The sequence below is a fragment of the Chlorocebus sabaeus genome, chromosome 1 (assembly GCF_047675955.1).
Source record: "Chlorocebus sabaeus isolate Y175 chromosome 1, mChlSab1.0.hap1, whole genome shotgun sequence".
Classification (NCBI taxonomy): domain Eukaryota; kingdom Metazoa; phylum Chordata; class Mammalia; order Primates; family Cercopithecidae; genus Chlorocebus; species Chlorocebus sabaeus.
The window spans coordinates 10,317,490-10,454,657 of NC_132904.1; the positions used below are offsets into that span (position 1 = coordinate 10,317,490).

Sequence of the window (137,168 nt, forward strand, 5' to 3'; positions counted from 1 at the left end):
GGGATCCTGACACACTTATTCATTCAGCAAACACTGAGTACCTACTGTATGCCAGGCCCCCAGAGCACAGCAGCAAACAGAGCCCCTGCCCTCAATGGGTCACAGCCCAGCCAGAGACAGGCAAGGAAACCACCACAGGCGTCATATAGACTGGTGTCTCTGAGCTGTGTGTGGCAAGGGCGCAGAGTGGGACTCGGCCTGGCTAGGGCCGGCTTCCCTGGGGACCGGAGAGCTGAGGAGCCTTCTCTGGCCCAGGCAAGGGATGCAGCTTCTGGCGGAGGCCTTTGTAGGGGCTGTGCAAGGCCTCAGTTTCCTCATCTGGAACAATGTAGGAAATAAATGTGCCCTGATCACGCTTGCTTCCAGGCGGCCTGCGTCCTGGCCTGCAGCCCTCGAAAAGAAGGCGCTGTCGCTTCCACTGGAAGGGTGAGCCCGAGCTCATCAGCGAAAATGGTGGGGAGGGCATTCCCGGGAGCCCCCCGGCTCACACCAAGCTCAGAGGTAGCTCGCGGAGGTGAGGGCCCCGGGTTCTCGGCCGCGCTGCCCAGCTTCCTTGGCCCCTTCCGCTGCCTCAGGCTGCAGGAGAGGAGGGGCTGGTCCCCGGGCTGCCTCTCCTTCCCTCCCCTCCCACACCCCCGTGCTCCTGGCCACGTGGCACCTCTGTGCCCCAGGCCTGGGGTAGGACGATCTCTGACCTGGGGACAAGTGGAGCCAGGGAAAGGTGGGTGGGATCTGGGATACCGCGGAGCCCGGATCCGGTGGCGCAGCCCCGCCCCGCAGCCCCGGGGGTGCTGTCTCTTTAAGAGCCTTCAGGCTGCTGGGAGCAGATGGCCAGGCCGGCCGGGGCCCCTTGTCCTTTGTGTGGCTTCGCACAAAAGAGGGGGCCAGCTGGGGAGGGGGCGGCTGTAGCAGGTGGGAGGGGTGGGGCCTTGCCCCTCCCCCTCCTAACCTTGCACCCTTGCCCCTCGATGAGGGGGTTGTTCGCTAGGAATGCGCCTTCCCTCTAGACCCTGTGGCCCCCATAGTCGCCCCAAAACTCCTAGGACACACTTCCTGTGTCGTGGCCCACCTCCTAGGCAGAAGCCTCATTGCATCCGGGCCCAGGGACTCTCCCAACCCCCGCCCCAAGGAATAAACCTCCCCTCCCTGTCCCCACCTCCAGAGCAGAGTCTTCCTTTGGCCCAGAGTGCCTGGCTCTAGATAGAAATAAAGAGAATGAGGTTCTTAGGGGGCGGGGGAGAGGGATGCTGGGGCCGGAGGGAATCCAGTGGCTGGGGATCCCTGCTAGAGAGACTGGGGGTACCTGGGGCAGCCCTGGAGTAGGGAGGCAAGAAATAAGCAGGATGCTGGGCCTGCGGGTGGGGGTGAGGAGGCCGGGCCTGGGTCCCCAGGTTTGAGTCTGGAAAGGAGGCAAGGGGGGATGGGGGGTTCAACTGAGGCCCTGCCTAATAGGGGGCGGGGGCAAGATAGAAGACAGCACGGTAGGAGAGGCTGGTGTGCAGCATTGGTTGCCTGCCAGGCAGGAGGGGAGAGAGATGAGAGCCTCTCCAAAGGGTGGAGGTGCTGGGGACAGGGATGGCGCCCTGCCACTCAGGAGGGGTCGGCCTGAGAAGACTCTCTTAGTCTTGGAGCAGACCTCCTTAGCTCAGACCGGCCCCTGGTCCATTCATTCTCCTTTGTCCAGACCTCCCCACCCTGGGGCTTGGTGCCCAATCCATGATTTAAGAGGAGGATAGAGGCCCCGTAGCCCTGGCCCGAGGTGTGGCGGGCAACGTGGCCGCTGGCTGGGTGGCCCCATGTGGCTGGACAGCGCAGCAGCCGGGTGGGGTTGAGCCTAGCTTTCCCTGGTTGTCCGCAGGAGCCCCCAGGAACAAGCGGCCCCAGCCGGGTCGTGGCCCGACCGCAAGACCCCGGCCGCTCGGCCGCAGGCAGCGGGTGGGGGCAGGGATCCCTGGCTGGGCCCTGGGCTGCTTCTAAATTTAGGAATCTGATTACAGAGTGGCCGAGGAAGGGAAGGGAGAGAAGGGCGCGAGTGCGGGCTCGGCTCAGTCTGGGCACAGCGGGGTGTGCCCGGGTGGAGGTGTGTCCAGGAGACTGGGGCTCCGGGTGGGAGGGGCGGCGGGCGGGGGCTTCAGCTTGTGTGCGCGGCAGCACGTGCCCCGGGCGGCGGGGACCGGCACGGGCGCAGCTCGCAGGCTCGGAGCCGCCGCCGGTGTGTGCGCTGGCTCTTTGTGTGCCTGGCAGGGTGGCTGGGTCTGGCTTTGAAAGTCTCTGCCCACCCCCTCCCCCATCTCCGTCTGTGCCGCTCTACCCGCTTCCCTGTCTGTCACTCTGCCCATGCTTGTCCGGGGGGAGGGGGATGCTGCTTCCAGCTGGGGTGACAGTAAACCCAGTGGGGAGGAGACCCAGTTCCTCTATCCCCTGCAGCCCAGACCTTCCCCTACACCTCCCACTCTCCATCCCTCAGCCCTTGCTACCACTGTTTAGGGGTGCACACTGCAGCAGTTAAAGGGAACTGGGGCGACCCTTGGGGACCCACAGATCCACCAGAAGCCAGGCTCTGGCTGGGTAGCACTTGGAGGAACTCATTCCTTGCCTGTCCAGCCTCCCATCCGTTCTGGCCCCCAAGGGCGCATGAAGGGGGGTCCCCCCTGCGGAAGGGGGGGCGGGGAGTTCCTTGGCAGGAAGGGAAATGGAAGGAAAAGCTGGGCTCCACCCGGGCGGGCGGGCAGGCGGCCTCAGGGCCCCCGGGGCAGGCGGCAGTAACCCGAGCCCACTGGTGTGTGGTGCTGGTGTACGCGTGGGTGGGGCTGACCCCTGGCTACTCCTGGGGGGCAGTGGGGTCTCCCCCAGGGGCAAGTCTGGGAGCCCAGGGACGCGAGGGGGGCCCCCGCAGCGGGACGCGTGCCCCACCAGGGTCCTGATCCCACCCCCTGGAGGTCTGGCCCTGGCCCCCAGGCCCCGCCCCCCGGGCCCTCCCTCCCACCCCAGGGCCAGATGTTCAGCTGGCGGAGGCATCGGCTGGGGGAGGGGTGCTGAGGCCGCAGCCGGCACTACTTCCCTGCCAGCAGCTTCATTGTGTGCGCGAGGAGCGAGCGGCGGCGGAGAGCGGGCGAGCGAGCGGCAGCCCGAGCGCGGCGGGGAGAGCGAGCGCGCCGGGGAGGGTGCGAGGCGGCGCCCGCGGCTGCGCTCCGCCCGCCTCGCGGCAACTCTGCCCAGCGCCGCGCGCCGTGCGCGCCGTCCCGCCGCCGCCGCCGCCACCGGGGCCCCGGCGGGCTGCCGTCGCGGGCAGGGGTCTGCTTGGGACACGGGTCCCCGCCCGGGGACTGAGGCATCCCCGGCGCAGCCGAGAGCCGCAGAACCCTGGGGGCGCAGATTGCGCTGCAGCGCCCGGCCGCTGAACGGCGTGGGCTGGTGGGCGGTGGGGTTCCAGGGCGCCCGGAGGACCGGGGACCCCGACTTAAGGGGAACCCCAACCCTGAAGGGCGTACATAGCAATCGCACCCCAGCCGCACCGGACCTTGCGCTCATCCCTTGCGTCCCCGACTTCTGCACAAACTTTTCTGACGCCCTGGCTCGTGGGGGTCGCGGAGAGCGCTGGGGCTGCCCGGTGGGCTCCCACCCCGCCGGACCCTAGCCACGCTGACCTCCTGCCTCTCCTAACCTCAGTGGCGACCTCTCCAGGCCGGACCGGGCTAGGCACTCGGAGCGAGTGCAGCAACCACTGTCGCTCTCCGAAGGCTCCCGCGCCCCCCGCCCGGGGCAGCTGGGCGGGGTAATGCCCTCAGTGATGGAGAAGCCGAGCGCGGGCTCCGGGATCCTGTCCCGCAGCCGGGCCAAGACGGTGCCCAACGGCGGACAGCCCCACTCGGAGGATGACAGCAGCGAGGAGGAGCACTCGCACGGTGAGCCCGGTGGCCTAGGGTTAAAGGCGCGCCGGCCTTGGGGGAGCGGAGTGGGGCGGGAGGGGGAAGAGTTGCAGACCACGAGTCTATTACACTGATGGCTCCTGCCTCTCCTGGATTGGAGCCTCTGCTTTGCTTCTCCCCCAAGCCCAGGCTGCCGGCACAGCCAATCTGGAACCTGGGCCCCTAGCTGCTGTGGAGGCGTCCTGTCGGCCCCTCCCCTGCCCTCAGCTCCTCAGGGACCGAGGCATCCCTCCCTTGCATAGAGTGGATCTCTCATACCTTGCCATCTTGCAGGGGACTGAGGTCTGGCTGGAGCAGGGGCTGGAGAGACACCTCCACACAGAGCTGTGAGGCTCCTGTGGTGGGGAGGAGCCTTGGGTTCCTTGCAGGGCTGTGGTCCAGGTCTAGGGGCTGCCCTCCAACCCGGCTCCCCTCCCCCCAGCCGGAACAAAGCACTGTGCTTGGCCTGGGCTCTAAAACCGTCCCCTTGTCCACCCTCCAGCCCCAATGGCCATGGCTGGACAGGGTCTTTTCCTCTTCCAGTCCCTTCTGTGGCTGCAGGTAACTGAGGGGGACAATCAGGGAAAAGTGAGCCTCCTGGAAGGTGGGGGCCCTGGGTGGTCAGGAAGAACTCCAGGCCAACCACCTCCCCCGCCACATCCTCTCTCCCGTCCGCCCTCCCTGGAGGCCTGACTACCTCCCCCTGGCTCCACAGACAGCATGATCCGCGTTGGAACCAATTACCAGGCCGTAATTCCGGAGTGCAAGCCTGGTGAGTGGCAGGACAGGCTGTGAAGTAGGGTGGGGGGTGGAGGCTCCGGGCTTAGCCTGGAGCCCCACCTGGGGTGCCCTTGGCTGGCTCCCCCTGGGAGGACAGGCTGGCAGAGGTGGGTGGCCCTGTGGCATGGTTAGCTTTCCTGCCCTGCCTTCTTGTCTGGGTCTCTGCCCCTCCTTCCCTTCTGGGCCTCAACCTCCCTGGCTCCACTCCTCTGCTGCCCTCTGGCCATGGGTCCAGCCAGGCTTGTGCCACCAGGCTGATCTGAGTGTCTTCCCTCCTGCTCCTCGGCCTTTCAGAGAGCCCTGCACGCTACAGCAACAAGGAGCTGAAGGGGATGCTGGTGTGGTCACCCAACCACTGTGTGTCAGATGCCAAGCGTGAGTGGGGCACAGCCCTGGGAGGTGGGGGCTTGGGTTCATCCCAGCTCCAAGCCAGCTCTTCTTAGAAGGGGGCTGGAGGCTGAGGTGTGTGTGGGTCCAACCCTTGCCCTGGGGCTCGTGTTCAGGGGCCTGGCCCCGGGGGGGTGGTCCCTTTCTGGACAGGCCTGGGTTAGGAGCTATAACCTCCTTCACCAAGACCCTGCCCCTCCTGCCCCTGCAGTTGACAAGTACATTGCAATGGCCAAGGAGAAGCATGGCTACAACATTGAGCAGGTGAGCCTTGGCCCCTAGGGACTTGGGAATGGGGTGGAACGGTGCTGGGGGCAGCTGAGCCTGAGCTGCCCCTTGCCCCGGGCCAGGCGCTGGGCATGCTCCTGTGGCATAAGCACGATGTAGAGAAGTCGCTGGCTGACCTGGCCAACTTCACCCCATTCCCTGACGAGTGGACAGTAGAGGACAAGGTGCTGTTTGAACAGGCCTTTGGCTTCCACGGCAAGTGCTTCCAGCGTATCCAGCAGATGGTAAAGCCCTTCCACCCCCACTCCCTGGCGCTCCTCTGCCCCTCCTTTCTGAAGAGCTTACCTGGGGCCCAGAGTCTTGAGTGGGCCCCAGCTTCTGGCGTTGCCTCCTCCAGCTGCCCGACAAGTTGATTCCCAGCCTGGTGAAATATTACTACTCTTGGAAGAAGACCCGCAGCCGAACTAGCGTGATGGACAGACAGGCCCGGCGGCTGGGGGGCCGCAAGGACAAAGAAGACAGGTGGGGGCAGGAGCAGGCACTGGGCATGGGGGTAGGTAGAGCTCCTGGCACCTGCCTCATTCCCTCCCTGGCCCCTGTGTCAGCAGTGATGAGCTCGAAGAGGGTCGAGGAGGCGTGAGTGAGGGAGAGCCTGATCCTGGAGACCCTAAGAGAGAGGTGAGCTCCCAGAGCCTCTGGGCCCTGCCTGCCTGTCCTCTTGCCTCTCTCAGGCTCTGCACCACCTACCCGCCTCTCCTTTCACTGGCAGCCTCTGCCCTCTCGGCCCCTGAATGCACGCCCAGGCCCTGGAAAAAAGGAGGTCCAGGTATCTCAGTACCGCCACCACCCCTTGCGAACTCGGCGTCGCCCACCCAAGGGCATGTACCTGAGCCCTGAGGGCCTCACGGCAGTGTCAGGAAGCCCGGACCTTGCCAACCTCACGCTCCGAGGTCTTGACTCTCAGCTCATCTCCCTCAAGCGCCAGGTGGGGCCCTGGGAAATGGCGGGACTATGCAAAGGGGGCACTCGGCACCTGGGAACTGAAGTCTGGGGGGAGCTGAGGTGTAAGCGAGATGGTTCAGGGGCCGAGCCCCATCCTCTAGGACTCTGGGCAATGCAGTGTTCTTTTTGGGCCTTCTTTTAAAAACTGGTCTGTAGGCTGGATGCGGTGGCTCACGCCTGTAATCCAGGCACTCTGGGGGACTGAGGTGAGCGGATCACCTGAGGTCCAGGGTTCAAGACCATCCTGGTCAACATGGTGAAACCCCATCTCTACTAAAAATACAAAAATTAGCTGGGCATGGTGGCACACGCCTGTAATCCCAGCTACTTAGGAGGCTGAGGCAGGAGAATCGCTTGAACCTGGGAGGCGGAGGTTGCAGTGAGTGGAGACTGCACTATTGCACTCCAGCATGGGCAACAGAGTGAGATTCTGTCAAAAAAAAAAAAAAAAAAAAAAAGGCTGGGCACGGTGGCTCATGCCTATAATCCCAGCACTTTGGGAGGCCGAGGTGGGTGGATCACCTGAGGATGGGAGTTCGAGACCAGCCTGACCAACATGGAGAAACCCTGTCTCTACTAAAAACAATACAAAATTAGCCAGGCGGAGTGGCAGGCGCTTGTAATCACAGCTACTCGGGAGGCTGAGGCAGGAGAATCGCTTGAACCTGGGAGGTGGATGTTTTGGTGAGCTGAGATTGTGCCACTGCACTCCAGCCTGGGTAACAAGAGTGAAACTCAGTCTCAAAAAATACATATATATATATATGTGTGTGTGTGTGTGTGTGTATATATATAGATAATAAACATAAAAACTGGTCTGCAGAAAGGGGAGAACCCCAGTGGCTCCCCTACTGAGTAGTGCAGGGGGAACAAGCCAGTTGGTGGACGGCAGAGAGCTTTGCCGGGGCAGTGGTGCTGGTGTCTCTGCAGAAGTAGGGTCCTGTGAGGGGCATGGTGGCCTGCCTGAGATGGGAGTCTGATGTTCCTCCACTTCCTGGCCTTCCCAGGTACAGAGCATGAAGCAGACAAACAGCAGCCTGCGCCAAGCCCTGGAGGGCGGCATTGATCCACTCCGCCCCCCGGAGGTATGGCTGCTCTTTAAGTTAGGGTCCAAAAGGGGATCTCTCTCTGGAGGTAGAGCAGAAAGAGTACTACTTGGGGAGCAGGGCTGCCATTTGCATGGTTTTGAGTCTAAAGGATATGTGTGTTCCTTGCTTTCCAGGCCAACACCAAGTTCAACTCCCGCTGGACCACAGATGAGCAGCTTTTGGCTGTCCAAGGTGGGTTAAACTGTGGTGAGAAGAGAGAACCCCAGGAATCTATCTCCCCACCCTCCAAGGAGTGGGGGGGGCAGAGGGGAAGGGTCAGGGAAGTAACTAGTTCTAAGGGGTATTGACGCTGCTGCCCTTTTGACCCTTGCAGCCATCCGTAGGTATGGCAAAGACTTTGGGGCTATTGCAGAGGTGATTGGGAACAAGACTCTGACCCAGGTGAAGACTTTCTTTGTGAGCTACCGGCGCCGCTTCAATCTGGAGGAGGTGCTGCAGGAATGGGAGGCTGAGCAGGATGGGGCCCCTGGAGCCCCAGTCCCCATGGAGGAGGCTAGGAGAGGGGCTCCATTGCCAGCCCCAGCCCTAGAGGAAGATGATGAGGTGAGAAGGGGGTGAGAGAAACCCCTCAGAGAGAAGAGGTGAGGCGAGGCGAGGCAAGGCGCCGCCTCGGTCCTTAGACTGGGCTGAGGGCAGGAAGAGCCTGGCTTCTCACTCTTTTCTCTCCCCTCAGGTCCAGATTACAGCGGTCTCCACGTCTGTGCCCCGATCAGTGCCCCCTGCGCCACCACCCCCTCCACCTCCCACCTCGCTGTCCCAGCCGCCCCCACTGCTGAGGCCACCTTTGCCCACGGCTCCCACTCTGCTCCGACAGCCACCCCCACTGCAGCAGGGCCGCTTCCTCCAGCCCCGGCTGGCCCCCAACCAGCCCCCACCACCTCTCATCCGCCCCGCTCTGGCTGCCTCCCGCCACAGTGCCCGTCCTGGCCCTCAGCCCCCACCCACCCTGATTGGAGCCCCTCTGGAGCCCCCAGCACCCTCACTCTGAGCCCTGTGGTCCTCCACCAACCACAGGCTCCAGGATCCCTTTGCTGGCCATCCCCAGGCATCTCTGGTGTCACCGAGGACAGAAGGGACTAGGGATCTGGCGGGGTCTTTGGAAGACCAGAGCTGCGCACAGCCCAGCCCCGCCCTGTGGGTTCTGCATGTGTTCCTGGCAGCTGGGCCTGTCTCCTGTGGCCATGGCCAGGCTCAGGGGCCTTTGAGCTGGCCTGAGGGCACTTTCGCTTCCTGGCTGGGACTGGAATGGCTGCCTCCTAGTCTGCTGGGGCTTGGCCTCTGGGCTCTGCCCTTTGTGTGTCGGGGGTAGTGACCTTAGCGTAGGGTGGGGAGAGGGCAGTTGGGTGTGCTGGCTGTTCTCATTCCTCTTTCCCTTATTTTAGCAATAAGTCTGGGGTGAGGTGGGGAGGGAGGCTGCAGAGGGGGAGGTGGGCAGAGGGGCCTTACAGCAGCAGAGGCTGGAAGAGAAGCTCTGTCTTCAGGGGCCAGCTGGGAAATGCTGTGGAGCTGAGGGTGCCCACCAAACCCACCTTCCAGAAACTTGGAGAAATGGGGGTTGGGAATTTATGCAGACATGGATTTATTTTTCAACATTTTTTAAAAATTAAAATTAAAACCTAAGCTTACTGAGTTTTCTTTCCCTTTTGGTGCAAGGGCCCTGGGCGTTGCTTCCTGTCTGTGCCCTGTGGGTGGGTGGGGAGCTGGGCCCACCCAGCAATGGCCCCAGACAGGAATCAAGTCTCTCCTGCAAGGCAGGCGTGCTGGGCCACATCTTGCCCACAGGGGACTGGGTCCCTGCCTGGCTGGGAGAAGAAACAGGAGGAGGCAGCTCAGATTCCAAACATTCTCTTTATTATGTGTTTGATCCAGAGGAGAAACTAAGTGCAGGGTTGGGGAGGAGGGGGCTAGCCGGGGAGGGGCCACCTTGCCTGGGTGCCCCGGGCCCCTACCCCCTTTGGGAGCCAAGCCATGCCCTCCCGGTCCCCTCAGAGCACCCGGGCTGTTCCATAGGGCAGGAGGGGGGAAGGGAGGGAGGGGGAGCCCTTGGTCTGAGCCGCAGTAGGAGTGTGGGGCAGGAGGGCTGAGGTTGGCGAGGCCCCTTCCTAGGACACAAGGGCTCGACTTAATCGCTGAGCCTGGCCTGGGAGCGGGGGTGATGAAGAGGGGTGGAGTCATCATAAATCAAAAAAAAAAAAAAAATAAAATAATAAAATAAAAAATAAAACCCATCACAAAAAAATGTACAACTCAGGTGAGGGTAGGGGCAGCCTCTGTGTAGGACTCCCTCCCTCAATTTCTCAAGAACAGAAACAGCAGAGAAATAAATTAAGGGATGCAGTGGCCACCACCAGCCAAGCGCCCAAAACCGCCCATGCCCACACTGGCCACTGAGGGCAGCAAGCTGGGAGTCGCTTTGCCTATCTGTCCCCCACCCTGTGGAGGGCAGATGCTCCCGGCCCTGCTGCCTAACCCAGCCTTCTGCCAGGTGGCCCTGGAGGCCCTGGGCAGTGTCTCCTGAGAGGAGGGGGCGACAGTGTCAGGAAGAAAAGGCAAGGCTGAGAGATGAGAGTGGTGAGGGAAGTCACTGCTATGGAGAGAGCTGGTGCCCAGATTAATGCCAATGAAGGGGAAGCCATGGGGAGAGGAAGGGCGAGGGGGCTGTGCTTTCAGACAAAGATTCCCCCATCACAGAGTGCCCAGTGGCCCTGCTCTGGAGACCAACAGCCCAAGCGGCCCCCCTGGGGACCGAGGAGCCAATTTGCCCTGCAGTCCCCTCCCCTCTCCCAGCCCTGGGGTCAGCCCCTCCTTCTATCCGGGAGGGGTGGGAGAAGATGGCACAGACTTTGAGGAGGGAACACACGTCCCCACAGCAGCTTGTGGAAGGAAATGCCCAGCTCTGGGAAGGAGGGGCAGAGGGTACAGTGTGGAGGGAGGCGGAGCCTTGTGCCGGCCCTCCAGCCTCAGCAGCCCCGGGGCAGCCCCCAGTCCCACCCACTGCAGGGCTGTGCAGCACCCCCGCCCCCTGCCCCGCCACCCAGGCCTCCAGCCCAGGGGCCTGAGGTCAGGGGAAGGCCACCTCTGGTGGTTTGCTTGGAGGGGAAGGAGGGAGGAGAGGGAAGAAGCCCACAGTGGGCCTGGCGGAGGGCCTGACGGGAGCTCCACCACTCTTGCCTGAGAGTGTTCCAGCCCTGAGCCACCCTCCCGGGAAACCCCACAGATCCAGTCTCGACTGTCCCAATGGGGCAGGGAGGAAAGGTGGCCGCTGGGATTTTTTTTTTTCTTTTTTTCTTTTTGGTAATAAAAAATTTCTTGGTTTAGGCGAAATACTCTGTGCAACCGCAGTACCGAGGGGGAGCCCTGCCCCCCCCATCCACCCTCCCCTTCCTTTGCCTCCAGTTGGGGAGAGGGGAAGGGGAAATCTCTGGGCAGGGGTGAATGTGGAGGGCTGGAGAACAATCTCCCACCCCCCACAAACATGTAAGAGAAAACTCAGAAGGGCCAGGGAGGGGAGAAGTGCCAGCAGGGGAGACACACCAATCCATCGCCACAGTCTCGCCCAGGTGGGGCGGCGCGGCGGCCCGGCAGCCCGTCCAGCTGGCCCGCCCCCGCCGCCCCCGCTCCTGGCAGCCTGTTAAAGCTTCAGCTCGTTGGCTATTTTGGAGGCAATGTTTTTGAAGGCCATGGAGGTGCCCGATATCCGCTTAAACCGAACCCCATTGAGAGAGAGCCGCGGCAGTTTGCACACCTCCATCTCCCACTGCACGAAGTCCTCGTGGCCCGGCGTGCCGTGCATGCACAGCAGCATGTATTTCTCATGCAGCTCGCTCTGGCAGCTGTTCGCGTCCAGCACCTTGCGGATCTCCCGCATCATCTCGTTGGGCTCCATGGAGCTCGTGGTCTTCATACTCCACGTGAAGCGGAGGGAGCGGGGTTTGGCCTCCCGAAATTCTTCCTTTTCTTTGTCGTTGACGCCACTGCCCACCATGTGAGGTCTGTGGAGAGGGCAGAGGCGGGCGTCACGGGGGGCTGAGGCACCCCACCCCAGGAGGGCCACCCTGGCAGACAGCCCTCGAGCCCAGAGAGGAGAGCGGGAGGGAGCAGGAGCAGCCAGGCACAGCCCCTGGCCGCGGGGGCGGAGGGAGGCAGTCCTCCAACCCCTATGTGTTAGGACAGTGAAGGGGAGAAGCCAGCCTTGGGGTAGGCGGGGTGGGGTCAGGGAAGACACCGGTGCCCTCAATAGCACCAGCACAGACTCTCTCTCCAGAAAGAAGCCTCGGAGCACAGGGAGGTGGGATAGGCCAGGGGTAGGAATCTGTAGCCCCGACCACCCGACCCAGAACTCCGACTTCCAGAATATACCAGACCTGAAGAGAAGGGCCCATTAACTCCTGCAATTGGGTTTGGGAAGGGGAAACTCTCTGAGGAAAGGGAGGCCCCAGAGGGTAGGGACAGGGCAGAACCACGGGAGGAAGAGCCAAGTGGCAGAGGGAAGAGAGGAGCAGGAGGCTTGTGGCAAGCCCGGTGGCCCGGGCAGGGCCAGTGCTGGCTCCAGCCCTCTCACCTGAGCGTCTCCACTCGGTCTTTGCTTTCAGGTTCATTCAGGTTCCTCAAAAAACAGAGCGAGGGAGAGTTTAGTGCTGGGATCTCTCGCTCCTTCCGCCGCCACAGACCCAGATGAGAGTGGGTCTGGGGAGGTGCCACCAGTGGGTGGGCAGGACCCAAGCCCAGGGCCCTCTGCCCATCACCTGGCAAGCCAACAGGGCTCTGCAGCACCTCACACTGGCAGCTCAACCATTCCTTTCCAGCAGGGAGCCCAGCACATGGGGCCTGTCCCTCCCCACACTCCCAGATCTGTGCCGGGGAGAAGGAGCCTCCGCTCTGGGGGAGGAGGGGGAGTGGCTGTGCACGCACTTCACTGAGCACACCGAGCACACAGCCGGGCACGAGGCTGCTCCCCCACAGCCAGGGCTCACGCGCCGTTCTGGGGGTTGCGGGTGTGAGTAAGTTTTTGGAGCCACACGCTAGGGTCTCAGGACTGCAGTCCTTTTGGAAGAAAGGGGCTGCAATGCTTTGGGTCTCTGTAGGAGGAGGGGCTGTGGCTACGCAAGGGTCTCTGTCAGAAGGCTCAAAGTGCCAAGGCCTGGGTCTGCATGGTAGGCACCTGGGGATGGGTGCCTGCTGCTGAGTGGAAAAGGCCGCCTCCTCCAACCTTTCCCAACTCCCCTACCTGCTGGCCTGCCAGGCCATCTGCTCATACACAGGGAGGACGAGGGTGGGGCGGGGCAGACACCTTGGGTGGGTGGGTGGGGAAGAGGTCTGGCCCCGCTGAGCGGCTTCTCCAGCTCCTGGCTGGAAGATGGGTGTCTGGAGCTAGGAAATTGGGGAGTGCAGAGGGAGGATGTGAGAGGAAGGAGAAAGAGCAGCAGCACACAGAAATAAACAGGAAGACACAACCAACACAGGGGTGCACACAAGTGCACTGCGAGCAGGGAGCCCGGCTGTGCGAGGAAGGCACCCGCCCCGCTCTCTCCAGATGCCCTGTGGGGCAGCCCCCTGCTGGGACCCCTTGAGGCAGCAGCCAGCCAGGCAGTCAAGCGCTGGGTGAGAGGAGGAGGGGGTGGGGAAAGCCTGAAGACCCTGTCTGGACGTTCCTCCATCAGCTGTGGCACCAATGTGCCTGCCAGGCATCCCAGTTCCAGTGCAGGGCCTGAGCAGACAGCCCTGGGGAACAAGCACTCTTAACCTGGCCCTTGGTCTTCAGCTTGGTATTTGGCCCCCGAGGCCTGCAGAGAGGATGAGCCTAAGGCCAGGGGTGAAACAGCCAGGAAGGGGCCCATGAAGGGAGACCCCTGAGTAAGGGTGCAGAGATCTGTTGTTTTGCTAGGGCTTGGGGTAGAACGGCCCTTGCCCTGGAATGTCCCAGCTCCCGGCACTTTGGAAGGGACAGGCCATATCTGGAGAAAACAGCCCAGAGGAGAAGAGGCCTGATTTATCCAGATGCTGCTGGTGGCAGGGGTGTTGGGGCAGGGGTGCGGGTGAGTGGGGCTAGTTCTGCAGGAGCTGCCAGGAGGGGGTGCTGTGCTCCATTTGTGAGACAAAAGCTCCTAAGGTCTGGAGGATCTAGACTGAAACCTTGGGGCCCCAGGGTCCCTGTAGTGTCTCCAAAGTCCTGCCATCCCATAGGCCAAGGGGAAGAGGTCACACAGCTCTGAAGTTCAGGAAGCCCAGGAGACAGACAAGATACCATCCCAGATGCACTTGTAACCCTGGAGCTTCCTCACAGCGCATGCACATGACAGGGGAAAGGGCCAGGAAAGGATCCCAACACTGTGACCAAAACCTGGAGTGAGGGGGAGTGGGGATGGGGTGGGGTGGGTGAGAGGAGACAATCTTAAAGGGAGGCTTCCCTGAGACAGTCTCCCCTTACTTGAGGACAGGCGTAACTGTGGGCCCAAGGAAGGCCCCTCATTTTTAAAGCCATTTGCCCTGAGTGGGCCAATGTGGCCTCTTAGCCCTGCCTGTTCGTACTGGGGGCACTGAAGGCAGGCCCTGTGCCGTTGCCCAATCAGAGGCAGTCTTCATCCCTTTAAGATGGCAGAGAGAGGAGGGCCACACAGACTTGGTTAAGCAGATGGAGGAGAGTAAGAGCCAGAAAAGGGGAGTTAGTGATGGAGGCAGGACACAGGACACGGACACACACACACACACACACACAGCGGGCTCAACGCCTACCTTCTGGCAAACCTGAAAGACAGATTTCTAAAAAAACAAACAAAAAAAAAGACAAAATAAAAAAAGAAATAAAAAAAACCAACAAGACGGTATGTGGATAAGCAGGTGGGGAGTGGCTTTACAGGTTCAAGGGTCATCCCATTTTCGGAAGAGCCGCTCAGCGAGACTAGAGTCCCAGGCTTTCAGACCTGCCCACCCTCTCTGCAGGCCTCACACCTGCATTCTGGGGTTCAGATGGGGCAGTGGCTTTGGCTCCTCCAGCAGAGTGGAGTGAAACGTAGAGGAAGGGCAGGCGAGCCTGCTCTCTCAAAGCCCCCGCTGCTTCCTGAGCTGCTGCTCCAAGGCAGGGAGAGGAATGGGCAGGACACGGACATGGAGCATCCCAGGAGGCCAGCCAGTTGGCTGGATGCACTTCAAGCTGCCCCTCTGTGGTGGCTGGGGGCTCAGGTGTGAGAAACCCCATGAAGAGATCCCCACCCTGGGTCCAACACAGGAAAGCTGTGGCACAACCTCTGGTTAGGTTAGGGAGGAGGCCACTGTGGGCCCTCGCCAGTGATTTCATTTATAGGTTTCACCCTAAGAACCCCCGGGCGGAAGGGCATGGCTGTGGCTGCAGCCACAAACAGAACCAGCTAAGGGGAGAGGCAGTCAAAGGGACAAGAGATCAGGACAAAATTTTCCTTGCTGGCCCCAGCCTGGCTCATGCCTCATGACTTTGCAGCTGCGTCACCAAATATAAGTTTCCATGGGAACCCAGGAGAGAAGGGGGGGCTTTTATTTTAGCATCTGAGTTCACACTCTCCTAGAGAGGAGGCGGCATCGGCCATCTGCTTGGGGCCAGAGAATGAGGGGTGCCTGTAAGGAGTTGGGGAGAGGCCTAAGAGGGGTGGGCCTGGGCACATAAGGTGTTGACAAAGACCCAATTTCTTGTGCTTCCCCAAGCCTCTTCTAACCCCAAGACCCAGTACCGGTACAGAGTGTCCCAAATCCCAACCCCCAACCCCTAACCCACTCCCAGTCAAGTAGGAAGGCCTGGCCTAAGCCTCTCTGCCGCCCAAAGCTCCTTGCTTACCTGCGTACAAACTTGGAGGTGAACTTGCTGAAGATGCTCCCAGAGGCCCCCCGCCGGCCCTGGCTGTGGCCAGAGGGAGAGGCTGGGGTCACACCATAGGGCAAATTCTGCTGGTCCCGCACCTGTCGGAGCTGCCCAGCATGGAAGGTGCTCCGGCTGGACACACCCCGGGGGAAATTAGTTCGGTCTGGGGCTCCACCACTGCTGCTGATGTTGTGGGCGGATGGGGAGGCGACAGGGACACGCTGGGGGGCTGTGCTGTGAGAAGAGAAGTGGGGTTGAGGGGGATGAATTAGGGTACAGGACAGCCATCATCACTGGGCACCTGGACACCCTGTGGTGGGGACAGGGAGGGGGGGATGCTAGGGCAGAGGCAGCCATCACGAGGACACAGAAGGAAGGGTGTGACTATTGAGGACAGTGGTGAGAAGGAAGTCTTGTGGAAGTGGAAGGAGATGGTTTGGGAAGGGAGGGAGGGAGGCAAGGAAGGACCCGTGTGTGGAGTGTGGTTTAGGCTGGACAGAGCGGCCTCCCTGGGAGCCGGGCAGACTGGACCCTCAAGCGGGCAATGGGGACCAACCCTCGAGGATTGAGTCCCTGTGATGCCAACTATCCCTGGGGTACCTAAGGAAACCCAGGAAGGTTCAGAACAAAAAGGTTTCCCTGTGGAGCCTTAGGACAGCTTCCTGCATACCTGTTCTGAGAGGGAGAACTGGAAAAGAGGGGCATTAATGCTCTTTTTTGTTCCTTCCACTTCCTGGCCGCAGGGGACAGACCCATTTCTTGTGGCTAAGATGACAAGAACAGAGCAGGACCCCCAAGAGGGAAGAAGAAATTGCTGGGGCAAGGGGGTAGGGTGGGCTGAGGGCAGCAGGTGCAGCAGCTGCCCCAGCACACTTGCCTGGGCCGCGGCACCTCACAGTTACTCTCCGTGGGGGGCAGCCCAGAGGCCTTGTTGGGGTGCACGGAGGCCGACATGGATTTCTGGTGCTGGCGGGGCCGGGCCGCAGAGACTGCGGCAGAAGCAGAAGCCGTGGAGGCCCGGGACCCTGGCATGGTTAGGCTAGGAGACAAAAGCAGCGGAGAGGCCCGTGTTAGGGGTGAGTGAGGGCAGGAGGCCTGGATTAGGAAGCAAGGGCAAGGGAAGGGCCAGAGCTGGGGAGCTCCAGCAGGGCAGAGGTCAGGCCTGGGCAGCAGCGGGATGCAAGTTAGAACTGAGGAATGCGGGGCTGGGAGTGGAGGTGAGGTCGGGAAGCAACGAGGTGGGCCAGAGCCTGGGAAGAGGAAACCAGAAATGAAGGAGAGCAGACAAGGGGCTGCTGCCTCCAGGCTGCACTGGCCTCCTAAGAATTCTAAGAACAAGAGAGTTTCTTCTACAGAAAGAGTGGGGTGTTGCTGAGGGGAAGTTTTCATAAACTCCGAAGAGATAGAGCCAGGAATGCAACAGTAAGAAATGCGGCCGGTGAAGGCTGGGGAGCTCTGGTCTCATGGGGATGGCTGGAGTCGCCCTCTATGTGTACAACCCTCCAGATGGGCATCTCTTGGTTCTGCCCTGAGCTGGGACCCCCAACACAAGGCCTTAGGTGCTCATGTCTAGAGAAGGGCAGCTGCCATGCCCTGGCCGTGGTCGAGAAGCGAGCATGCAGCTGAGATGGCCACGGTCAGCCCCACACTTGGCAAACTGCAAGCAGCAGTCAGAGGAAGATAGGGAGGAGGCAATGGCGTGGAATAGGGGAGGGGAAAGCTGGACTGGACACAGCCAGGATGGAACTCCAGTGAGCAGGGAGCAATGCGCTGGCAGGGACAGGAGATGGTGCTGCTGACAGACATCACCCTGTGAGACGTGGCTCCTAGGGAGCAAGGCAGGCAGGGCCCGGGTCTCTCACCTGTCTTTGCCATTCTGGATGGAGGCCTGGCCGAGGCTGGCCCGCTCCAAAAGTGGGGAATTCCTGCTTCGATTTGTGCTGGTGGAGAGGACGCTGTTCTGTGGGGAATAAAGGGCAAGCGTTCTATCAGAAAGCCAAAGTGGTCTACAGCCAGGTTCTCCCGCACGTTCATTGAACAAGCTTCCCCTCCCTTCCACCTGAAGCAGACAGTGGTAGGTTAAGGAAAGGATTCTGCTTTTACTCCTGGGAGCGAGGCTTCCTGCTGCAAGCAGAATTGGCAGCCAAAGGGAACAGAGTCTGAATTAAGAGAAGAGCTGCCTGGAGAGGGCAGGCCCCACCGCAGGAAGGAAGGAGAGGGCGGGGGCTGCGGCTCACCGTGGAAGGGGTTGGGGTGGTCTTCTTCCTCTCCAGGCCGGGCAGGGGGCTGGCAGGCACCTTGGCTGTGCTGCTGGCTTTCCGCCCCGACTCCCGGTCCTCCTCGGGCCGCTTATTTTCTGCATTGTTACTCTGAGTCTTCTTAGAGTAAGAATTAGAGGTGGGAATGGCAGGACCAGCTGCTGGGCCAGAGGGAGGGTGGGAATGGGTAAGGCCAAGGGGTCCACTGAGTACCAGCCCCATGCATGCTCATCTCCTACAGGGCTGGCCAACAACCCAGCAAGCCCCCATTCCACAGAGGTGAGGGAAGGGAAGTGGCTTGCTCATAGCCGTGCTACTAATAAGTGGCTGAACAAGGACTGAAACTTAGCTCTATTACCCAAGTCCCCACAGAACCTGTGACCTCTCTGGAGAGGGGTGACTCCCTACCTACAACTCCCAAAAGCATTTACCCTGGTCGCTGAAGCGCCGCTGCTTGGGATTGGCCGACACGCTGCGCTGTACCTTGTGGGATGGGGATGGGGCGCTGCTATTGGTCAGATCAGCTGAAGGCCGGGGCTTCAGGGTGATGGTGTCACCTTCCAGCTAAAAGAAACAGAAAACAGCTTCAAGGGAGGGCAGAAGTCACGTGGAAATCCCTACAGATGGACACATTTACACATACCACCCTCTCCCAACACTCAAACACCCCAGGATCATACCAGACGTCCACTTGTAAGACCAATAAATCCCCCCTTCACCCTGGAGATACACATGCTCTGACACAGACACTGACAGACACAGCCTCAGAGAGGAATACATAAGCCACACACCCAGAGACACAAATATCCACAAGAACACATGTCCAGACTCAAGACCACTCCCCTCAACACAGAGCAATATGGGCCTACACCAAGTGGCAGCAGGTGCCTCTTTTTTTTTTTTTTTTTTTTGAGACAGAGTCTCGCTGTGTCACCCAGGCTGGAGTGCAGTGGCGCGATCTCGGCTCACTGCAAGCTCCACCTCCTGGGTTCACGCCATTCTCCTGCCTCAGCCCCCGAGTAGCTGGGACTACAGGCGCGCACCACCACGCCCGGCTAATTTTTTGTATTTTTAGTAGAGACAGGGTTTCACCGTGTTAGCCAGGATGGTCTCCATCTCCTGACCTCGTGATCTGCCCACCTCAGCCTCCCAAAGTGCTGGGATTACAGGCGTGAGCCACCGCGCCCAGCAAGCAGGTGCCTCTTAAGGATCCCACCACCAGAGGGACAGCAGGGCAGGGAGGCTGGGAGTTCATGTGGGGACACACAGATGATGAACAAAACCCAAACGGGCAGAAGAACAATCACAAAGTCTCCAGATCCACAGACGGGAAGACGGACACATACACACACACACAGATACACAACTCAAACATAAAGCACTAGACAGAAGCAACAGACTCAATAGCCGGGTGTGATGGTGCATGCCTGTAATCCCAGTTACTTGGGAGGCAGAGGCAGGAAATCGCTTAAACCCGGGAGGCAGAGGTTGCAGTGAGCCAAGATCCTGCCATTGCACTCCAGCCCGGGCAACAAGAGCGAAACTCCGTCTCAAAAAAAGAAAAAAAAAAAAAAGCAACAGACTCAAGCTTCTGATCAGATACACACACAGATCCCCCTGCCCCACACACACCCACCCACCCACGCAGAAATGTACACTTCCAGATACAGAAAGACACAAAGATATCTAGATCAACACAGAAGTGCTAGCCGATGACCTAGACCCATCTAATCAACGCAGACTAACCTAGATCAACTACTCACCCGTATTGAAACTCTGACCCAGTCTCACACCGACCCTAACAGCTTTCTATTAATTCAGTCATGGAGATCAGTGAATGGGCCAGAGGACCTTAGACACCAAAGCTGAGGCTTAAAATTGGTGAGCAGAGAGCACACCTACTCAGAGATGAGCTTCTGCCCTCAACAGGTGTTAGAAGCATGGGTGCTACTGACAGTGAGGCTGGCCAGGTCAGAGAATGGAGTGGGGAGCACACACCTCGGAGCTCTTGTAGCCCAGGAGCAGATAGGTGGCCATCACCTCGTTGTATCTCTGGCCCACCAGCGAGTCCTGGATCTCTTCCCGTGTGTAACCCATGGACACCATCAGCTCTGCACAGGGGGACATATCGTTAAGACTGGCCTCAACTCCTAGGCAAGCTTAACCTTACAGTCCGGCACAGCCTCACCTGTCCGCCGGGGGTCCTTGTAGTCAGGGAGTGGCTCCACATAAGGCTTTAGTTCATCATCTTCGTGACCCACATTCATCCATCGATCTTTCATGATTTGCTGGGGAGCACAGAGAAGGAAAAGGGCAGAGGGAAGAAAGTCAGCTGGAAAGTTTCCATGGGGACCCCAGGCCCTTCCGCCAGTTGGGCTCCACCGCTCACCTCTAAAGTGCCTCTCTTGCTGGGATTAAGAATGAGAAATTTCTTAAGCAAGTTTTCACAGTCCGTGGACATGTAGAACGGAATACGGTATTTTCCCCTCAGTACCCGTTCCCGCAGCTCCTGTAGGAGGATCCAGGGTTAGAAAATTGAAATTATCCCAAGGCCAAAGGAAGAAACATAATATCCAAGATCCTGAGAGCCTAGGCCTGGCCAGACATAAATGAAATATGGAAGAAGGCAGAGAGCCTGGGACAAGACACCTCACCAGAGAGGCAAGTGAAGTCAAATACCCTCGTACCCTCTAACTTGACCAGTCCGAGGCCTGCAATCCGGAGTGCCTTGGGAGATGAACACACACACAGTTTATCCCATCTTTCGAGAAAGGAACTGAGGTTATTCATTCCCAGGTGCAGAAGGCCTTTGACTGCTGCTACCTCAGCAAGCCCTTCTCTGAAGCTTTGGCTTGGGACAAATGTAGACAGGTGGCAAAGGCGGGAGGTCAGGGCTAAGACCAGAGGCCGAGAGGAAATGAGAAGCAATAAAAAGCTTGCACTTCACTCAACCTTGAGATTCTGTCCATCAAAAGGCAGGGATCCGCTGACCAGTGTATAGAGGATAACTCCTAGGCTCCACACATCCACCTCGGGTCCATCATATTTTTTGCCCTGGAAGAGTTCTGGGGCAGCATAAGGGGGACTGCCACAGAAAGTGTCCAGCTTGTTCCCAAAGGTGAATTCATTGCTGAAGCCAAAGTCTGCAATCTTGATGTTCATATCAGCATCCAAGAGCAGGTTTTCTGCCTGGGAGGTGAGATGGAAAACATCAGGGAACCAAGTGAACCAGAATAAGGCCCTGGGCGGGAAGGAGCTGAGGGGAATGGGAGAACAAATGGAAAGTCATCTTCAGTCTCAGAACTTTCTCCACCAATGTCAGGGCAGGGCTTCAATCAGCGTGAATCGGCTGGGCAGGAGGAAGGCAGTGCAGGCCACTCCTCACACGGGCAGCCATGGGAGAGATGGGATCCGAAGGCCTAGAGACCCTGTGAGCTGTGCAAAGCTACAGCATCAGGCCCAGGTTAATCAAATCATGTCTGTGAGGACTCAGCAACCAAGAGACTCACAGGTGTCCTCAAACTTGAGTATCTTGGTAATGGAGATGGTATATGCATGCCTGCCTGAAAAGCAGCTGGGATACAGCTGTGGAACTTTCAGTACTCTTCCCTGGGTCGGCTACCAGGTTGCCTGAAAGACCAAGAAAGCCTGGAGTGTGCCTGCCTCTCTTGGCAGCACTGAAAGGTGATGTGCCAAGAGGTGAAATGGCAGAGGCCCCCTGCTCAAGGGCTGGAACGGAACCCGAGGTCCAGCCACAAGGTCTCTATCAGAGGCAGCCCTAGGGGCTTTCTGGTCATCTCAAAAAAAAAAAAGAAAGGCTGGAGTTTCCTGAACACTCAGGGCCTGATGGTTGTTGATGGTTTTATCATGGAGAACCAAGGGGAACAACCTGGCCCCCACTCAAAGGCACAAGGAGAAGTATATGCCTTACCTTTAAGTCTCTATGGACAATAAACTTCTGGTGACAGTACTGTACAGCAGACACTATCTGAAAGGAAGGAAGAAGGGTTAACCCAGGGGTGCCTGAGGGTGGGCCACAGGGGCTGGCAGAGCAGTGATCCTGTGACCTAGTGCTAAGCTACCACACAGATAAGCAGAGCCCAAAGTACCCTCCAAGGGCCACTTATAGACAGGCAGCTTATCCTTATATGTCAAACCCCAAAAGGCAGAGGTCAGGTCCAGATCCTATGGAGGGAGTCACACCTACCTGGCGGAATTTGGCTCGAGCCTCTTTCTCTTTCATCCTGCCATGAGCCACTAGGTAATCAAATACCTCTCCTGTAAGAGACCAGGCAGGGATCTCAGTCAGAGCTGGCTGGAGGTGGAAGAAGTGGGGGCACAACAGGAAGAGGCAGTTCCACACCTACCGCCACTAGCGTACTCCATGACAAGGTAGAGCGTTTTCTCAGTCTCAATCACTTCAAATAATTTAACTACAAGAGAAAAGGCCAAGCCTTAAGTCAAGAAGCAGCAGGGGCCACATACTGCTCTAAAACATGTCCAGGAGTCTCCTAGGGATGAAAGTCTCCCCTCCTTTCATGATCCCCCACTCCCAAGAACAAGTTCCTCTCATGCCAGCCAAACTGCTAAGGACAGCCCAGTATGCCAGAAGGGGAAACGGATTTTGAGCTGAGCTTCCCCAGGGGCATCCTTGAAGACCGCAGACTCCAGAAGGCAGTGTGCCTCGGGGAGAAGATGACACGCTGGAAAGCAGAGCCCTGCTGTTGGGGAAGAAGAGAGAAATGACAACTTGTGCTCACCTATGTTGGGATGATTCAAAACCTTCATTATTCTTACTTCGCGGAATAGCTGGAAGATAAAATGCCAGGGGTCATGCTTGCTCAACTTGCTCCCCTCAGGTACCTCCAAACAGAACCCCTGCTAGGATTATTTTTTCCCAAAAAAACCAAAACCAGGCAGGGAAAAGAAAATAGGGTGGTTGTCTAGCTCATGCGCAGCCTTCCCCGTGGCTGGGAAGTCGGGGAAGCTGGAGGAGGGCTGGCTGTGGGGACGTGCTACCCGGGATGGCACTGGGATGAGCCAGCCGTGCCCTCTGCTGCGTCTACCAAATCCAGCCCCAAAACAGCAGGCGGGTTTTGGCTGGGTGCCTCTGCTGGAGGGAGTGTGAGCCCATGTGCGTGAATATTCAGAACCCGAGCTGCTGCCTTGGTTCAGTGACAGTACACACCCCAGCTTGGTCTGTGTAAAGGGGTGGTGGAGCAACAGAGGGGGACCCCATCATTTTCTGATTTACAGTAGTCAGAGGGCTCTGTTCCAGGGGATAGGCCTTTCCTTCCTGGGCCTCCAGGGTGGTGACAGAAGAAGCCACTCCTATATATAGCTGATGCCAATTTTAATCAAATCCACCTCCACACACTCACGCTCTCTTTGTGAAACAAAACCAGGGGCTCCAAACCATGTATTTTCATAAAGAAAGATGACAGAAATGAACTCCTTCCCCTCTGCGGGGGCCAGAGAACTGGAGGTGGGGCTTTTTGTAATTCCAGGCCTCATCACTTGCACAAAGAGCAGAACTAGTTTTTGTTGTTGTTTTTGTTGGGGGGGGTAGGGGAAGCCCTAATTCAAGATACGGTTTATGGAATAAAGTGAATACATTTGTTTCCCCTTTAATGATGCCCCAGAGCTTTCCTGAGCTAGAACGGAAAAGAAGAAAAAGGCTTTCCAATCTTCAGGAACCCAATGCTGACCTTACCCTTTATTAGAGCCTAGGTTTTTCTTACTTTTTTCCCTGGCCCAACAGATATTTTGGAAGAAGTGGCAAAAAGCCTCGATACCACCCTCTGGGGTGGTAATGGGGAGCAGCACTGAAATGGGGCCAGGGGCAACTGCCACGGCTTCTTCCCCTAAGGCTGCTCACCTGGCATGGAAGTGGCATTCTTCTGGGAGAACTTGGGGTTTTCTGGGCTCATCTAGACCCCTGAGGGGGCTAGCTTCTTCAATGTTCGTTTTTTAGGGATTATTGCTGAGATCACATTTTTGGCCAGAATCAGACTGGCTTTAGTAACAGAGTCTCAAAAGGTTTTGAAAATGGCTCTATTTGTCCGGTGTTGGTGCCTTCCACAGAGTCAGGAAGAATTAGGGAGAAAAACAAGGTAGGGAGTAAGATGGCTTGGTGGACTGGCGATTATTACGATGGCAGGCTAGACTGCTCCCAAGGCCAAATGGCCCATCCCATGCTGACTTCTTCTTCTGTGGGGCTGGAGCCAGTATGTCAGGAGCAGCCCTTTTTCCCTTCCTCCTGGAAAGCTCCAAGCAAGGACACCCTGGTGATGACAGCAATGATTCCACTGAACTGAAGAACCCTTGAAGGGATCCCAGGGGTAACAATAAATAGGAAACACCTTGGTTCTGGCTATTTGCATGTCAGGGGAACAACTCATCCACTCTAATTCCATGAGCATTGTCCTCAACAACAATCCTCAGCCCCTACGCCTAAGGTTCCCAGTATCACTGTATCTGACTCTAATGTTAGCACGAATCATGCCTTCTCCTAACTCAACTACCACAATATGCTTACGGAGAAAATACCTGATTTGCCACAAGATGAACAGAACTAGGTTTTGTTCAGAAAATTTGAGCTGGAGCTCATTCTCTAAAATGTAGCTGGCACAGAACCCAGCTGCAGGTTCCCTGTTTCCTCTTATTCTTGTATTTCTAAAGCCACTCCCCTGGATCATTCCAGATCTTGAAGTAGCTGCATGTGTTTCTAGTAGTGGCTACAAACATGTGTTTTTGCATAGGGCTGGCCGCAAGCCAGAAGATAACAAGATGCAGGAAGTAGGTCAGACAGGTAGGCCAAGTGGCTGGGAATGAACAGAAAGACTTCACAAGAGCCAGTGCCTGTGGCCAGGAAACCCACTCAGGAGGAGTCACCACAGAGGATTCAACTAAAACCCCTAAGGTAGCAGAGCCATGTGGGGTGGTGAGTGAAATGGCCAGAAAATTTAAACTAGGAATTCAAGAGGAGGTCTAAATGGGGTAAGTAGATCATTGACCCCAGAAGAGAGATTTAGAAAGGGACAGGAGGGCTGGGCGCGGTGGTTCACGCCTGTAATCTTAGCACTTTGGGAGGCCGAGACAAGCGGATGACTTGAGGTCAGGAATTTGAGACCAGCCTGGCTAACATGGTGAAACCCCATCTCTACTAAAAATACAAAACTTAGCCAGGCGTGGTGGCGGGCGCCTGTAATCCCAGCTACTTGGGAGGCTGCGGTGGGAGAATCACTTGAAAACAAGAGGCGGAGGTTGCAGTGAGCTGAGATCATGCCATTGCACTCCAGCCTGGGTGACAAGAATGAGACTCTGACTCAAAACAAAACAAAACAAAAAAAACACAAACGGACAGCAGGTGCCATGTGCTTACTTTCTGGAGGCTGGAGGAGTTCAGTTGAGTCTTGTCAATGATCTTCACAGCTACCTGAGGATGAGACAAAAAAGCCCCAAATCACTTCTCTGACTAGGCAAAATCCAGGATTCCAATCTACTTCCTCCTTTATATTTCGCACTCCTCTTCATCCCACAGCTTTTTGCACCCCTATATGTCAGATCTCATTTCTGCCGGATAAACAAGAGGTTGGCTGCAGTAGTAGTCCCATCACCACCTGCTGGAGTGTCAACAGGGCTGGGAGGTGCTGCCATGTCCCCAGTCCCAGTGCTCACCTCTTTCCCAGTCAGGATGTGTCGGGCCAACTTCACCTTGGCAAAGTTACCCTTGCCAATGGTCTTGAGGAGCCGGTAGTTTCCAATGTGGGGCTGCTCATCAGCAGAGGTGGCTGAGTTGCGGCCCCGAATCATGTTGGACTTACTGCTGGGCTTGGAGTCAAGGTGTCCCAAGGTGGGCTGCAGGGTAGAAACAGAGATACCATTACAAGCTACACTTCCAGTCCTCTAAACACTCTCTGCAAAATATGTAAGGGAGGAGGGTGCAGGGGCAGACTCCAGGGGGCTGGTAGGCATGTGAAGAAACGTAGGACAGGAGAAGAAAGGAGAGGGGGCTGAGATGACAGCCAGTCTTCACTCCAAAGGAGCACATCATAAGGTCCAGTGCCCAGGTCCTGTGGGTGGCAAAGCTCAGGAGCAGAGCTGTCCCATCACTGGCTCCCTGAACCTCCACTGGCAACACAACAGCTCGTCTGGCTCAGGAGGGAGAGCCGGTACCCCACTTCCCACTATGCTGCTTGTGCAGACTGCGAGAAGACTGCATCTCAAAGTCATGGTAGCAACATGGTCATAACTGCTTCAATGCCCTCACTGCCACCCAAAACTTACATGAACCTTTATTATTTATTTATTTATTATTTTGAGACAGCGCTTTGCTCTTGTTGCCCAGGCTGCAGTGCAATGGTGCAATCTCAGCTCACCGCAACCTCCGCCTCCTGGGTTTAAGCAATTCTCCCACCTCAGCATCCCGAGTAGCTGGGATTATAGTCATATGCCACCACGCCCGGCTAATTTTGTATTTTTAGTAGAGACGGGGTTTCTCCATGTTGCTCAGGCTGGTCTCAGACTCTTGACCTCTGGTGATCCACCCGCCTTGGCCTCCTAAAGTGCTGGGATTACAGGCGTGAGCCACCGCACCCGGCCATAATAACCTTGTTGGGTAGAAATGTAGTAGCCCTCCCTGCATGGAAGGACTGCATGGCCGGAAGTTAAACCGGAGTCTCCTGCATGGGAGACGAAATTTCTGCTGCTGAACTACCAATGCCCCACCGAACCTTTATTATTTATCACTTTACATTTATTTGCCGTCTCTCCCAGTAAGAATGGAAGTACATGAAAGCAGGCATATATTCTTTATTCACTAATAGATCCCAGCACTTAAAGAGAGACTGGCTTATGTTTGCTGCTCAATGAGTACTTGTACAATGAAATGACTGAACGACTAGGTCTGAGCAAGGCAGCAGTCTGCCCTGCTCTGCCCTCCTGGCTCAAATGAGGGGATGACGATGCAGAAGCTATAATGACCAGCACTGAACAGGCATACAAACATAATACAGGTTGAATATCCTTTATCCAAAATGCTTAGGACCAGAGACGTGTCAGATTTTGGAATATTTGCATATACATAATCAGATATCTCAGGGATGGGACCCAAGTCTAAACATTTATTTTTCACGTATACATTATATGCATGGCCTGAAGGTAATTTCACATTTTAAAATAATTTTGTTCATGAAACAAAGTGATTGAATTTTGATTATAACCTGTCATATAGGGTTACATATAGAATTTTCCCTTGTGGCATCATGCTGGCACTCAAAAAGTGTAGATTTTGGAGCATTTTTGCTTCTGGATTACGGATGTTCAACCTGTACAAAAAGGGTATGGTCTAGACAAAAAACATTATCTACGTGAAGACATGTACATTCCTCAAACTGCTAAACGCAGACTATGTGAGCCAGCAATTCCGCTCCTCAGTATATACAAAAGAGAAATGAAAACATAAATCCACAAAAAACCTGTAACCAAGGTTCACAGCACCATAATCCATAATAGTCAAAAAGTGGAAACAATTCAAATGCCCATCAGCTGGATGAACAGATAAACAAACGTAGCATCTCCATACTGGGGAGTATTGGTTGGCAGTAAAAAAGAATATATGCTACAACACAGAAGAAACTTGAAAATGATGTTGAGTCAACAAAGCTGGTCATAAAGAACCACATATTGTATGATTCCATTTATATGAAATGCCCAGAACAGGCAAATCTACAGAGATAGAAAGTAGGTTAGTGGTTGCTGAGAAGGATGGGGGAAATTTAAGGGTGACAACTAAGGAGTGTGGGGTTTCTTTTTGGGGTAATGAAAATGTTCTAAAATTGATTGCGGTGATGGATACACAACTGTGAATTTAATAAAAGTCACTCATTTAAATTTCAAATGGATAAACTTATGGTATGTGAATTATCTCTCACTAAAACTGTTCAGAGTTTGAGCCAGGCAAGGTGGCTCATGCCTATAATCCCAGCAAAGAAGGCTGAGGCAGGAGGATCACTTGAGGTCAGGAACTCAAGACCAGCCTGGGCAACATAGGGAGACTCTGTCTCTACAAAAAATTAAGAAATCTTGGGAGATTGAGGCGGGTTGATTGCTTGAGGTCAGGAGTTCGAGACCAGCCTGGCCAACATAGTAAAACCCTGTCTCTACTAAAAATACAAAAAATTAGCTGGGCGTGGTGGCAGGCGCCTGTAATCCCAGCTACTAGGGAGGCTGAGGCAGGAGAATCGCTTGAACCCGGGAGGAGGAGGTTACAGTGAGCTGAGATTGCACCACTGCACTCCAGCCTGGGCAACAAGAGTGAAACTCTGTTTCAAAAAAATAAAATAAAATAAAAACAAATAAAGAAATCAACTGGGTGTGGTGGCACGCACCTATAGTCCCAGATGCTCTGGAGGATGAGGTGGGAGGATAGCTTGAACCCAGGAGGAGTTCAAGGCTACAGTGAGCCATGATCATGCCACTGTACTCCAGCCTGGGTGACAGAGTGAGACCTTGTCTCAAAAAAAAAAAAAAAAGAAAACACACACACACACACACACACACACACACACACACACACACACACAAAACAAAAATGCAGAGTCTGGTCTAACTCCTGATTAGAGCCCTGGTTTACAACTCACAAAGAACATCTGGTACGATCGCTCCAGCATACTGCAACAAAGCATATGAGGCCATAGCCTCATCCCAGAACCATCCAGAGCTGCCTTGGAAACTTCAAGAAACAGTTTGGAGGGCAGCAGGGTGACCAGAGGAGTGTGAGTCAAAGTTCTTCCTTTCATGGCCCCTGTTGGCTGTAAGTGAAGCACTCAAAAACCGCAGAGAAAAAGAATGACTTGCTACTACTATCCAAGGAACTGTCCAGCATTCCTAGGCAAGAACCTTGCTAGCCCAGCCAGATGCTTTTCAGGCAGAAATGACAGCAGCAAGTAAATTCAGTATCCTGATTCTGATATTTCTCCTTCTTCACTGTGCCCACGCAGGGCCTTTGCATAGTAGCTGCAGGGTGTCTTTTGGTGAGCTGTTTGACCAGATCCCAGAAACACATGGGGTTGAACTTTGGAGGAGAAAGATCCCATATATTTGGTAGATGTTTGAAGGGGGAGGAGGCTCCTCACATCCCAGAAGAGGCCCTTTTAACTTCCTTCTTTCTGTCTTCCTCACCAACCTTTGCATCTCCATGGAGCCCCCCAGCCCTTACTGTCTGCTCATTCCAGCCCACAGAGCTCTCTGGTGCTCTGTTCTCCATGCACCCTGTAGCTTACCTAAGACTGGTTGGTTCTCAAACAGTGTTTGCTAGACAAGTGGATTTTTAAATACCTGCTTTTTTCCCTTCCAAAGGATCTCTAGGGTTCACACCCCTTGGAGAGAAGGGCATTGCTGGTACCTGACTGGGCCAGTCTCCTGAAGGGTACCCCAGCCCTGTCCAGCAGGGTACTGAAAGCCTGGCCTCCTCAGGCTACCTTTTTCTCAGCCCCAGCTTCCCTTTCAATGCTGCTAGACTGCCTCCCACTTTACCCAGTCTGCCTAAGGGGCAATGAACAGGAAAAACCTTCCTTCTGCCCCAACTCCTACGAGAGGAAGATGGGTGGGAAAGTTTCCTTGGCAACCTCTAGTTCACCTTCTAAGTTTGTTGTCACTCCCCTTTTCTCTGACGATATAAGTCCAAGGCAGCAGGAAGCGTGACGGTCTCTAAATTCTCAAAATCCAGACCAGGGATTTAGCATCTACCTGGGGACTTGGGCCTTTTGCCAGTTGAGACCAAATCTGGGCATCCCACGCTCATCCTGAGCTCTGCTCTGCCCATCCCTCTTGGTGAACCGAGGGGCCGATCTGTGTGGCACAGGTCAGCATTCCCTGCCTGGCCCTGCTGCATGCACACTGGGCCTCAAGGAGCTTAACAACCACAAGCAAGATTCTGCCATTCATTCTCCTCCTTTCTGGTTAAGACTGTAGATGTCGGAGATAACCTGCCAGGTTTCAAATCCTAAATCTGCCACCTACTCAGCACATACTAACTTTATTATTATCATCAACATCATCAAGTCAGGCACAGTGGCTCATGCCTTTACAGGCAGCACTTAGGGAAGCAGAGGCAGGAGGATAGCTTGAGCCCAAGAGTTCAAGACCTGCCATTCACAAAAAGGAAAAAAAAAAAGAATATATTTAAAAAGGCAATATAGCGAGACCCTCATTCACAAAAAGGAAACACACACACACACACAAAACCCCAAAACAGAACAACTGTAACATCAACATTGTCAAGAAGGAGGTGAGATTATTACAAATAGGAAAGAGAAGTACCCAAAAAAACGACTGGTGGCCAATATTGCCAGACATCTGTGCCAGGCAGCGATCTTGAGGAACGCTGCAGTCCAACAGAACCAGGTTCAAGTCCTGTCTCCCCCACCTACAAGCTTTAATTTCCTTATCTGTAAAGTAGCAATAAACGTTCCCTACTTTACAAAAGTAGATGAGAGAACACATGTAAAACACCCTATCCAGTGTTCAGTAAGAGCAACCATTATGTCCCCAAATACTACTATCTGCCAATCCAGAAGTCTCACTGTCAAAACAACCTTCCAAATCAAAGCTGAGCCCGCTAAGCCAGCTACAGCCCAGCTGGAGGCTGACAAGAGATGCTAGGGGCCTTTCCGCAAAAAGGGCCAGATTGAGTGCCCGCTCTCCTCCAGACCTGGTGAACTGCCACACTCCCTCAACCTGTTGCTAGCCGACACCAGCACCTCTAGCCTTCAAAAGAGGGAAGAAGGGGAGTTAGGAACTCAAGACAGGGTCGCTGTGAAGGGCTGGTCCCACACTGGGTATCCAGGACAGGGAAAGAGAGGAGGTTCTGCTTGTTCAGGAGCCAGAGAAGCAATAAGCACTGATGCTTGCTCTTTGATCCCCTGCTCCAAAGTCACCAACCCACTTTTCAGGACTGAACCATCCAACTCACAGGACTCCAAGTGCTCAATCCTTTCCTTACTTACCCCTGCACCCCCCTCTTCTATGCTGTAGTATGTTTCCCACAGCAGGGATGTGAGCCAGGGTAAGGAAGCAAGCCACGGGGAGGAAGCAGAGAAAAGAGAACGGGAAAAGAGAGGAGAAAGTCTCCAACAGAAATGCTTCTTGGGGTAAGGCCCCAAGTGAGGCAACTTCCTCACCTAGCTGCTTTCCTGAAGGATAAAGTGGTAAGAGTATGCAGTGGCTAATATAGAGAGTTTCCCTTTTTGGGTTCTGGCTGCACCATTCAGCTTGGCCCTGGGTCTCACCAACAGGATGGCAGGCTGAGGATTAGCTACCCTACTAGGCCAACTCAATAGGACCTGGCGAAAACCATGCTCTCCCCTCCACCACCATCCTCCCTGCTTATAGTAAGATGTGGCACACCAGGCACTCCCAAAGCTCTGGCCTATATCATACTCCAGGCAGGCCCTAAAGGATGGAGGAGGTCTGTCGAGAGGAGCCCCTATGGCTCTCAAGTAGCCTTTAGGAAGAATAAGGGGTCACCCTGCAAAGCAGTTATTTGGAACCAAAAGGCAAACCAAGCAGTTACTAAGCAGGCCGGATTCAGAAGTAGGGCTGAAACAGCTTTGGGGTCGGCTACTGAGAGGAAGAGAAGGCAGGACATGGAGGAGAAAATAAAAAGACAGTTTTGCATCCACTGGGCCTGTCGGGCCCTTTCCGCCTGGGATCTCAGACTTGGCCTAGGTGTGTTGTCAGGCTTGCCCGGAAGACAGCCTCCACCCCGAGAGGCCTGGCGCTGACTCAGGTAGGCAGGGCCCCGGCCCTAATGCTGGAGGCTCCTACCAACAGTTGTCCCGTGGAGAAGCTCATGCTTTGGGGCTCTGCATTCAGGGCTGGCCTTAAGTGTCCTTTGGCTTCCCGAGGACTGAGAAGGGGTCAAACCAGGAGGGGTGATACTCCCTGGCCAGAAGCACAGTAAGCCGGGTACTACAGAGTCGGGAGAGAAAAGTATCCCTTGGGCACTGGCCCTGGGTGACAGCCCTAGATCCTAGGCTCCCCTTCACTGTAGCACCGGAGCATCCTCTCTGAGGCCTCGGGACTCTGCCTCCCACCAGTCCCTCCTCACCCACTTGTCAAGCCGCTTGTTCCCAGGGGAGACTCTTCTGGTATGTGCTCCCTCTTCCTTTCCTAGTCAATGCCACTTCCACATCTGGACAGCCCTCCCATGAATATTACTATGCTGGACTCAGGCAGGGCGCCACTTAGCAACTCCCTAAAGATCCTATGTTTGAGGTGAGAGGGAAGAAAGAGGAGGAGGCAATCCTAGAGTAAAACGGGGGACAACATACCAGACTGGAGAAAGGGAAAAGGACTACCAGCGACTTCCATTCAGCAGAGCCCACAGCAGAACCTGTCAGGCAGCGAGGGCAAAGTACAGAGGCCGGGAAGAGCCAGGCCCAGGGCGGGGGCTGCCGGCTCAGCCAGCCACCCTTACTCAGCCGGAGCAGGCGACACCTTCCACCACCTCCTCAGTGAAAAGTAGCTAAGCAGCCAGGCCGAGCGGTTCCTGCCTGGGAACCTGGACGGTGTCGCAACCGAAACCACCACTAGCAGAGAGAGACTGGGTTTGGCAAGGAGAGCAACAGGGACAAAGCCCCGCTGACTTCTCAAGGGCCAGAAGCCTGGTGGTAAGGAAGTGCGTGCAATTCCAGGACAGTACACCAGAAGCAAGGTGGGAGGGAAGGGGCAGGAGGGGAATAGGGCAGGAAGGGAGACAGAGAGAGAAAGAGGCGGGTTCAGATCAACTTCCTTCTCCCCTCCCCCTCCCTCCCTCCCCGGAAGTGGGCAGCCCCACCCTCCCCAAGGTGCTTTGCTGGGTAACAGCTGGCGAGAGGGTGAGGAGACTCACTGCAGCCACGGCTGTCATAAAACCCTAGCTCACCTGTAGCAGGTGGGACCTGGGTAGGGGCAGATGACTTTAACAAAGCCTCCAATAGGGCTGGGGAGGAATACGTGTGACTCAGATGTGCTGACCCAGAGTGGCGGCCCTGCCAAAGACCAGCAAACCACCCCCTCAAGAACGGAGTAGGGAGGAGGGTAAGCAGAAACCAGCAAGCTGACAGTGGCGGATGGACCTCCTACTTCCTAAAAAAGCAGTGCTTAACCTTAGAACCATGCACATTCCACTTAGACACAAAATATTTTGGGCATAATTTCAGGGAGTTCGGGGACTCTATGTAAAGCCCCCTAGAGGTCTGTTTTCTAGATTAAGAGCCTTTATCACTGATAGAGCATTCTACCAATGAAAAAATCATGTTTAATCCTAGATTTTGCCCAAAAGCTAGAAACAATCCAAATGTCTCTTCTAAGTGCCTTCCAGGCCTGCTTCTGAAAATTCATCCATCCCTAGGTTCTCACTCACCTCCAAGTCTCCAGTCTCCAGTTTTGCCTTACCTTCAAAACAACACTGCTTTCTCAAGGAATTCCAAAGGCCTGGGATTCCTCACACTTTCCTCCTGCTAAGCCCCCACTATCTGGGCACATGGTGAGCACGGGGCAAGCTGGCTGTCTCTCATCTGGAGAAGACTCCCCTTCCAGACCAACGACCCCTGTCTACGTGCTGGTTGCAGCCTTGCCTCTGGTTCTCAGAACGATTTCTCATTTATCCCTGATTCTAGGCTAGGCTCCTGCTCATTAAGGAACTCTGTGACCTTCTCATGTTGGTAGCCATTAACCCTCTAGGGAAGGGCAAAGCTTCCTCTGTGCTCTTACAGCACTTAGCATATATCCCTGCAAGACCACGCTACTCAGGAATGGCCACGAAATGTTTGCCTTACACATGAGCCCTGGCCAACAGATTCACGTTTCTGATACTACTGTATGTCCACTTCATTTTCTCCAAACACAGACCTACAGGGTAGGTAGTCTCCCCGTTTTCCATTGAGAAATTGGCATTCAGAGGTTATGAGACTTGCCCAAAATCTCACAGCTTCTCAGTACAGAGCTGGGGCCAGAGCCCAGAGCTTTTGTCACCATTTCAGCACTCTGCTGTTCCGACAGTCAGTCCCCCTTACCAGTTTCTCATCAGCCCTTCTTGATGCCTAGTTGTGCTCTCATTTCCCCCAAAAGATAAGCCCCTGGCTCCTCCTCCATAAGCTAGGAGGCAGAAGGTATGAAGGCTCAGGAAAGGCACTCGGGACAATGGGAATGACAATGTTTGATTCAGGCCAATGGTGGAGGGCTGTTTAAAGGCCTCTCCCAGTGGTCCCACAGCAACCCTTTCCTTTTCTCAGCCCCTGAAAAGTGGGCTCTGACTTCAGTGGGCCCATTGGATCCTGGGCTCGAGCTTGCCTGGGCCCTCTGTCCCCTTCACTCACTGGTAGACTGAGAACCAGAGCAGGATCAAACAGCTTCATTTTTCCAGTCCCTTCATTTTTCTAGGGCTTTGCAATGTGACAGAAGGACTGTTTCCTCAATCCTATTTGTGGGAGACAGTAAGGGGTTTTGCAAACGGAGGAAATACAAAGCACTGACCTCAAACAGAAAGGCTGGGAAGAGATAGGGTAGGATTTAGATAAAAAGTCACATGGGGGCCAGGCACGGTGGCTCACGCCTGTAATCCCAGCACTTTGAGAGGCCGAGGAGGGTGGATCACTTGAGGTCAGGAGTTCGAGACCAGCCTGGGCAACATGGCGAAACCCCATCACCACTAAAAATATAAAAATTTGCCGAGTATGGTGGCATGCTCCTGTAATCCCAGCTACTCAGAGGCTGAAGCATGAGAATTGCTTGAGCCTGGGAGGCAGAGGCTGCAGTGAGCACAGATTGCGCCATTGCACTCCAGCCTGGGTGACAGAGTAAGACTCTGTCTCAAAAAAAAAAAAGCCACATGGGGCTGAGTACTGTTGCTTGTGCCTTAATCCCAGCACTTTGGGAGGCCATGGTGGGAGGATGACTTGCGCCTGGGAATTCGAGACAAGCCTGGGCAACATAGTGAGACCCTCTCTCTCCAAATTCAAAAATTAGCCAGGCATGGTGCCATGGGCCTGTAGTCTCAGCTACTCAGGAGGCTAAAGCAGGGTGATTGTTTCAGTCCAGGAGGTGGAGGTAACAGTGAGCTATGATCGTGCCACTGCACTCCAGCTTGGGTGACAGAATAAAAATGACTCTTGTGACTCTTATTTTTTTTTTGAGATGGAGTCTCACTCTGTTGCCCAGGCTGGAGTGCGGTGGCGTGATCTCGGCTCACTGCAACCTCCGCTTCCCGGGTTCGAGTGACTCTCCTGCCTCAGCCTTCCGAGTAGCTGGGATTACAGGAGCCTGCCACCACACTCAGCTAATTTTTTAATATTTTTAGTAGAGATGTAGGTTTCACCATGTTGGCCAGGATGGTCTCAATCTCCTGGCCCTGTGAACTGCCCGCCTTGGCCTCCCAAAGTGCTGGGATTACAGGTCTGAGTCACTGCACCCGGCCTCTTTTTTTTTTTTTTTTTGAGATGGAGTCTCGCTTTGTCACCCAGGCTGGAGTGCAGTGGTGTGATCTCGGCTCACTGCAACATCCGCCTCCTGGGTTCAAGTGATTCTTCTGCCTCAGCCTCCCAAGTAGCTGGGATTACAAGTGCATGCCACCAAGTCCAGATAATTTTTGTATTTTTAGTAAGACGGGGTTTCACCACCTTGGCCAGGCTAGTCTTGAACTCCTAGCCTCAAGTAATCCGCCTGCCTCAGCCTCCCAAAGTGCTTGGATTACAGACATGAGCCACTAAGCCCAATCTCTTTTTTTTTTTTTTTTTTTTGAGACAGGGTATGACTCTATCACCCAGGCTAGAGTGCAGCAGCACGATCTTGGCTCACTATAACCTCTGCCTCCTGGGCTCAATCCATCCTCCCATCTCAGCCTCCCGAGTAGCTGCAACTATAGGGCCACAGCAATATGCCCGGCTAATTTTTGTATTTTTTGTAGAGATAGGGTTTTGCCAGCTTGTCCAGGCTGGTACTGAACTCAACAATTCAAGCGATCTGCCCACCTTGGCCTCCCAAAGTGTGGGGATTATAGACATGAGCTACCACTCCCAGCATAAGACTCTGTCTCTTAAAAAAAGTCATGTGCCTGTGGCCAGTCCCTATTTATTAATTTATTTTTAGACAGGGTCTTGTTCTGTTGCCCAGGCTGGAGTGCAGTGGTATGATCTTGGCTCACTGCAGTCTTTGTCTCCTGGGCTCAAGTGACCTTCCTCTTGAGCACCTGGGACTACAGGCATGTGCCACCAAGCCCGCTAATTTTTGTATTTTTTGTGCAGACAGGATTTCTCCATGTTGCCCAGGCTGGTCTCGAACTCCCTGGGCTCAAGCAATCCTCTCACCTTGGCCTCCTAAAGTGCTGGGATCACAGGAGTGAGCCATTGTGCACGGCCATACGGAACATCTTGTAACTGGGAGTTGGAGTCCCTTGTTTTTTTAACCCTTCCTCCTTCACTGTACCCAGAAACCGTCTTTGCATCCTTTGATTCTGAGCAACTATGGTTATCAACTGCCAAGAGCCAATAAACCAGAGGAGCATTCAGTGTTGGAGAGCTTGTAAAACTGGCAGGCACTCACCAGTGGAGAGCCTGGATGTTCCCACCCCCAAAATTAACTGTGACTTCTCCACTTGAAAAACAGCCACATTCCTTTACTATCCCACTGTAGATGGGAGGCGGGGGCTGCTCCCTCTTCCCAGCCAGGGTAGGAGCCTCCCTCACAAAGGATAACCAGAAAGCCTGCAACTTAAGCACAGAGCCAAAACCAAGGTGGTTTACTGCCCTTTAGCTCTCTGAGCTACAATCCTCAACACAAGGCAGGGAGATCAGCACTGCAGCCTGGCCCATGAGGCGGGCCGGGCCTCAAACCTGCCTGGGAAAAACCTGACATGGCATAGGAGGTGAGAACAGAGAGCCACCTCCAGCTCACTCTCCTTCAGGCCTGGAAGCCACAATGCAAAGAGCACTCTCCAAATCTCTTGTCTTCAGAGCCACTTGAAATGCTGGGCTCCTCTTGAAAGTAGGCTTCCAGGACCACTTTCATCCCTGAGAATCTGCTTGCTGGGGTCTGGTCTCTAAATCCCCAACTACTGTTAGACTAGCAAACCTTTGTTCAACAGTATTCTGGACCCCTGGCTCCAGTTGCAAAGCTCAGTGAGATCTGGCTCCTGCCTTCCAGAATCTTAGAAGGGGTAAACTATACAGAAAACTTACTAGAGTCGCTCTCCCCACCTCTGCTGCTTACCAGTTGACTGAACGTGAGCAAAGTGACGTAACTTCTCCAAATCTGTTTCTTCATTTGGGACATAAAGATACTAGCTGGACCCATTTCACAGAATTAGCGGGAAGATTAAATGAGAAAATCTGGCCGGGCATGGTAGCTCACGCCTGTGATTCCAGGACTTTGGGAGGCCAAGGCAAGCAGATCCCTTGAGCCTAGGAGTTCGAGGCCAACATGGCGAAACACCGGCTCTACAAAAAAACACAAAAATTAGCCAGGGTGTGGTGGCATGTGCCTGTAATTCCAGCTACTTGGGAGGCTGATGTGGAAGGATCACTTGAGCCCAGGGAGGTAGGCTGAGGCTGCAGTGAGCCGTGATCACACTGCGGCACTCCAGCCTGGGTGACAGAGTAAGACCCTGTCTCAAAAGAAAAAAAAAAAAGAAAAAAGAAAATCCATGTCAGTGTTTACCACAGAACCTGGTATTCGGGAATATCTTGATGATGGATTCTATTATTATCTAGCTTCACTTTGGGGTAGGAACCATTGTTTCCCATCTCCAAGGGTTCTCTGGGCTCTGGGAAGAGCTGCAATACCTAGAAACTTGACTGTAAGTACCAGTATAGCTAAGTTGATTCCTGTCATCCTGCTATTCCTTCTATAACAAGGAAAAGTCAAATTCTTGCCATGGCTGGGCCATCAGGCAAAGAAGACCCTCTTTCCTAACATAAAACCATCCTGCAGGAGGAGTAGGTGAATGACAAAGTGCCCATGCCTCTGCCCTCTGTGTGGCCCAGAGGATGATGACAGTGGTCCTGCCAGGGTTCTTCCCTTCTTCATCAGTTCCTTAACTCCCTCCTCCCAGAAAAGGTCCACAAAACAACTGATGTACCAGTACCACATGGTGCCAAGGGCTGGGGGAAGCTCACACTGCCAGCCTCGCACTTTATGCAGTTCCTCCCATACCAGTGGGTTACCGTAACCATGGAGACCAACAAGTTCCTCCATATCACAGGAGAGCCAGCCTGCCAGTAGCCCAGGGCTCTGGGGGATGGGGGTGGTGGGGGTAGGCAGAAGGCAGCCTGCAGCACAGAGGTTTGGCTCACTTTACACAGGACTGTGGGGAGGTAGCAGATCCTAACCAGTGTGGCTGAGGTGGCTGGGCTTCCTCCTAAGCTCGTTTTCTTTGCCTAGTATGTGTGTTCTTGGCATATTTTCTGGGCTCTCTAGACACTCGGTCTCTCTTCCTAGCTCCACTGCTGTACACTGGGGATAATAGTGAAGGGTGCCGTTCCGGAGTTAGACCTGTGATAACCCAGCTCCACCGCTCTGCACATGCGCATACACAAAACATTGGAACAATACAGAAAAGATTAGCATGGCCCCTGTGCAAGGATGACATACAAATCTGTGAGGCATTCCATTTTTTTTTTTTTTTTTTTTGAGACAAGAGTTTCGCTCTTGTTGCCCAGGCTAGAGTACAGTGGCGTGATCTTGGCTCAGTGCAATCTCCACCTCCCGGGTTCAAGTGATTCTCCTGCCTCAGCCTCCCAAGTAACTGGGATTACAGGTATGCACCACCATGCCTGGCTAATTTTCCTCAGGTGATCCACCCAGCTCAGTCTCCCAAAGTGCTGGGATTACAGGTGTGAGCTACTGAGCCCGGCCCATATTTTTTAAAAGATTAAAAATTTTATTATTTCAGGCTAGGCATGGTGGCTTATGCCTGTAATCCCAGCACTTTGGGAGGCTAAGGTGAGCAGATCACCCAAGGTCAGGAGTTCGAGACCAGCCTGGCCAATATGGTGAAACCCCATCTCTACTAAAAATACAAAAATTAGCAGGGTATGGTGGCACGTGCCTGTAATCCCAGCTACTAGGGAGGCTGAGGCACGAGAATCACTTGAACCTGGGAGGCAGAGGTTGCAGTGAGCTAAGATTGCACCACTGCACTCCAGCCTGGGCCACAGAGTGAGATTCTGTCTTAAAAAAAAAAAAAAAAAATTGAATAAATAAAAATAATAAGAAAAAAGAATAGGTCAGAATTGTGGTACAAAGAGCTACCCAGATCTACACATACTAAAAGGAAAGTGGTCATCTATCCTACGCGTCTTCCTGTGATCCAGGTTAAGTCCTCTTATCCCTTGTTTATCTCAAATCCAGACACTGTCTTAGCTGGGAGTGGTCGCTCACTTCTCTGGACTCTCAGCACTCTATCTGTACCCTTCATTTCTTCTTCTTTTGTAAGAGATGAAGTCTTGCTCTCTCGCCCAGGCTGGACTGCAATGGCACAATCACAGCTTACTGCATCCTCAAACTCCTGGACTCAAGGGATTCTACTGCTTCAGCCTCTCAAATAGTTGGGACTTCAGGTGTGTGCCACCATACCTGGCTAGTTTTTTATTTATTTCTTTTGTAGAGATGGCATCTTGCCATCTTGCCCAGGCTGGCCTCAAACTCCTAGGCTCAAGCAATCTTCCTGCCTCAGCCTCCCAAAGTGCTGGGATTATAGGCGTGAGCCACCACACCCAGCCCCATTAATTTCTTGTTTGTGTCCCCGTACCTTAACCCCCTCACGCTCTGACAGATCAGAGCCAGTGTCTCCTTCACCTTCATATACCCTCAGTGCCCAACAATGCCCACACCTACTTGGCCCACGTTATAATACGTAGGGAACAAGAGAGGCACAACTTTTTCATCTTTAAAGTTGCCTACTCTCGACCCCAAGAGATAAGGGTGAGGGAAGGAAGATCACGACTTCTTGCTACCAGCCCCGTTTCCCCTCTTTCAAGGCATTTGTTGCCCTTGAAGTTGGTTGGTTACTATCTGTCCTTCCTGCTAGACTACACTACAGAAGGAGGGACCTTGGTCTTTTTTTTTGAGACAGTTTCTTCTCTGGCCATCCAGGTTAGAGTGCAGTGGTGCGATCTTGGCTCACTGCAACCTCTGCCTCAGGAGTTCAAGCGATTCTCCTGCCTCAGCCTCCCAAGTAGCTGGGATTACAGGTGCCCGCCACCATGCCTGTTTTTTTTTGTTTTTTTGTTTTTTTTTTTTTTTAAGTAGAGACGGGGTTTTGCCATGTTGGCCAGGCTGGTCTCAAACTCCTGACCTCAGGTGATCTGCCCACCTTGGCCTCCCAAAGTGCTGGGATTACAGGCATGAGCCACTGCACCAGGCCAGGTCTGTCTTATTCATGGCCCAGAACAATGCCCAGCACAGTATTCAATATAGTACTGAATGAATAAATGTATACAAATGAATAAATAAGAAAACATGTTGGGGTGTCTTCATGACAGTCTCTGGGACCAAGTGATAACTGACAGCCCACATCAGTGTACTCTGCAAAAAATACCCATGAGGGTAGTGAGCCACGAGATCCCCTATTCCAGTGATGGATGAAAAGTGAGTGATCACCAAGGTGAGCTGGAGACAGACTCAGAATATAGGCACAACCAGGGACCAGCAGGGCCCATCGCACTTGCTCCCCTGAATCAAGCCCTAGCCTTCCTTTCATCAGAGGGAAAACCCTCTCCTTCAAACTTCCTGCTGCCCAAGACAACCACCAGGTACTCCCACTTAAGACAGTTCTCTCTGCCTCTCTACATTTAGTTTCTCTACTGCTTTGCTATCAAAACCATTGTGTCTTGCTGTGACAATGAATGCAACTCGAGCCATTCTAAGAGCTACCAATTGGGGACAGACAGTGACTTGTGTAAGAATCTAGGAGACATTTATTTATTGTTTGCCACACTAAGAGTTCTGCTTTAATATTTCTTACTTGAACCAATGTACTGACTCTAAGGCCCTGTTAAATGTAGGGTGTCAAAATAATTTCACCCATACACACCTGCCTCCTGTCCTGCTGCACGAATCAGCATTCCCACCCTGCCCCCAACCCCTCCCCAAACTGCCTCCTGTTACAAAAAAGCAAAGGAACTAAAAACGGCAGCTGGGGAGCTCAGTTGACTCACCCAGCATAATCATCTCCTCCCAGAATCTCCCATCTTCTCCTGGGGTTTTTGCCAACACAAAGTAAAAAAGAAGCATGAGATCTTAAAACAAAAAAAAAAAACTCTCTCAGCATTTATGCAACAGTCTTTCTACCTGGGTACAGATTTAACCCTTTGTTTCTGCCCTTTCCAATGTGGTTTCCTTAAAATTTGCTTGTATGCTGAGGATAAGATCCAGTCTGGAGCTGGGAAACAGGCCTTCTAGACCCCCCAGACCCAGCACTGCTGCTGGAAAGTGCAGAACAAGACATGTGCCTCTTCCTGCTGCATCTTTCTCTGGAAGTGAAGAAATACTGCCTTCCTATTCCTCCAGTTTCAAAGAGGGAGTTGAATAAGAAGGAGGAAATGTCAGAAAAAAACACTGGGACAAAGTTTGTTGCCCCAGAAGTCACCATGGCCAGAGGTCACAGTGCATCAGAAACCACCCCAAGGCTGTCACTGCCACCCTCACCTCAGAACTGTCTCCCTGTTGGGCCCGGCTGCAAAGTGGCTACTCCACTTAAGTGACCACTAAAAATCCAACTGGCTGATCTTTCTAGAAGCAAGCCCTTACAGGACTGCTCCTGCTGACAGGGAGAGGTGCTATCTTTCTCCTGCAGCAGATCACTAAAAACCCAAGCAGGAGAGGGCACCTAAGTTGTGGAATGAGGGCATCCTGTTTCAGGTGCTACCAGACTACGGCTCAAATCAGCTGACATGGAGAACCCAGACAAACCTAGCCCTCAAGGCAATCACAGAAGACAAGGGTAGCTCTCCAGCAACTTTTCTGGGTAGGAAGAGGAGGGTGCTTCTTTTTTGCCATCTGGCGTATAGGAGGACGACTTACTTGTACAATGGATAGTGCCATGACCACAAAATATGATTTAAAAAAATTTTTTTTTTTTGAGACAGAGTCTCACTCTATCGCCCAGGCTGGAGTAGAGTGGTGTGTCATCTCAGTTCACTGCAACCTCTACCTCCCGGGTTCAAGTGATTCTCCTGCCTCAGCCTCCCGAGTAGCCGGGAGTACAGGTGTGCACCACCAGGACCAGATTTTTTTTTTTTTTTTTTGTATTTTTAGTAGAGATGGGGTTTTACCATGTTGGCCAGGCTGGTCTCAAACTCCTGTCCTCAAGTGATCTGACTGCCTTGGCCTCCCAAAGTGCTGGGATTACAGGCGTGAGTCACTGCACCCAGCTGAATACAAAATAAAGAGACACTTCCACAGGCAAATGCAAATCTGTTGCAGCATATTAGTCAAGAAATCCCCAAGTTACCAAAAGTTCTGTTCTGAGAAGGAACTCTTTTTCCAGAGAAACATGTTACAAATGGTAGATGTGTTCTCAGGTCAGCCCATAAGGTCCCAGCATAGTATTTCAAGTGGTATGTGAATCGTACTTAAGAGTTAAACCATAGCCCAGAACAGGAAATGGATTCAGAGTTCCAACTCAGGACCTGGGAACAGATCTTTGCTCTCCAAGCACCATGGGCAGCAGACACTGGGGCTCCCTAGCCTTCAAGCTCTGGGTGAGGGCTTGAATCAAGAAGACTTGAGCCAGGTGCGGTGGCTCACTTCTGTAATCCCAGCACTTTGGGAGGCCGAGGTGGGCGGATCACGAGGTCAGGAGATCCAGACCATCCTTGCTAACATGGTGAAACCCCATCTCTACTAAAAATACAAAAAATTAGCTGGGCGTGGTGGTGGGCACCTGTAGCCCCAGCTACTGGGGAGGCTGAGGCAGGAGAATGGCATGAACCCGGGAGTCGAAGCTTGCAGTGAGCCAAGATCGGGTCACTGCACTCCAGCCTGGGCAACAGACCCAGACTCCGTCTCAAAAAAAAAAAAAAAAAAAGGAAGACTTGAACAAGAGAGCTTCAAAGCATTCGGGGTAGAGCTTAAGGCTGGGTAGGAGAGAGGGTCTGAGGAGATATAAACCCAGATGGAGGTGAGGAATGAGGCTAGAGGGAAAATTTTAAATGGGTGCTGCCTTACACAAGAGAAGAGCTAATTAAGGAAGACCAGGTAGAACAACTTCCAGCTAGAGGAGACAAGACAACCTGCAACAGTACCCTGACACATCAGGGGCAAAAAATGCTCTTTACAACTGTCTTCCCTACTAGGCAACTGACGTGGGGGCTATGCTTCATACCTGCCTTACTCGGCTTGCCACTGCTGCTGCAGTCTTAACCCTGCGCTGATGGCTGGATCCTGTTACTACGTGGCCATGGCCTAGGCAGGTATCCTGGCCAGCTTGCTGGAGGATTCATTTGTCAGCAGTTAGGTGAAGAGTGGAAAGTCCGAGCTTCTCAGTGAGACTGAGTATATGTCAGCTTATGGCTTTAGGCTGAAGGTGCCCCTCAAAGCCAACCACTGCTGTTTATTCGCTAGTGGCAATGACAATTTTGCTCCAAGGGGGCCCTTGCTGTTTGTACTTTCTACTTAGGAGCAAAGTATGGAAAACCAGATGACAGTCATTTTCCATTACATGTGCCTTATTAAAAAGTACTTTTTTTCTGAGACAGGGTCTGTCACCCAGGCCAGAGTGCAGTGGCGCAATCTTGGCTCACTGCAGCCTCGACCTTCCCAGGCTCAGGTGATTCTCCCACCTCAGCCTTCTGAGTAGCTGGGACTATAGGTGCCCACCACCACACCTGACTAATTTTTGTACTTTTGTAGAGATGGGGTTTCGCCACGTTGCCCAAGCTCCTCTCAACTGATAGGCGTGAGCCACTGCACCCGGCCAAAAGGCACTTTTTATACTTAATTCATCCTTTCAACATCCTATGAAAAGAGTCTGGGCTGGGTGCGGCGGCTCACGCCTATAATTCCAGCACTTTGGGAGGCTGAGGCGGGCGGATCACTTGAAGTGAGGCATTCGAGACCAGCCTGACCAACATGGTGAAACTCCATCTCTACTAAAAATACAAAAATCAGCTGGGCGTGGTGGCGGGCACCTGTAGTCCCAGCTACTCAGGAGGCCCAGGTGGAAGGGTCACTTGAGCCTGCGAAGGTTGAGGCTGCAGTGAGTCGAGATCACGCCACTGCACTCCAGCCTGGTTGGTTGACAGAACAAGACTCCGTCCAAAAAAAAAAAAAAGAGTCTGATTGAACTGGTTTCTAAGAGAAGGGAATGGCCCAAGGCATTTCTAACCTCTGTGGTATGAACCTGGGAATGGCACTGTTTGGTGAGATTAGCTCATGCACTGTGGAAGCCCTCAGGAACCAGAACCACCTATTAACAGGTGGCGCTGGGAGGAAGGGGGCCGCTCTTGGGCATTGCTAGATGTGCTGCTACAGAGACTGTGGACAAGGGAATGCTGGGTGTTTTGAAGGAGGCGAGCAGCCAAGTCTGTAGCTCTCCACCTCTGAATTCACTCTGAGACGGCAGGGAAGAAAAGATGGCTCCAAGAGGAATACAGCTCCTACCCAACAAATCCTAAAAGGCAGCTCTAACTGGAAATAGGTATGGTGGCATAAATGAAGACCCACCCAGGACACCTCTCATCAGTAGAATTTAGCTTGGTGGCCACAGGCCGTGGCTACCCATTCTGTTGCTCTACATAGTTCATACTAACTACCAAGGACAAAGAACCCCACAGCCACAGAGGGGTCCCTACCAATTCTTGAAAACAGAAGTTAAAGAGGCCAGGCGTGGTGCTCATGCCTGTAATCCCAGCACTTTGGGAGGCTGAAGCGGGCAGATCACAAGGTCAGGAGATCGAGACCATCCTGGCTAACACGGTGAAACCTCGCCTCTACTAAAAATACAAAAAATTAGCCGGGCGTGGTGACGGGCTCCTGTAGTCCCAGCTACTCGGGAGGTTGAGGCAGGAGAATGGCGTGAACCCGGGGAGGCGGAGCTTGCAGTGAGCTGAGATCGCACCACTGCACTCCAGTCTGGGTGAGAGAGCAAGACTCCGTCTTAAAAAAATAAATAAATAAATAAAATAAAATAGAAGGTAAACAAACAATCAGAAATTACCAAATATCCACACCATCTAAAGCACTGAGAACAATGCCTGGCGACATGCTGGTTATTTCTATAATTTCATATCCTTTTCCAACTTATTCTGTAGGCTGCTAGAAGACACAGCTTGAACTTCTTTACTCAAAGCTCATCACGAATTCCCTGCATCTCCAAAAGGAGACGGATGTTTTCTCCAGTAGAACCCTGCAGCTGAAGGCTAAGTTCTGGTCATCTATGCACATGCCTTGAACTTGGACTTGGGTTCAAGTCTGCATCCAGGCAGAAAGGCTGCTGCATAAATGGAGCTAGAAAAGGCTCCAGCAGCTCAACCATTTTATCCCTTCCACAAAAGGCCTCTCTCCTCTCCCCTGATGAAAACACACACATCCCACCCTAGATGTATGGACCTGGAAACTTTGCAAATCAACAGTCATTATGGGAAATGTGATCAGTGTTTCTCTCTCACACACATGCGTGTGTGCAGTGTGACCAGAGTAAGTCCATTCTCATACACAGTGCTTACTGAAGCTGAGCGCTGCCTCTTCAGCTGTGAGACAAGGGAAACCTGTGTGCATGTATATAGGGAGTGAAGTGATGGTGCTGGTGAAGGCTTAGCCACACTTCCAGCTCCTGGGTGTGTCTGCCATAAAATCCAGCAGCCTCTCTGGCAGCCAGGCCCCTATCGCCACTGTCCTTCACACAACATAACAGGATCGCTGTTTAGGAAGATGGGATTTTTGGTGTTGGGTTTTGTAGCGCATGAACTAGCATACATCTGCCCCATCTCAGGGGTAGTTTCCTGAAACAGCTGCATGTCCTGGGCCCCTGCAGACAGGGTCTGAGAAAGAAAAACAAGATGCCAGAAATAGAAATTTTAGGGTAATAAAGAAGGAACGAAAGTTGGCCACAGTGGCTCATGCCTGTAATCCCAGCACTTTGGGAGACGGAGGTAGGCAGATCATTTGAGGCAAGGAGTTCGAGACCAGCCTAGGCTACATAATGAGACCCCCCATCTCAACAAAGAAAAATTAGCTGGGCGTGGTGGCTCACACCTGTAATCCCAACACTTTGGGAGGCTGAGGCGGGCAGATCACGAGGTCAGGAGTTTCAGACCAGCCTGAACAACATGGTGTAACCTCATCTCTATTAAAAATACAAAAATTAGCTGGGCGTGGTGGCACGCACCTGTAATCCCAGATACTCAAGAGGCTGAGGCAGGAGAATCGCTTGAACCTGGGAGGCTGAGGTAGCAGCGAGCCGAGATCACACACTGCACTCAAGCCTGGGCGACAAAGTGAGACTCCATCTCAAAAAAAAAAGAAAATTAGCTGGGCGTGGTGGCATGCACCTGTGGTCCTAGCTACTCAGGAGGCTGAGGCAGGAGGACTGCTTGAGCTAAGGAAGTTGAGGCTGCAGTGAGCCTTGATTACACCACTGCACTCCAGCCTGGGTGACACAGTGAGAATCTCTTTAAAAAGTAGAAGGAATGAAACTGTCCTCTTCTCACAGCTGAAAGCCCTAACCCATGGGAGCAGACTTTTCCCGCCTGGTCCTGAGGCCTCACACACACTCCCCTTTACCTTTCTTCACAGACCAGGATTCCTGCTGGTATCTCCACTCTACCCTGACAGCTCTACCATGTCAAGTGACCGTGGTATCTAACGCTGATGCTGGTTACCCCATGAAGAGATAACCAAGGTCATGTGAGCTGGGCCGACACGTTCTGCTGCACTTGTTTACAGACAAGGGGATTAAAACAACCTGTCAAGGGAGGGGAGGGGGCACACGGGCAAGCATTGGCAACACAGCATAGAGGCCTCCCGCCAATAAATTTTTTGCTCAAATATAAAGCAGAAATCTCTCACCAAACCAGCTAACTATGCCAAATACCACTTATGGTCAAGTGACCTTGAGGCACTGCTCAATTTTTCCAATGTTCTTTGGGTTTTTTGGGGGGTGGAGTGGAGGGGAAACTAGGGAGGTAGGCAACATAAGGTCCCTAAAAAGCCCCAAGTTCAATTAATACCCAAGCAAAGCATGTAGGGCTTAAAAAAGACGAGATGTCTTAAGGCTGTATTTGTATAAAGCAAGCATTCAATTCTCAGATGCCTAAACTCCCAATCAGAAATCCAAATGCCAAACCATAACTTTCTGTGACCACTTATGCTGGAATTGGGAGGAAAGGAATTCCTCTTAGGTGCAGTTCCAGGGCAGAGGGGATCAGGTAGCAGTGAGTCTGGACACCAGGCCAAAGTCATCCTCTCTAACCAGAGGGTCAACCTGACAATGATAGTCGCTGGCCACAAGACACAGGAAGGAAGAGGGAAAGATGGTCAGCATCTGAGACCCTGGCCTCAGGCAGTACAGGCCGTAGAAACTATATGGCTGTGGTGCAAAAGCTGACCCCTGGCTCTGTGAAATTACAGGCTTTCCACCGCTCCTCTGCAAAACCATCTGTCACAGCCCCTAAATAACCAATCCTCAGGTTGGGCACAGTAGCTCACACCTGTAATCCTAGTCCCTTGGGAGGCCGAGGCAGGCGGATCACCTGAGTCTGGTAGTTCAAGACCAGCCTGGCCAACATGGTGAAGCTCCGTCTCTACCAAAAATACAAATATTAGCTGGGCGTGGTGGCGCATGCCTGTAGTTTCAGCTACTCGGAGGCTGAGGCAGGAGAATCACCTGAATCTGAGGTGTGGAGGTTGCAGTAAGCCGAGATCGCGCCACTGCACTCCAGAGCGGGCAACAGAACAAGACTCCGTCTCAGAAAAAAATAAAATAAAATAAACAGTCCTCCCCATTCAGCAGGGTTGGGCTGCTACTGGCTGGTCTCTGCCTCAGGCTCTCAAGTCTTAGCAGCGAGAGGATGTTTCCATTTGGGTTTTCCCACAGCTGGCTGTGGAGGTTGGCAGAAGGCTAAAGTGGTATCCCTTTCCTAGCCAGCCAAAGGGGGAACGTGAAACAATTGCTGGCAGCCTGTGCTCCCACTCCAACATCCCCTTTCTCGCAAAGGAGCAGCTACCACTCTCTTGACCTTTCATCCACAGTCTTGTTAAGGCCAGGGAAGATGCACCCAACCTAAGAAAACTGAAGGTAGTAAGTTAGCGACAAGAGAACGCAGTTTAGGAACTAAAGAACCTGGCTTTCGGGGAAAAGGGGGTATTGTACTCTAAGGGATTCTAAGAAGAAACTCGCCAAACCACCCAGCCAGCTCTTCTGAAGAGCAGGGGTATTTAGAAGTGCTTTCCATTTTCCAAGCTATTAGAGAACAGGGCGGCCTTGGACAGACCTGGTTACAGCAGAATGAGTGCACACACCTGCCACAGAGTGCCAGCCCGGGACAGTAATGTGCTCCAGAGTTCACATACTCACGCGCCCAGGAATCTCCTCCAGATCACTGCTGATAGGCAGAGCAGGGAGGTGGACTGAGTCCCGCTCTGAGCTGGTCACTCCAGTTTGCCTGGCAGGGTGGGGGTAGGGGTGGGGGTGGGGGCAGGGAGAAGTTGGGGAGAGGAGAAGGAGGAGGAGGAGGAGGAGGAGGAAGGGAGATTACTATTCTCTATTTTCAAGCCCTGCCCCTAAAACCAGGGAGGGAAGCGGTAGGGTTCCTGTTGCAGGAGCTCCAATCTCTAGGCACTACAGAGCCAACCGGCTGCATAAGAATTTTGGAGAACGTGCACATCAAACAAGCTGGGAAAAGGAGGGGAAACTAACCAGGGTAGAAGTGGGTTGGTCCCCTGCCAAGAACTGTGAATGGTACTCCTATCAGAACTAAAACATAACAGGAGGTGGGCAGGTTTGTGGCCTCTGGGAAAAGGCAGGAGGGAAAGCAGTAAAGACCGGACAAGCATGGGAACAAAACTCACTCCCTGGCAGGAGACAACAGCCTATGGAGTCAGAAGTGAAATGCTGTCCCAGTAAATCTTTCCTAGTAGGACAATCACATTCTAACCTTAGGTCAATTTTCATATGCTTCGCCGGCTGTGACCTGGACCCTGCAGTGTGGAACACGGTCATTTCTACAACCCTATAAGCTAAGGCCTGCCACTCCAAGCACTTGTGAGGGAAGAGGGACTCTCACTGGCTGTGTTGTGCAATCTAGTCTGTGGCCAAGGGCAAAGCAGAAGCCACAGATGACGGGCCCTCCCACAGGGAGAGGAAAGCTCCTCCCTTTCCAGAACAGAGCCCAAGGCTGCCACAGAGAGGTGCTGTTTAGTGACAGAAATATTTGTCAGGAGTGACCAGAGGAATGGCCACTACGTACTTCCTCTTTCTCACCAACTGCTACCATCAGCCTCCACTGGCTGCCTCTGAAAACCCTGCAGAACCTCCGGTGGCAGGAGTGTTCTCTGAGTCATTCCCTCAAGAGAAAAGGGAAAGTGGGCCTGACTCCTGGGCCTGAAGAAGCCTCCCAGTGCCCTCAGCCAGTCCTTGCTGCAGAGCAAAAGCCAAGGACTGAAATCCTGGACAGTCTACTCTTCACCCACACCTGCATACAGTAAAAGCACTCCTTCTTACTCTAGAACAGGCACGTGGTGGTGGGGGGAGCACCAACACTCATCTCCACAGCCACACAGCACTGGGAAAAGGAACTGATGGCTTCATATTTAAAGCCTTAAAAAACCAACTTTCTGTATGCACACACGTACACACACACAAATACGTATATACACACACACAAACATAACTGATTTTATCTATGTGTGTGTAGGCATATACACATATACATGTAAAATTGATATCCAGATTAGATCCATGTGGTTTCTGGATTTTTGCCCACAACTGTATTATGAGCTGGCTGTCTCCCCTTCCCTGCCTGCAGCTCCAGGCTAACTCTCTTCCCTTCCTAGAGTCTCACTCGGGGTTCCAGCCACCTGTCTTCAAACGCAGAATGGTGTCTCAGACCTCCAGGTCTTGGCCACAGCTTTCCACTGCCTGGAACACTTTCCCTCTAGCAGTCACTCCCATTCCTCTTCGTGGTGAGCCTCAGCTCAGACATCGCTTCCACCAGGAAGCTTTCCTGATCCATGCATCACTTCACAGGGTCTCTCCGGACATTTCCCAGCTCAGGCCTTCCTGCACTAGCACTTCACTGCTTGCTGAACGGCCTGACTCCTTCACAACTCTTGCTGGCTGTCTTGTTCACTATTACCCAGACTGAGAGCAGCATAAGGGAATTTCCAAGACTAGACCACTTTGTGTCTTCAGTGCACAGGCACAGCGCCTGGCACCTAACAGGCTCTCCAGAAATGCTTTCCTAACTCACCATGGGAAGTCTTGGGGTCAGAGTCTTCTTGCTTTTCTCAGAGTGACTCCTCACCCAAAAGCTCTTTGCACAGCTCTGCTCCATGTGACCCCTTTTAGCCTGGGTCAGGGCTAGAATGCTGGTGCCCACTTTTAAACCATTCCCAGCCAGGCGTCACGGCTCATGTCTGTAATCCCAACACTCTGGGAACCCAGGTGGGAGGATCACTCGAGCCTAGGATTTGACACCAGCCTGGGCAATATTATAAGACCCTGTCTCCACCAAAACACAAAATATAAAATAAATAATCATTCCCTAGGGCCTCTGGCACCTCTATGGACACAGTCTCTGGCAGGATTTCAGAGCTCCTCTCCGGTGTGCAGAATTGGGGCCTGCTACCCTTCCACTTGTCCTTTCCCAGCCTGCCTTCTGCTGTAAGGGCTGCAGCCAGCCCCTCTTAAGTGATGGCAATGGGGGCACAGTGCCAAGGGCCTAAGATCCATTCTAGACCCAACTCAGTGCAAACAATTTATGTCACCTTGGGCAAGTCATTCACCCTCTTGGGACCTTTGTTTTCATGCTTATAAAATGAGGCACCCGAGACGAGCCCTGAGTATCTTCCTGTGTGGATGCGACAGTCCTCAGTGCCTCTGTGCTCACAAGCCTTCCAGCCCTCTTCAAGACCGCAGCAGGAAGTGGGCATCGTCTGCATGTCCTGAAGATCGCTTCCTGACCTTGACTTACGTCAAGACAACCTGCCTAAAAGTCTGGCTCCGGAAGTAAACCTCACCTAACATGACTAAACACCAGGTTGGAAAATCTCTTCCGCCTAAGGCTGAAAAAATTAAAAGCAACCTAGGTAGACAACTCCAGAAATCAAGGTAGTAAGCAGCAGCACACCCCAGAAACATGACAACCCTGAACTCAGGGTGCCCTCAAGAAGGATCATCTCCCTCCCTAGACTTCATTTACTCACAATTTACAAGCTCCTGGCCCCTCCCAGACACTCCACATACCATAAATGTGGCCACAAGGCGCAGGGAAAGGCACAGTCTATTTCCAACAGGCCCCAGGGCTCTGCAGCCTTACTTTGAGCAGCCCAGAGCAGGCACAGCCCCTGTTAGGGTAAATGGCACACCTAGTTCCTAGCACCTGCCCCCACCTGCAGCATGATTCCCTCAGAAGCTCGGTGAGTCTGCAGGCTTCCAGGTGGGGAGCTGCCTGCCTGCCTGCCTGCCACGAGCAGGTAATCCATGAAGAATAACTGAGTTGGCAAAGCCTAGCAAGCAGCAGTTTCAGCCTCCCTGCCCAGAGTGGGGGTGGGTGGGGTGAGGGGGGAGCAGGGAGGCAAGTACAAGCAGACCAGTTTAACAGGTCCTTATTTCCACCACCCCACACAGCTGGTGCCTTCTTCACCAGTCCAATAAAAGGAGATTCAAAAGTCAGATGGCACTTTCATACTACACATCACAAAGACTAGAATCAAGGAAGCAAACGGTCATCCTTCTCACTCTTCCCCCACCCACAGTGGTCTCGGAAAACATGGTCCCTAATCTCACAGTTCACGGGTCAATCAGGAAAAGCAACTGATCTGCTCTGAGATGCTCAAAGGAAAATCTGGGTCCTCGCCATCATCAGGCGCTGAGCTGGTGTGAAATCAGTTCTTCCTGTGCCATGCTCCTGGGCTTTTCTCCCACTATAAATCACTCCAGCCTTCTGACAGACCACATGACCTCTCCAACGCCGGACAAAATGCCCAACACTAGTGTTCCTCTGCCCACCCATCAAAAAAGAGGCAAGACTGAGACCACTGTAACCAGGAGCAACAACGCAGGTAGACACGTTGGTGTCTGGGCAAAGTGTCAGGGGCAAGGACAGAACTCAGCAAAGCCAGGAGGGCTTGGCTCTCTGGCTCTGGTCCCTACTCCAAGAAGCCAGACAGTTTCCTCAGCAGTGCATCCTCCCTGCGGTTTCCTCTCCGAGTTCTTAACACAATCCAGCAATGGTGTAAATCTTCTCCCTCATCTTCTCATCCTGAAAAAGCACTTCTTTGTAGTCATTAGCACACCTACTTAAGATACTGGTTAAGACTTGTGACTTACACAGCCAAAGAATCAGACAGACAGATATCTGATTTACAAACCGACATGGACGCACTTCCCTAAGGGTAGCTGTAATGGAGAATGCCCACATTACAATTTTTTAAATTAATTTTTTTATTTTTTTGAGACAAGGTCTCAAGCAATCCTCCCACCTCTGCCTCCCAAGTAGCTGGGACTACAGGCCTGCACCACTACGCCCAGCTAACTTTTCTTTTGTTATACAGACAGTGTTTCGCTATGTTGCCCAGGCTGTTTTCAAACTCCTGGACTCAAGCAATCTGTCCACCTCCACCTCCCAAAGTGCTAGGATTACAGGCATGAGCAACCGCACCCAGCCTCATGTTACGATGTTAAAAAGTTTTGTTTCACAAATAATTCATTGAGAGGTGACCATGTGCAAAGTACTCCAACAGTTTCTAGGTGTCCAAAGTGATACAGAGAAGGATAAAATACAGCCCACCCTTCAAAGAAGGTAACAATCAAGTAGGAGATAAGCACAAATCACACAATCCAGTGTGGGATGCAAATCCAGGAACTGAAGTTATGGTCAGCCTATTCCCCCAATTTACTGTCTATGGCTTTTTTTTTTTTTTTTTCCAGAGGAACAATGGGCTAAGAGAGATCTAAAGATCCCCGTATCACTTCCAGTTAGGATCTGGCCTTCCATGAATGAGGATGCCTGCCCATGGCGTCAGCCATGGTGAGAGTTAGGCAGTGCTGGAATGAGAAGAAGCCAGCTCTGGGAAACTCACTGAAGAACCAGTCATTTAGCTTTTCTCATCTTTCATCTCCCTCTGGAAACTTGAGGCAGGCCCAGTATACAAGCAAAGGTGACATGAGAAGTGCTTAAAAATCCCAAGTTGAAAAAAATGCCGCTCAAGACTCAGTAATGGAAATGAAGTTGGAAAAAGCCCCTAATAATACGAACAGAGGAGTTCTCTTGGGCAGGAGATGGAAGGGATTCCTGAAGTTCTATATCCAAAACCCCAATATCACAATGCTAGCTGTGACCAAGGAGGCACATTTATATATTTTTCCTTTACTTCCCAATTATTGGTTGTCTGGTTTCCCTAATTCCCATTCAACCAGTTCTATAGCTCAGCTCATAAAACTATACCTTGGCCAAGTGTGGCAGCTCACACCTGGTATCCCAGCACTCTGGGGGGCTGAGGCAGGCGGATCACTTGAGCCCAGGAGTTCAAGACCAGCAAGGGCAACATGGGGAAACCCTGTCTCTACAAAAAATGCAAAAAAATTGCTGGGTGTTGTGGCACATGACTGTGGTCCCAGCTACTCAGGAGGCTAAGGTCGGGGGATAGCTTGAGCCTGAGAGACAGAGGTTGCAGTGAGCCAAGATGATGCCACTGCACTCCAGCCTGGGTGAGAGAGTGAGACCCTGTCTCAATAAATACATAAATAACTGTACCCTTATCCATCAGACTATCAGCAGGTTCAGAGCTCTTCAGGAAGATAGGGAGGAACGAATACTAACTCCTGACAGTGCCTGGCAAGAAACAAAATTCCCTATACAGACAGAAGATTCTATGCCATCTAAAAAAAGAAAAGTTAGTTAATCAGAGCCTGGGGGGTAAAGATTAAGGCCCCAGTCTTCTGTTAGGAAAAAGACACAATTCTGAAGCTAGTTCTCCTATCTTAAATGGGAAATGCTAGGGAGATGGCTGGTCCAAATCACCTCAAAAGAAAATCACTTCTTGAAATTAAAACAAAAAACAAAAAAACACAGACGAGAGTGAATGGGAACTGGTTTATTTAAAAACCTTTCCTGTACAGTAGACAGTGAATTAGCTACACAAGCCTCTTCGGAAATGATGTACCAAGAGGAATTTGATAATAGAAGCATTCTGAATGTGAAACTGGGAGTTCAGCACCTAAACGTTTCTTATTGAGAAAAATCCTCACACCACAGTCATAATGAAGGTTTAACATCAGTGTTTGACATTTTGTCATTAAGAGATTGGTTTTAACAGTCTGGATTTGGCAGCCTGCCTTATCGGCTGTTTCACAAGCAGTTTCTGTGGTTTCAAGAAAGGCAGGGTGTTTGCTTTTAAACACTACTTTTTTTTTTTTGAGACTGAGTCTCACTCTATTGCCCAGGCTGGAGTGCAGTGGCGCAATCTCTGCTCACTGCAACCTCCGCCTTCTGGGTTCAAGCAATTCTCGTGCCTCAGCCTCCCGAGCAGCTGGGATCAGAGGTGCACATCACCATGCCTGGCTAATTTTGGTATTTTTAGTAGAGACAGGGTTTCACCATGTTGACCAGGCTGGTCTCGAACTCCTGACCTTAGGTGATCTGCCCACCTCGACCACCCAAAGTAACACTATCTTCAAGTATATATTTCAGAATAGGGTCCAACCATTCCAAGACAGAAAGAGGGAATGAAAACCAAATGAAATAAAGGAATGTGGTGCTACCAAACAGAATAGGAGCACACCAGAGAGCAGGGTAGGAAAAGACATTATTCACCACCAGCACCAAAATGGCAAGACAAGCCAACTTAGTACTTCTTACAACCAAGTTAGAAAATTAGGACACAAAAGTGGCACTAAAGACATGAGATTAATAAAGGGAAATCCCTACACAGAATTTCATCTCTCCAAAATCAACTTACCTGGCCTAAATCTACCTGTTTACTTGAAAAAACACAACAAAACCACCCCGACACGGCCACATCAATGAAAAAGACTGTCATCTAATCAATTAGTAGCCACACCTCTCTGCCAGCACGAGATGTCGGTAATTAAGGTAGAGATTTTTCTCCCTGGGAATACAAGTACAGAAGGGCAGAGCCCCTATGGACCTAACCCATTATGACAGCCTTTTCATTAGCAAGGAAAGCACTGCCACACTCTCCAAGGAAGCCATGGCCACAGCATTAAAGAACACCTGAGTGTACAGCAGCTACCTCTGTTGAGAGATAAAAATGTGTTGGAGATGGGGTACGGGAAGGGGCAGAACCACTCCTAAGAAAACCAACAGGTTGTGTTTCTCAAAAAAACTTGCATGGACCTTGGCTTTTCCACTCTTAACAAAAAGAGCACGTATGGCTCCAGCTACTTGGGAGGCTGAGGTGGGAGGGTCGCTTGAACCTTGGGGGCCAAGGCTGCAGTAAGCTGAGATCACACCACTGCACTCCAGCTTGGGTGACAGAGTGAGACTCTGTCTCAAACACACACCAAAGATATGGGTTCTAAAGTAGTTTAGAAATGGCACATAACTACATAACTGGGCTGGATACAATGGCAACTGCCTGTAATCCCAGCACTACCGGAGGCCAAGGCAGGTAGGCTGCTTGAGGCCAGGAGTTCCAGGCCAGCTTGGGCAACATGATGAAACCCCATCTCTACAAAAAGTGCAAAAAATTAGCCAGGCATAGTGGCACATGCCTGTAGTCCCAGCTACTTGGGAGGCTGAGGTGGGAGGATTGCTTGAGCCTGGGAGGTCGAGGCCAAGATTGCGCCACTGCACTACAGCAGCCTGGGCAACAGAGTCAGACTCTTGTCTCAAAAAGAAAAGAAAAGAAAACAAAAGAAACGGCATACAACTGTGATTTTGGATAAGTAAATCTTATTTATTTATTTAATATTATAGAGTCTTGCTTTGTTGCCCAGGCTGGTCTCAAACTCCTGGGCTCAAGTGATCCTCTCACCTTGGCTTCCCAAAGTGCTGAGAATACAGCCATGAGCCACCGACTACATCCAGCCCTAGGTGAAATTTTAATCAAGGGCAACAGACCAGGTGCAGTAGCTCACTGCAATTTCAGTGGCCTGAAATCCCAACGCTTTGGGAGGCCAAGGTGGGTGAGGGTCACTTGAGCCCAGGAGTTTGAGACCAGCCTAGCCAACAAAGCAAGACCCCATTCTCTACAAAAAATAAAAATAAGGCCGGGCACCGTGGCTCACGCCTGTAATCCCAGCACTCTGGGAGGCTGAGGCAGGTGGATCACCTGAGGTCAGGAGTTCAAGACCACCAGCCTGACCATTACGGAGAAACCCGGTCTCTACTAAAAAAAAAAAAAAAAAAAAATTAGCTGGTGGTGGTGCATGCCTGTAATCCCAGCTACTAGGGAGGATGAGGCAGGAGAATCGCTTGAACCCAAGAGGCGGAGGTTGCAGTGAGCAGAGATCAAGCCATTGCACTCCAGCCTGGGCAACAAGAGCGAAACTCCATCTCAATAAACAAACAAACAAACATTAAAAAAAATTAGCTAGGTGTAGTGGCACAGCCCCTAGCTGCTCAGGGGGTTCACGCAGGACTGAGTCCAGGAGGTTGAGGCTGCAGTGAGCGTGTTTGGGCCACTACACTCCAGCTTGGGTGTCAGAACAAGATCCTGTTTCAAAAAATAAGTGGTGTGTTGGGGGGGGGGCACAGTGGTTCTCACCTGTAATCCCAGCACTTTGGGAGGCAAAGGCGGGCAGATCACTTGAAGTCAGGCGTTCAAGACCAGCCTGGCCCACATGGTGAAATACTGTGTCTACTAAAAATACAAAATTACCCAGGTATGGTGGCAGGCGCCTGTAGTCCCAGTTACTCAGGAGGCTGAGACACAAGAATCACCTGAACCCAGGAAGCGGAGGTTGCAGTGAGCCGAGATTGCACCACTGCACTCTGAAACCCTATCTCAAAAAAAAAAAAAAAAAAAAAAAAGCGGGGTTGGAGGAAGGGCAACAGCTCACCCCTTTACTCTCACCCCATTCTGTCATCTTAAAATAAAAGGCACCCTTCTGTAGTCCCAGCTACTCGGGAGGCTGAGGCAGGAGAATGGCTAAACCCGGGAGGCAGAGCTTACAGTGAGCTGAGATCCGACCACTGCACTCCAGCCTGGGCGACAGAGTGAGACTCCATCTCAAAAAAAAAAAAAAAAAGGCACCCTTGCCACAGTTAGACAAGCAAGTAAATTAAACCATACACTCAAGTTTAACTAAAATTCTGTAGAGAGGCATAAAGCAACCATTCCCACTAAGAACAACTGCAGATGTCTAGGATATCTAAGATGTCTGGTCCCCATAGCTAGCCATGTGCACAGCTACGGGGACCCCGACTTCAGGAGAGAGAAGCAAACCAAAGGAGAGACTGAGCAAATGCAAACAGGAAGTAGTGGCATAAATTATACCAGCGATGGGATAAAGAGACACATAGCAGGATGTCCAGAGTTCAGCTCCCAGGACTGAATTGGCAAGTCCTAAACACACACAAGGCCTGGCACTACCAGCTACAGTGCTCAGGGCTGCTAGTAGTCAAGGCTACGAACAAGTAGCTCTGTGCCTCTGTGTGTGCAAGTGGCACACAGAGGGTTGCAAGAGAGAATCTGAGTTTGCTTCCTAGAGACAAAATATACACAGTTAAGATCCACACACAAAAGCTTCTTCGTTTTGTGGGGTTTTTTTTGGTGGGGAGTGGGGCGCTTACAAAGAAAGAGTTCTAGAATCCCAACATTTCATGGGTGCCACAGAGCAGGATAGTCAAACCTAGCCATCTATAATGTCCTATATTTTAAGGTACTTAATTGTTGTTTATCAATTTTAGGACTCAGGGCTTTGGTTTTTCTAAAGGGGTTCTTGAAATTCCAGAATATGGGAAAAGATAAAGATGTGAATCAGAAGCTGGGGTCAAAGAGGGTTTCTTTAAAAGGTCTCCCTTGCATACAGCACTCAATAGTAGGGAAGTAAGCCCAGAAAGCTGCTCCCACTCCATCCACACCATTTCTGCCACATTTACCAATGGCCACCAATGACAGAAGAAACAACTGGAGGCAGAGGAGGCCATTTGTGACTGTAAACTCCATCTGTTAGACATCTGCCTCACACTTACCGTGAGCTAATCCTAAGGAAACTAACTTCTACTGCCTGGACACAACTGAAACCAGGGACAAAGGATTCTTCACAACCAAGAAAAGCTGGTTCTGACAATGACATACTCTGGACCACCTGGGTTTGCAGCCTTAAACAAGTTATTCAACATTTCTGGGCCTCTATTTCCTCACCTGTAAAATAGTAAGACCTACTAACTTACAAAAAATAAATGAAGCCAGGCATGGTGGTTCATGCCTGTAATCCCACCACTTTTGGAGGCTGAGGTGGGTGGATCACCTGACGTCAGGAGTTTGAGACCAGCCTGGCCAATATGGTAAAACCGCATCTCTACTAGAAATACAAAAAATTAGCCGGGCGTGGTGGCGGATACCTGTAATCCCATCTACTTGGGAGGCAGAGGCTGGAGAATCGCTTGAACCCAGGAGGCGGAGGTTGTGGTGAGCCAAGATCGTGCCATTGCACTCTAGCCTGAGCAACAAGAGTGAAACTCCCTCTCAAAAAAAAAAAAATTAGTCAGGCACGGTGGCAGATACTTATAGTCCCAGCTACTTGGGAGGCTGAGGCAGGAGAACTGCTTGAACCTGGGAGGCGGAGGTTGCAGTGAGCCAAAATCGTGCCGTTGCACTCCAGCCTCGGCAACAAGACTGAGACTCTGTCTCAAAAAAAAAAAAAAAAAACAAGTAAATGAGTTAATGAAGGTAAAACAGCTAAACAAGTGCTTGGGACAGAGTAAGTACTCAATAAATGTTAGCTACTCTGTCTATAGCTAAAGATACACAGACTCAGAGGCAAACCATGCAAAAATGAGGAGACCCTGCCCACTCTTCAGCCATCCAGTCCATTCCCTTTAAGGCTGAGTTTCCCAATGACTTGGAGCAGATTAATGCACTTAAGAGGGCCATCCAGGAGGTGCCATTACTAAGCTATTGCCTTAACTAATACAGTAAACAAATCTTTGAAATTAAAATTCTTTTTTTTTTTTTTTTTTTTTTTTAAGACAGAGTTTTGCTCTTGTTGGCCAGGCTGGAGTGCTATGGTACGATCTCGGCTCACCGCAACTTCCACCTCCCAGGTTCAAGCAAATCTCCTGCCTCAGCCTCTCTAGTAGCTGGGATTACAGGCATTTTTTGTCCTATAATTTTGTATTTTTAGTAGAGACAAGGTTTCTCCACGTTGGTCAGGCTGCTCTCGAACTCCCGAACTCAGGTGATCCACCCGCCTCGGCCTCCCAAAGTGCTGGGATTATAGGCATGAGCCACCATGCCCAGCTAAAATTCTTTTTATTTATTTTTGAGACAGAGTCTCGCTCTGTCACCCAGGCAGGAGTGCAGTGGTGTGATCTCGTTTCACTGCAACCTCCGCCTCCCGGGGTCAAGCAATTCTCTGCCCAGCCTCCAGAGTAGCTGGGATTACAGACGCCCACCACAACGCCTGGCTAAGTTTTTTGTATTTTTAGTAGAGATGGGGTTTCACCATCTTGGCCAGGCTGGTCGTGAACTCCTGATCTTGTGATCCACCCGCCTCAGTCTCCCTAAGTGCTGGGATTACCGGTGTGAGTCACCACGCCCAACCCAAAATTAAAATTCTTTATCTTCCACATAGACCAGTAGCCGAAGAGAGAAAATAGCACATTAAGTTCAATTCTGGAACTGAAATGCAAGCCACATGTAAATCTGAAAAGAAATATGCTTTATGGAAAAAGCAGATTATGGGACTTGCTGAGTGATGGGAAATGGAGCTACAATCCTGTATGTAGACAGGAATTGATATGTTGAACACTTGATTAAACAGTTTTTAAAAAATGATTCCAATGAGATATGATTCTGAGCAAATGACATGAGTTTTTGTTGTTGTTTTTTTTTACTTTGAGATAGAGTCTCATTTGGTCACCAAGGCTGGAGTGCAGTGGCATGCTCTCTGCTCACTGCAACCTCCGCCTCCTGGGTTCAAGTGATTCTCCTGCCTCAGCCTCCTGAGCAGCTGGAACTACAGGCACTCGCCACCATACCCAGCTAATTTTTTGTATTTTAAGTAGAGATGGGGTTTCACCCCATTGGCCAGGCTGATCTCGAACTCCTGACCTCGTGATCCACCCGCCTTGGCCTCCCAAAGTGCTGGGATTACAGATGTGGGCCACCGTGCCTGGCTTTTTTTTTTTTTTTTGAGAGGGAGTCTCTCTCTGTCACCCAGGCTAGAGTGCAGTGGCATGATCTCAGCTCATGCAGCCTCCCCCTCCCGGGTTCAAGCCAATTCTCCTGCTTTAGCCTCCTGAGTAGCTGGGACTACAGGCGTGCACCACTACACCCAGCTAATTTTTGTATTTTTAGTAGAGACAGGGTTTCACCACGTTGGCCAGGTTGGTCTCGATCTCCTGACCTCATGATCTGCCCGCCTCAGCCTCCCAAAGTGCTGGGATTACAGGAGTGAGTCACTGCACCCAGCTGACATGAGTTTTAAAAGATTTGCTTAAAGTTGGTCAAAGTGACTATTAGAGGAGGCCCAAGGTCTATTATTCGTATGACTTAGGGAAGCTGTTAAAAGCTAGAGGTGCTATGGAAATTGGAGAATGAGTATATGTAAAAGAACAATGTTGAGAATTACAGGGTAGTTTAAAGATTATATACTACTACAATTCTCCCTGTCACTTAAGGACTTGTCAAGGAAATACAAAGTTCACACCCTGCTACAAACACTCCAAATAAACCTATCTCTTACAGGAAAAATAAAGTATACCTACATAAAAGTGGGATTTACAGGCATGTTTCATTAAGAAACAAGTGTTACAGGCTGGATGCAGTGGCTCATGCCTGTAATCCCAGTACTTTGGGAGGCCATGGTAGGTGGATCACCAGGTCAAGAGTTCAAGACCAGCCTGGCCATCATGGCAAAATCCTGTCTCTACTAAAAACACAAAAATGAGCCCACCATGGTGGCACACACCTGTAGTTCCAGCTACTCGGGAGGGTGAGGCAGGAGATTCACTTGAACCTGGGAGGTGGAGGTTGCAGTGAGCCAATCCAGCCACTGCACTCCAACCTGGGCGACAGAGTGGGACTCTGTCTCCATAAAAAAAAAAAAAAAGAAAGATAGAAATAGGGGTTAGCTCGGGCATGGTGGCTTGCGCCTGTAATCCTAGCACTTTGGAGTAGCTGGGATTACAGGCACGTGCCACCGCGCCCGGCTAGTTTTTGTACTTTCAGTAGAGATAGGCTTTTCACCATGTAAAGCCTATCTTTACATGGTAAATGATAGGCTCATGCCTGTAATCCCAGGCCAATTACAGGATCCCAATCCCTGTAATTCCAAGGCAGGCGGAGCACTAGGTCAGGAGTTCAAGACCAGCCTGGCCAACATGGTGAAACCCTTCCTCTACTAAAAATACAAAAATTAGCTGGGTATGGTGGCAGGCACCTGTAATCCCAACTACTCAGGAGGCTGAGGCAGGAGAATTGCTTGAACCCGGGAGGCGGAGGTTGCAGTGAGCTGAGATATGCCACTGCACTCCAACCTGTATGACAGAGCAGGACTCCTTCTGGAAAAAAAAAAGACAGAAAAGAAAAGAAAGAAACAGGTTAAAAAGAGTCAAGTACAAAAGGAAAAGAAACAAAAAGAAACAAAGTATGTCAGCTCTGGAGCCACCCAGGGAATAGACCATTGAGTGTCTGGCCTTAGTGACTGCAGCCTACCAGCCCTCAGCTAATGTAAGCACCAAGGTTCTTCAAGGATAGAAGCTGTGTAAGCTTTGCAGTTTTCAAATTTGGAATTGACCAATAGCCAACATATAAGTTAAAAAAAAACCAAAAAACAAAAACCTACTGTCATAATAAAATCCAAGTAAGCCAAATGATCTTTTTAATGGAATAAAACAACAAAAAGTAATGCTATGTATTCAAAGGAGGAAATGAGCCAATTTTGGCCAAGGTCCATCAGGTCACTGACAACCAGCTTCCTCAGCTAGAACAACTGAAAACCAAGACAGCAAGTGCCTTCCTGAGGCCCAGCCAGGGCCCCAGAAATTGCAAAACAGAGGCTCATTATGAGGTCATAGCAAGTAATCAACCAATCAAAGACAGGGATTATCAGTCCCATCTCTGTTTACAGAAGAGTTCTCACACTGTCTGGAATCCCTTTACTCTTACTGATGACGTCAAATGGATTTCTTCGTGTGGGTGACAGTTACTGATATTTATTGCATTAAAATTAAAACTGGCCGGGCACAGTGGCTCATGCCTGTAATCCCAGCACTTTAAGAGGCCGAGGCAGGCGGATGACGAGGTCAGGAGTTTGAGACCAGCTTGAACAACATGGTGAAAAGCCTATCTCTACTAAAAGTACAAAAATTAGCCAGGCGCAGTGGCGCGTGCCTATAATCCCAGCTACTCCAGAGGCTGAGGCAAGAGAATCACTTGAACCTGGGAGATTGCAGTGAGTGGAGATCACGCCATTGCACTCCAGCCTGGGTGACAGAGCAAGACACTGTCTCAAAAAAAAAAATTACAACTGAGAAAATGTCACACTATTAACTCATGTAAAATTATATTACAGGGTCAGGCGCAGTGGCTCATGCCTGTAATCCTAGCACTTTGGGAGGCCGAGGCAGGCAGATCAATTGAAGCCAGGAGCCTAGCCAACTTGGCAAAACCCTGTGTCTACTAAAAATACAAAAATGAGCCAGGTGTGGTGGTGTGCACCTGTAATCCCAGCTACTTGGGAGGCTGAGGCACAAGAATCGCTTGATCCCAGGAGGCAGAGGTTGTAGTGAGCCGAGATGGTGCCACTGCACTCCAGCCTGAGTTACAAAGCAAAACTCCATCTCAAAAAACAAAACAAAACAATAATAATAATAATGATAATAATAAAGCCAGGCACAATGGCTCATGCCTATAATCCCAGCACTCTGGGAGGCTGACATGAGGGGATTGCTTCAGCCTGGGGGGTTGAGACTGCAATGAGCCGAGATCATGCCATTCCACTCTAACCTGGGTGACACAGTGAGAACCTGTCTCAAAAAATAAAAAATAAAAAAAATTTATCGGCCGGGCGCGGTGGCTCAAGCCTGTAATCCCAGCACTTTGGGAGGCCGAGACGGGCGGATCATGAGGTCAGGAGATCGAGACCATCCTGGCTAACATGGTGAAACTCCGTCTCTACTAAAAAAATACAAAAAACTAGCCGGGTGTGGTGGCAGGCGCCTGTAGTCCCAGCTACTCGGGAGGCTGAGGCAGGAGAATGGCGTGAACCCGGGAGGTGGAGCTTGCAGTGAGCTGAGATCCGGCCACTGCACTCCAGCCCGGGTGACAGAGCGAGACTCTGTCTCAAAAAAAAAAAAAAATTTATCAACCAAAGTCATGGAGAACCAACCCAAGTTTTGTCTACAACCATGATTCTTACAGTTTTTGGTTTCAGGACTCTTCGCATTTTGAAAAATAACTGAACACTCAGAAGTTTTTGTTTATATGAATTGTATCTATCGATATTTACTATATTGGAAATTCAAATGAGGAAAAATTTAAACATGTATCAATTCATTTAACAGAACATGAGTAAACTCATTACATGTAAACATAAATGACTAATCTTTAATAAAAAACTTATTTTCCAAACCACAACTAAATATATACCAAAGAAAATCTACCTGATGAACTAATCTTATAATGCAATCAAAACACAACAGCTGACCAAAAAACAGGCCAGAGATGGTGTCTCACGCCTGTAATCCCAGCACTTTGGGAGGCCAAGGCAGGCAGATCACCCGAGATAACGGAGTTCGAGACCAGCCTGACCAACATGGAGAAACCCCGTCTCTACCAAAAGGCAAAATCAGCCGGGCAAGGTGGCAGGTGCCTATAATCCCAGCTACTGGGGAGGCAGAAGCAGGAGAACTGCTTGAACCTGGGAGGCGGAGGCTGTAGTGAGCCGAGATTGTGCCACCACACTCCACCCTGGGTGATAAAGTGAGACTCTGTCTCAAAAAACAACAAATACTAACAAATTAAAGAAACAAAACAAACAAAAAACAGATGAGTATAATAAAAACTGAAAAATTTAAGCCGGGCGCAGTGGCTCACGCCTGTAATCCCAGCACTCTGGGAGGCCAAGGCGGGTGGATCATGAGGTCAGGAGATCGAGACCATCCTGGCTAACACAGTGAAGCCCCGTCTCTACTAAAAATACAAAAAATTAGCAGGACATAGTGGTGGGTGCCTGTAGTCCCAGCTACTCGGGAGGCCGAGGCAGGAAAATGGCGTGAACCCGGGAGGGGGAGCTTGCAGTGAGCTGAGATCACGCCACTGCACTCCAGCCTGAGTGACAGAGCAAGAGAGACTCTGTCTCATTAAAAAAAAAAAAAAAAAAAATCTGAAAAATTTAAAAATCAAAAAAAAATGAGAAAAACAAAAAATAAGGCAGGTTGCAGTAGCTCATACCTGTAATCCTAGCTCTCTGGGAGGCCAAGGTTGGCGGATCACTTAGGCCAGGAGTTCAAAACCAGCCTGGCCAACATGGCGAAACACTGTCTCCACTAAATATACAAATTAGCTGGGTGTGGTAGCACACACCTGTAATCTCAGCTGCTTGGGAGGTGGAGGTGGGAGGATCAACTGAGCCTAGAGAGGTCAAGGCTGCAGTGAGCTGAGATCACACTACTGCACTCCAGCGTGGGCGACAAAGTAAGACTCTGTTTGAAAATAAACAAACAAGCAATAAAGGAATGAAAAGGGAAAATGAGAAAAAAATTTAAGAAATAAAAAAAGGGGAGAAAAAGAATAAACAAGCCACATATTTTAAAGAACAACAACAAAAAAACCAACAAAACCCACAGGGCCAGTGGTGTATGTATCAGAAGGAAAAAATCAGTTATCTTTGGTCAAAGTCCCTCACATCACAGGAACCAGAGGGACTGCAAACCAAAGTACTGAATGCCTCTTTGAGACCCAGGCAGGGATTATACTGGGGCTGGGAACAGCAGAACAAGGGCTCCTTATGAAGTCATAGCAAGTAACCAACCAACCCATCAAGACAAGGGCCCCATGTTTTGTCTACTACTGTGGTTTTCTCACCTTTGGTCTCAAGAACTCTTTATATGCTTAAAAAATTATTGAGGACTACACAGCTATCTTATTAGAAACTGAAACTAATTTAAAAAAAATATTTATTAATCCATTCAAGATAATAAACCCACGTTTATGCTAATAACCTTTTTAAAATAAAAAACTTGTATTTTCCAAAACAAAATGAAATTTCACCACAAGAGTAGCAGTGCTTTACATTCTTGCACATCTCTTTAATGTCTGGCTTAATGAAAGACAGTTGAGTTCTCTCTCATATCTGCTTCCGCATTCCATGTGTTTTCATAAGTTGTTTTGGTTGAAATATATGAAGAAAATCTCACTTCACAGAGATATGTAGTTGAAAAACAGAGTTCAATAGCCTTTCGGATACTGAGGATTTTCTTCTTTGATACTACATCAAAATTCACTAAGTGGTAGTTTTTATTTTTATTTTTTTATTTTATTTTTTTTTTTGAGAGGGAGTCTCGCACTGTCGCCCAGGCTGGAGTGCAGTGGCCGGATCTCAGCTCACTGCAAGCTCCGCCTCCCGGGTTTGCGCCATTCTCCTGCCTCAGCCTCCCGAGTAGTTGGGACTACAGGCGCCGCCACTTCGCCTGGCTAGTTTTTTGTATTTTTAGTAGAGACGGGGTTTCACCGTGTTAGCCAGGATGGTCTCGATCTCCTGACCTCGTGATCCGCCCGTCTCAGCCTCCCAAAGTGCTGGGATTACAGGCTTGAGCCACCGCGCCCGGCCAGTGGTAGTTTTTTGTTTGTTTTTTTTTTTTTTGAGACGGAGTCTCGCTCTGCCGCCCAGGCTGGAGTGCAGTGGCCGGATCTCAGCTCACTGCAAGCTCCGCCTCCCGGGTTCACGCCATTCTCCTGCCTCAGCCTCCCGAGTAGCTGGGACTACAGGCGCCGCCACCTCGCCCGGCTAGTTTTTTGTATTTTTTAGTAGAGACGGGGTTTCACCATGTTAACCAGGATGGTCTCGATCTCCTGACCTCGTGATCCGTCCGTCTCGGCCTCCCAAAGTGCTGGGATTACAGGCTTGAGCCACCGCGCCCGGCCTCAGTGGTAGTTTTTAAAGGCTAGTTGCAATGTGGAACCTGAAATCTTATCAATAAACATTTCATATACTTTTACATTAAAATCCATTAGTCATCCTGCACTTTGTTTTTTTTTTTTTTTTTGAGACAGAGTCTTGCTCTGTCGCCCAGGCTGGAGTGCAGTGGCCGGATCTCAGCTCACTGCAAGCTCCACCTCCTGGGTTTACACCATTCTCCTGCCTCAGCCTCCCGAGTAGCTGGGACTAGAGGCGTCTGGCTAGCTTTTTTGTATTTTTTAGTAGAGACGGGGTTTCACCATGTTAGCCAGGATGGTCTCGATCTCCTGACCTTGTGATCCGCCCGTCTCAGCCCTCCAAAGTGCTGGGATTACAGGCTTGAGCCACCGCGCCTGGCCCACTTTGTTTTTTGTTTTTGTTTTTTTGGAGATAAGGTCTCACTCTGTTGCCCAGGTTAGGGTACAGTGGCACAATCACAACTTACTACAGCCTTGACCTCTTGGGTTCCAGTGATCTTCCCGCCTCAGCCTCCTGAGTGGCTAGGACTACAGGTGCATATCACCAATGTTAGCTAATTTTAAAAAAATTTTAGCAGAGATGATGAGGTCTTGCCACGTTGCCCAAGCTAGTCTTGAACTCCTGACCTCAAGCAATCCTCCCTCCTCAGCTTCCCAAAGTGCTGGTATTACAGGGGTGAGCCACCATGCCTGGCCTCATCCTGCACTTTGAATGGCTCTTTTACCCACTAGAATTCTGGAAAATATTTCTTCACTGACTTGTGCAGAATTTCCAAATACTGATATTTCACACAATACCAAAAAATCACACTCATTAATTTTACTACCAATCTCAGAAAAGTTTTAGCAGACACAAGTTTTCCAAAATTCTAATTTTCACTTGAAAACTTGAATTTTATCAGTGGCAACAATGAGAGGCTCACCTTTTTCATTTTCATAAAATGTCCATATGAACAAGTCTAGTTTGTCCATCAGTTGTTCTTTCAAGAAAAAATTATGATCCCTGCAGCTGGTTCAGCTCCAACACACATGCTTTCCTCAAGTTTGGCATACAGCAGCAATGCTTCATGGATACTTTGTATTTCATCACTTGGAATACCTTTTTTTTTTTTTTTTTGAGATGGTGTCTCCCTATTGTTGGCCCGGACTGGAGTGCAATGGCACGATCTCGGCTCACTGCAATTCTGCCTCAGCCTTCCGAGTAGCTGATATTACAGGTGCCCACGACCACGCCCAGCTAATTTTTGTACTTTTAGTAGAGATAGGGTTTCACCATGTTGGTCAGGCTGGTCTCAAACTCCTTACCTCAGGTGATCCACTCGCTTTGGCCTCCGAAAGTGTTGGGATTACAGGCATAAGTCACCACGCCTGGCCTAAAGAGACCTTTATTAAAGGGTTGATAAAATAAAAGGCTGGGCATGGTGGCTCATGCCTGTAATTCCTGCACTGTGGGAGGCTGAGGCAGGCGGATCACTTGAGGTCAGGAGTTAAGACCAGCCTGGCAAACATAGTAAAACCCTGTCTCTACCAAAAAAACCCAAACAACAACAACAACAAACAAATAGAAAAACTAGCCAGGCGTGGTGGTGCGAACCTGTAGTACCAGCTACTGGGGAGGATGAGGTGGGAAAATCACTTGAACCCGGGAGGCAGAGGTTGCAGTGGGCTGAGGTCGCACCACTGCACTCCAGCCTAAGCAACACAGTGAGATCTTGTCACACACACACACACACACACACACACAAAATGAATAGTTTTGGCCAGGCATGGTGGCTTATGCCTGTAATCCCAGCACTTTGGGAGGCCGAGGCAGGTGGATCACCTGAGGTCAGGAATCCCAGACCAGCCTGGCCAACATGGCAAAACCCTGTCTCTACTAAAAATACAAAAATCAGTTGGGCGAGGTGGCAGGTGCCTGTAATCCCAGCTACTTGGGAGGCTGAGGCAGGAGAATCACTTTAACCCAGGAGGCAGAGGTTGCAGTGCGCAGAGATCATGCCATTGCATTTGAGCCTGGGAGACAGAGTGAGACTCTGTTTCAAAAAAATAAAAATAAAAATAAATAAAAATAAATAAAATAAATGAATAAATTTTAAAAATAGTCTTTAGTCCTTCATTCAACATATTCTCAAGTAACAACAGCTTTTATTTTTCAACCACAAGTTTGTGGTGGGAAAGACCATGACAATGACCACTGGTAGAGTTTATTGCCACTTCCTCGATCCATGTTACGGTGCCAGCAGTTTTCTCCACCACTGCTTCTGCACCAAGGGTGCAAATGGAAATAAAGTTGTTCCAGGATAAATCATGAGATTCAGGAAGTTATTCAACCCTTTGAATATTTATCACCATTTGTATCTGCTTCTGAGCATTCACATAAAATAAATTATTCTTTGACGAGCAGTTGGTGCTGATACAGCAAGTCGAGCCACGTCTATAGATTTGCTCATTTGTAAGGTGAAAGTAAAATTCTGTAAATAAGATATTAACTTGGTCTTCATGTGTGCAGCTACATCTTTTCTGTTGAGACGGAGTTTCGCTCTTGTCGCCCAGGCTGGAGAGGAATGGCACGATCTCGGCTCACTGCAACCTCCACCTCCTGGGTTCGAACGATTCTCCTGCCTCAGACTCCCGAGTAGCTGGGATTACAGGCATGCACCACCATGCCCGGCTAACTTTTGTACTTTTAGTAGAGATGGGGTTTCACCATGTTGGCCAGGTTAGTCTCGAACTCCTGACCTCAGGTGATCTACCTGCCTCGGTCTCCCAAAGTGCTGAGATTACAGGCATGAGCCACTGCGCCTGGCTAAATCTTTAATTTAATGAATCCTGGTAACATCTGAAGTGGCACTACCTTGAATTTTACTGACTTTTCATCCAGTGGGCATTCAGGAATGTCCGCTGTTCAAGACTTCATTAGTCTCTCAGATTCTGTGTGGGCTTTTCCAGTCAAAGCAATGTGGCAACTTATCCTGATAGATAGAGGCTTCAGTGACTTTTTTATTTCTAGTTTAAAAGCTGGAAGAAATTTTGGCTTTTAAAAAGCTCATAGTACGCACGCATAAAATACGCAATTCCTTTTTTTTTAAACTCTAAATGATCTTGAAAGAATGCCACGACTTAACCGGTACCATAATACTACATGAAAATGTTCTATCGCATAAGACACAGTAAGGTACATTACGAACATTTATGAAACTGAGAAGATAGTTTTCATTATAGTTTATTTCTTTTCTTTTTTTTTTTTTAGTTCTTATTTACAGTTTTGCCCAGTTTCTTTAGAGTTCTCCTTTATACTTGTTGGTATGTCCATTTTAGTATTTTTCAACATACAAATTGCAGCTATGGGTTGAAAAAGCAAGTCTTCTAATCTCCCTTTTGTAAGCCAACAATCCACCCTTACATATAAGAGAAATATTATAATTTTTTTTCTATTTTAGAATAAAGTGCTAAAATAAGTTGTCAATAAAATTTTTAAAATTAGTTTTCCCAAAAAATTTTTTTTTTTTTTTTGATATGGAGTCTCGCTCTGTCACCCAGGTTGGAGTACAGCGGCGCGATCTCGGCTTACTGCAAGCTCCGCCTTCCAGGTTCACGCCATTCTCCTGCCTCAGCCTCCCGAGTAGCTGGGACTACGGGCACCCGCCACCACGCCCGGTTGATTTTTTGTGTTTTTAGTAGAGACAAGTTTTCACCATGTTAGCCAGGATGGTCTCGATCTTCTGACCTCGTCATCCGCCCACCTTGGCCTCCCAAAGTGCTGGGATTACAGGCATAAGCCACCGCGCCCAGCCTTCCCAAAAGTTTTTACAAGAAACTTTTACAAGTAGTACTTACTTCTTATATTTCCTCAAAGTTTCCAGGAAAATGTTGGGATTTCAAAATAAGGATTTATTAGACAGTAATGAAGTGTACAAAAAGATTATAGCAGTTACAACTGAAGAAAGCTAGTAAGAGCACAGGAGTACTGAGAACAAACTGAGTTCATCAATGAAAACTTCCATATTTTTATCTTAAAGTGCTACCTTAAAAATTATAGATAACACAAGAATACAGAATTACACATTTCATTAGCCAGAAGAATGTGATGTCACCACACATCATTTAGCCTCTGGAAAATGTCACTATATACTGGTGAGGGAATGAGAGTGAAAAAGGCAACACTGTGTTAATATTATGATGAACAGAATTTTGACTTCGTGCATCACCTGAAACAGTCTGAGGGTCTCCAGATCACAATTAGAACCGAATTCAATATTACAGTGTCCAAAATTCTCAAGTACCTCTCCAGATCTCTCCCAAGACAGGGCATTCCTGATAGGTTAGAGAAAACAGCCTAGAATCAGTTTAAACGCTGTCACCAGGGAAACCAGAATGCTGTCCCTAATAAGTCGCCAAGACTGGCTTTACTGAGAGAGGTGGCTCCAGAAACATGGAAAAAAAAAAAGCAAAACAAACAAACAAACAAAAAACTACACCATGTTTTCTAAAGCAGTGAATCCTTAAATGTACAGAAATCAGAGGAACGAGAGAAAAAAAGGACCAGGTGGTCTGGGATTCTATACCTGAAGGAGATCTTGGACTATCAAAATTCATACCCTGAGCCACGACATAAACAGGGCACAGAAACAGGTTAGGGAGAGTGGAACAAAGAAATGAAAAACCTAAGATGGACTGGAACAAGGACATGATAATGAAGAACGGGAGTTCAAAGAAACCAAACAGAAAAAATGAAAGTGAAACAAGTTAGCAGAGGGGGCAAAAGGAAGAGGAAAATACAATGAAAGAAATAGTCCCTGATGAGTTCTTTTTTAAAAAATTTTTGAAATTTTTGCAGAGATGAACTCTCACCATGTCGCCCAGGCTGGTCTCAAGCAATCCTCCAGCCTCAAGTGATCCTCCTGCCTCAGCCTCCCAACGTATTGGGATTAGAGGTGTGAGTCACTATGCCTGGCATCTCCATGAGTTCTAAGGGGACACTGTTACCTTCCCCCAGTCACAGCTGCAATGTGAAAAAACTAAGCAACTTACCTGCTGCTCTGAGAAGGCATGCAGGCTCCAGAAATGGCAAGTGATGAAGATAAACAAGCAACCAACAGAGACCAAAATCTGCGCTCAAGATTCAAAGTCCACAAATTCCCAGGAGCAGAAATGCCTATGTCCCTTCAGGTCTCTGAAAGGGAGGTAACAAGAACCTGCCCTTGAAGGCCACTCTACAAGGGAAAAAGGAACCTACAATCATGGGCTGCTAGGTTCCCACGTGGTCTTTAAGAAAAACTGGGTGCTCTCTCCTGTGGCCAAAGGGTCAATACCCTACTTGAAGAAAGGAACATGGCTGAGTGTGTAATCCCAGCACTTTGGGAGGCCAATGCAGGAGGATCACTTGAAGCCAGATACTCAAGACCAGCCTGGGCAACACAGTAAGAACCCATGAGAAAAAAAAGAAAGGAAGAAAGAAAAAAAGAGAAAAGAAAAAAGAAAGGAACATGATGGTATGAATCCCTGATCTTGGTGCTGCAGAGAACCCTAGGGCTTCCCCTTTGACACACAGATCTCAAGCTCTGGTGACTTTGGATTTGGCCTTCTAGCCACAGATGAGGCTACACATCCACCACCATCATTTGCAACACAGAAATATAGGCAGGCAGCGGGTGGTGATTTTTTTATTACTTTAATCAAGAAAACTACCTAATATTTGATGCCTTACAAAACATGAGCTAGGCCAGGCGCAGTGGCTCAAGCCTGTAATCCCAGCACTTTGGGAAGCCGAGACGGGCAGATCACGAGGTCAGGAGATCGAGACCATCCTGGCTAACACAGTGAAACCCCGTCTCTACTAAAAAAATACCAAACAAAACTAGCTGGGTGAGGTGGCGGGCGCCTGTAGTCCCAGCTATTCGGGAAGCTGAGGCAGGATAATGGCGTAAACCCGGGAGGCAGAACTTGGAGTGAGCCGAGATCCGGCCATTGCACTCCAGCCTGGGCGACAGAGCGAGACTCCATCTCAAAAAAAAAAAAAATACAAAAAAAAACATGAGCTAAAAGTGTTCTCAGAAGTACGTGAATTTCTCCAGTAGCATTCTACTTTTTTTCAGATAGATGACTGGTAAAAAAGCAAACTAGGCCGGGTGCAGTGGTTCACGCCATAATCCCAGCACTTTCGGAGGCCAAGGCTGGCAGATCATGAGGTCAGGAGTTCGAGACCAGCCTGGCCAACATGGTGAAACCCCCGTCTCTACTAAAAATACAAAAAAAAATTAGCCAGGCATGGTGGCGGGTGCCTGTAATCCCAGCTACTCAGGAGGCTGAGGCAGGAGAACTGCTTGAACCCAGGAAGCAGAGGTTGCAGTGAGCCAAGATGGTGCCATTGCACTCCAGCCTGGGCAACAAGAGCAAGATTCCATCTCAAAAAAAAACAAAAAACAAAAAACAGAGATGTTAGAAAAAGTGCCTATAGGACCCCAGTGGGTTGAAGATGCCAGGAGAACAAGATTTTTTCAACTGATAACAGAAATTCCAAACATCACCCCTTATACTGACCTAGAGTTGTGTGGTGCTCAGATAAAATTCACTGTGTTGTTCAACTGGAACAATAACAGCAATGATTATTCTGCTGTGCCAGGCACTATTCTAAAAGGTTTCTATTCATTAACTCTTTCAATACTCATAACAGCTATACCTATAAGATAGGTACTATTCTCCCATTTTACAGATGAGCAAACAGACACAGAGGGAACCTAAGATCACAGGAGACGATGATTCAGGATTCCAATACAGGAAATCTAGCCACAAAACCTGCTCTTATTGTTTGTCTGAGATACGGTCTCGCTTTGTTGCCCAGGCTGGAGTGCGGTGGTATGATCTCTGTTCACTGCAACCTCCACCTCCCGGATTCAAGTGATTCTTGTGCTTCAGCCTTCCAAGTAGCTGGGACTACAGGTGTATGCTACCACGCCAGGCTAATTTTCGTATTTTCAGTTGAGATAGGGTTTTACCATGTTGGTCAGGTTGGTCTCGAACTCCTGACCTCAAATGATCCGTCTGCCTTGGCCTCCCAAAGTGCTGGGATTACAGGCATGAGCCACCGCGCCCAGCCCACCAAACCTGCTCTTAACCATAGTGGAACCACTTATCGGAAGTCAGAAAGTGTTCAAAAAGTGTGGGACTCTCCACTCAGCTGTGCCATAAGCTCAACATAATCAGTACACTATGTGACATGGAGCTGGCCTAAGGAGCCCCACTTCCTGTGACTGGAGAACCGGTAATTCAAACTTTCATGGGCAAAAAAACAAAGCAACAATCTCCAAGTGCCTTCAACACTACATGCAAAGATAGCCAATGACAGTCTTTTGTGGCGGAGAAGTAGGGAGTGATGGGGTGAGTGAAAGTCCAGAAGGTGGAGGGGTCAGGTATGACCTGTAGTCCCAATACTCTGGAAGCTAAGGTGGGAAAATCACTTGAGCCTAGGAGTTTGAGGCCGCAGTGAGCTATGATCACACCACTGCACACTAGCCTGGGTGACAGGGTGAGACCCTGTCTCTTAAAAACAATAAGGTCAGGCTCGGTGGCTCATGCCTGCAATCTCAGCACTTTGGGAGGCGGAGGCAGGCGGATCACGAGGTCAGGAGATCGGGACCATCCTGGCCAACATGGTGAAATCCAGTCTCTACTAAAAATACAAAAATTAGCCAGGTGTCACAGCCAAGCGCAGTGGCTCATGCCTGTAATTCCAGCACTTTGGGAGGCCGAGGCAGGCAGATCACGATGTCAGGAGATCGAGACCATCCTGGCTAACACGGTGAAACCCATCTCTTAGCCGGGCGTGGTGGCGGGCTCCCGTAGTCCCAGCTAGTCAGGAGGCTGAGGCAGGAGAATGGCATGAACCCGGGAGGCGGAGCTTGCATTGAGCCGAGATCGCGCCACTGCACTCCAGCCTGGGTAACAGAACAAGACTCTGTCTCAAAAAAAAAAAAAAAAAAAATTAGCTGGGCATGGTGGTGCATGCCTGTAATCCCAGCTACTCAGGAGGCTGAGGCTGGAGAATTGCTTGAACCTGGGAGGCGGAGGGTGCAGTGATCCAAGATCGCTCCACTGCACTCCAGTCTGGGCAGCAAGAGTGAAATTCTGTCTCAAAAAAAAAAAAAAAAAAAAAAAAAAAAAAACCCCCAAGAAACAAAAAATTAGCCTGGCATGGTGACCGGTGCCTGTAGCCCCAGCTACTCAGGAGGCTGAGGCAAGAGAATGGTGTGAACCCGGGAGGCGGAGCTTGCAGTAAGCTCCAGCCTGGGCGACAGAGCGAGACTCTATCTCAAAAAAAAAAAAAGGCTTAGTTGTGTGTGGTGGCGTGCCTGTAGTACCAGCTACTTGAGAGACTAAGGCAGGAGAATCGCTTGAAACTGGGAAGTGGAGGTTGCAATGAGTTGAGACTGTGCCACTGTACTCCAGCCTGGGCAACAGAGCAAGACTCCATCTCAAAAAAACACAACAAAAAGAAGGTGGAGAAAAAAGGGAGCTGCACGTGGGATATCAGAAAACAAAGCAAAACTCATACTGAAATGGTAATTACAAGCAATGAGTAGCTCACTGTAGTAAAAACAGGGGCGACCAGCCCCCAAGGACAAGGTCTAGGCTGGAGCTCTGTCTGCAGGTAGTTACACTCACTAATTGCTAAACATTCATATTTTGGCATTTCCTGCTTAGCTGGGAGACTGGGAAACAATCCTCCTGGCTGGGCCTTGCTCCCTGAGAAAGACTCCCTACTGCTATTGCAGGTCACACATGGTGACCAGTAGCTCCCACCTTTCCTACAGGTTGTTTCCTGAAGTCCCTGTAAGCTGCCAAAGACCAAAAGCTATTTTTTTCTCTCTTTTCTTTCCCAGCAGGCCTGGAAAGACAGTCCCATTGCATGGACCAAAAAAGGCCTGGGGTGTCACTGAATTTAGCAGCCAGATCATAGCAGTAAGGAGTCCTGATCCTCTTCCAGACCCATAAATGAGGAGCCAAAGGCAGACCCAGTTCCTTCCTCCTGGCCAGGCTGAGGGCCTTTTGCCAAGCTGTGAATTGGGAAGGGGGACCACAAGAAGGAGCTATGGCTTAGAGCTTTCAGTGAAAGGTGTATAAAGCAAAGCTGCCTTCAGTTCAGCATAGGGCGGAGAGAAAGACTCCTCCCTGGAGTGAAGGACCAGCTCAGAGACCCATTCAGTGTTTGGGGAGAAGGGGGTTGTTTACAATAGATGGCTTCCAAACTTCCGCCTCAATGAACACAGCCCCAAAGGAGGCCGACCTTTGTATTGCCAACTTCCCAAAGAGCACACAAGAAAATAGGCCGAGGCTGCCCAAAACCAGCTTGACTGGTTCTACAGAGAAGCCCCTGGTCTGCTCCGCCTTCCTCATGTTAAAAAGAAAAAGGCCAAAAAGGTGGCTGGGAGCCAGTCACTGAACACAGCCCTCCTCTCTTCCTGCCCGGCACCAGTTGTCCCTCAGGATCACCTAGCCACCAGTATCAGTGTCCATCTCCCCTCCTCTCCTACCAAATCTTCTGTTCATTTAGTTTTATAAGCCTAAAACTAATAATTTGGTGTAAAAAGGAAATGGATTTACTTTTGCCATTTTTGTCATTTTCGAATGAGAAATGTAAGGAATAACTGCAAGTGGGGGAAGTGCCAACCCAAAGACAGACATCTGTGGAAAGAACCCCCACAGGGACTGACAAACCTTATTTATCTTGAGATGGGGTCTCACTTTGTTGCCCAGGCTGGAATGCAGTGGCATGATCATAGCTCACTGCAGCCTCAACTTCCCAGGCTCAAGTGATCCTCACATCTCAGCCTTCTAAGTAGCTGGGATACAGGCACGTGCTACCACACCCAGGTAACTTTAAAAAAAATTTTTTGGCCGGCAAGGTGGCTCATGCCTATAATCCTAGCACTTTGGAAGGCTGAGACAGATCATGAGGTCATGAGTTCAAGATACCAATATAGTGAAACCCTGTCTCTATTAAAAATACAAAAATTAGTGGGGTACAGTGGCATACGCCTGTAATCCCAGCTATTCAAGAGGCTGAGGCAGGAGAATCACTTGAACCCAGGAGGCGGAGGTTGCAGTGAGCTGAGATCACACCACTGCACTCCAGCCTGGGCGACAGAGCAAGACTCTGTCTCAAAAAAAAAAAAATTTTTTTTTTGTAGAAGTGACGTCTCACAGGCCGGGCGCGGTGGCTCAAGCCTGTAATCCCAGCACTTTGGGAGGCCGAGACGGGCGGATCACGAGGTCAGGAGATCAAGACCATCCTGGCTAACACGGTGAAACTCCGTCTCTACTAAAAAATACAAAAACACTAGCCGGGCGAGGTGGCGGGCGCCTGTAGTCCCAGCTACTCGGGAGGCTGAGGCAGGAGAATGGCGTGAACCCGGGAGGCGGAGCTTGCAGTGAGCCGAGATTGCGCCACTGCACTCCAGCCTGGGTGACAGAGCGAGACCCCGTCTCAAAAAAAAAAAAAAAAGAAAGAAATGAGGTCTCGCTCTGTCGCCCAGGCTGGTCTTGAACTCCTGGGCTCAAGTGATCCTCCTGCCTTGGCCTCCCAAAGTGCTGGGATTACAGATGTGAGCCACCACACCTAGCTTGAGAAACTTGAAACATTCTAGACAAAAACAGATATGAAGACAAAGGGATCTAGCCTATTTATATTCATCAGAGGAGGAGCTATCTAGAGGGCAAGAGGAGGAACTGGGATGCCTCCTCCTCTGAGACACAACTGGAAATCAAGAAGCCAGATTCTCTCTTGGTGTTGTTTTAGAATCAGCTGTAACATCTCAGTCTAAAAGATGAGCAATGATGCCGGGCACGGTGGCTCACTCCTGCAATCCCAGCACTTTTGAGAGGCCAAGGCAGGCGGATCACTTGAGTTCAGGAGTTCAAGACCAGCCTGGCCAACATGGTGAAACCCCGTCTCTACTAAAAATACAAAAAGTGGCCAGGTGTGGAGGTGCGCACCTGTAATCCCAGCTACTTGGAAGGCTGAGGCATGAGAATCTCTTGAACCCAGTGGGTGGAGGTTGCAGTGAGCTGAGCTCGTGTCACTGCACTCCAGCCTGGGTGACAGAGCAAGACTGTCTCAAAAAAAAAAAAGATGAGCAATGACCTTCAATGGCCTATACCATAAAGGAAGCAGGCAGGGGGCAGTAACATTCTGCTCAGGAGTCAGAACTTTCAGGGTTAACCTGGGGATAGCCTGGCTCTCCAGCAGTGGGAAGAGGGTGACTTCCTCCCCCACAGGTTTGTAAAGGCTTACTCTTCCCTTTGCTGAGACAGAAGGGGGAAAATGCATAGATAACACTTCAGTGACTCACTCATGTTTGATGAAGGCTGGGAGGAAGCCTGGAGAATCCAAGCTTCAAGCACAAAACGTACAAATACTGGAATCTCCCGTCAAGAGAAGGAAATTCAGCCACCTATCTGGTTTGTCATTTTGCTGAACTTCCACTGAATGAGGAAGGGCCAGATTTAAACTCCACCCACCCTTTCCACATCCTTCTCAATTTTTGCTTTGATGGGAAAGTGGGGAAACTGGTGGCCCCACCATGGCTAAAAGAGAATCAAATCCTTTCTACACTTCTCAAAGCAGAGGCCTAGCAGCTCCAGTCCACAGCTTAACCAAGCAGAGGGCATAGGGGCTGGTCCTGGTTACTGTAGGAAAGCCTCATCAGGCAGTCTCAGGGAAGGAAGATGACCACCCTCCTCACTCTTTCCATCTGCTGAGGTTACTTCATTCCAATCCATTAACGGGCTTCAAAGTGCTGCTGGGGAGAGTCCATTTAGCAGAGAAGCTATCACGGGGCCAAAGGTGGCGCCCACCCCCTACCCCATTTGTCGATAATGGGCCACAAAGTCTGAGGCTTGGCTGCACTCTAGACATAAAATATTCATTCAAGTCGACATAATACATATATAGGAACCTCATGGAAGCTCCCGGGAGAAGAGTAATGCCAGCCAGGTGGCTAAGTGCTCAATGAGAAAGAGTTCATGAAGGCCTGGGTTAGTCCTGATCAAATGCCCACGGAAAATTGGGTTGTTCTGTCCAAAGGGGAAACAATCTAGTCTGAGAAGTTCTGACTCCCAAGAGCTCTAACCCTGCAAACCTCTTAAGCAAACAAAGTCTCAATCTTTTCCTACCTCACAGGCACCAGCTCTGCTTAGGACATTTATGTTGAGAAAAATCTCCAGCCCCATCTTTGGTTAGTCTGAAAGATTCAGTTATCCCTGTGTAAACTTTTATTTGAACCTGCAGCAGGCCAAGTTTCAACAACTGCCTTATATCCATCTGTTTAGCTACTTCCCAAAGTCCATAAACTGGAGAAAAGTAATTTTTTTTTTTTCCTGAGATAGTGTCTTGCTCTGTCACCCAGGCTGAAGTGCAGTGGCACAAACATAGTTCAATGCAGTCTCGACCTCCCCAGCTCAAGCCATCCTCCTGCCTCAGCCTTCTGTGTAGCTGCGACCACAGGCATGTGCCACCATGCCCAGCTAAATTTTAAAAAAATTTTTTGTAGGTATGGAGTCTCACTTTATTGATCAGGCTGGTCTTGAACTCCTGGCCTCAAGCAATCCTCCTGCCTTGGCTTCCCAAAGTGCTAGGGTTACAGGCATGAGCCATGGTGCCTGACCAGAAAGAAATTATTATAGTTTACTAGGTACAGTTACTTTTACCAGGTTCAAAGGTTACGAACTCCAAGGACTCCCAAAGCCCTTGCTCTAACAACACGTCCTTCCAGATCCCTACGGCCAAGCTGAAAGTGACACTATTTGGTCTGACATTCACCCACATTCCTAACCAGAAGGCAGCACCATCAAGGAGCCCCTGGTCAGAATCAAAGGACAGAGTGAGAATTAGCACCAGGACACACTGCTGCACAGCTCGGAGTGTGGAGTGAGATGCTAGCTAGCTCATCCAATCTACCTAAGTGACACCAAAAACAAAAAAAATATATTTACCCAGCAGATCACCTGAGGTCAGGAGTTTGAGACCAGCTTGGCCAACATGGCGAAACCCCGTCTTGGCCGGGCGCGGTGGCTCAAGCCTGTAATCCCAGCACTGTGGGAGGCCGAGACGGGCGGATCACGAGGTCAGGAGATCGAGACCATCCTGGCTAACACGGTGAAACCCCGTCTCTACTAAAAAATACAAAAAACTAGCCGGGCGAGGTGGCGGGCGTCTGTAGTCCCAGCTACTCCGGAGGCTGAGGCAGGAGAATGGCGTAAACCCGGGAGGCGGAGCTTGCAGTGAGCTGAGATCTGGCCACTGCACTCCAGCCTGGGAGACAGAGCGAGACTCCGTCTCAAAAAAAAAAAAAAAAAACCCCGTCTCTACTAAAAACACAAAAATTAGCCAGGCATGGTGGCAGGTGCCTGTAGTCCCAGCTACTCTGGGAGGTTGAGGCAGGAGAACAGCTTGAACCCGGGAGGCGGAGGTTGCAGTGAGCCGAGATGGCATCACTGCACTCCAGCCTGGGCGACAGAGCAAGACTCTGTGTCCAAAAAAAAAAAGAAAAAAAAAAAGATTATATATATGTCCAGAGTCAACAATGGGGTCCAATGAATAGTGTTTGGAGTACTTCAGCTATTCTTTATAGGATCTTGTAACTTTGTTTTCTTTTTTTTTTTTTTTTGAGACGGAGTCTGGCTCTGTCGCCCAGGCTGGAGTGCAGTGGCCGGATCTCAGCTCACTGCAAGCTCCGCCTCCCGGGTTTACGCCATTCTCCTGCCTCAGCCTCCCGAGTAGCTGGGACTACAGGCGCCGCCACCACGCCTGGCTAGTTTTTTGTATTTTTTTTAGTAGAGATGGGGTTTCACCGTGTTAGCCAGGATGGTCTCGATCTCCTGACCTCGTGATCCGCCCGTCTCGGCCTCCCAAAGTGCTGGGATTACAGGCTTGAGCCACCGCGCCCGGCCAACTTTGTTTTCTTCACCAGTACTTCCAAACTCCCCTTTCTAGAACTGAGAAAATAAACAATGCCACTCACCGCCTAGAAGCCTGACAGCTGCCCCCTCCCTTCCCACTGTAGCAGGAGTGGGGCGAGTTTTCTCTCAATCCCTCTCTCACAGTTTCTGAGGCTCAGAGGTGGGGCAGGTCCCAGATCCAGTAGCCTCTCCCCCAGGTGTTATGAACTCTAGCAGGTGAACTCTGAAAGCTGGACCTTTCTCCAGGCTTGCCTGTGACTGCTGCTGCTGGCTGGAAGACGAACAGTCATCTTGCTGATTGCTTTCACAACTGCCAAGCTTCCAGGCCAGCAGAGCCATTTGGAAAAGAAGTGAACTGAAAGCTCAGCTCACAGACTAACAATCCCCCAAACTACCAGCCCCAGATTAGAACCCTCCTTCTGCAAAAGCAAGAAGTCTATGGCTGTGAACAAGCACATCTGGAATCAGGTGTCACAAAAACCATCTTAAAGACAGGGCTTGACTTTTTTTTTAGTCTCCTACTTTCGCTGTTATAAGCAAAGTCGACAGCAAACAGGCAATCTCCCTGCAACGCAAGGTTTATTTTTATGCTTCAACATTTTCTGTGTCTGTGTGTTTCAGAGTGATCAAAGGGCTCCTGGAAAGAGGTTCTCATCAGCCACATTTTTAAAGAAGAGGGAGAGGAAGAGCAAGAAAAGAGACTGGAGACAACCAGTGGTGTTTGTTTACCTATTTTCTGGTAAAACCAGTTTAAATAATTTAAATTTAAATAAGGTGACAGAAGACTTTTAGGGGAGGAAATCAGCCCAACTAAATCCCCTTTTTAAAAAAAAATAACATTAAGACTAGAGTAATGACCAAGTTTCCATGACTACTTTAGCTAAAATCACAACAGGACCAAGAAGAGGTTTCTTTCACTTGGTGGCATGATCTATTCTCGGAGGTCAATGTTTGATATACCTGGCCTTGTGACCTGAGGAGCTGCTGTTTGTCTTTTTTCCTATTTTAAAGAATACAAGAATCAGGTCCGGCGCGGGGGCGTGGTGGCTCACGCCTATAATCCCAGCACTCTGGGAGGCCGGATCACCAGGTCAGGAGATTGAGACCATCCTGGCCAACATAGTGAAACCCCGTCTCTACTAAAAATACAAAAAATTAGCTGGGCATGGTGGTGCGTGCCTGTAGTCCCAGCTACTCAGGAGGCTGAGGCAGGGGAATCGCTTGAACCCGGGAGACAGAGATTGCAGTGAGCCAAGATTGCGCCACTGCACTCCAGCCTGGTGACAGAATGAGACTCCGTCTCAAAAAAAAAAAAAGAAAGAAAGAATGCAGGAATGTGTCTGGGATAGGTGCATCCAAGGTTTTCCAAAGTCCCTGCTTTTACTGGAATGAGACTTCATATTAAGTCGATACAGTGATTGGCTATCCTGAGAACAGTGGAAGGTATGAAGGGGCTAAGGAGAATCTAAGTCCATAAAGAGTAGAAACAGGATGGGTAATCAATAATCGTAACAGGATGACAACGTATGCAGCTACTGCTCTGGGCAAAGTTATCAAAGAGCTTACTTACATTCCCAAATGGTCACTGACTGCTGCTATCATGAAGTCAGTGGATGCGCACTACGGTGGAATCCCTACTATATGCTCAGCAGTACACTAGGCATGTAAGGAAGAGGGGAAATCAACACACATATCACAGGAAAATACCATGGCAATAATGCATTTACATGTAGTAAGCAGCACAAAGAAACCACACTGAGGCAGTCTGTTACTCTGTTCTGCTGAACACAATGCCCCCCACCAGCCTCACTGAGAGAGTAGGCACTCCATCGCCACTCCCCAAATGCCTGAGGGTGCCAGTCAGTCGCTTGGTCTCCTCCTACCAGCTCACGATCAACAGTCTGGGAAAGTTCTCTGGTTAAGCAGGGTTTACCTACTAAAACAGAGGTTGTGAGAGGAAAAAGGGTGGAAAAAGCAACCTCAAGAGGGCCTAGAGAAAGCAATTCCCAGTAAGGAGAGATAAACAGCCGGCAGGCAAGGGAGAGAAAGACTGCGAAACACCGAACATGCTCCTCTGTCTCCGAAGACCCACCTGTCCCATGCAGAACCAGCTGTCGAACCCAGTGATGAAATGGAAATCAACCATCTCTCCCTCTCAACCCCTATTTCACCCCTAGAAACAAATAATCCACAAGTAATGAAAGGATCAACCCTGCAGAGAAAAACTCTGCCTAGAACTTCTCTTGAGTTCCTAACTGCACAGGTGACAGAGAGCCAGGGGTAACAAAATAGAAAAACACAGTAAATGAAAGGAGGTAAGATTTTTCAAAGAATGTTCACATGCAAGAGAATACAACAAGTGCTCTACCGGGCTACAAAGAAAGAGGGGAGTAAGAGGGAAACATAAAGGATGGAATGAGCGGAAAGAAGGCAAAAAGCACAGCAGCCCCGGGGTGGAAGCACTTCTTTTTCAAGTCAAGTTTTTTTGGCCTAGTAAAGTTCTCCACCAAGAAAGGTATGACAGGCAGGGGACTCTGCACAGAGCAGTCAGCAAAGGACGCTAGAGACGGTAAAAGAAAGGGGAGGGGTGGAAAGTGGATGCCTCTGGGATCAAAAGTGAGATGACACAGAAAGGCTAAGACTTGGGTGACAAACTATAGCAGTGATTGCCAGGATGAGGGGGACCGTGGAGTCGTGAGGCTGAGGTGTAGCTCGAGAAACTAGCATGCAAAACACCTGGACTTCCTGGGAATTACACAGACTTAGCCAATAGGAACAGAATGGATCCAAGCATGGTGGGGGGATACACAGGACATGAAGAAGGCAGGAGACTAACGTGGAGATGAAAGGCAACGCTGATTAAAAGGTACAGTAAGGAAGATGCGGTGAGGGTGGAGAAACAGGAAGGCAACAAGCAAGAAAGAAAATACTCTAAGTGCCAGGCACGGGAGTGAAGACACAGAAAGTCACCACGGTTTGTGTTCCAGCGTACGAAGACAGAAAGGCAAAAATTGTGATGCAGCGAGGTCTGGTAAAGGACTGAGCAACAGGTTGTGTTAATACGGTGGGGCCAAGTGTCTTTCGGTTGGGAGGAAGAGCCCAGTAGAAGGCTAGTAGAACCCTTACAGAGAGAAACAGGAGACTCCGGGACCTAAAAGCCAAACCCGAGGGCAAGAGAACAAGAGGGATCCAAAGACTCTGAAGGGAGTGATGATTGGAACCCCAAAGGCAACCTGTGGGAAAACTATGCGCATGACAGCTGTGGGGAAACACGGAAGCGACAAATGCCAGCGCCAGGATCCAGGGAGCTCCTGGAGCAAAGAAGGGAAAGTGATGAGCAAAGAGTAGGCGAAGGATTTGGAAAGGTGATGAGGGTGGAGCTGGTGGGTTGCAAGCAAGAGGGAGAGAACAATTTGGAAAACGAAGAAGCAGGATAGAAAAAGCTGGGGGAACTGCAAGGGGCCAGGGATCGAGAGCGCAGTCCAGGGCAAGGACCCTGAGGGTGATAACCAGAGACTGGCAGAACCGGTGCGGGCGGAGGGGAAGCGAGGCAGGAGAGACGAAGGGAGAGGTGGACAACGATCTGTGGCAAATCGCGGGGTGCTGCTATTCGAGGAGCGGGAGGGTGGCTGCTTTAAGCGTGGGTGGAGAAAGACCAGAAAGGCCCCTGAGAGAAAAAGGGAAGAGAAAGGGAAGCTGGGGAGGTGACACGGAAGAGCGCAGGAGGGCGGTGAGGGGAGAGGGGGTTGGCAGAAAGACAAGTGTGCAGCTTGGAGTCAGGACGAGGTGGGTCCCAGGTCAGGACTCGGAAGCGGGATGTGCGGAGCTGGAGCCGGGAGCCGGATGACAGGGCAGCCGAGGCTTGCAGGATGGCAGCAGGGGCACGAGGAGAGCAGAAGAGGGAGGAGGCTCCGCAAGGTGCAAGGGGCCCAGCCAGAGAATTCGGGGAGCCCTCGGGGCTCCTTACCTGCTCCGTGTCCCTCTCGTTCAGCGTGGGTAGGGGGGTCCGAGCGCTGGACATGGCGCCGGTATCTCGGGGGAGGGAACCGAGAAGCTTGGAGGAAGGGAGGGAAGGGAAGGCGCGGAGCCCGGCCGGGCGGGGCTTCTCACAGCAGGAGCACCCGCCGCATGGGCCCCGGCCGGGGGTGCGGGGAGGCCGGGCAGCCGCTCACGCCAGCCCGGGGATGCGCCGCTCGGGCTAGGCCGCGCCGGCTCCGAGCGGCTCCGGACCGCACCCCCCCGACCCCCGGCTGGGCTGTGCCGCCTTTCGGCCGGGCCGCGCCGCTCCGCCTACTCTCTGCCGCCGCAGCCGGCCGCCTGCCTCGCTCCTCCCCTGCCCTCAGCGGCACTGCTCCGCGCCCGGCACACAGGCAGCCGCCGCCGGACCTGCTGCTCCCAACATGGCCGCCACCACCGCCGGCCCTCGGCTCTTTCCGCCGGCAGCAGCCGGAAACATCCGAAGCGGCTAGAAACGGGAGGTGGGGCGCGCCTTCTCCTCCCGGCCACAGACTACGGGTGAATTCCGGAAACAGCCGAAGAAGGTAACCCCCGGGGACGCGCGCACCTCCTCGTAAGAAGACGAAGCTTCGGCTCTGTTTACGGAAATCCACGAAGCGACCCCGGGTACCTACCCCCTCAGCCCCCGTCCACAGACATTCAGCCACGCCCACCGGCCTTTCCCCGCCCACTTCAAGAGGGCTTTCGGCAGTTTCCGGAAATACCCGAAGCTGCTCCGCGTGCTGAGCCGGCCACGCCCCCTCCCACCGCCCTGCCTAGGGCGGTCGTCGGCCATTTCCGGCAACACCCGAGGCCCTCCGAGCACCCGGTCGTTTCCCCGGGTGACTCTCGGAATCTGATTCGCTTCGTGTCTTTCCGTCAGTTTTCGGGTATTTTCAAACCTTGAACAGGAAGCATGGGTCACCTGTTCGTGCTTGTGATTTGACTAAATACAAAACAAGATTGTTAGCCGTCCCTGCGATTGGCATCCTCTGGTTCTATAGCAGCTTCTTGTCTGCATTTCTGTCCATCTGTCGGTCAGCTCATAAAATCCATCTTCTTTTTATCATCTAGCCTATCAACATACCTGTCAAATGCAGCATCAGTCTATTGCCTGTCTGCCACCGTCTATCTTGGCTTCTTTGGATCCATCCATGCATTCCCGCATCTAGTCTGCAGGGCTCGGCAAAGCCCCAGGAAGGCCCAGGGCAGCGTCCTCTGCACCGGATGCAGGAGCGTCCAGGGCCCTGCATTTCAGCTCCAGCTCTGCCAAGTGCAAATGCTGCGTGATCTTAGAAAAATCACATAACATCACTGAGTTTAGGCTCCTCTTTCCTATGGTTTTGTTCCTGCGTTGACATTCGAAATGACATTTCTGAATTCCAATTACCTTTTAAAATGCCTCTGCAAGATAAGACATTTAAAGTTTATTTTCTTTCCTCCTCTGGGCCTCATTTTCCCCATCAGTAAAGTGAAGCCATTGGATTCATGAACTCGGAGGTCCTTCTCAGCTTTGAAGAGCCCTTGACTAACAGGAAGTCTGTATGGCAACTGCAGTCCACTCCTCACTTCCCCTTACACTGTGTTACCAAGGACAGGCAGTATCCTAGGCTGATTTCCCCAGCGCCAAGCTGTCCTCACCCATAGTACCTGGAACATGTTGGAACCACACCCTCCCGTCAGTGGCTTAAGGTGGGCAGGAGGCAGAGGCCCCACAGAAGTCAGAAACCAGGCTCAGGCAACAGGTTCCCAAAGGTACAGGAGCAGAGAGGCCCCAAGAGTTATTGGGAAAACTGCTGATTGGACCCCTGCTATTTGACCTCCAACTCCCCGCTACAGCATCTTGAGCCAGCCTTCATCCCACCAATCAGAGAAATAGGCATCTGAGCAGATGTAATTACTGGGGTATGAAAGTACTTCCTAAGGCAACAGGTATCACTACACTCTTAGTAAATCCCTGGAACTCCAGCACTGCTCCCCATGCCCCATGCCAGCTCTATTCAGGCACCCAACCGTTGAGGAAGAAGGTGGTGAAGGCACACCCATGAAGGTGAGGGCAAGACAGAATAGGACAGAGAATATTTCACTCCCCCGACCCAAATTCAATCCTTGAGAATCATCTGCCCTCTGGTGGCCAAAGGGAGACACACTGCTGATTCCTGTGCCTGGTATCACCTCTAATGCCAGGGTCTGGAAAGCAGGGAAAAGAGAGAGGAAGCAGTTGGTGGTCGGTGTTCCAGCAGTCTCTCCCTGGTCCATGCTCTCATCTAAATAGACTCCATCTTCTCCAAGCTTCTCACTCTAGCTCTAACCCCTGCCTCACCCTTGCCCTTTGATCTTCAGCCCCGACCCCTACCCTAACTATCCTTTTCTCTTCCTCGCTAGCTTTGCACAAGGCTGCTGAGCTTGTCTCCCTGCCTAGACTCCCTCCAACCTACTGCACCAGACATGTCAGAATAATCTTCCCAAAGTCCAGCTCCAATAACATCTCTGCTCTGTTAGAAAGCTATCACCAGCTCCCTCACAGGTTATAGGCAGGGCTGGCTTCATGGACCCATGACCCATGCAGTCACACAGAGCCCTGTGCTTAGGAGGGCCCTGAGCTTGGATTAATGTTCTGCTGTCACCATCTTGATTTTTTTTTTTTTTTTAAGACTGGATCTCGCTCTGTAGCCCAGGCTGGAATGCAGTGGTGCGATCTCAGCTCACTGCAACCTCCACCTCCCAGGTTCAAGTGATTTTCATGCTTCAGCCTCCTGAATAGCTGGGATTATAGGTGCCCACCACCACGCCTGGCTAATTTTTTATGTTTTTAGTAAAAACAGGGTTTTACTATGTTGGCCAGGCTGGTCTCGAACTCCCAACCTCAAGTGATCCACCTGCCTCAGCCTCCCAAACTGCTGGGATTACAGGCATGAGCTACCACGCCCGGCCCACCATCTTGAATTTTTTTTTTTTTTTTTTTTTTTTTTTTTTTTTTTTTTTTTGAGGCGGAGTTTCGCTCTGTCGCCCAGGCTGGAGTGCAGTGGCCGGATCTCAGCTCACTGCAAGCTCCGCCTCCCGGGTTCACGCCATTCTCCTGCCTCAGCCTCCCGAGTAGCTGGGACTACAGGCGCCTGCCACCTCGCCCGGCTAGATTTTTGTATTTTTTAGTAGAGACGGGGTTTCACCGGGTTAGCCAGGATGGTCTTGATCTCCTGACCTCGTGATCCGCCCGTCTCGGCCTCCCAAAGTGCTGGGATTACAGGCTTGAGCCACCGCGCCCGGCCCCATCTTGAAATTTTTGACCGAAGGGGCCATGTGTTTCCATTTTGCACTGTGCCCCACAAATTATGTAGCTGGTCCTGGCTGTAGGAAAAGCCTTTAACCTGCTTTCAAAACTTTGCTCAATCTGGCCTCACATTACCTTGCAATAACCTCTCTAACAATCACTGATCACACTTCTCCCTAACTCCCACCCTGCTGCCCATCTCTCTTCCTTCCATGCCTTTGTTCAAGCTGATAGATGATTGCCCGTCACCCACCTCAGCTTCCAGAACCGCTTCAAGATCCAGTTCAAATTTCACCTACTCAAATCCATGAGCCCTCCCAGTTCTCCTCAAAGATGAATTACTGCCACACATTTACCCCCTCTCTAAATCTGCAAATTCATTCATTCTTTCAGCAAATCCCTATTGAGCACCTACTATGTGCAAGGCATTGTTTTAGGCTTTTAGGTAGATTGGTGAACAAAATAAAGATCTCTGCCTGCCAGGTGCGGTGGCTCACGCCTGTAATCCCAGCACTTTGTAGGAAGCCGAGGTGGGTGGATCATGTGAGGTCAGGAGTTCGAGACCAGCCTGGCCAACATGGTGAAACCCCATCTCTACTAAAAAAAAAAAAAAAAAAAAAATACAAAAAATTAGCCAGGCATGGTGGCGGGCGCCTGTAATCCCAGCTACTTGGGAGGTTGAGGCAGGAGAATTGCTTGAAAACCGGGAGGCAGCAGTTGCAGTGAGCCGAGATAACAGCAAAAAAACTCTGCCCTCCGGGAACTCACTTTTCATTTTGAGGAAGACACACAACAAACAAGAGAGTCAGTATTAAGTGACATCAGAAAAAAACAGAGCCAGCTAAGGGGGGTCAGGAGTATAGGGGAGAGAGGGTGGAAGATAAACTGCAGTACTGAGGGGGTTCATGAAGCCCTCACTGAGAAGGTGACACTTGAGTAAAAACTTGAAGGAGGCCGGGTGTGGTGACTCACACCTGTAATCGCAGCACTTTGGGAGGCTAAGAAAAAAAAAAAAAAGACGTGAAGGAGGTGAAGGCATGAGCTCTGCAGACATCTAGGGGAAGAGCAACCCAGGCAGAGGAGCATACCTGTGCTGTTTGAAGATCAAGGGGCCAATGAGCCTGGAGCAGAGTGAGTGAGGAGGTGTGTGGCGATGGGAACCAGGCCTGGTGGGCTACCGTTGTGGTTTTCCCTGGGAGTGGGATGAGTTGCCGTCGGAGGGACATGATCTCACTGGCTGCTGGGTTGAGAACTGAGTGAAAGGGCATGACAGAAGCAGACGCGGGGGACTAGCAAGGAGGCGTTTATGACAATTCAAGGGAGAGATGCCAGTGGCTTGGGGCCAGGCAGCAGCAGTGGAAGTAGTGAGAAGTGATCAGATTTGGGACGTATTTGAAAGGTGCAGCCAACAGGCTTTCGGATGGGTTGGGGTTATGAGAGAGAGGGGTTAAAGATGATTGTAGGCTTTCCCACCTGAACAGCTGAAAACACACACACAGAGTAAAACTGCTGGGAGGTGTTGGCATTCAGCGGGCCCTTCGGGGTGACAGACTTTCCATCCTAGAACTACATTTGTCCTGAGAATGAGGGTGTTCTCTCTAGAGGAGAAAAGGACTGAGCAGATTTGGTGGCATGATGGCTCTGGGCTGAGGCACCTGGCTTCAGGGAGGTAGGAAGGCAGACACCCCAGGAGGTGTTGCAGCCTCTTCCCTGTCTCTGCACCTGCAAGCAGCCTCAGTAGGGTGCCCCCCTCCCAAGAGACTCCGGTGGCAGAGAGGGTCTGCAAGCCCATTAGAGACCCTCTCCCATCCCAGCCCCCATCTTCTACCACACCTTAGGGGTGTGCAGGATTTCACAGTTTACAAAGGGCCCCAAATGCAGAGTCTCATTTGAGCCACACAGCAGCTCAGCTGTGTGTGGGGTGGAGGTGGGGGTGACTACCACATTTTCTGCAGAGAAACAGGAAGCTCAGATTGCAGGAGCATCTGTTGGAAAGCCTCAGGGCCTGGACCAGACCAGTTCCACCACTGGGGTGTGGCAGGGGCCTAGCCAGTGTCCCCCGTTCCCATTCGCACTCCCACATGCTCCAGTTTCTCTTCAAGGGGGTCAGGGGCGACTGTTCCCTTGTCTCAGACTAGCTTTGTCCACAAGAAAGAGAGGATTCCCAGCATTGTGATATAAAAAGACAGGTATCAGCCAGGTGCGGTGGCTCACGCTTGTAATCCCAGCACTTTGGGAGGCCAAGGCAAGTGGATCACCTGAGGTCAGGAATTCAAGACCAGCCTGGCCAACATGGTGAAACCCCATCTCTACTAAAAATACAAAAAATTAACTGGGCATGGTGGTTGCAAGCACCTGTAATCCCAGCTACTCGGGAGGCTGAGGCCGGAGAATTGCTTGAACCCTGGAGGCAGAGGTTGCGGTGTGCCGAGATCATGCCGTTGCACTCCAGCCTGGGCCTCAAGAGCGAGACCTTGTCTCTTTTTTTTTTTTTTTTTTTTTGAGACGGAGTCTTGCTCTGTCGCCCAGGCTAGAGTGCAGTGGCCAGATCTCGGCTCACTGCAAGCTCCGCCTCCCGGGTTCACGCCATTCTCCTGCCTCAGCCTCCCGAGTAGCTGGGACTACAGGCACCCGCCACCTCGCCCGGCTAGTTTTTTGTAATATTTAGTAGAGACGGGGTTTCACTGTGTTAGCCAGGATGGTCTCGATCTCCTGACCTCGTGATCCACCCGTCTCCGCCTCCCAAAGTGCTGGGATTACAGGCTTGAGCCACCGCGCCCGGCCGAGACCTTGTCTCAAAAATAAAAAAATAAAAAAATAAAAACAGCCAGGCGTGGGTGGCTCACACCTGTAATCCCAGAACTATGGGAGGCCGAGGCAGGAGTTATCACGAGGTCAGGAGTTCGAGACCAGTCTGGCCAAGAGAATAGCCTGGCCAATATGGTGAAACCTCGTCTCTACTAAAAATACAAAAATTAGCCGGGCATGGTGGTGGGCGCCTGTAATCCCAGCTACTCAGGAGGTTGAAATAGAAGAGTCACTGGAACCCGGGAGGTGGAGGTTGCAGTGAGCCAAAGATCATGCCATTGCACTCCAGCGTGGGCGACAGAGCAAGATTCCGACTCAAAAAAAAGAAAAAAAAAAGAAAAAAAAAAGGCATATATATATATATCTGGTCTTTATCCGGGGTTTCTGGCCCAGAACTAAAACTCCTGGAATTTCCTGAGTGATGGGGAGAGAGGAGCATCTTTCGTTATTCATAATGAGTCTCTTTTCACCACAACTGAGTTCACGCTAGTGAGATGACTCTTGGACGATGGGGCTGGTGGCCAGAGAAACCAACCACGTGATTAGGGGATTGCAACTTTCATCCCTACCCCAGACCTCGGGGAGGGAAGAGGGGCTGCAGATTGAGCCAATCACCAATGATTTAATCAATCATGCCTAATGAAGCCTCCATCAAAACCCTAACTAATGGGGTTTGGGAGGTTCCAGGTCAGTGACAGCACCCATATGCCAGGAGAGGGTGGCTCAATCCAACTCCACTAGGACAGAAACTCCTGTGCTTGGAACGGTTCTGAACCTCACCCTCAGTAGCTCATCATCTGTTTGTCTATATCCTGTGTGACATCCTTTATAAACCATTTTGAAGTTCCCACAACCCCCTCCTTAGGTTTGATAATTTGCTGTAATGGCTCACAAAAATCAGGGAACGTAAGTAAATGTAAGTAAACCTAAGTAAATGTTTCCCTAATTTTTTTTTTGAGACAGGGTCTCATTCTGTCGCCCAGGCTGGAAGGCAGTGGCGTGATCTCTGCTCACTGCAACTTCCACCTCCTGAGTTCAAGTGATTCTCGTGCCTCAGCTTCCTGAGTAGCTGGGATTACAGGCACCCACAACCAACGCCCAGCTAATTGTTGTATTTTCAGTAGAGATGGGGTTTTGCCATGTTGGCCAGGCTGGTCTCCAACTCCTGATCTCAAGCGATCCACCCGCCTCGGCCTCCCACAGTGCTGGGATTACAGGCCTGAGTCACCACGCCCGGCCTGTTTCCCTGAGTTTTGTGAGCCATTACAGCAAATTATCAAACCTAAGGAGGAGGTTATGGGAACTTCCAAATTTGGGCTGGTCACAAGTGCAGGTGACAAGCTGGGACCTAGAACTGGTATCTAAAGCGGGGGCAGTCTGCTAGGACTGAGCCCTTCGAAGACCTGTGGGGTCCGGGCTAACTCTGGATAGTGAGTGTCAGAACTGAATTTTAGGACAGCCGGCTGGTGTCTGGAGAGGTGGAGAATTGGTGTGGGCGCCCCCCTCCCCACTAACATTGGTGTCAAAAGTACTGGGAATGTAGAAAGTTTTTCCTCGTTAGGTATCCCAAAAGATCTTCCACACCTGGATCCCAAGGAAGGCAGCTGGGAGGGCAGGAGGTGGCTGGCTTCAGAGAGCCAAGGAGGACTGGGAAGTCAGGGAATGGGTGTGTGGTTCAGCAGTCAGGGGCAATGGCACCCTTTTCCCCAACCTCTTCAACTAAACGCATGGTTGGGCTTCAGCACCACATGGATGAAGGTGCCACCACCAGCCCTGAGAGTCACCGACATTTGTGCAGAGCTTCCCCAGTGTTGCACCGGGATGCAGGACCGGGGTCAGGGACTCCAAGCCAGTGTGGAGTAGGAAAGCCCTGGGCAATCCGTCAGTAAGGTCCTTCCAGCCTTGGCTGGAGTCACATCCTCAGCCCCACTTTCTCCAACTTTCTTGGAAGCCCAGAGGTGCCCCATGCAGTTGCTGGCCACACACACTCACATAGTCCCCAGGGTCCTGGCTGAGGCTGGTGAGACCCCTACTGGCCACCATGTGGGGATGAAGTTCCCACCCACAGTCACTGTAGCAACCACCCTGTGCTGAGAACCACACTCCAGGGACCAGCACGCACTAGAAAAATGTCACACAGGAATACACACCCAGAGGGCACTCGAGAAACATTTATTGAGCACCTACTATGTGCCAGGCCCCAGGCAGGACACTTGGAAAACCAAGTCAGGCCGGGCGCGGTGGCTCAAGCCTGTAATCCCAGCACTTTGGGAGGCTGAGACAGGCGGATCATGAGGTCAGGAGATCAAGACCATCCTGGCTAACACAGTGAAACTCCGTCTCTACTAAAAAATGCAAAAAAAAAAAAACTAGCCAGGCGAGGTGGTGGGTGCCTGTAGTCCCAGCTACTCGGGAGGCTGAGGCAGGAGAATGGCGGGAACCTGGGAGGCGGAGCTTGCAGTGAGCTGAGATCTGGCCACTGCACTCCAGCCTGGGCGACAGAGCGAGACTCCGTCTCAAAAAAAAAAAAAAAAAAAAAAAGGAAAACCAAGTCAATACAACCTGGTCCCTGCCGAGGAGCTCACAGTCTAGAGGGCTAAGCCATTAATCATAGAACAGCAAAGGTGCATTTAGCTTCACAATTTTACAACAAACTTTACTTACATTTTCTCAAGTGTAAACACCCAGCAACACAGTCATATTGTTTTAAAAGCACATTGGCAGAAATGTAAACACAAGTCACAGGATTGAAAGGATGCGAGAAAACCATTTGCAGTATTTGAGATTGCAGAACCAGATTTTTAGCATTATTTATTCTTTCCTATCAGGTAGGATCCAAGTTTTGCCAATCTGCGGATAATGGTGTTTGAGACACGGGAGTTCCGTGGCCTGCCTGCCGTCATGCAGTGGGGCAGCTACCCTAGATACAAGGCATCCTGAAGCCTTGGCCACTGCCTTCTGTCCACCACACCTCACTGTCTTTTAATGTCCCCTAGGCAAAGACCCTGTACATTTTTAGGCTCCTCCTGAGCTTGTCAGATGGGGAGAAGGGACCATGTCCCAGGAGCCCACCAAGCCGTGAGATCCCTCATACCTGGCTTGGCACATGGTGACACCCCATCAGGCGAGCATGCAGCACACGCTACCCAGGCCCAGACCCTGCCTGCCTGAGATGAACTTCCTGGTTAGTCTCAAAATCTGGCAGCGTTGGCCGGGCACGGTGGGTGGCTCACGCCTGTAATCCCAGCACTTTGGGAGGCCGAGGTGGGTGGATCACTTGAAGTCAGGAGTTCGAGACCAGCCTGGCCAACATGGCGAAACCCTGTCTCTACCAAAAAATACAAAAATTAGCCAGGCGTGGTGGCGCACGCCTGTAGTCCCAGCTACTTGGGAGGCTGAGGCAGGAGAATTGCTTGAACCTGACAGGCGGAGGTTGCAGTGAGCTGAGATCGCGCCACTGCACTCCAGCCTGGCGACAGAGCAAGACTCCATCACACACACACACACAAAAGTGGCGGTTTCAGTGTCTTACAGGAATAGGTACCCTCCAAGTCCCACCTGTGCCCCCCCTTCTCCTGTGTGCACATTTGTCAGCAGGTGCAGAGGTGTACAGTCCCGCTTATCACACCTGCTCTAAACAGGCCAGTGCAGCTGGGGTTTGAGAGGGGGCTGCCTGTGTGCTCCATCGCACCAAAGGGAAAACCGCACACAGATCTGGCACCTGTTGTTTTAGTTTATGAAGATAAGGAATCTGGTGAAGAGACCCAAAGTGGCCTCCTCGTGGTCCAGGGAATAGGGGAAACCAGCAAGCGTTTGGGTTTAATTAGGCCAAGGGTTGGGTGGGATGAAGGTAGAAGCTGAGGGTGCAGGCCTGCAGGGCTGGAGAAGGCGGGGCTGAGTTGAGGACCCCTGTGCCTACCTCACCATCACAGGGAAAGGGAGGAGAGGCATCTTGCCACCTGTAAGCTGGCTCTGCCATTTCACTTTAGAAAGCTCAGGATAAGCCGGGCGCGGTGGCTCACGTCTGTAATCCCAGCACTTTGGGAGGCTGAGGCGGGTGGATCGCCTGAGGTCAGGAGTTTGAGGCCAGCATGGCCAACATAGTGAAACTCTATCTCTACTAAAAATACAAAAAATTAGCTGGGCATGGTGGTGGGTGCCTGTAATCCCAGCTACTAGGGAGTAGGGAGGCTGAGGCAGGAGAATCACTTGAACCCAGGAGGCAGAGGTTGCAGTGAGCCGAGATCATGCCACTGCACTCCAGCCTGGGCAACAAGAATGAAACTGTCTCCAAAAAAAAAAAAAAAAAAAAAAAAGAAGAAGAAGAAAAGAAAAAGCAAGCAAGCAAGCTCAGGCTAATTCCCATCTCCCTGGTTGTGAGCACCCCTGGGCTTCTATAGTGACCTCTTCTGGGCAGAGGCCTACCAGGTGAGCCAGAAGGTACAATGTTGAAGAAAATTGTTTCTGACCCCATTTCCAGAGCACAGAGGAGGCGAGGGGGTGAGATGCCCACAGGTGACTGACAGCACATGTCAGCCCTCGTCCCTGGGCTCCACAGAGGCCTGCCCTGGTGCTGTCCCACCTTCGGGAGAGGTGGCTCCCCGGCTCCCCCTAAGACCATCTTCCAACCCTCCTGCCCCTCAAGGTTGCTCTAGGCAGCCAGGTATCCTGCTAGCAAACCCCTTTCCCCAATGATGGCCCAGACAGAACTCTTAATAAAAAAAAATAATTTATTGTCAACAAAGGTGATATATACAACAGGAAAACAGATGTAAATGAGAACAGGAGTGAATGGGGTGCCCAGGCCCAGCTTCAGGCGTCTGCAGGGGTGGGACAGGAAGAGGTAATGGAGGCCTCCTGGTTTAGGAGCCTGAACAAGTGGGGAGGGGAGGTGTCCCCCGAGGTAGTGGGACTCAGTTCAAACCCCCTTATGACCACTCTTGTGTAAGGCACTGTGCCAAGGGAGAATGGTGGGGAGCGGGGGGAGGGTGGGAGGAGGTCACGGGGGACAAAGAGAGGTGGGGGTCAGCGAAGGACTGGGGTAGGTGTTCTCCACAGGCCCAGTGCCCTACTGCACAACAGCCTCAACCACCCTCGCTGACCTCAGGCCTGACCAGGAACAGACACTTTTCAGTGCCCCGAAATAACAGTGGATGTTGCCCCAGCCCCCTCCTGCCCTGGCACTTGTTTCTACTCTCTCCACCAGATGGGTGAGCCAGGCAGCTCTGAGTTATAAGCCACAGGGGGACGCTGCCTCCTCCCTCCCTCCCTAGGAAAGCAAGAATTTATACCCCATTCCCTTTCTCTGGCTTCCCCGCCACAGTGGTGCTGGATTCTGACAGAACCGTGGGCCAGTCTGAGGTGTCACCTGCTCCCACACGCTTGGTGCCCTGGGGGTGCCTGGACCAGTCTTGCAGGAGGCTGACCGCTGGGGGCTCCTCCATCCGCACGCGGATAACCTGGAGATCCAGTGTCCCGTGGAGCCCCGGAGGGGGAGCTGGGCAGGGATGAGAGCAGAGAGCAGTCAGAGCCTCCCAGACACCCCACCACGAGGATGCTCCCTGGAAGCTCTGCAAACTGTACCCCCATTTCCAGGGCCTTCATTATGTCCACAGCCCAGTGCCTGGCATGAGGGGAAGTCCAAGGATGGCAGGAAGCTCCACTCCTGGGTGATCAAGGACTGCCGCTGGCTAGAAAATGAGGCTCACAGCCTCCCTAGGGATAAGCCACATGAAGCCAGGCAGCCTTCCTCCTGCGTGTATTTTGGCACAGAGTGCCTGGTGCTGCGTGCCTCTCCCCATAATTCCTATCTGCAGCCAACTCCATTTTATCTCAAACTTACTGGGCATCCTAGCCTAACGCGTTCTGCCTGAGTGGGGCAGAGGTGATGCGGTGGGAACACCCAGAACAAATCTGAGGCATAGCTGTGCCCACCAAGGAGTTCATGAGGGACTACACAGGGTGGAGAAAAGACCCCTGGTGAACTTCCACCAGGCTCTTCATCTCCTGAGTGTCAACACCGACATCACCAAGATCAGGCGTCCACCTTAGCAGTATGGAGAAGGCACTCACAATGGGCAAAGCTGGGCCTCGAGGCAGACGAAAGAGGACTGAGGACTGCCGTGGCTGCACGCAGCCATAAAAACCAAGCATGCAATAGGGATGTGTGCAAAAGTTACGTTACAATAGGGCTGGGCGTGGTGGCTCCTGCTTGTAATCCCAGCACTTTGGGAGGCCAAGGTGAGCAGATCACTTGAGGTCAGGAGTTCGAGACCAGTCTGGCCAACACAGAGAAACCCTTAATCTACTAAAATACAAAGAAATCAGGCAGGCATAGTGGTGCACCCCTCTAATCCCAGCTACTCGGGAGGCTGAGGCGGGAGAATTGTGTGAACCCGGGAGGCAGAGGTTGCAGTGAGCCAAGATCACGCCACTGCACTCCAGCCTGGAAGACAGAGCAAGAGTGTCTCAAAAAAAAAAAAAAAAAAAAAGGTTACATTACATTGAAAGGCAAAAACAGAAAATGGTGATTTCAACTACTGCACTGTCTATATTGGGAAGGATTCATTTGTGTGTGTTCCTTTTCTACCCTGTTTTTAGAGACACGATTATTTACAATGTGGCAGAGAAAACAAGTACAATTTTGCTGTGCAATGTGCTGGAATTTAAAATGACTTAGTAGCTGCCACCGAATTTTTATCACCTACCAAATTCTATTCTGTGTTCCCAGAAGCTGGTTTGTCTCCCCGATAAACTATATGCTCCCTGAAGGAACACTGAATCCCATTTGTTCATTAATTTGACAATAATTCATTGAGCACTATCTGCCCAAGGCTGTTTGGATTGCCAGGGGTACACCGGTGAATGGAGCTGCCTAAGTGGCCTTCTGGGACTTCATATTCTAGTTATCAGAGCCAATAAATAGGATAAACAAATAAAAAATGCAGTATGCTATATATGGACGGACGCAAAGTAGCAAAGTACACCAGGGAAAGGAGATAGGATAGCAGAGAGCTGACAGGGGACTGGAGACACAGAGGGAGTGAGGAGCCAGCTAGGCAGACGGGTGAAGAAACAGTATTTTGAGCACAAGGAAGAGCAAATGTGGACCCCCTGGTGGAGCACGCTGGCTTCCCCAGGAACAGCAAGGCCAGTGCCTGTGCAGGAAGCGGGGTGTGGGGGGAGAGGTCAGGAGCCTGGGGGGAGCGCACTGGTCACCATGAAGGCTCTGGCTTTTATCTGGAGTGCAACAGGAGCAGCACAGGAAGGCCGTGAGTAGAGGAGTGACTGGATCTGACTTGTGTTCTCAGTAGGGACACTCTGGCTGCTACAGGAGAGCAGAGGATAGCGGGCAAAGCTCAGCAGCCAGGAGACCTGGCTTAGGTTTGTTACAGGAACCAGGTGAGAGCAGGCCCCGACTAGGGCAGTGGCAGTGGATGTGGTGACAGCAGTGTGAGCTCTGAACTGGTTTTGGAGGATCCACTGCTGGACAGATGCTGGGTTGGAGAAAGAAGAGGATGACTGTGTGGGTGTGGCCACAGCAAACTGAAGCCTGGGGCTGCCTGTTCACTGGGAAAGGGAAGATTGTGGAGTCTGTGGGTGGGGTGCATTGGGGAGACTGGGGGTTCCGTCTCAATGTGCCGAGATTTTTTTTTTTTTTTTTTGAGACACAGTCTCACTCTGTCGCCAGGCGGGAGTGCAGTGGCACAATGTTTGAGATCTTTTAGACAACCATGTAGAGATGTCACCTGGGCAACTGGAAAAGAGGATGGAACCAGGAAGGAGCAGCCAAGGTGGGCATTATGAGCACACACATGGCATCGAAAGCTGTGAACCTGGATGAGATCTCCCAGGGAGCGCGTTCGGACACTGACCTATGGCTGGGGATACTTAAGCACTTACTCATTCACCAAACACATAAGCCGGGCCTATGCTGTGCCAGGCACTGTTCTGGCTACTGTGGATATCACAGTGCAGGAAGCAAACACCCTAACCTGCAGGCCCTTACATTCTAGAAAGGGAAAGGCAGACAACGATATGACATGTTCCAACTCTGGGAGCTGAGAAGGAGCGGCAAGAGAAACTGAGAAGGAACAGCTAGCGAGGGAAGAAAAACACCAGGTGAACAGCTGCCTGAAAAGCCAAGGGAAGAAAGCTGTCTCCAGGAAGGAGTGATCGGCCCGCTGTAACTGCCAGATCAGAAAGAGAAGGACCGGCCAGGCGTGGTGGCTCATGCCTGTAATCCCAGCACTTTGGGAGGCCGAGGCAGGCGGATCACCTGAATTCAGGAGTTTGAGACTAGCCTGACCAACGTGATGAAACCCTGTCTCTACTAAAAATACAAAATTAGCTGGGTGCGGTGGCGCATGCCTGTAATCCCAGCTACTCGGGAGGCTTAGGCAGGAGAATCGCTTGAACCCAGGAAGTGGAGGTTGCAGTGAGCTCAGATTGCACCACTGCACTCCGGCCTGGGCGACAAGAACGAAACTCCATCTCAAAGAAAAAAAAAAAAAAAAAGGGACTGCCAGGCACTGTGGCTCACGCCTGTAATCCCAGCACTTTGGGAGATCAAGGCAGGTGGATCACAAGGTCAGGAGTTTGAGACCAGCCTGGCCAACACAGTGAAAACTCATCTCTACTAAAAATACAAAAATTAGCTGGGCGTGGTGGCAGGCGCCTGTAATCCCAACTACTTGGGAGGCTGAGGCAGGAGAATCGTGTGAAACTAGGAGGTGGAGGTTGCAGTGAGCCGAGATCATGCCACTGCACTCCAGCCTGGGCAACAGAGCTAGACTCAGTCTCGGGGAAAAAAAAAAGAAAGAGTAGGACCAAGAACAGACTATTGAATTTTATGGAAGTCAACGGCGACCTTGCCAAAGGAGCAATTTTCGTGTGGAGTGCTGAGGATGAATTCCAGAGAGATGGGAGGCAGCTGCTACAGAAAACACAGTCTGGCTTTACTGAAAAGGTACAGGGACAAATGAGACAGTGGCTACAGGGACAAGGGGCTAAGAAGGAAGAAATAGTAACTTTGTGTAGGCTGATAGGGAAGACCCAGGGGGCAGTGCGACAAGGGGGAGGTAGGATGGGCTTTAGTGATGAGGACAGGGGCTAGCTTTTGCTAGGAGCAGTTCAGTTACATGAGCTGGAGAGAAGGCATGGAATTCGGCCTGGGTGCTGGAGGGAGGGGAGTTGGGGGCAGGGGACACTGCTCACAGACAAGGTTCTGAGTGGGTAGAGTGGAAATACACCAGGCTTCCAGGTGTAATGGCTCACGCCTGTAATCCCAGCACTTTGGGAGGCTGAGGTGGGCAGATCATTTGAAGTCAGGAGTTCAAGACCAGCCTGGCCAACATGGTGAAACCCCGTCTCTACTAAATTTACAAAAATTAGCCGGGTGTGGTGGCGGGCGCCTATAAGGCAGGAGAATCACTTGAACCTGGGAGGCGGAGGTTGCAGTGAGGCTAGATTGCACCATTGCACTCCAGCCTGGGTGACAGAGTGAGACTCCGTCTCAAAAAACAAACAAACAAACAAACAAACACACACCCCTGTGAAACTCACACTCATGTACACGCATGCTCGCTGTCTCACTCCGCTACCTCCCTGGTCCAGTCTGCAACACAGGATCTGGCCAAGGTATCCTAAGCCAGATCCCTAGGTTCTACTCAAACTAACATCAGTGAGGGCCATGCGCGGTGGCTCATTCCTGTAATCCCAGCACTTTGGGAGGCCGAGGAGGGTGGATCACGAGGTCAGGAGATCGAGACCATCCTGGCGAACACGGTGAAACCCCATCTCTACTAAAAATACAAAAAATTAGCCGAGCGTGGTGGCGGGCGCCTGTAGTCCCAGCTACTTGGGAGGCTGAGGCAGGAGAATGGCGTGAACCCGGGAGGTGGAGCTTGCAGTGAGCCGACATCGTGCCACTGCACTCTAGCCTGGGTGACAGAGCAAGACTCCGTCTCAAAAAAAAAAAAAAAAAAAAAAAGAAAAACACCAGCGAGACAGAGAGGCTCCTCTTTCCATTACTTGTCAGTGGGTCATTGTGGCCCACCTCCTCTCCTGGCCTGGATACTGTCCCCATCCTTCTCCGGCAAGGTCCTTAGAAGGTTCTAGAGTCTTCCCGGACCACCTCACGTTCACATTCATCAGCTCAGCTAACCTGACCATGGGTGGCCTTTTCCAACTGTTAAATCCATGATTTTTACACCTCTAATTTTTTTTAAAGTGTCAGGATCTTTATTTAAATAAAGTCTTTAGAGAACTTCAATACGTACATAACAACACAGAAAGTAGAGACATTCTGGTCGAAGCCTCACAGGTTTCTGAGAAACCTGTCCAAGCTTTGGGTTCGCGAGACCGTCTGAAACCACAGGTCCAGAGCCTCTGCTCTGCAAAGAACCGCCACGGGGGCCGTGGTTTTAAAGATTTACTGCCTCCAGCCTAAACTCCTGGACACAGAGTTTTGGAGGACAAAGGCTGTCTCACTCACACCATCTCCCAGGGTGCTTCCCTTGGGCACAGCCTCCAGGAACACTTGTGAATCACTTAGGTCTCTTCTGTGGTTTCCCAGGCATCTCCAGCCTCCACGAAGGCTGCCACTGCTGACAACACCCTACCATCGCCTCTGCCCCTCTCAGATCACTCAAGCAGCCTGCTGAAGCCCCTTCCTCTCAGACTTTGCCCACTCACCCCAAAGAAACCTACAATCTCAGGCATTCTCTTCTCATCTACTCACCACTCCAGATAGGTGGAGTTTGCGCACAGGGTACCCCAGGACTCGAAATGAAGGCTCCCTTTCGAGAATGAAACCAGAAGACCCATTAGACAGTGGAAGAGGTCAGCCATTTAGAGCAGGGATCCACCGGAGAGAACCAGGAGACTCGGGACACGTTCAAGTCCAAGCAGCACACACGGTCTCAGGGAGCCAGGAATGGAATGTGACTCAAGCTGAAACTTGAGACAGTTAAAACTGTGATCTATGTGAAGGGGTGAGGCCTGCCTCGAGATCAGAAAAAGGGGGGCCCAAATTTAGGCAAATAAATAAAAGCAACTACACGCGCATGCGAACACACAGAGAGCTCTCTCTGAAGGATACCAACCAAATTAAGAGTATTATAGCAGTGAACACAAAGAAAAACCTTGTGAGGGGTGAGTGGAGTGTGACTAAAGGGAGTATATAATACGCTGGCTTTTTTGTTTTGTTTTTGTTTTTGTTTTTTGTTTTTTTTTGAGACCGTCTAGCTCTGTTGCCCAGGCTGGAATACAGTGGTACAATCTGACAGGAGTACAATCAGAATTTACTGCAGCCTCAAATTCCTGGGCTCAAGTGATCCTCTTGCCTTAGGCTCTAGCCTTAGTAGGGACTAGAGGTGCACACCAACATGTCCAGTTTTTTAAAATATAGAAAAATTTTAAAATTTTTCTATAGAGATGGAGTCTCCTTATGTTGCTCAGGTTGGTCTCGAATGCCTAGCCTCAGGCAATCTTCCCGCTTTGGCATCATCCCAAAGTGCTGGGAATGACAGGTGTGAGCCACTGTGCCTAGCCAAGGCTTTTTCCTTTATGCAAAAAAGCACACCTGTCATCCCAGAACTTTGGGAGGCCCAGGCTGGAGGATTGCTTGCGCCCAGGAGTTGGAGACCAGCTTGGGCAACATGGGGAAAACCTGTCTCTACCAAAAATTTAAAAATTAGCCTGGTGTGGAGACGCAAGCCTGTGGACCCAGCTACTCAGGAGGCTCTGGCAGGAGGATGGTTTGAGCCTGGGAGTTTGAGGCTGCAGTGAGCTATGATGGCGCCACTCTGTACTCCAGCCTGGGCAGGGTCTCTGTCTCAAAAAACAAAAACAAAAACGAAAACAAAAGCACACCTGCTTTTCGAGAGCCCTATATCAGGAGAGCCTCCAGCCACCTCGTTGGCCATCATCTATGGCTCTAGTTCCAAACACACATTTCAGACAAGTTGGTACAAGGAGACATGCACCCCTGACCCACTCACTTCTTCGAGAAGCATTTCCTGACCGCCTATAAACTATGCTTGGCATGGAGAGGTGAACAGACGACTAGGCTCGGTCTCCGCCCTGCTGGACTACATTCCAGGCTCATCCTAATTTTGTCTGCTGGGTCATGTGTGGTTGGCAGAATGATGCCCCTCACCCCCAACCAGATGTTCATGTTCTAATCCCTGGAACCCGTGAATGTTTTGTTACATGGCAAAGGGGAATGAAGGCTACAGATGAAATTAAGGTTGCTCATCAGCAGACTAAAAAAGAGATTATCCTGGACTATCTGAGTGAGCCCAATATAATCAATCATGAGGGTCCTTGAATGGGGAAGAGGCAGATAAGCCGGAACCCAGGGCAGTATCTGAGAAAGACTCTACTAGCCTCTGCTGGCTTTGAAGATGGAAGGAGGCCACAAGCCAAGAAATGCAAGCAGCCTCTAGGAGCTGGGCAAGGCAAGAAAATAGATTTTCCCCTAGAGCTTCCAGGAAAGAACACAGCAATGCCAACAACTTGATTTTAGCTCAGTGAGACCCATTTTGGACCTCTGATCTCCAGAATTGTGAAATAATAAATTTGTGTTTTGTTTTGATTTTAGAGAGGGTCTCATTCTGTCATCCAGGCTGGAGTGCAGTGGTGTGATTGTAGTTCATTGCGGCCTTGAACTCCTGGGCTGAAATAATCTTCCTGTCTCAGCCTCCCAAGTTGCTGGGACTACCGGCACAAGCCATGTTGTTTTAAGCCACTACATTTGTGTGATTTGTTACAGCAGCAAATAGGAAACTGACATAAGGACCATGGGGAAGAAGGAATCGTTTCTTTGAGAAATGGTTTTCCCTTTTGGAAAAAGGAATGGACATCTGCCTTTCTATACAAGCTATTTTTGTAAGGGCCAAATAAACTGTATGTAACTTCTTTTTTTTTTTTGGAGACAGAGTTTCACTCTGTTGCCCAGGCTGAGTGCAGTGGCACAATCTCACTGCAACTTCTACCTCCCAGATTCAAGCGATTCCCCTGCCTCAGACTTCCAAGTAACTGGGATTAGAGGTGCCTGCCACCACGCCTAGTGATGTGCCCGCTTCTGCCCGCCTCAGCCTCCCAAAGTGCTGGGATTCCAGGCGTGAGCCACCGCGCCTGGCCTTGTATGTAAGCTTCTTAAACTCAATAGGACACCAAACACCACAAGCACTTACTGCTATTATGAGGCAATTTACTGAGCTGGTGTCCCCTGGAAGTGTCTGTCCACTGCTCATTTCGTCTATTCCCTGGACATCTAACTGAATTGCTGAGTGGCCCCATCTGGGCCTCAGCTCCACCACCAAGGTAAGGTGGGCACCCCTCAGGCTCTAGCTAGAACAAACTGCATGTATGGAAATCAGTATCAGTCTCCTGGGAAACACTGGCCGTGGTCATTGGAAACCCAATGACCAATTCCAGGAAACAAGGAAACACTAAGAAAAGCCCACCTGGCCAGGTGTGGTGGCTCACACCTGTAATCCTAGCACTTTGGGAGGCTGAGGCAGGTGGATCACCTGAGGTCAGGAGTTCGAGACCAGCCTGGCCAACATGGCGAAACCCTGTCTCTACTGAAAATATAAAAATTAGCTGGGCATGGTGGCGCGTGCCTGTAATCCCAGCTACTCAGGAGGGTGAGGCGGGAGAATCGCTTCAACTTGGGAAGCAGAGGTTGCAGTGAGCCAAGATTGTACCACAGCACTCCAGCCTGGGCGACAGAGCAAGACTCTTGTCTCAAAAAATAAAAAATAAAAAAATAGGCCAGGCGTGGTGGTTCACACCTATAATCCCAGCACTTTGGGAGGCCAAGGCAGGTGGATCACCTGAGGTCAAGAGTTTGAGACCAGCCTGGCCAACATAGCGAAACCCTGTCTCTACTAAAAATACAAAATTTAGCCAGGCGTGGTGGCGCACACCTGTAATCCCAGCTACAAGGGAGGGTCAGGCAGGAGAATCGCTTGAACCTGGGAGGCAGAGATTGTAGTGAGCTGGGCTTGTGCCACTACACGCCAGCCTGGGCAACAGAGCAAGATTCCGTCTCAAAAAACAAACAAACAAAAAAAGAAAAGCTCAGCTTTCGGGCCAGCCTCCCTCATCATTCAGATCCCCCTGTCCCGGCCCCATGTCCCAGGAAACCTGAGCACCACCCACCCCTACCCTGGGCTCTGCCACAGAGCAGCCTCGTGGAGGCCCGGCGCAGGAGCACTGCCTGAGAGGTCTCTACTGTGCTTCCCTCTCAGGAGGGCTCACCTGGAGAGGGGCTCTCTGCCTGGGGAAGGCCTCCTTCTGCCTCTTCCCTGTCTTTGGGTGAGTCCTTGCTGTCTGGGCCCCTGAGCTGGGTGTGGGAGAAGAGCTGCAGGACGAAGCCGGCAGGGAAGCTGCCATCAGTGAAGTGTCGGACCTCGGCTGGTGCTGCGAAAGTCTCTGTGGGTGAGTCTGGCGATGGGGGCTCTGGAAGGGAGGACGGGATGGAACTGTGAGTGAAAAAGCCTCAGGAGCTGCAGGAGCCCTGCGCCTGGGCCCTGCTCCATCCTCACTGACGCGGATCTCCTCAGAGCACTGCGGCCAGAGCCCATGCCTCCCCCGGGCCTCCCCTTCACCTGGGTCAGGGTCCAGGTTTTTGGTCATAGGTCTGCCTCTTTTCTTTCTGACTGGCTCTTCCCCCAGGGGCTCCTTCCATCTCTGACCACGGGGCTTCTTATTTCCTGGCTCTGTGGCAGGGACAGCTGCAAAAAGAAAAGACCTCATACCCTTTTTAGGAGGCCATCCTCGAACCGTGCCACCCCAGGGAAAGATACTTGCCCAGAACACAGGGCCTGTATTTCACCCTGTCCCCAAACCCCCACCTCCACTGGGGCTCACTGGCTTTTCCGCTGACTAACCAGGAAGCTCGAGGGGACGGAGTCCCCTGGGCCGGCTCCTTTTAGGAAGGGATGGGTTATCCTCAGAGTCAAGGAGAACGACGATTTCGGCTGGCATTCTGGCAGGGTCTGGGTTGGAGTCTGGGTCTGGATGGGCATCCTGGCCTGAGTCTGCAGGGAGCAAGAGCACAATGAGCTTCCAGTGCCCCAACAAATCCGACTTCTCCCTTGGCCCACCCCAGGCCCAACTACCTGAGTTGGGTGGGGACGGCTGCTCAGCTCTCACGTCGTGTAAGAGGGCTACCCCTTCACTCCAGGCCTCCAGGATGTTGCTCTTCTCAGAAGGGCTCAGGTCCAAGGTGTGAGGGTGCTGCTCCAAGATGTGTGTGCGAGCCGTGTCGGCCGAGGGTGCCCGGATCTCAGCGCCACACACCATGCACAGCGCCCGCCCGCTGCCTCCTGGGCTGCTGCCCACCAGGAACTCCTGCTCCCAAGACACTTGCTGCTTGGGCTCCTCACAGCCATCACTGCCTGCCTCCAGCGGGCTGGGTCTAGGTGGTGGGGTCTTCTCCTGTTGGGTCACTGCGAGGGGAGAGGGGAAGGGTGTAATCACGAAAGGTGCCCACAACCGACAGCACTTAGCACGTCTCCAGACTCGGTGGTTTGAGTGGGATGGGGGAGGAGAGCATTTCTGTCCAAAGTGTTCTTCTTCCTTCCCTTGGAGCCCATGAGGCACACACCACACTCAACACAGCCAATGTGCCTGGGATCCCACGACCCTCGCGTCTATGCTTCCTCTTGATCTAGTCTTGGACCTCAGGACTACACATACTTTCCCAACAGGCTGCGTTCTTGCAGGTCTCCAGCTTTTGCACATCTGTCCAGACCACCGATTGGGCTGGGCAACGTTGTCCCTGCGAAGCTTTCCGGAAACCCGATCCCTGACAATAGATTTCATCCACATCTGACTTCTACGCTTTCTTGAGGGTGAGGAAGGTAAATTCTTTTAATTTTTAAATGTTATTTATTTTGAGACAGAGTCTCACTTTGTCACCCAGGCTGGAGTGCAATGGTGCAATCTCAACTCATTGCAACCTTGACCTCCTGGGTTCAAACGATCCTCCTGCCTCAGTCCCCCAAGCACCTGGGACTACAGGTGAGTGCCACCACGCCTGGCTAATAATTTTTTTTTTTAAAAGAGATGGGGGACTCATTTTGTCACCCAGGTTGGAGTACAGTGGTGTTATCATGGCTTACTGCTGCCTTGAACTCCTGGACTCAAGGGACCCTCCAGCCTTAGGCACCTGACTGGCTAGGGCTACAGACAGATGCATGCTATCACACCCAGCTAATTCACAACAACAAAAATTTTGTTTAACAGCTGGGGTGTTGCTCTGTGGCCCAGGCTGGTCTTGAACTCCTGGGCTCAAGCAATCCTCCTGCTTCAACCTCCCAAAGTGCTGGGATTACAGGCATGAGCCACCATGCCTGTTCTAAAGGCCACCCCGTCCCCTCAGAACTAGCCTCCCACCTCAGTGTTTACAGAGCATTTACAGCCATGGTTCCACGCCAATTGCTGCCCGATACCTGCTCTTTGTGCACACAGACCGTAAGCTCTCACAGGGCATCGGCCCTTTCCAGTTCAGCAAAGAAGACAGCCTTAGACCTGCATCAGCCTGGAAGCTCAGTGCTTTTACGAAGTGCCCATGATCCTTCACGGCTGCATCTCTCTCCTACCCTCCAGAGAGGATGGGACAAAATTAAAACACAGGAGGCCCTAATACCTGGGGGCTGCACGGAAGAGGTGGTATTAGAAATAGGAGCCTCGGCTTACATGGATACAAGAGGTGGTGTCTGAAAGAGATACGAGATACGCCTTCTACCTATCTCTCATGCGACCATGGGCAGAAAACCTGACCTGTCAGGTGCAATCGGCTTTCTTCCCTACCAGTCCTCCGAAACAGCTCTCACCCAAGTCAGCAGCGCTAAACTCTGTGGTCAGTTTCTCAACTTCATCCTCTGCCCATCACTTCTTCCACCTTGATTTTCATCACTTGCGTCTAGGGCATGACCTTCTGTTGGTTCTTCTTTTGCTTCCCTGGCACTCTTTCTCAGTTACATGTGCTGGTTCTTCCTCATCTCTTCTCAATATTCCCTCCCTTCCTCTGGGTTGTTGCTGAAGAACCATCTCCCCTCGCCAGAGCACCCCATTCCCCTTATGGATCATCTCCAACACAGCACACATCACCACCTGATATTTGTTTTTGGGATGTTCACTGCCTGTCTCCTCACCACACCATAGAATCCATGGCCATGGCCAGGCGCAGTGGCTCACACCTGAATCCCAGCACTTTGGGAGGCCGAGGCAGGCGGATCACCTGAGGTTGCAAGTTCGAGACCAGCCTGAGCCACAGGGAGAAACCCCATCTCTACTAAAAATACAAAATTAGCTGGGTGTGGTAGCGCATGACTGTAATCCCAGTTACTCGAGAGGCTGACGCAGGAGAATCACTTGAACCCGGGAGGTAGAGGTTGTGGTGAGCCGAGATTGTGCCATTGCACTCCAGCTTGAGCAAAAAGAGAGAAACTCCATCTCAAAAAAAAAAAAAAAAAAGAGAATCCATGACCACATAGATTTCTGATGTTTTACATCCATATCTCTGGCATCTGTATCTGTATCTCCTGGCATGTAGTGACATTTAGTAATGTGTGATGAGGGACTGACTCGGTCTCCAACCTGCCATCACCGGAGTTTCCCAGGACTCAGTTCTTACACACTTCTCTACTTCCCTCTCATCCCACTGTCTGCCTGCTGGCAATTTCCGTTTACGCCGCTAGCCAGATACTCCCAGGAAATCTAGGCTCATGTATCTGACTGCTTAGTTGACCTCTCCACTTGAATATGTCATAAATAGGCATCTCAAACTTAATTATATTCAAACTTTCATTCCCAGTTTCCCATGAGCACCGCAGCCTTCCCCATCTCAGAAAATGGGAAGGCTGTTCCTCCAGTTGCTCAGGCCAAAAACCTTGAATTCAATATTTCTTCCACTCTCCACTGAAATCTTTCCAGCAGCTTGTGCTGCCGGACCTTTGCACTTGCTATTCGGCCTGAAATGCTCTTCCTGCAGATATCTGCAAGGTTGGCATCCTCACTTCCTCTGGGTCTGTGCTCAAAATTCACCTTATTAGAGAACACTTTCTGAACCACTCGATATATCCAATTAAACACCCATTCCCCCTTTCTCCTTGTCCTGCTTTAGTGATCTCTGAACCATTTATTGCCACCCAACATACTATACATGAACCTATTTCTCTGTCTTTAGCCATTGGTATATATATGTTCTTCAAGAGTAAGGTTTCAGCTGCTGTTTACTGCTACTACTTCCCAACCTAAAAACACTAGCCTAAACAGCCTAAAGTAGACGTCCAGTGAATATTGGTTGAATGAATTCACCTGTCTATTCCCGCCCTAACAGTGGGGGTAAGGCCACCCTTGCAGGGTTGAGAGGATTAACTGAGACAGCCTCTGACAATGCCCAGTGAACACTCAGCAAATATTAGCAGAAGTAGGAAAACAACCTGTCTCTTGGACTACATGCTCCGAGAAGGGAGGTGACCTTTATTTCCCTCATGAATTTTATAACCCTTCCAGTTCCAAAAAGGATGAGAGGCAGTGCAGACAGACATCATTCTGTTCGGCTGAGGTTCAATGAATGGCCTTGCTGCTCTCAACCTCTTCTGGGTACTGTCCCCCCAAAGAAAAGGCGGGTGGGAGAATGGAAAGATATTTGCATTTTCATGCATATTAAGTCTCCCACAAAGATGGCTCTTTGTTTTCTTATGGTTTGCAAGTTCCTGAGGACTAGAAATCGGTGAAGGGGGAGGGGAGAGCGAGTGTTCTCAGACTGTTCTTCCCATCCCCTCCCAAAGCTAATCTCGTTCTAGCACTGCACTGCTTTTCCAAACTAGCTGTTGTATGCAGTCCCATTCATCCCTTCTCTCCAGAACCTGACACCTGTGGCTCCTGCAACTGGAAGGCCCGGGAATGCGGATGAAGCGGGGTGGTGGGCAGGAAAGAGTCATGCTCGGGGAGTCCTTAAAATTCTCCTGGAGGTCGGCAGCGGCGCCCGCCTGTAGCCTCGGGCCTATAGGCTTCGCCGCCCCTCGGCCTAGAACACAGCCCGGCCGTTGTGCTTGCGTGAGACGGCGGCCTCAACCACCCAGCGCCTCTGGGGATCCGGCCTCCGGTGCTGGGCCCGGGAGAGGGGGCGCCTGGGCACCGGAAGATCCGGAGCGTGCGGGGCGTGGATCGAAGTCTCCAGACCCTGGGCGGGGGAAAGGGGGAGGGAGGGGAAAATCGAGGAGGCCTGAGCTTCCAAACCATGGTGGGGGAGGTGCAAGAGCGCGTCCTGGACCCAGATCCGAGAGGGAAGCCTGGGCCCCAGGATGAAGGGGATGAGAAGGTGCCTGGGTCCCGGACCCGACTGGGGAGGGACGGCCCCGGCCCCGCACCGTGACGCGGAAGTGGGATCCCCTCCATCCTCACCTCTGAGCATCGGCTCGGGCCGCGGAATTACGGCCACCACCATGGCCTCCTCCTCGTCCTCCCCTTCCTCGCATTTGAGCGTCACCTCGAAGCAGTCGAGTGCGGCGCCCTCGGCCTTTAGGGCCATGGTGCGGCCGTGGGCGATAGCGGTGGCCGAAGAACTGGCGCGCAGGCTTCGCCGCGCAGCCGGCAACCGCCTCCCGCCTCCTGGCCGGAACAACGCCGGGCCCGCCGCCCGCTCCGCGCAGCCCCCTCCCCGCCGCCCGCCCGCCCGCCGCTCGCCGGCCGGGGCTGCGACCGGCGCGTCCGGGCCTCCCCGAGACCTCGGCGCGTCGGGAGCCCGGGCGGGGAGGGCTCAATCCGGGGCCCCTGCCCCCCGCCGCTCCCTTTTATGGAGGCTCATTGTCGGCGCCCGCCCGGCCGGCCAACCGCGGACCCGCCCCCGATCCCGCGCGACCAATCGCGCGTGGCCCCGCCCCGGGCACGCGGCCCCGTTGGAATCCCTCGACCCAGGAGGCGGCGGGAAGGGCCGAGCGGACCCGGGGCCGCCCAGTGAGCGGAGGCAGAGGGGTCCCCAATACCCGCACCGCGGGCGTCTTAGTCGACGGGCCAAGCCCGGGGGTTTCCCTCCGTTCAGAAGTCAGTTGGGCGTTTCTGCTGGCGTGGAGAGCGCTACCAGGTGCCCCCGGATTTTGATCCGGAGTCGCTTTTGCCTTTCCGTGGACAAGCCTTCCTCCGCCAGCAGATGCCCCGGGCAGGAAGAGAAGCGGTGGGGGAGTGGAAAGGGCCTTGGTGTGGAAGCGTAGAGACCGAATTCCTTCTCATGTACCGGCTCTGTGGCCATGGGCACATTATCTGTTTTATTAGACCGGCTCATCGTTTCTTTCAAAAACCATTTCGGACCTTTCTGGGAAGGCAAAGAAGAGGAGCAGAGTGGACTGTGAGCGGACGTAAACCACCCTGATGGGTATGATTTCCATTTTTTACACGTGAGTCCAGAGATTTTGTGACCCTCTCCAAGGACATACAGCAATCCCTTGAGAGCCCCAAGACCAGAGTCCAGTTGCCATGACATTGCTTCCCTATAACCACACTCTGGGTGAGCTTTTACTTCTGTGACATGGAATGTGCATCTTCCTCTTCTATAGCCACCCTCATGAGATTTCAGCTCAGAAAATGCAAAATGTCTGACACTGAAAAAACATCTTCAAATGTCGTTATATCAAACCAGACACAGTAGTATTCAGAATTGCGTAGTAGAATGGGGGTATGAAAAGAGGTGTGAACTAGTCTATATGGATTGCAGTCAATTTTTTTTATTATTACTATTTTGAGACAGAGTCTCCCTCTGTCACCAGGTTGGAGTGCAGTGGCGCCATCTCGGCTCACCACAACCTCCGCCTCCCGGGTTCAAGCGATTCACCTGCCTCAGCCTCCCGGGTAGCTGGGACTGCAGGTACGTGAAACCACGCCCGGCTAATTTTTGTAATTTTAGTAGAGACGAGGTTTCACCATGTTGACCAGGATGGTCTCGATCTCTTGACCTCCTGATCCGCCCGCCTCGGCCAAAGTGGGATTACAGGCCTGAGCCACCGCGGCTGGCCTTGCTGTCTATTTTTAAGGGAATTATTTTGTTGTGTGCAAGTGTATCCGGTATTTTAAAGGTTTTACAATAAAGGTTTTACCGAGCCTGTTTATTTCTACTGAATAGTCATTCTCTACCGTTTGCTACAGATCCCTTCCGTGCCTCTTTGCTCTGCTCTAGATTGCAGTGGGCTGAGTCTTGTAGGGGGCAGTTTCTCAGGCTCCCAGAGCATCTGGCTTCAGGCCTCGCTCGGTTTAGCCAATGGGAGGCAGGGGCAGTAGAAGAGAAGGCAGGAGGAAAGAAAAAACCAGGGTATTTCTTCTCTTTCTCTCTCTTGCTCAGGCTCAGATGACATCTCCAGCAGCAGATGAGGCCTTTCTGTGGCTCCAGCTCATGGATAGGTAGCTGTGGTCCCAACATCTGTAGGGTGATCCATGCCCCTGGGCTCTATTCAGTCGGCCTCCTCTTTTTGTCCCTGCAGGTTAGGAGTCGTGGGCAGCTTCTTGCTTTTGCTAATCTCTGTACTGCCTCTCTCTGTCCCCTGCTGGGCTTTCCAGACCTCCCATTACCCCTGTTAATCATGTCACCAAAACCCTGCATTACATTCTCTCTGTTTTCAATACTTAAAGTGGTTCCCTCCTGGTGGGGCCCAGTGGCTCACACCTGTAATCCCAGCAGTTTAGGAGGCTGAGGCAGATGGATCACTTGAGGTCAGGAGTTCGAGACCAGCCTGGCCAACATGGCGAAACCCCGTCTCTACCATAAAAAAAAAAGAGAGAAGAAATTAGCCCGGCATGGTGGTGTGTGCCTGTAATCCCAGCTACTTAGGCGGCTGAGTAAGGAGGATCGCTTAAGCCCAGGAGGCGGAGGTTGCAGTGAGCCAAGCTCGTGCCGCTGCACTCAACTGCAGCCTGGGCGACAGAGCTAGACTGTCTAAAAAAAAAGCGGTCCCTATTTTCCTGTTGAACCTTGAGTGATACACCCAGTATTGTGCCATCCAATTAGTAGACATTATTTCTTTTAGGTCATATTATTCTCAGCTTATAGAGCAGGAAGTTGAAGCTTAAAGGGTTAGATTACCTGCCCAAGGTAATACAGCAAGAATCTTTCATCCAAGCTAGAGTGAATATTTCCCCCACATTTTAATATCCCTCAAATGGCGATGCTTTCTATAATCAACATCAGTATGAAGCTTAGGACTGAAGTTTTAGAACTATCAGGAAAGTGAAAGATGGCTTTTCTGGCATTTAGACTGTGCTGTTACCAGCAGAAGGTAAGCTATGTTTAGAATGAGACATAGATGAGGCCATTTCATGACCACAAAGTGACTTCACTTTTTTTTTTTTGAGACAGAATCTCACTCTGTCGCCCAGCCTGGAGCGCAGTGGTGCGATCTCGGCTCACTGCAACCTCTGCCTCCCAGGCTCAAGCAATTCTCTGCCTCAGCCTCCCAAAGCAGCTGGGATTACAGGCGCCCACCACCACACTTGGCTAATTTTTGTATTTTTAGTAGAGTCGGGGTTTCACCATCTTGTCCAGGCTAGTCTTGAACTCCTGACCTTGTGATCCACCCGCCTTGGCCTCCCAAAGTGTTGGGATTACAGGCGTGAGCCACTGCTCCTGGCCGTTTTTTTTTTTTGAAACAGTTTTGTTCTTGTTGCCCAGGCTGGAGTGCAATGGTGCGATCTCAGCTCACTACAACCTCAGCCTCCCGAGTAGCTGGGATTACAGGCATGTGCCATGATGCCGGGCCAATTTTGTATTTTCAGTAGAGACAGGGTTTCTCCATGTTGGTCAGGCTGGTCTGGAACTCCTGACCTCAGGTGATCTGCTCGTCTCAGCCTCCCAAAGTGCTGGGATTATAGGTGTGAGCCACCACTCCTGGCTGACTTTGCCTTTTTTTAAAAAAAATAATTTTTTTTTTTTAGAAACAGGGTTTCACCATATTGTCCAGGCTGGACTCAAGCAATCCACCTGCCTCAGCCTCCCAAAGTTCTGGAATCACAGGTGTGTGCCACGGTGCCCGGCCTGACTTCACCTTTTTTGGAGCAATTGCTACTTCTTTTTAGCAAAAATTACTGTAGTCCAGGCTGGGCGTGGTGGCTTACACCTGTAATCTCAGCACTTTGGGAGGCCAAGGTGGGCTGATCACTTGAACCCGGGAGGTGGAGCTTGCAGTGAGCCGAGATCGCACCATTGCACTCCAGCCTGGGCGACACAGTGAGACTCCGTCTCAAAAAAAAAAAAAAAAAAAAAAATTAGCTGGGTGTGGTGGCGCGCCCCTGTAATCCCAGCTACTCTGATGACTGAGGCATGAGAACCACTTGAACCTGGGAGTTGAAGGTTGCAGTGATCTGTTATTGTGCTACTGCACTCCTGCCTACGGCGACAGGGCAAGACTCTTTCAAAAAAAAAGGAAAAAGAATCTGCAAGTCTAAAAGAGCTCTTTTTTGTTGTTGTTGTTGAGACAGAGTCTTACTCTGTCTTCTAGGCCGGAGTACAGTGGCATGATCTCGGCTTACTGCAACCTCCGCCTCCCAGGTTTCAGTGGTTCTCCCACCTCAGCCCCCCGAGTACCTGGGATTACAGGCATCCGCCATCACACCTGGCTAATTTTTGTAGTTTACGAGATGGGGTTTCACCATGTTGGTCAGGCTGATCTCGAACTCCTGATCTCAAGTGATCCGCCCGCCTCGGCCTCCCAAAGTGCTAGGATTACAAGCATGAGCCACCGCACCCGACCAATTGTTTGTATTTTTAGTAGAGATGAGGTTTCACCATGTTGGCCAGGCTGGTCTGGAACTCTTGACCTCGTGATCCGTCTGCCTCAGCCTCCCAAAGTCTGGGATTACAGGCATGAGCCAATGCGCCTGGCCCCATTTTGTATTTTTGTAGAGACAGGGTTTCCCTGTGTTGCCCAGGCTAGTCTCAAACTCCTGGGCTTAAATGATCCTCCCACCTCAGCCCCGCAAAGTTCTGGAATTATAGGCGTGAGCTACTGCGCCCAGCCAGGAATCTTAATTGTTGAGACAGCTCCCTGTGGAGGAGAGAGGGTAGACCCTTACTAATCTAAGTTATGTCTGTCACTCATCTTTTGACTTAGTGAATTTGGCCTTGAGACATGAGATTCTTAGGATGGGGCAGGACAGACTGGAAACAGGAAGAGTGGAGAACCAATGACTTCTGTCCCAGCGAATAGTTGCTCCAGGTGTCCCCTAGGGTAGAGGCCCAAGCTGGAGGAAGCATTTCCTTTTGGCACAGCTTTTATTGTTGGTAGCGTTTTAGGACCCCAGTGACAAGCTGAGACAGTGAGTGGACTGCCTCAAGTGAGGATAGCTGTGGGGATATTGAAATATGGGGCCGGGTGCGGTGGCTCATGCCTATAATCCCAGCACTTTGGGAGTCTGAGGCAGACTCTGTCTCAAAAAAAAAAAAAAAAACAAAAAGTAAAAGAAATATAGGTGGGCTGCTGTAGCAAGTGGACTAGACCCAGCTCCAAGTGAGGAAAGGGCTGTCTGAAGTCTAGGCAAGAGCAGGGGGGCTTCACTCTTAACTGGCTTGGCATCTAGTAGTGGTCTTCAGCAAAAACCATAATAAATATATAGCCATGCTCTTTAGCTCAGTAATCCTGTTGCCAACTTACCCTAAAGTTATCCAAAAGAAGAAAAATAAGAACCTAACAACAATGTTGATATCAGTTCAGTCCCTAAAACTTAGCACTCCTCGGTGAAATTTTATTCAGTTGTTGCGTGTGGTCAGAAGTCCGTCTCTTGGCCCCACATCCGTTGGAACACCACTGTTATGAAACTTGGCATGTCATGCTGTAATTATTTGTTTGCAGGTCCAGGTTTTGTCCATCTTTATAGTTTCAGCCCAGAAACTGTGGTGTTAGCACCAGCTCGGTGGCCACACTTTAGGGTGCTTGTTGCAGAACTCTCAATCTAAACTAGCTCAAGGTTGGATGTGGTGGCTCATGCCTGTGATCCCAGCAGTTTGGGAGGCCGAGGCGGGTGGATCACCTGAGGTCAGGAGTTCCAGATCAGCCTGGATGACAAGACAAAACCTCATCTCTATTAAAAATACAAAAATTGGCCGGACGCAGTGGCTCACGCCTGTAACCCCAGCACTTTGGGAAGCTAAGGTGGGTGGATCACAAGGTCAGGAGTTCGGGACCATCCTGGCTAACACGGCGAAACCCCGTTTCTACTAAAAGTACAAAAATTAGCTGGGTGTGGTGACAGGCGCCTGTAGTCCCAGATACTCGGGAGGCTGAGGCAGGAGAATCACTTGAACCCGGGAGGCGGAGGTTGCCGTGAGCCAAGATCGTGCCACTGCACTCCAGCCTAGGCGACTCTGTCTCAACAAATAAATAAATAAATATACTAGCTTGAACAAAATGGGGGATTTATTGGCTCATGGAACTCAAGGAAGGGCTGAATGCCCAACTGTGGGAAGGGCAGGGATACAGGCCAACTTCAGGAATAACCGGACCCAGGATGTAAATGCTACTAGGACGTTCTTTTCACCCCCAGTCTCTACCTCTGTTTGTGTACATCAGCCATGCTCTCTTTCCTGCAGCCTGTCTTTTTCCATATGTCAGGAGATGGGCCACTAATTCCCACAGACTAGCTTCTAGCTCTGAACATTTCAAACCTTGTTCCTCCTCCTCTGCTCATGTGTGTGTTCAGTGCTAGGCACTGTGGACATCCTCGTATCGCCAAATGACTTTCTGCTCTGCATGTTGGTGTAATAAAATAAGGCGAGTCAGCTTGGTGGGCGTAAGAATTCCTGGAAGCAGGCCGGGCGCGGTGGCTCAAGCCTGTAATCCCAGCACTTTGGGAGGCCGAGACGGGTGGATCACAAGGTCAGGAGATCGAGACCATCCTGGCTAGCATGGTGAAACCCCGTCTCTACTAAAAAAATACAAAAAAAAACTAGCCGGGTGCCGTGGCGGGCGCCTGTAGTCCCAGCTACTCGGGAGGCTGAGGCAGGAGAATGGCGTGAACCCGGGAGGCGGAGCTTGCAGTGAGCTGAGATCCGGCCACAGCACTCCAACCTGGGCGACAGAGCGAGACTCCGTCTCAAAAAAAAAAAAAAAAGAATTCCTGGAAGCTGTTCCTACTTTTCTATTAAAGTGCCCTGTATCGTCTGATATTTTTTTGCTTGTATAATCAGAATTTAAAATGTCATTTCTACTTTTTAAGAAGAGACCCGGCCGGGCATGATCCAGCACTTTGGGAGGCCAAGGCGGGTGGATCACTTGAGGTCAGGAGTTCGAGGCCAGCGTGGCCAATATGGTGAAACCCCGTCTCTACTAAAAATACAAAAATTAACTGGGTATGGTGGTGGGTGTCTGTAATCCCAGCTACTTGGGAGGCTGGGGCAGGAGGATTGCTTGAACCCGGGAGGTGGAGGTTGCAGCTAGCCAAGATCGTGCCACTACATTCCAACCTGGGCAACAAAGTGAGACTCCGTCTTAAAAAAAAAAAAAAAAAAAAAAGACCCCATCACACCTGTAATCCCTGCACTTTGGGAGGCCGAGGCGGGTGGATCACCTGAGGTCAGGAGTTTGAGACCAGCCTGGCCAACATGATGAAACCCCATCTCTACTAAAAATACAAAGAATTAGCTGGGCATGGTGGCGTGCGCCTATAATCCCAGCTACTCAGAAGGCTGAGGCAGGAGAATCGCTTGAACCCAGGAGGCGGAGGTTGCAGTGAGCCGAGATTGCGCCACTGCACTCCAGCCTGGGCAACAAGAGCAAAACTCTGTCTCAAAAAAACCCCAAAAAAACAAAAAAGGACAAGATGCTAATGCAGCAGAATTAGACAAAATAGATAGATTCTCACCTTTTTATGTGTGTTTATCTCAGTCTGTCACTCAGGCTGGAGTACAGTGGCACGAACATGGCTCACTGCAGCCTCAACCTCCTGGGCTCAAGCATTTCTCCCACCTCAGCCCCTTTAGTAGCTGGGACTACAGCACATCTTATCACATCCAGCTAATTTTTGTATTTTTTTTGTAGAGGCAGGGTTCTGCCATGTTCTGCCACTTGAACTGCTGAGCTCAAGTGATCCTCCCACCTCGGCTTCCCAAAGTGCTAGGATTACAAGTGTGAGTCACCGCGCCTGGCCTGATGGATCCTTCTTGACCTGTTCCCTAAAGGTCTCATAGAGCAAGAATGGCAAGCATTTGTTCTGGGTTGGTCGGCTTATTATTTCCAACTATCCCACCGCCTCCTATAATTAGATTATATGTCCAGACCCATTACCTTGCTTTTCAGTGCCTCAAATGAGACAGTGAGTATTTTCCCACCCTCGTGACTGTGGACGTGGCCATGTGACTTGCCTTGGCCAATGGGGCATGAACAGACATGAAGTAAGAGGTATCTAGCTGAGGCATTGGAGTAATTGTATGGTATGGGCTTGGTTTCTAGTGCTTGTGCTATCCATCCGAGAAGAGCATGCCCTAGGGAAATGTTGCTTCTTCAGCTTGGGTCCTGGAATGAGAGACACCTGGAATAAACTAGCACCTAACTCACAGTCTGGAGCCAAGTACAGTTGAGCCCAGCTAGCCTAGTACAGCCAACAGTTGACCCACAGACGTGTAAGCAAGAAATGTTTGCTGCCATAAATGACTAAGTTCCAGGGTTGTTCATTACACAGCATTGCCACAGCAAAAAGCTGACTAATACTCCAGATACTGCATTTTCTCCCCAAATCCCACCCCCTTTTTTGAAAATTTTATGGGCCTGATAGGCTGGGCGCAGTGGCTCACACCTGCAATCCTAGCACTTTGGGAGGCCGAGGTGGGTGGATCTCCTGAGGTCAGGTGTTCAACACCAGCCTGGCCAACATGGTGAAACCCCATCTCTACTAAAAATACAAAAATTAGCCAGGCATGGTGGCGAGCACCTGTAATCCCAGCTACTCAAGAGGCTGAGGCAGAGAGAAATGCTTAAAACCCAGAAGGTGGAAGTTGTAGTGAGCTGAGATCACGCCGCTGAACTCCAGCCTGGGTGATAGAGCCAGACTCCATGTAAAAAAAAAAAAAAAAAAGCATGGACCTGGTGTGGCGGCTCACGCCCGTAATCCCAGCACTTTGGGAGGCCAAGGTGGGCGGATCACCTGAGGTCAGGAGTTCGAGACCAGCCTCTCCAACATGGTGAAATCCCATCTTTACTAAAAGTGAAATAAATTAGCTGGGCATGGTGGTGGGCACCTGTAATCCCAGCTACTTGGGAGGCTGAGGCAGGAGAGTTACTACTTGAACCCAGAAGGTGGAGGTTGCAGAACTGAGATCAAGACACTGCACTCCAGCCTGGGCGGCAGAGAGAGACTCCGTCTCAAAAATTAAATAAATAAATAAATAGATAAATTTTATGGAGGTAAGAGTGGTACCAGGGAGACCTCCCAGTATGCCCAGCATTGAGAGGTTTCCCAGAATGTGAGACTTTCAGGTTTTAAAAAACGGCTTTATTGAGATATAATTTACATCCCCATATACCTCGTTCACTTAATGTACATATCAGTGTTTTTTAGTATACTCACAGGGTTGTGAAATTATCACGGCAATCTTATTTTAGAATATTTTCCTCCCTCTTAAAACATACCTCATACTCATTAGCGGTCACTCCCTGCTCTTCTCCCTCTACCCCAATCCCTAAGCAACTACTAACCTACTTTCTGTCTCTAAAAATTTGTGTATTCTGGACATTCTGTATATATGGGATCATATAATATGTGGGCATTTTGTGACTGGCTTTTTAAAATTAGCATAATATTTTCTAGGTCTATCTATGTTGTAACATGTATCAGTTCTTCCTTCCTTCCTTCCTAACCTCCCTCCCTCCTTCATTTCCTTCCTTCCTTCCTTCCTTCCTTCCTTCCTTCCTTCCTTCTTTCCTTCTTTCCTTCCTTCTCTCCTTCCCAACCTCCCACCTTCCTTTCTTTCCCTCCCTCCCTCCCTCCTTCCCTCCCTTCTTTCCTTTCTTTCTTTCTTTTTTTTTGACAGTTTCGCTCTTGTTCCCCAGGCTGGAGTGCAATGGCGCAATCGCGACTCACTGCAACCTCCACCTCCCGGGGTCAAGCAATTCTCCTGCCTCAGCCTCCCAAGTAGCTGGAATTATAGGCCCTCACCATCACACCCAGCTAATTTTTGTATTTTCAGTAGAGTCAGGGTTTCACCATATTGACCAGGCTCGTCTGGAACTCCTGACCTCAGATGATCCGCCCACCTCGGCCTCCCAAAGTGTTGGGATTACAGGCTGAGCCACCCTGCCCGGCCCCTTTCTTTCTTTTCCTTTTCCTCTTCCTCTTCCTCTTCCTCCTTCTCTTTTTTTTTTTTTTTTTTTTTGAGACGGAGTCTTGCTCTGTAGCCCGGGCTGGAGTGCAGTGGCCGAATCTCAGCTCACTGCAAGCTCCGCCTCCCGGGTTCACGCCATTCTCCTGCCTCAGCCTCCGGAGTAGCTGGGACTACAGGCGCCCGCCACCTCGCCCGGCTAGTTTTTTTTTTTTTTGTATTTTTGGTAGAGACGGGGTTTCACCGTGTTAGCCAGGATGGTCTAGATCTCCTGACCTCGTGATCCGCCCGTCTCGGCCTCCCTAAGTGCTGGGATTACAGGCTTGAGCCACCGCGCCCGGCCCTCTTCCTCCTTCTCTTCTCTTCTTTTCCTCCCCCTTCCCTTCCCTTCCCTTCCCTCCCCTCCTCTCCCCCCCGCCTTCCTTCTTTTTCCTTTTCTCTTTTTTTTTTTGAGACAGAGACTCACTCTGTTGCTCAGGCTGGAGGTACAGTGGTGTGATCACAGATCACTGCAGCCTTGACTTCCTTGGCACAGGTGATCCTACCCCAGCCTCCTGGGTAGCGAGGACTACAAGTGCACGCTGCCATGCCCGGCTAATTTTAAAATTTTTTTTGTAGCATGGGCTCTCTCTATGTTGCTCAGGCTAGTCTCAAATTCCCGTGCTCAAGCGATCCTCCTGCCTCAGCCACCCAAAGTATTGGGATTATAGGTGTGAGCCACTGTGCCTGGCTTCATTTCTTTTTATTTCTGGATAATATTCGATAGTATGTGTATATAGTCTTTTACTTCCATTCATCAGTGATGGGCATCAGGTTCTTTCCACTTTTTGGCTGTTGTGAATAGAGCTGCTATGAACATTTATGTACAAGTTTTTGTTGAACATCTATTTTTTCAATTATTCTGGGTATATGCCTGCGAGTGGGATTGCTGAGTGATATGGTAATTCTGTTTAACTTATTGGAGAACTGCCAAACTCTTTTCCACAGCTGCTGCATCATACACTCCCATCAACAGTGTAAGAGAAATCCGATTTCTCCACATCCCTGCCAACACTTGTTATTGTCCATCGTTTATATTACAGCCATCCTGGTGGGTGCACAGAGATACCTCACCATGGTTTTGATTTGCATTTCCCTATTGACTAATGACATCAGACACCTTTCATGTGCTTTTTTTTTTGGTCATTTTTATATCTTTAGAGAAACGTCTGTTGAAATCCTTTGCCCATTTAAAAAATTAGACTATTAGTCTTTATACTATCAAGTGGTAAGAGTTCTTTATATATTCTGGATATTAGACCCTTATCAGATACATGATATGGAAATGTTTTCTCCCATTCTGTGGATTGTCTTTTCACTCTCTATGATTTGCAGCACAAAGTTTCTAATTTTGATGTCCAATTTCCAGTGTATCTAGTTTTGTTTTGTTTTGTTTTGTTTTTTTGAGTCGGAGTTTCGCTGTTTCGCCCAGGCTCAAGTTAAGTGGCATGATCTTGGCTCACAGCAACGTCCACCTCCCAGGTTCAAGTGATTCTCCTGCCTCAGCCTCCTGAGTAGCTGGGATTACAGGCGCCCACCACCATGCCCAGCTAATTTTTGTATTTTTAGTAGAGACAGGGTTTCACTGTGTTGGCCAGGCTGGTCTCAAACTCCTGACCTCAGGTGATCCGCCGGGTCAGCCTCCCAAAATGCTGGGATTGCAGTCGTGAGCCACCACACCCAGTCTGGTTTTTCTTTTGTTACTTGTTCTCTTGGTGGTGTATCTACCAATTCCTTTGCTCACAGGAGATACCTCTAATCAGTTATTATATTCTTTCTCACTGAACCCAGATGCCACTTACCTTGAAATTTTTCTTAGCACTGCATGGTTAAAAGCCCCAATTTTGGTCGGTCACAGTGGCTCACGCCTGTAATCCCAGCACTTTGGGAGGCCGAGGCAGGTGGATCACGAGGTCAGGAGTTCAAGACCAGCCTGGCCAAGATGATGAAACCCTGTCTCTACTAAAAATACAAAAAATTAGCCGGGCATGGTGGCACACACCTGTAATTCCAGCTACTCTGGAGGCTGAGGCAGATAATTGCTTAAACCTGGAGGGGTGGAGATTGCAGTGAGCCAAGATCGCACCACTGCACTCCAGCCTGGGCAACAGAGCGAGACTCCGTCTCAAAAAAAAAAAAAAAAGCCCCAATTCTAGGCTGGGCATGGTAGCTCATGCATATAATCTCAGCACTTTGGGAGGCTGAGGCGGGTAGATTGCCTGAGGTTGGGAGTTTCAGACCAGCCTGGCTAGCATGGTGAAACCCTGTCTGTACCAAAAATATAAAAGTTAGCCAGGCATGGTGGCAGGCACCTGTAATCCCTGCTACTTGGGAGGCTGAGGCAGGAGAATCGCTTGAACCTGGGAGGCGGAGGTTGCAGTGAGCCAAGATCCCGCTATTGCACTCCAGCAACAGAGCAAGACTCCGTCTCAAAAACAAACAAACAAAAAAACACCCAAACAAATTCTAGAGAAGAACTGAGCAGGTGAAAATCCCCACTAGTGCCACCATTTAATGGTGGTGGGGGTTTTTTTGTTTTGTTTTTTTACCTCTGGGTCATTTTACCCATTAAACAAAATGCTGGGTGTAGGTGAGAGAGATTGAGAAGGGGGATAGAGGAGGAAGGTAATGAATATAGCTGGTCCTGCAAATCTTCTTGTGATGGGTGGTCTTAAGAAGTGGAATATATGGGAAATCTCTTGTGCATTACTTCAAATCCTCTTGGTCATACCTCTTTGTGTGTGTGTGTGTGTGTGTGTGTATGAGATATGAGACAGAGTTTCATTCTCGTTGCCCAGGCTGGAGTGCAATGATGCAATCTTACCTCACTGCAACCTCTGCCTTCTGGGTTCAAGTGATTCTCCTGCCTCAGCCTCCCGAGTAGCTGGGATTACAGGTGTGAACAACCATGCTTGGCTAATTTTTTTTTGTATTTTTAGTAGAGATGGGGTTTTCTCCAACTCTTGACCTCAGGTGATCTGCCCACCTTGGCCTCCCAAAGTGCTGGGATTACAGGTGTGAGCCACCGCGACCAGCCATGCTTCTTTTTCAAGCCACAGCTGCTACTGCCAGTTCTATGCAGGTTCTGCTGCCTTGGCATGTGTGCAATGTGATTGCACCTGGCCCACATCTGGTGCCTCTTGCTTTTTGCCCTGGAGCTTCTCTGATACCTCAGTGTGGGACTGTTGCCTGCTCAGCGCTAGCACACATGCATCCTAGTAGTGGCAGAATCGATGCCTTGGGGTCACCACTGACTGATGGGGATGGGAGCTAATGAATAAGTCCTTATGGATTTTGTCCTCCGGTCTGTTTCCCAGAAGTATTCCAAAAGAGAAGGTGAAGGATGCTGAGCAGGATAAACCACAGCTGTCTGCCTTTTCTACTAATTCAGACTCTATAGAAGGATTCTAGAAATCACATTTACAACAAATAGAGGTCAGAGATCCCCAGACCCAGGGCTGCAGACCAGTGTGGGTCCATCACCTGTTAGGAACTGGGCACACAGCAGGTGATGGGGGGTGAGCCATTACCACCTAAACTTTGCCTCCTTTCAGATCAGCAGTAGCAGTAGATTCTTATAGGAGCGTGAACCCTATTGTAACTGTGCATTTGAGGGATCTAGGTTGCGTGTTCCTTATGAGAATCTAACCCCTGATGATCTGAGGTGGAAGAGTTTCATCTCGAAGCCATTGGCCCCCCGACCCTACGTTCCCCCAATGCTGTCCGTTGAAGAATTGTCTTCCGTGAAGCCAGACCCTGGTGCCAAAAAGGTTGGGGACCACTGCTATAGGTGATTGCCATGAACACTAATGTTTGGAAAACATGGAATGATGGCATTTCAGAAGGAATTTACATTATAAAAGGAGCAGAAATTACAATTCAGACTCACTTAGCCTTTCATTCCCTTGTAGCATGCAGCAAAGCAGTATATCTCTTGATCTTCTCAAGGATGGCATCTTCATGGATTCTTCTCCTCTTCTGGTCCTCAGGTTCACCCTGCATGTGTCCATGAACTTCCTTCCTAGTCTCTAAGGAAGGCAACTTCTCTCTTCCTAAGGAAGACTCCACCCCTTTCCACAGGAGGAGGTTTTGCTTCTGGGTTCCTTCCTATATCCTGTTGTCTATAGCTGTGTCCTGGGCTTCAGCCAACAAGACACTGCTGTTCACTTCCTGCCAGCCCAGCAAGCTCCAGGTGATGACAGGCATCAAGAACTCAGAGCAATGGCTGGGCGCAGTGGCTCATGCCTCTAATCCCAGCACTTTGGGAGGCTGAAGCAGGTGGATCACTTGAGGTCAGGAGTTTGAGACCAGCCTGGCCAACATGGCAAAACACCGTGTCTACTAAAAATACAAAAATTATCTGGGCGTGGTGATGCGCACTTGTAATCCCAGCTACTAGAGAGGCTGAGGCGGGAAGATTGCTTCAACCCAGGAGGTGGAGGTTGCAGTGAGTGGAAATGGTACCACTGCACTCCAGCCTGGGTGATAGAATGAGACTCTGTCTCAAAAAAAAAGCTGGGCATGGTGGCTCACGCCTGTAATCCTAACACTTTGGGAGGCTGAGGTGGATGGATCACCTGAGGTCAGGAGTTCAAGACCAGCCTGGCTGACATGGTGAAACCCCATCTCTACTAAAAATACAAAAAACATTAACTGGGCGTGGTGGTGGGCACCTGTAATCCCAGCTACTCAGGAGGCTGAGGCAGGAGAATCGCTTAAACCCAGTAGGCGGAAGTTGCAGTGAGCCGAGATCGTGCTATTGCACTCTAGCCTGAGCAACAAGAGCAAAACACTGTCTCAAAAAAAAAAAAAAAAAAAAAAAAAAGCAGGTATGGATTTATGGTACCTCCAAGACCCAGGAAGTACAGGAAGAAATAATAACTATTAGAAAAGATAAGTCCAGGCTGGGCACGGTGGCTCACACCTGTAATCTCAGCACTTTGGGAGGTCGAGGCGGGTGGATCACGAGGTCAGGAGTGCGAGACCAGCCTGGCCAAGATGGTGACACCCCGTCTCTACTAAAAATACAAAAAATTTGCCAGGCTTGATGGCAGGCACCTGTAATCCCAACTATTCAGGAGGCTGAGACAGAGAACTGCTTGAACCTGGGAGGCAGAGGTTGCAGTGAGCTGAGATCACGCCACTGCACTCCAGCTCTGGGTGACAGAGCGAGACTCCATCTCAAAAAAAAAAAAAAAAAAAAAAAAAAAAAAGCATTTTAGACACACATTTATACTTATTGCTCTCAGAAACTTTTTTTTTTTCCCCCAAGATGTGCTTAAGAAATCACCAAATTTACCAGCCTGGCCAACATGCTGAAACTCCATCTTTACTAAAAATACAAAAATTAGTCAGGCGTAGTGGCAGGCGCCTGTAATCCCAGCTACTTGTGGGGTGAGGCATGAGAATCACTTGAACCAGGGAGGTGGAGATTGCAGTGAGCCAAGATCACACCACTGCACTCCAACATGGGCGACAGAATGAGACTATCAAAAAAAAAGGAAGGAAAGAATGAACCACCTAATTGGCCAGGCGTAACCCCAACACTTTGGGAAGTGGAGGTGGGCAGATCACTTGAGGTCAGGAGTTTGAGACCAGCCTGGTCAACACGGTGAAATGCTGTCCCTACTAAAAGCACAAAAATTAGCCGGGTGTGGTGGTGCACACCTGTAATCCCAGCTACTTGGAAGGCTAGACAGGAGAATTGCTTGACCCTGGGACGGTTTTAATTTGCTTTTACCTAATGTCTAATGATGTTGAGCATCTTTTCACGTACTTAATTGCCATTTGTATATCTTCTTTAGAGAAATGTCTATTCAAGTCCTTTGCTCTTTTTTTTTTTTTTTGTGGGGGGTGAGTAGAGACAGGGTCTCTCTATATTGCCCAGGCTGGTCTTTAACTCAGTCTCAAGCAATCCTCCCACCTTGGCCTCCCAAAGCACTGGTATTACGATGGTGAGTCACTGTGCCTGGCCCTTTTGCGTAATCTTTTGTTGTTGAGGGGGGTTGTTTTTTGTTTTTTTGAGATGGTGTCTCACTCTGTTGCTCAGGCTGGAGTGCAGTGGTGGGATCTCCGTTTACTGCAACTACTGCCTCCTGGATTCAAACGATTCTTGTGCTTCAGCCTCCTGAGTAGCTGGGACTACAGGCACCCACCACCAAGCCCAGCTGATTTTTGTACTTTACTAGAGGCGGGGTTTCACCCTATTGGCCAGGCTGGTCTCAAACTCCTTAACTCAAGTGATTCACCCGCCTCAGCCTTCCAAAGTGCTGGGATTACAGATGTGAGCCACCACGCTAGGCGCTGTCTTGCCTATTCTTTTTTTTTTTTTTTGAGATGGAGTCTAGCTTTGTCGCCCAGGCTGGAGTGCAGTGGCACGATCTTGGCTCACTGCAAGCTCCGCCTCCTGGGTTCACGCCATTCTCCTGCCTCAGCCTCCCGAGTAGCTGGGACCATAGGCGCCCACCACTATGCGCAGGTAATTCTTTTGTATTTTTAGTAGAGACAGGGTTTCACCGTGTTAGCCAGGATGGTCTCGATCTCCTGACCTCGTGATCCACCCGTCTCGGCCTCCCAAAGTGCTGGGATTACAGGCGTGAGCCACCGCGCCCAGCCTCCCTTGCCTATTCTTAATTGTCTTTTTGTTGAGTTGTACGAATTCTTATGATTTTTTTTTTTTAAGACAGAGTCCACTTTGTTGCCCAGGCTGGAGTGCAGTGGTGCGGTCTTGGCTCACTGCAACCTCCGCCTCCCAGATTCAAGCCATTCTCCTGCCTCAGCCTCCCGAGTAGCTGGGATTACAGGCATACACCACCATGCCCAGCTAATTTTTGTATTTTCAGTAGAGACGAGGTTTCACCATTTGGCCAGGCTGATCTCGAAGTCCTGACCTCAGGTGATCCACCCGCCTCGGCCTCCTAAAGTGCTGGGATTATAGGCATGAGCCACCTCGCCTGGCCATTTATTATTATTATTGTTGTTGTTGTTGTTGTTTTAGAGGCAGGTCTTGCTTCGTTGCCCAGGCTGGAGTGCAGTGTGGCAATCATAGCTCACTGCAGCCTCATAGCTCACTGCAGACTTAAACTGCAGGGTTCAAGGGATCCTCTCACCTCAGGCTTCTGAATTGGTGGGATTATAGGCACACACCACCATGCCTGGTGAATTTTTACCTTTAGTAGAGATAGGGTCTCCCTGTGTTGCCCAGATTGGTCTCAAACTCCTGGCCTCAAGTGTTCTTCCTGCCTCAGCCTCCCAAAGTGTTGGGATTACACACGTGAGCCATGATGCCCAATCTATATACTTTAATGCCCCATTTTTTCTAGATTAGGCCAATGAAAACCCCTTTGAGCTGGTTTCTGTATTCTTCTGACATTTCACAATTCTTCTATGCAGACATCCTTACTTTTTGGTAGAAGTAATAGACATCCATGTCTATGTATATAAAAAAACACAATCACAGCCGATACTCCAATTCCAGTCCAACCCTGCACGGTTTATTCCAGCCTTCCCTCTTTCCGTGTGTAACATATTACAGTGGCAAGTCTGACTCTCTTCATCCTTAATGCTTACTCACTTCCTCAATCCCACTCCTTCCCTGTGTCCTAGTCACATAGGTTGACTGGAACATATTGGGCCCCCTCCTGCTTTATGGGCCAGTGGAAAGCTCAGCCCTAACAAAGGGGAAGGAGAGAAGGAAGAGAAAAAAGGAAGGAGGAAATGACATCTTTTTCTGTTTTTTTTTTTCTAGGGAAATTTTCTCTACTCCAATGTTTTCAAAATATTCATCTCTCCTTTTTAATAAATTTTAAAGTTTTGTTTTAATATTTATACCCTGGCCAGGTACGGTAGCTCATGCCTGTAATCCCAGCACTTTGGAAGGCCAAGGTGGGTAGATCACTTGAGGTCAGGAGTTCGAGACCAACCTGGCCAACATGGTGAAATCTTGTCTCTACTAAAAATACAAAACTTACCCAGGTGTAAGTTTTGTAGTCTCAGCCTGTAGTCTCAGCTTCTCAGGAGGCTGAGTCTGGAGGATTGCTTGAACCTGGGAGGCGGAGGTTACAGTGAGCCAAGATTGGGACACTGCACTCCAGAGACAGACAGAGACAGAGTCTCTCTCTCTACATATATATTTACACCCTTATCCATGTGTAGTTGCTATTGTAATATGATATAAGGGAGCGATCCATTTTAACTTTTGTTTATAAGGATAGCTAAGTTTTCCATCTCCATTTTTGAACAATACCTCCTCTCTCTCTCCAGTGACCTAACAAAACATGTCTGTCATACATCAACGTTTCATACAAAGCATGGGTCTTTGGGTCGTTTAATCTGTCTTCTCTTGCCCCAACACCTCATGTTATTAAGTACCATGGCTTCCTAGTAAGTTTTGATCCCTAGTTGGACAAATCTTCCTTTCTGCTTTTTTTATTCAGAAGAGTCTTGACTATCATTGGTTATTACACTTCCTTATGAGTTTTGGAATAATCATAAAAGGTTCCATGAAAAGTTCTATTGGTCAGCACCATAAGACAAAGTGAAGGCGAGGCGTGATTGCTTATGCCTGCAATCCCAGCACTTTGGGAGGCTGAGGTGGGTGGATCCTCTGAGGTCAGGAGTTTGAGACTAGCCTGGCCAACATGGTGAAACCCCATTTCTACTAAAAGTACAAAAATTAGCTCAGAGTAGTGGCACATGCCTGTAGTCCCAGTTACTGGGGAGGCTGAGGCCGGAGAATCGCTTGAACCTGGGAGGAGGAGGTTGCAGTGAGCCAAGATCCCACCACTACACTCCAGCCGGGTTACAAAGGGGGACTCTGTCTCAAAAAAAAAAAAGAAAAAGAAAAAAGTGAGAAAAACAAATAGTAATTATAATATTATATGTAAAATGTTTATTTAGAAACAGAATTCTTGTTCGTCAGTACTGCAAGGAAAAATCTGCATTCAGACAAAAAGTTTTCTCAGCATGGCAATTTTAATTTCTGCAGAAAGGGTGCTCCTCGCAGATGGAACAATGGTGAGAGCACACCTGAACAAAGGAGGGAAACAATTTTTATTCCTTATGCAGTTTGTCCCTGCTACTGTGTCCAGTCTCCATCAGTTGGGACCAGACCACACGATCTAAACTAAAACCCAACTGGCTAATAATTTAAAAATTTTTTAAATCTGTAAAAGCAATGGAGAACAGAAGAAAAGAGGAAGTTGCTTATGAAAGGACTTAGAAAAATAATAACATTCCCAAATAAGGAAGGGGCATAGGCTGTGAGCTGGGGCATGCCTGAGCATGTCCGGAACAAATATCTTGGTTAAAGTACAAGGACATAGAATATACTTATTCCCTTATGTCTAACAGCTACATAGGATAGGGCTTAACAAAGTTATTAGCACAAAGCAAGGAGGCTTGAAGGAAGTTAGTCTTTACAAGAAACTATTATTTCTTTTTTTTTTTTTTTTTTGGACAGAGTCTTGCTCTGTCATCTAAGCTAGAGTGCAGTGGCGCAGTCTCAGCTCACTGCAACCTCCGCCTCTCGGGTTCAAGCAATTCTTTGCCTCAGCTTTCTGAGTAGCTGGGATTATAGGCGCCTGCCACCATGCCTGGCTAATTTTTATATTTTTAGTATAGATGGGGTTTCACCATGTTAGCCAGGCTGGTCTTGAACCCCTGACCTCGTGATCCACCCTCCTTGGCCTCTCAAAGTTCTGGGATTACAGGCATGAGCCACCTCACCAGCCAGAAACTATTATTTCTAACACTTATGATTTATTATTTAATAAGAAAGGAAACTTTGAAGAGGAAATTTTTTACTTTATACACTAAGTGTGTCATATTTTTGGTTGGTAATATATATGGTATTGTTGTATTTTTTTTTTTGGTTGCTAATATATAATGTATTGTTATTGTTTTTGAGGTAGAGTCTCACTTTGTTGCCCAGGCTGGAGTACAGTGGTACAGCCTTGACTCGCTGCAACCTCCACCCCCTGGGTTCAAGCAGTTCTTGTTCTTCAGCCACCCAAGTAGCTGGGATTACAGGCATTCACCACCATGCCTGGCTAATTTTTGTGTTTTCTGTAGAGATGGGGTTTCGCCATGGTGGCCAGGTTGGTCTTGAACTCTTGGCCTCCAAGTGATCCACCTTCCTTGATGTCCCAAAGTACTGGGATTACAGGCATGAGCCACTATACCGCCTCAGCCTTCCGAGTAGCTGGGATTACAAGCACCTGCCATGATGGCTGGCTAATTTTTGTACTTTTGTAGAGATGGGATTTCACCATGTTGCCCAGGCTGGTCTGGAACTCCTAACCCCAAGTGATCCGCCCGCCTTATCCTCCCAAAATGCTGGGATTAGAGGTGTGAGCTACCACGCCCTTCCTTCCTTTTTCTTTTTTTTTTTTTTTTTTTTGGAGACGGAGTCTTGCACCCAGGCTGGAGTGCAGTGGCCGAATCTCAGCTCACTACAAGCTCCGCCTCCCGGGTTTACGCCATTCTCCTGCCTCAGCCTCCCGAGTAGCTGGGACTACAGGCACCCGCCACCTCACCCGGCTGGTTTTTTGTATTTTTTTAGTAGAGATGGGGTTTCACCGTGTTAGCCAGGATGGTCTCGATCTCCTGACCTCATGATCCACCTGTCTTGGCCTCCCAAAGTGCTGGGATTACAGGCTTGAGCCACCGCGCCCGGCCTCCTTTTTCTTTCTTCTTTTTTTTTTTCAGTGTCTTGCTCTGTTGCCCAGGCTGGAGTGCAGTGGCACGATCTAGTTCACTGTAGCCTCAAACTCCTGTGTTCAAGTGATCCTCCCACCTCCCAGCCTAATTTTTGTATTTTTTGTAGAGATGGGGGTTTCACTATGTTGCCCAGGCTGGTCTTGAATTCCTGTACGCAAGTGAGTTGGCCTCGGCCTCCCAAAGTGCTGAGATTCAGGTGTGAGCTACCGCACCTGGCCTCTTTCTTCTTTTCTAGTATATGCTTACAATGCTATAAATTTTCTCTAATCACTGCTTTTGTTGCATTCCACAAATTTTGATAAGTTTTGGGTTTTTTCTTTTGTTTTCCTTTTTTTTGAGACAGAGTGTTGCTCTGTCCCCCAGGCTGGAGTGCAGTGGCGTGATCACGGCTCACTGCAAGCTCCGACTCCCGGGTTCACACCATTCTCCTGCCTCAGCCTCCTGAGTAGCTGGGACTACAAGCACCCGCCACCACGCCGGGCTAATTTTTTTTAATTTAATTTTTTTTTAATTTTAATTTTAATTTTTAGTAGAGACGGGGTTTCACCATGTTAGCCAGGATGGTCTTGATCTCCTGACCTCGTGATCTGCCCACCTTGGCCTCCCAAAGTGCTGGGATTACAGGCGTGAGCCACCGCGCCCAGCCAAAACACATCTTGATAATTTTTTTTTTTTTTTTTGATGGTCTCCCTCTGTCACCCAGGCTGGAGTGCAGTGGCGGGATCTCAGCTCCCTGCCTCAGCTTCCCAAAGTGCTAGGATTACAGGCGGGAGCCAGCCTGCTCGTCCAAGTTCAAAGTATTTTGCAATTTCTCTTGAGATTTTTTCTTTGACCCATGTGTTATTTAAAACTAGCCAGGTTTGGTGCCACATAGTACAGCTGCTCTGGAAGCCAAGACGAGATCACTTGAGCCCGGGAGTTCAAGTCTGCAGTGAGCAATGTTTGTTCCACTGCACTCCAGCCTGGAGACAGAGTAAGACTCTGTCTCCCCTAAAAAAAAAAAAAAAAGCAAATTAAAGAAGAAAAAAGACAGCCTGGGCAACATGGCAAAACGCCATCTCTCCAAAAAAAAAAATAAAAAGAAATTAGCCCCACCGGATATGGTGGTGTGCACCTGTAGTCCCAGCTACTCAGGAGGCTGAGGTGGGAGGATTGCTTGAGCCAGGCTGCACTCCAGCCTGGGAGACAGAGTGAGACTCCATCTTAAAAAAAAAAAAAAGATGTATTTTTTGTCCTAGAATGTGTTCTATCTTGATTAATGTTCCATATGAACTTGAGAAGAATGTGTACTCTGCTGTCGTTGAATAATGTCATCTATAGATGTCAATTTTAGACAGTTGATTGATAGGGTTGTTGAGTTCCACTGTGTGCTTACTGATTTTCTGCCTGCTGGATCTGCCCATTTCTTTTATTTATTTATTTGTTTGTTTATTTATTTACAATAGGGTCTTGCTCTGTCACCCAGGCTGGATCACAGCTTACTGCAGCCTTGACCTCCTGGGCTCAAGTGATTCTCCCACCTCATCCTCTCAGGTAGCTGGGACTATGGGCATGCACCGCCATGCCTGGGCATTTTTTAAATTTTTTGTAGAGACAGGGTTTCCTTATGTTGCTCAGGCTGGTCTTGAATTTCTGGACTCAAGTAATCGTCCTACCTCAGCCTCCCCTCCCAGAGTGCTGAAATTATAGGCATGAGCTACCATGACTAGCCTGCCCATTTCTCTCTCTCTCTCTCTCTCTTTTTTTTTTTTTTTTTTTAAGATGGAGTCTCGCTTTGTCGCCCAGGCTGGAGTGCAGTGGCGCGATCTCGGCTCACTGCAACCTCCACCTCCCGGGTTCAAGCAATTCTCCTGCCTCAGCCTCCTGAATAACTGGGACTACAGGCACACACCACCATGCCCGGTTAATGTTTCGTATTTTAGTAGAGACGGGATTTCACTGTGTTGCACAGGCTGGTCTTGAACCTTGGGCTTGGGCAATCCACCCTCCTTAGCCTCCCAAAGTGCTGGGATTACAGGTGTGAGCCACTGCATCCGGCCCCATTTCTCTCGTTTTTTCTTGTTTTTTGTTTTAGTCTGCGCATTTCTAATAAAGGGGTATTGGAGTCTCCAACTGTAATAGTGGAATCATCTGTTTGTCCTTGCAGTTGTACCAGTTTTTGCCATTGATCCCAGTTATTAGGTGCATACGCATTAAGAATTAGAGTCCAAGAGTTTACAGGAGTTTAGAGTCTAAGAGTCTGAGACCAGCCTAGGCAATATTGTGAGACCTCGTCTCTACCAAAAATTTTAACAAAACAGAAAAGTTAGCCAAACGTGGTGGTGTGTGCCTGTGGTCCTAGCTACTCAGGAGGCTGAGGTGGGAGGATCATTTCAGCCTAGGAAGTGGAGGCTGCAGTAATCCCAGATTGTGCCACTGCACTCCAGTCTAGGCAACAGAGTGCTTCATAGTTAATGTGAGTACCTTATGATAACAAAATAATCCCAATTCTTCTCTCTCATTCCTGTATTATTGCCATCATTCATTTCATATCAATACACATAAATATATGTCTATGTACACAATAAATGCATACATAATCAAGTACATCATTATTATTAGTTTAAACCAACTGTTATCTGTTAGATCAATTAAGGATAAGAAAAGTAAAAGTTTTTGTTTTACTTTTACTTGGTCCTTGTTCAGTGTTTTTTTTTTTTTTTTTTTTTTTGGAGACAGAGTCTTACTCTGTTGCCCAGGCTGGAGTGCAGTGGCACAATCTCGGCTCACTGCAACTTCCGTCTCCTGGGTTCAAGCAATTTTCCTACCTCAGCTTACAGAGTAGCTGGGATTACAGGCGCCCGCCACCACACTCAGCTAATTTTTTGCATTTTTAGTAGAGACGGGGTTTCACCATGTTGGCTAGGCTGGTCTTGAACTCCTGACCTCAGGTGATCTGCCCACCCCAGCCTCCCAAAGTGCTGGGATTACAGAAGTGAGCCACCGTGCCTGGCCGCTGTTTCTGTCTTTACGTAGATTTAAATTTCTGACCTATACCATTGCCCTTCTCTTCAAAGAACCTCTTTTTACCATTTCTTGCAACAAATTCCCTCAATTTCCGTTTGCCTGAGAAAATATTTCACTCCACTCTTTTACTGTTTGCGTGGTTTCTGAGAAGTTTGATGTGATTCTTATCTTTGCTTTTCTATAGGTAATGTATTTTTCTTCTCCTCTGGCTTCTTTTTGGACCCTTCCTTTCCCTTCCCTCCCTTTCCCTTTCCCTCCCTTTCCCTTTCCTTCCTCCCTCCCTCCCTCCCTCCCTCTTTCTTTCCTTCCTTCCTTCCTTCCTTCCTTCCTTCCTTCCTTCCTTCCTTCCTTCCTTCCTTCCTTCCTTCCTTCCTTCCTTCCTTCCTTCCTCTCTTTCTCTCTCTCACTTTCTTTCTTTTCTTTCCTTTCTTCAGGGTCTTGCTCTGTCACCCAGGCTGGAGTGCAGTGGAGTGTGTGATCATAACTCACTGCAGCCTCAACTTCCTGCGCTCAAGGGATCTTCCTGCCTCAGCCTCGTGAGTAGCTAGGACTACAGGTACATGCCACTGCCCTCAGATATTTTTTATTTTTTATTTATTTTATTTTTATTTTTTGATTTTTTTGTAGAGAGGGAGTCTCCCTATGTTACCTAGGCTGATCTTGAGCTCCTGGGTTCAAGTGATCCTCCCACCTTGGCCTCCCAAATGCTGAGGTTACAGGTGTGAACCACTGTGCCAACCTTTTTTTTTTTTTTTTTTGAGACGGAGTCTTGCTCTGTCGCCCAGGCTGGAGTGCAGTGGCGCGATCTCGGCTCACTGCAAACTCTGCCTCCTGGGTTCACACCATTCTCCTGCCTCACCCTCCGGAGTAGCTGGGACTACAGGTGCCTGCCACTGCGCCCAGCTAATTTTTTGTAATTTTAGTAGAGACGGGTTTTCACCGTGTTAGCCAGGATGTTCTTGATCTCCTGACCTCGTGATCCGCCTGCCTCAGCCTCTCAAAGTGCTGGGATTATTACAGGCATGAGCCACTGCACCTGGCCCCTTTTTTTTTTTTTTTTTTAACAGATGGGATCTTGCTTTGACGCCCAGGTTGGAGTGCAGTAGCACAATCATGGCTCACTGTAGCCTTGACCTCTGGGGCTCAAGTGATCCTTCCACCTCAGCTTCCCCTGTAGCTGAGACCACAGGCAGGTGCCACCACACCTTTTTTTTTTTTTTTTGTAGAGACAGGGTCTCTCCGTTGCCCAGGTTGTTCTTGAACTCCTGGCCTCAAGTGATCCTCCTGCCTCAGCCTCCCAAAGTGCTGGGATTACAGCATGAGCCACTGTGCCCGGCTAGGTGTCGTTTTGGCATTTATACGGCTTGATGTTTTCTGACCTTTGTAAATATGTGGTTTGGTGTCTGACGTTAATTTTGAAAAATTATTAGTCATTGTTGTTTCCAGTATGTCTTTTCTTTTGTTACTTTCTCTTTTTCTTTTCCTTCTGCTATTCTCAGTACACGACGTTACAGCTTTCATAATTTCCCACAGTTATTGATGTTCTGTTTTTGTGGGGTTTTTTTTTTTTTTGTCTCTTTTCTCTTTGCTTTTTAGTTTTGTAGGTTTCTATTGAAATATCCTCAAGTGCAGCGATTCTTTCCTCACTGTGTTCAGTAATCCACTGAACATATTCTTCATTTCTGTCCTACTGTTTTCCATCTCTAATATTTCTTTTTGGTTCTTTCATAGAATTTCCACCTGTCTTACACTGCCCATCTGTTCTTGCATGCTGTTGACTTTATCCATGAGAACCATCGTATTATGCATCATTGTTTTAAATTCCTGGTCTAATAATTCTGAATTTTAAATTTCTGGTCTAATAATTCTGAATATCTCCCATATCCGAGTCTGCTTATGATGCTTGTTCTGCCTATTCAAACTCTGTTTTTTGTCTTTTTAGCATGCCTTGTAATTTTCTCTTGTTAGCTGGACATAATGTACTGGGTAAAAGAACCTGCTGAAAGCAGGCCTTTGTAAAGTGGTGGTAAGGTATGGGGGGAGTGTGGTAAGGGATACTGTTGTCCTGTGAACAGGTTGCAGTCTTTTAGTAAGTCTGTGCCTCTAGACTGTGGACTTTGCACATGGTGCTAGTCTCCCCGCCACCCTTAGGTGGGTCTGGATGTGTACAATAGGCTGGATGGGGGTATTTTCCTCTCCCACGGAGAAGGTTAGAGGGGTCTGGAGTTGGGTACTTCCCTTCTCCTAGCTGAGTTAAGCCCTGATAAAACCCGGAAGCTTAGGCCCTGATTTCTCCTGTGGGCAGACTTTGTTGAGAACAGAATGCTCTGGTGTATTTCAAAATGGTTCCTTTTCCCCTCCCACTGCTGGAAGCATGAGGGAAATTTTCTCCAATATTTACTGTGAAAACCAGGTCAAACTCCTGGAGGTAAAACTCACAAAGGTGTGGGGGCCTGCCTGTGACTGGGTCATCCAGGAGTTTTTAACTTTCAGGCTTGTCCACACTGAACCGTCTGCATTTTGTCAATTGTAGTTAATGGTTTCCTCTCCAGCACTGATTCCCCCCGGAGGTTTCTTGGTCCCCTCCCCTCCCCTTCCCCTCCCCTCTCCTCCCCTTCCCCTCCCCTCTCCTCCCCTTCCCCTCCCCTCTCCTCCCCTTCCCCTCCCCTCTCCTTCCCCTCCCCTCCCCTCCCCTTCCCCTCCCCTCCCCTTCCCATCTCACTCTGTCGCCCAGGCTGGAGTGCAGTGGCAAGATCTCAGCTCACTGCAACCTCTGCTTCCCGGGTTCAAGTGATTCTCATGCCTTAGCCTCCCAAGTGGCTGGGATTACAGGATTGCACCACCACACCTGGCTAATTTTTGTATTTTTAGTAGAGACAGAGTTTTGCCATATTGGCCAGGCTGGTCTCTGGAACTCCTGGACTTAAGTGATCAGCCCACCTTGGCCTCCCAAAGTGCTAGGATCATAGGCATGAGCCACTGTGCCTGGCCCCCTCAGAGGCTTCTGCTTGGGTAAATGGTGATTCTCTGTATTCACCTGTCTGTGTCTCCAGTTTTGAGGACAGTGGTTTGCCCTGTGACTCCACTTCTCTTGTGGCTCTAAGAAGAGCTGTTGATTTTTCAGCTTGTTTAGATTTTTACTTATTAACAGGATGGAGTGACAACTTCCAAGCTTCTTACATGCCTGATCCAAAGAACCATTATCTTTCATACAGAAGATTTTATCTTCCACTGGAGAGTGTTCTATTTTTACTCTTTTAGGTTAATAAAGTTAGAAATTGATCACCTCAATACAGTCAGGAACTGAGCTGGAGTTAGGATGAGTCTGGCTCCCTCTGTTTTATCCCTGTTCCACAGCCATGATCCTCCTGGGCTTTTGAAGGGGAGCCTGGAAAGTGTCTGTCTCCTCAGCTTATAAGCTGTGGGAGATTTTGTTCTGCTGTTTATTTATTTATATTTATTTATTTATTTTTGAGACAGTCTCCCTCTGAGTCCCAGGCTGGAGTGCAGTAGCACGATCTCAGCTCACTGCAACCTCCACCTCCCAGGTTCAAGCAATTCTCCTGTCTTAGCCTCCTATTTTATTTATTAGAGACAAGGTCTGGTGCTGTGACCCAGGCTGAAGTGCAGTAGTGAGAACATAGCTTACTGCAATCTCGAACTCCTGGGCCCAGTTGATCCTCACACCTCAGCCTCCCGAGTAGCTGGGGCTATAGGCGTACACCACCATGCCCAGATAATTTTTAAATATTGTTTTGTACAGATGGGGTCTTGCTATGCTGCCCGGGATGGTCTCAAACTCTGGCTTCAAGTGGTTCTCCTGCTTCAGCGTTCCCAGGTGCTGAGGTTGCAGGTGTGAGTCACCTCACCCAGTCTCTGCCTTTTAGAGGTTTTGAGCCTCACTCTTTTGCCTCTTGACCATTGTATCTTCAAAATCTGGCAAATGTGCTATGCCTGGGACTTTGTCTACTGAACACTACGAGGCTGCAGAAGATTTCATTCTGCCTTTGAGGAGCTTTTAGGAGCTTCCAGTGCCTCATGACCACCAAAAGCTCTGCTGGTTT

General features: G+C 50.5%; 3 protein-coding genes and 1 pseudogene across 23 annotated transcripts; 2 read left to right on the forward strand and 2 right to left on the reverse strand.

Moving 5' to 3' along the window:
- Positions 1-3,074: 3,074 nt before the first annotated feature.
- Positions 3,075-9,034, forward strand: RCOR2 (REST corepressor 2). Of its 2 annotated transcripts, XM_007994490.3 has the most exons (12): positions 3,075-3,905; positions 4,624-4,680; positions 4,983-5,063; positions 5,287-5,339; positions 5,426-5,587; positions 5,701-5,825; positions 5,912-5,981; positions 6,073-6,288; positions 7,313-7,390; positions 7,528-7,585; positions 7,728-7,957; positions 8,088-9,034. In XM_007994490.3, exons 1-12 carry the CDS (start codon positions 3,779-3,781, stop codon positions 8,400-8,402), a joined length of 1,572 nt encoding a protein of 523 aa, XP_007992681.1. In that variant the 5' UTR covers positions 3,075-3,778; the 3' UTR covers positions 8,403-9,034. The 2 variants fall into 2 exon arrangements, with proteins under 2 accessions (XP_007992681.1, XP_037855097.1); XM_037999169.2 differs by lacking the exon at positions 7,728-7,957.
- A 209-nt stretch (positions 9,035-9,243) lies between these two features.
- Positions 9,244-84,367, reverse strand: MARK2 (microtubule affinity regulating kinase 2). 17 transcript variants are annotated; one of them, XM_007994526.3, is made up of 19 exons: positions 83,916-84,367; positions 25,181-25,360; positions 24,885-24,938; positions 22,261-22,309; positions 21,868-21,933; positions 21,708-21,778; positions 21,432-21,488; positions 20,453-20,689; positions 19,890-20,009; positions 19,689-19,788; positions 19,499-19,611; positions 17,932-18,064; positions 17,480-17,661; positions 17,105-17,202; positions 16,120-16,281; positions 15,219-15,476; positions 14,147-14,173; positions 11,976-12,020; positions 9,244-11,406 (listed from the first exon to the last, which is right to left on the reverse strand). In XM_007994526.3, the coding sequence occupies exons 1-19, from the start codon at positions 83,967-83,969 to the stop codon at positions 11,046-11,048; spliced, it is 2,367 nt and encodes a 788-aa protein (XP_007992717.1). In that variant the 5' UTR covers positions 83,970-84,367; the 3' UTR covers positions 9,244-11,045. The 17 variants fall into 17 exon arrangements, with proteins under 17 accessions (XP_007992717.1, XP_037855084.1, XP_037855085.1 ...); XM_037999156.2 differs by lacking the exon at positions 83,916-84,367 and adding an exon at positions 36,752-37,114; XM_037999157.2 differs by lacking the exon at positions 83,916-84,367 and adding an exon at positions 36,752-37,107 and having other exon boundaries at positions 17,480-17,658.
- On the forward strand, positions 38,059-38,157 carry LOC119624550 (U6 spliceosomal RNA; annotated as a pseudogene).
- A 10,366-nt stretch (positions 84,368-94,733) lies between the features above and the next one.
- Positions 94,734-109,865, reverse strand: SPINDOC (spindlin interactor and repressor of chromatin binding). Of its 4 annotated transcripts, XM_007994675.3 has the most exons (7): positions 109,455-109,864; positions 105,158-105,487; positions 104,927-105,076; positions 104,645-104,770; positions 104,295-104,495; positions 100,765-100,822; positions 94,734-95,520 (listed from the first exon to the last, which is right to left on the reverse strand). In XM_007994675.3, the coding sequence occupies exons 1-7, from the start codon at positions 109,579-109,581 to the stop codon at positions 95,388-95,390; spliced, it is 1,125 nt and encodes a 374-aa protein (XP_007992866.1). In that variant the 5' UTR covers positions 109,582-109,864; the 3' UTR covers positions 94,734-95,387. The 4 variants fall into 4 exon arrangements, with proteins under 4 accessions (XP_007992866.1, XP_007992858.1, XP_072871389.1 ...); XM_007994667.3 differs by lacking the exon at positions 100,765-100,822 and having other exon boundaries at positions 109,455-109,860; XM_037999170.2 differs by lacking the exon at positions 94,734-95,520 and having other exon boundaries at positions 100,765-100,982; positions 109,455-109,861.
- Positions 109,866-137,168: the final 27,303 nt, after the last annotated feature.

What these genes read in the sequence shown, in the direction of transcription:
- SPINDOC (XM_007994667.3), bottom strand. Translation starts at nt 109,581, where the DNA reads ATGGCCCTAAAGGCCGAGGGCGCCGCACTCGACTGCTTCGAGGTGACG. An exon ending in GCCCGAGCCGATGCTCAGAG is followed by an intron (nt 105,488 to 109,454) that starts GTGAGGATGGAG and finishes CTCCCCTCGCAG; the next exon opens with TGACCCAACAGGAGAAGACC. An exon ending in AAACCTGGACCCTGACCCAG is followed by an intron (nt 104,496 to 104,644) that starts GTGAAGGGGAGG and finishes CCTCCCTTCCAG; the next exon opens with AGCCCCCATCGCCAGACTCA.
- MARK2 (XM_037999156.2), bottom strand. Translation starts at nt 36,835, where the DNA reads ATGGGTCCAGCTAGTATCTTTATGTCCCAAATGAAGAAACAGATTTGG. An exon ending in TTGTCCATAGAGACTTAAAG is followed by an intron (nt 20,690 to 21,431) that starts GTAAGGCATATA and finishes CTCACCTCCCAG; the next exon opens with GCAGAAAACCTGCTCTTGGA. An exon ending in ATCCAGAATGGCAAAGACAG is followed by an intron (nt 16,282 to 17,104) that starts GTGAGAGACCCG and finishes TTTGTCTCCTAG; the next exon opens with CCTAACCATGCCAGGGTCCC.
- RCOR2 (XM_007994490.3), top strand. Translation starts at nt 3,779, where the DNA reads ATGCCCTCAGTGATGGAGAAGCCGAGCGCGGGCTCCGGGATCCTGTCC. An exon ending in TCCAGCGTATCCAGCAGATG is followed by an intron (nt 5,588 to 5,700) that starts GTAAAGCCCTTC and finishes TGCCTCCTCCAG; the next exon opens with CTGCCCGACAAGTTGATTCC. An exon ending in GCAGCTTTTGGCTGTCCAAG is followed by an intron (nt 7,586 to 7,727) that starts GTGGGTTAAACT and finishes TGACCCTTGCAG; the next exon opens with CCATCCGTAGGTATGGCAAA.